This window comes from Artemia franciscana, chromosome 13, assembly GCF_032884065.1.
Source record: "Artemia franciscana chromosome 13, ASM3288406v1, whole genome shotgun sequence".
Classification (NCBI taxonomy): Eukaryota; Metazoa; Arthropoda; class Branchiopoda; order Anostraca; family Artemiidae; genus Artemia; species Artemia franciscana.
Genome location: NC_088875.1, coordinates 2,531,866 through 2,645,235, shown reverse-complemented (window position 1 = coordinate 2,645,235; position 113,370 = coordinate 2,531,866). Strand labels below are relative to the sequence as shown.

The window sequence follows — 113,370 nt, the reverse complement described above, 5'->3', positions numbered from 1 at the left end:
GCAAAAATTTTCAAGCTCCTATCTACAAAAATGTGGAATTTCTTATTTTTTTAGTCGAAAACCATAGTAACTATGTCTTTGGGAATGACTTACTCCCCCACAATCCCTGGGGGAGGGGCTGCAAGTTACAAACTTTGACCAGTGTTTACATATAGTAATGGTTATTGGGAAGTGTACAGACGTTTTCATGGGGATTTTTTGGTTTGGGGGGTGGGGTTGATGGGAGAGGGCTTTGTGGGAGGATCTTTCCTTTGAGGAATATGTCATTGGGGAAGAAAAATTCAATGAAAAGGGCGCAGGATTTTCTAGCATTACTATAAAAAAAAACAATGAAAAAATAAACATGAAAACGTTTTTTCAAATGAAAGTAAGGAATAGCATTGAAATTTAAAACGAACAGAGATTATTACGCATATGAGGGGTTCTAACAATATTTTAGCATAAAGAGCGAGGTATTTAGGAGGAGATAAATACCTCGCTCTTTATGCTAAAATATTTTTAGTAATTTCAACTATTTATTCTACGGCCTTTTTGATTCAGGGGCCATTCTTAAAGAATTGGGACAAAACTTACGATTTAGTGTAAAGAGCGAGGTATTAACGAGGGTACAAACCCTCTCGTACACATGATACAAATATAAGAATATAAAAGTTTTTTACGTAAGTTAATTCTTAAGTTACGTATATTTTTTACTAATAAGAACGTTCGTTGAAAATTAAAAGTTCTAGTAGCCTTTTTAAGTAACCGGAAAATTGGAGGGCAGCTAGGTCTCCTTCCCCACCCCTTATTTCTCAAAATCGTCTGATTAAAACTAAGAGAAAGCCATTTAGCCAAAAAAAAAAAATTAATATACTAATTTCATTTCAATAATTTATGTGCGGAGAGCCAAAATCAAACATGCATTAATTCAAAAACGTTCAGAAATTAAATGAAAAAAAACTAGTTTTTTTAACTGAAAGTAAGGAGCGACATTAAAACTTAAAACGAACAGAAATTACTCCGTATATGAAATGGGTTGTCCCCTCCGCAGTCCCTCGCTCTTTGCGCTAAAGTTTGACTCTTTGCCACAATTCTACTTTTTAAAACAATTAAAAGCTTTAGCGTAAAGAGCGAGGGACTGCGGAGGGGACAACCCATTTCATATACGGAGTAATTTCTGTTCGTTTTAAGTTTTAATGTCGCTCCTTACTTTCAGTTAAAAAAACTAGTTTTTATTTCATTTAATACATATAGTAATGGTTATTGGGAACTGTACAGCCGTTTTCACGGGGATGTTTTTGGTTTGGGGGTGGGGTTGAGGGGAGGGGGATGTATGGGAGGATCTTTCCTTGGAGGAATATGTCAAGGGGGAAGAAAAATTCAATGAAAATGGCACAGGATTTTTTAGTATTATTATAAAAAAAACAATGAAAAAATAAACATGAAAAGTTTTTTCAATTGAAAGTAAGGAGTAGCATTGAAACTTAAAACGAACAGAGATTATTACGCAAATGAGGGGTTCTAAAAATACTTTAGCATAACGAGCGAGGTATTTAGGAGGAGGTAAATGCCTCACTCTTTATGCTAAAGTATTTTTAGTAATTTCAACTATTTATTCTACGGCCTTATTGATTCAGCGGTCATTCTTAAAGAATTGGGACAAAACATGCGATTTAGTGTCAAGAGCGAGGTATTAACGAGGGTACAAACCCCCTCGTACACATAATAAAAATATAAGAATATACAAGTTTGTTACGTAAGCTAATTCTTAAGTTACGCATATTCTTTACTAATAAAAACATTTGTTAAAAATTTAAAGTGCTAGTTGCCTTTTTAAGTAACCGAAAAATGGGAGGACAACTAGGCCTCCTTCCCCACCCCTTATTTCTCAAAATCGTCTGATCAAAACTAAGAGAAAGCCATTTAGCCAAAAAAAGGAATTAATATGCAAATTTCATTTTAATAATTCATGTGCGGAGAGCCAAAATCAAACATGCATTAATTCAAAAACGTTCAGAAATTAAATAAAAAAACTATTTTTTTTAACTGAAAGTAAGGAGCGACATTAAAACTTTAAACGAACAGAAATTACTCCGTATATGAAATGGGTTGTCCCCTCCGCAATCCCTCGCTCTTTACGCTAAAGTTTGACTCTGCCACAATTCTACTTTTTAAAACAATTAAAAGCTTTAGCGTAAAGAGCGAGGCGTTGAGGAGGGGACAACCCATTTCATGTACGGAGTAATATCTGTTCGTTTTAAGTTTTAATGTCGCTCCTTACTTTCAGTTAAAAAAAACTAGTTTTTTTTTCAATTTAATTCAGTATATAATTAAAATTATCCTAAGAACATAAGCTTAAAAATAAATACTTTTTTAATAATCGCAAAGTCACCTAACAGCATACAGAAATATTGGATTAATTTATCAGGTCACATTCTGGTCACACCAGCTATAATACGAATAGTGAGTAATAAACAATCTTAAATTGTAAGAAATACACTTTAAGATTATTAAAAAAAACTTTATTTGTATAATGTAAAAACTGGTCTTAATAGGTTTACCTTTATTGAACTGAAATTCCTATATTGTTTTGTGTTCTCAAAAAAGGGCTAGTTTTATATAATCCTGCTAAGATAGGGAAATATGATTATTTGATTTATTTGTTCTAGCTTTATTGTTATATGTTAGATAGACTATGAAGCAATAATTTTTATTCGTTTTAAGTTTCAACTTCGCTTTTTACTTTCTTCAAAAAACTTTTGCCCGTCTAAATATTAATCTTTGCCCGTTTTTAATCTAAATCAAACAGTTCGTGGTAACGAACTGTAGTAAGGAGCGACCCGGCTCAATAGAAACCAAAACTCTAAAAAATTGAATTTTCATGTCAATAGCTACATCAAAAGAATCGCATTTCAATTCTGATTTTAAATATATAAGTTTCATCAAGTTTAGTCTTACCCATCAAAAGTTACGAGCCTGAGAAAATTTGCAACATTTAAGACAATAGGGGGAAACACACCCTAAAAATCGTAGAATATTAAAGAAAATGACACTATCAGATTCAGCGTATCAGAGAACCCTACCGTAGAAGTTTCAATCTCCTATCTACAAAAATGAGGAATTTTGTATTTTTTGCCAGAAGACAAATCACGGGTGCGTGTTTATTTGTTTGTTTTTTTCTTTTTTCTTTTTCCCAGGGGTCATCGTATCGACCAAGTGGTCCTAGAATGTCGCAAGAGGGCTCACTCTAACGGAAATGAAGAGTTCTAGTGCCCTTTTTAAGTTACCAAAAAAATTGGAGGGCATCTAGGCCCCCTCCCACGCTCATTTTTTCCCAAAGTCAACGAATCAAAATTTTGAGATAGCCATTTTGTTTTGCATAGTCGAAAACCATAGTAACTATGTCTTTGGGGATGACTTACTTCCCCACAATCCCTGGGGGAGGGGCTGAAAGTTACAAACTTTGACCAGTGCTTACATATAGTAATGGTTATTGGGAAGTGTACAGACGTTTTCAGGGGGATTTTATTTTGTTTGGGGGTGGGGCTGAGGGGAGGGGGCTATGTTGGAGGATCTTTCCTTGGAGGAATCTGTCATGGGGGAAGAAAAACTCAAAGAAAAAGGGCGCAGGATTTTCTAGCATTACTATAAGAAAACAATGAAAAATAAACATGAAAACGTTTTTTCAAATGAAAGGAAAGAGTAGCATTGAAACTTAAAACGAACGGAGATTATTACGCATATGAGGGGTTCTAAAAATACTTTAGCATAAAGAGCGAGGCATGTAGGAGGAGATAATACCTCACTCTTTATGCTAAAGTATTTTTAGTAATTTCAACTATTTATTCTACGGCCTTTCTGATTCAGGGGTCATTCTTAAAGAATTGGGACAAAACATACGATTTAGTGTAAAGAGCGGGGTATTAACGAGGGTACAAACCCCCTCGTATACATAATAAAAATATAAGATTATGAAAGTTTGTTACGTAAGTTACGTAATTTTTAAGTAACGTATATTTTTTACTAATAAGAACGCTCGTTAAAAATTAAAAGTTCTAGTTGCCTTTTTAAGTAACCGAAAAATTGGAGGGCAACTAGGCCTCCTTCTCCACCCCTTATTTCTCAAAATCGTCCGATCAAATCTAAGAGAAAGCCATTTAGCCAAAAAAGAATTAATATACAAATTTCATTTTAATAATTTATGTGCGGAGAGCCAAAACCAAACATGCATTAATTCAAAAACGTTCAGAAATTAAATAAAAAAAGACTAATTTTTTTACCTGAAAGTAAGGAGCGACATTAAAACTTAAAACGAACAGAAATTACTCCGTATATGAAATGCGTTGTCCCCTCCACAATCCCTCGTTCTCTACGCTAAAGTTTGACCCTTTGCCACAATTCTACTTTTTAAAACAATTAAAAGCTATTGTGAAAATCATACCACCAGATTCAGCGTATCAGAGAATCCTAACGTAGAAGTTTCAAGCTCCTATCTACAAAAATGTGGAAATTCGTGTTTTTTTGCCAGAAGACCGATCACAGGTGCGTGTTTATTTGTTTGTTTTTTTGGTTTATTTTTTCCCCAAGGGTGATCGTATCGACTCAGTTGTCCAAGAACGTTGCGAGAGAGCTCATTCTAACTGAACCTTAAAGTTCTAACCTAACCTAGTGCCCTTTTTAAGTGACCAAAAAAATTGGAGGGCACCTAAGCCCCCTCCCACGCTCATTTTTATCCCAAAGTCAAAATATTAAAAAATTTTAGATAGCCATTTTGTTCAGCATAATAAAAAAAGATAATAATTATGTCTTTCTGGACGACGTACTCCCCCACAATCTCCTGGGAGGGGCTGCAAGTTCAAAACTTTAACCAGTGTTTACATACAGTAATGGTTATTGGAAAGTGTACAGACATTTTCAGGGGGATATTTTTGGTTGGGGGGTTGATGTGTGGGGGCTGAGGGGAGGGGGCTATGTTGGAGGATCTTTCCTTGGAGGAATCTGTCATGGGGGAAGAAAAATTCAAGGAAAAGGGCGCATGATTTTCTAGCATTACTATAAAAAAACAATGAAAAATAAACATGAAAATGTTTTTTCAAATGAAAGGTAGGAGTAGCATTGAAACTTAAAACGAACAGAGATTATTACGCACATGAGGGGTTCTAAAAATACTTTAGAATAAAGAGCGAGGTATTTAGGAGGAGATAAATACCTCGCTCTTTATGCTAAAGTATTTTTAGTAATTTCAACTATTTATTCTACGGCCTTTCTGATTCAGGGGTCATTTTTAAAGAATTGGGACAAAACTTAAGATTTAGTGTAAAGAGCGAGGTATTAACGAGGATACAAACCCCATTGTATACATAATAAAAATATAAGATTATGAAAGTTTGTTACGTAAGTTGCTAATTTATAAGTTACGTATATTTTTTACTAATAAAAACGTTCGTTAAAAATTAAAAGTTCTAGTTGCCTTTTTAAGCAACCGAAAAATTGGAGGGCAACTATGCCTCCTTCTCCACCTCTTATTTCTCAAAATCGTCTGATCAAAACTAAGAGAAAGCCATTTATCCCAAAAAAAGAATTAATATACAAATTTCATTTTAATAATTTATGTGGGGAGAGCCAAAACCAAACATGCATTAATTCAAAAACGTTCAGAAATTAATTAAAAAAAAAACTAATTTTTTTAGCTGAAAGTAAGGAGCGACATTAAAACTTAAAACCAACAGAAATTACTCCGTATATGAAATGGGTTGTCTCTGCCGCAATCCCTCGCTCTTTACGCTAAAGTTTGACTCTTTGCCACAATTCTACTTTTTAAAACAATTAAAGCTTTAGCGTAAAGAGCGTGGGATTGCGGAGGAGACAACCCATTTTATATACGGAGTAATTTCTGTTCGTTTTAAGTTTTAATGTCGCTCCTTACTTTCAGCTAAAAAAATTAGTTTTTTTTATTTAATTTAATACAGAAGCAGTAATGTAATGTCTTTTTATTTTTTATTTTTTTTAGAGGGAAAAGCACCCTCATATACGAAAAAATTTCTGTTCGTTTTAAGTTTTAATGTCGCTCCTATCTTTCAGTTGAAATTTTTTTTTTAATTTCCGATCGTTTTTTAAATAAGCCCGAGAAATCCATGCTACACAAAATGGTGTACACTATTTTTGAACGTGGGCAACCTCGACAGTTAGGAAAGAGCAACTATTTTTCTAAAGAAGATTTTTAAGGTCTTCAAAACCTAAGCAAAATTTTAGTATGTCAAACTTAATTCAATAAAAATCTCCCCCCTGATAAACACAAACAAAATTTGACATACAGGTGTGGAATAGCGATAAACAAGACAAAGTTGGAAAGTAACATAAAAACCAGAAAAACATTACAGAAACAAAAAATTGCTAATAGGTTCTTAGTGCTATTAAAAAAGGAGCAGTATTAAAACTTCAAACGAACAGAAATTACTTTGTATATGAAAGGGGCTGCTTCCTCATCAACGCCCCGCTCTTTACTCTAAAGTTTGACTCTTTTTCTTAACTCGACTTCTTAATTCAATAAAAACTTTAGCGTAAAGAGCGGGGCGTTGATGAGGAAGCAGCCCATTTCATATACGAAGTAATTTCTGTTCGTTTTAAGTTTTAATGTCGCTCCTTACTTTCAGTTAAAAAAGCTTGTTTTTTTTAATTTCTGAACGTTTTTGAATCAATGCATGTTTTGATTTTGGCTCTCCGCAGATGAATAATTAAAATGAAATTTGCACATTTATTTTTTTGGCTAAATGGTTTTCTCATAGTTTCGATCGAAAGATTTTGAGAAAAAAAGGAGCGGAGGATTAGGCCTAGTTGCCCTCCGTTTTTTTTTTTGTTACTTAAAAAGGCAACTAGAGCTTTTAATTTTTTTGAATGTTTTTACTAGTAAAAGATATACGCAGCTTACAAATTAGCTTACGTAACGAACTTCTGTATTCTGATGTTTCTATTACGCATATGAGGGGGCTCACCCCCTCGTCAGTACCTCGCTCTTTACACTAAAGCTTTAATTTTGTCCCAATTTCTTAAGAATGACCCCTGAATCACAAAAGCCGTAGAATAAATAGTAGAAATTATTATAAATACTTTAGCGTAAAGAGCGAGGTATTAGAATGAGTTGAGTCCCTCATATGGGCAATATGGGTAACTGTTCGTTTTAAGTTTTAATGCTGCTCCTTACTTTCAATTGATAAAACTTGTTCATATTTATTTTTTCATTTTTGTTAAATAATGCTAGAAAATCTTGCGCTCCCTTCATGGAAATTTTCTTCCCCCATGACAAATTCCTCCATTAAAAGTTCCCCTAACATATCCCCCTCTTCTCCACCCCTTCCCTAACCAAAAAATCCCCCTGAGAACGTCTGTACACTTCCCAATAACCATTACTATATGTAAGCACTGGTCAAAGTTTGTAATTTTTAGCCCCTCCCACGGGGACTGTGGAGGAGTAAGTCTCCCCCAGAGACACAGTTATGAGGTTTTTCGACTACTTTGAATAAAACGGCAATCTCAAATTTTTGATCCGGTGACATTGGGGAAAAATGTACATGGGAGGGGGCCTAGGTGCCCTCCGATTTTTTTGGTCACCTAAAAAAGGCAATAGAACTTTTAATTTCCGTTAGAATGAGCCCTTCCACGACATTCTAGGATTACTGGGTCGATATGATCACCCCTGGGAAAAAAAAAACAAAAAAAAAAACAAAACAAGAGCTAACAGCTCATATGGCACTTGTGACGAGGCGAGAAGAGCTAAGAGCCAAGAGCTCATATGGTATGAGCTCTAACAAAATTCTAAGAATCAACAGATTGAAATAAAAGGAAAATCAGAGGTTTAATGCCGGTCAGGATTTAAAATAATAGCTCGGAGTCACGATGTCATTCTAAATAATAAAATTCATTAAGATCCGATCGCCCACTCGTAAGTTATAAATACCTAATTTTTTCTAATTTTTCCTCTCCCTTTAGCCCCCAAGTGGTCGAATCTGGGAAAACGACTTTATCAAGTCAATTTTTGCAGCTCCCTGACACGCCTACCAATTTTCATCGTCCTAGCACGTCCAGAAGCACCAAACTCGCCAAATCACTGAACCCCGCCCCCCCAGCTCCCCCAAAGAGAGCGAATCTGGTACGGTTACGTCAATCACGCATCAAGGACATTTACTTATTCTATCCACCAAGCTTCATCCCGATTCCTCCATTCCAAGTGTTTTCCAAGACTTCCCCCTCCAACTCCCCCCAATGTCAAAATATCTGGTCAGGATTTGAAATAAGAGCTCTGAGACTTGAATTCCTACTAAATATAAAATTTTATTAAGATCCGATCACCTATTCGTAAGAAAAAAAATACCCCAATTTTCACGTTTTCCAAGAATTTCGGTTTTCCCCTCTAACTCCCCCCAATGTTACAGGGTCTGGTCGGAGTTTAAAATTAGAGCTTTAAAGCACAAGATCCTTCTAAATATCAAATTTCATTAAGATCTGGTCACCCTTTTGTAAGTTACAAATACCTCATTTTCCCAAATCCCCCCCCCCAACTCCACCAAAGAGAGCAGATCTGATCCGGTTATGTCAATCACGTATCTTAGACAGATTTTTATTCTTCCCATCCAGTTTCATCCTGATCTCTCCGATTTAAGTATTTTCGAAAGTAAAACAGTTCAAAATAGGGATGAAACCTTTTAATTGACAGTGATCAGATATAAAATTATTTAACTGGATATTTCGAACATATATACAGTGTTCATCATCAGCAGAAAAACTAAAAGACATGAATATGAATAAAAACATAAAAGCTAAACATAAAACTAAAAGACATGAATACTATAATTAGGTATCATACACCTAATATTAGTTTATTAGGTATAAATTTTGTTTATTTTTATTCATGTCTTTTAGTTTTTCTGCTGATGATGAACTCTATATATGTGTTCGAAATATCCAGTTAAATAATTTTATATCTTATCACTGTCAATTAAAAGGTTTCATCCCAATTTTGAACTGTTTTACTTTCGTCATGGAAAGGCAGTGTGGTCTTCGAAGTTATTTAAGTATTTTCTAAGATTTCCGGTCCCCCCCCCTAACTGGCCCCCCAATGACGCTGGATCCGGTTGAGATTTAAAATAAGAGATCTGAGTTACGAGGTCCTTCTAAATAGGAAGTTTCATGAAGATCCGATCACTCCTTCGTAAGTTAAAAATACGTCATTCTTTTTAATTTTTCAGAATTAACCCCCCCTTCCAATACAACGGATCCGTTCCAATTATGTAAATTACGTATCTAAGACTTCTGCTTATTTTTCCCACCAAGTTTCATCCCGATCCCTCCAATCTAAGCGTTTTCCATGATTTTAGGTTCCCCCACCCCAAACTACCCCCAATGTCACCAGGTCCGGTCGGGATTTAAAATAAGAGCTTTGAGACACGATATCCTTCTAAATATCAAATTTCATCGAGATCCGATCACCCGTTCGTAAGTTAAAAATACCTAATTTTTTCTAATTTTTCAGAACTAACCCCCCTCCAACTACCCCAAAGAGAGCGGATCCGTTCCGGTTATGTCAATCATGTATCTACGACGTGTGCTTATTTTTCCCACCAAGTTTCATCCGGATCCCTCCACTCTAAGTGTTTTCCAAGATTTTATGTTTTCCCCTCCCAACTCCCCCCCCCAAGGTCACCAGAACCGGTCGAGATTTAAAATAACAGCTCTGAGACACGATATCCTTCCAAACATCAAACTTCATTAAGATCTGATCAACCGTTCGTAAGTTAAAAATACTTCATTTTTACTTTTTTTTTCGAATTAACGTCCCCCCTCCCCCACAGATGGTCAAATCGGGAAAACAACTATTTCTGATCTAATCTGGTCCGGTCCCTGATACGCCTGCCAAATTTCATCGTCCTAGCTTACCTGGAAGTGCCTAAAGTAGCAAAACCGGAACCGACAGACAGACCGGCAGAATTTGCGATTGCTATATGTCACTTGGTTAATACTAAGTGCCATAAAAACAGATAAACATGCATCCGTGATCTATCTTCTGGCAAAAAAATACAAAATTCCACATTTTTGTAGATAGGAGCTTGAAATTTCTGCATAGAGTTCTCTGATACGCTGAATCCGATGGTGTGATTTTCGTTAAAATTCTATGACTTTTAGGGGGTGTTTCCTCCTATTTTCTAAAATGAGGCAAAATTTTCTCAGGCTCGTAATTTTTGATGGGTAAGACTAACTTGACGAAACTTATATATTTAAAATCGGCATTAAAATGATTCTTTTGATGTAACTATTGGAATCAAAATTCCGATTTGAGAGTTTTGGTTTCTATTTTGCCGGGTCGCTCCTTAATACAGTTCGTTACCACGAACTGTTTGATGATTTCTCTATATACATTATAAATAGTTTTGTTCGGTCTATTCAATGGTAATAAAAGAAGGAGATAATTTGACTAAATAAATAAAACAATAAATAATCCCTCTTGAAGATACAACTTTGAGTGGTTCCAGAATCACTAAGTGGCGAGGGGTTGGGGTCCAGGGTGTAATTTGTTCCAAAAATAGTGTATGGAACATTTCATAATTGACAAAAAAATTAACAAAAATAGTGAGTTAGCTAAAAATTAATCTTATGTAAGGCACATAACCAAAATTGAAATAAAAACGCCCGATTAAGGAACTGAACCCTTGCCGTTTTGGTTCAATGTCTAACGCTCTAGTAACTGAATTACGGTGGCTGATGATCAAATTCAATCTATTTGTTCGTGTGGGACCAAGTTGTGTAACTTACAGCCCTTTTCCCAGAGACAATGGAGAGTTATATTATCACCAAAAGCATAGTTATTGGACCTTATTCAGCAAATGCATTTGTAATTGGCTATTATAAAACGTTAAGTTAATAAAATCATCTATTATAAAGAGTGAGAGCATTAAACTATATTTGGCGAAGATAAACTTTTGTGAACAGGAGGAGGGGAAGGGGTACGCCATGGAATAGTCATTTAAAATTTTGAGTTTCAATTACTTGTTATTCCATGAATTTCTTCCTCTTAAAAACATTCAAGATTTAAAAAATCATTTTGCGAGGCTGACCGAGAATCATTGGCTGACCGTGTTGAACAGTTCACAGTGAGTTCTCCTAACGGACTAATGAAATTTACTAAGGGGGCTTGGGGGAGGATTCTACGGTGGGAGCTCTTGTAAATCTTCAGTTAAGGGTTTTGAACGATAGCTATTATAGTAATAATGTTTTATACTTCTAATTTTTCCACTTAAGAAACGGCACCATAAGTGCCGTTTTTAGAGCTATATGGCATTTACTGATGATAAAACTGATAAAAAGTAAGAATATATGAGCAATACCTTTCAAATGAGCCATTAAATATCTCTCTAAGAAGCTCTGGATTCCCAATAGCCCTAGATTTTCCATTTGAGGCATGGCATTGATAGTGCCACTTTTAGCGTCATTTGGCACTTGCATATGGGAGATCCTACAGGGAAAACATGGATATGAGCAATGTCTTTTATATGAGCTATAAAAATCTGTCTATGACGTTTTGGTAGCCCGCTTGCCCCACTCCTTTAGAAATGGCACAAAAACTGTCAATTCAATGCCATATGGCACTTGCAGACGGCGGAAATATTTAAAAAAGCACGTTGATATGAGAAATATTGATATCAGCTTTTGACTGAGCCATTATGCAACTCTCTATGATGTTCTGGTAGCCCGCTACCCCTGCTGAAAAAAAAGAAAAAAAACCGGAGAAAAAAAGTGATTCTCCTTATTGCTCAAGGAGGGGGACTTTAATTTCCCTGAATAAGGTTTGATTCCAATGGTAAACTTTTCATTTTGATCTGACGCCATTTTTGAGGGTTTTCATACTTTTTTTTTAAATCACCATAAATTTCTTTTCACTATAAACTTTTACTTTTAAGACAAACAGAAAAAATATTACCGTTCCTGAGTCGGTGCCAGATGCCAATTTTTTCACTAGGTATTTTTTTTTCAAAGTGTTTTTTTTTTAACTTTTGGTTAATATGGTCTTTGGCTCTTTACTAGGTTGTAGCTCCATCTGCAACCATGATAATAGCAGCGCAAACTAGAAATGTTCCCAGAAATCATGAGGGAGCAAATATAAATTTTACATTTTTGATGCGCTTTTAAAGGTTTTTGTGCTTCCCTTGAAAAACAGTCTTGGTTACGGCCCTTGAGGGTTATATTTCAATTTTTATCTCCACCCTCCCTTTGTTTCTCCTTCAGAATTAATTTTGTATTCATCTAAAGCTTCAATGAGACCTGGGTTGTTTTGGCATTAAAATGCCCCCTCTGAGGTATTTCCCTCCCTAGCAAACTACAAAACGATCAAATAACCCCATTTTATAAGTTTAATTGTCTTTTAAATTTTTTAATTTGTCCATTGCTTACAGATAGTATTTGCTCATAAAAACATGCGGACATTTTTGGCGTTTTTTTTTTTTGTTTTGTTTTTTTGCATGGGAAAGGGATAATTGTCTAGGGGGATTTCCCACGGGGAGAAAATTTTTGGGAATAATTTTCTTTCAACGGGGATCAAATTGTCTAACAAGATTTTTCCGTGGTAAAATGTAGGTTTTTTCCACAAGGGTGCTACATTGTGACATCTCCCTTCTTACAAACCTCCCTTCCTACGAAAACGTTTCTAGCGTTTATTTTAATCCTTTACCTGAAGTGATTTACTTCACAATGGAGGAGTATAGTAAGATACCAAAGGTAACGTTTGGTAAGATACCAATAAGATGACGTTTCAATTGCTTAGTTTTCTTAGCCTTACTGACCCATCAGATGAAAACTAAATGAGTTTTTGGGGCTTTCCTAATTCTTCTTAGTTCCCACGTATACATTCAGGCTACGCCTTTATTGTTGGTTCTAAGGAGGGAAGGGGGGAGTGCAGCAGTGATGAATTAAAAATAAGCGCCAGAAACATTTCTGTGCGATAAGAAGGGAGTTGTCACCTTGCAGCATCTTTGTAGACACTAACCACACTTTTCTAAGGAAAAATCTTGCCAGAAAATTTGATCCCCGCAAAATTGTGCATGCACAGAGGAAGAAAGCCAAATAAATAGAATTATATTGAAGAATTCAGGGTAATTCTTCTAATAAGTTTTCTCCGATTGGAAAATTCCTCCATATAATCTCTTCCCCCCCCCCCCACAGAAAAATCCGCTGCGAAAAATGCACGTATGTTTCCCAATAACAGATAGTTATCTGTAAACAATGGACAATTTACAAAAATTAGAAAGGCACTTAAATTTTTTTTATTTAAACTTATTTTATTGCCTAAACAGACGCACCAAAAGTTTTGCCTGGCTTATGAAACTTTTTCGCGGAAATTACGCTACGTTGCTGGTCAAGGCTGTATCCAGGACATTTGTTCTGTCGGGGGAACAGAAAACTTTAAAAACATAAATAAAAATCTGTTTATATCTATTTTGTAGCTTTTTCCGAGTCTGAAGAAATATTGGCGGGGGGGGGTCAAACCCTGTGCCCCCCCCCCTGTATAAGACCATCCTGCTGATTCAAAAGTACATTAAAGTCAATCATTTTAATTCTGTTCTCAGTTTAAGCTTTATTTGTTAATCAAGCGCGAAAGTAGTAGGATAAGATCCATATTTCACTATAAGGAGGGTGTGGAATATTTGCAAAGAAAATTTGTGATGGTAATAAATTTCATATCAGAAAACTCTATCGTAGAGGTTTCAAGCTCCTATAAAAAAAAACGAAAATCATGGAAAGGCTGATTCGAAGAAAATTAAAAGTTCTATTGCCCTCTTCAAGTGGCCAAAGATATTTTACCACGGAAAAGTGGGGTTTTCTTCCATCTTGTGAAACCAAAGTATGATTTAACCTCAAAGAGGGCCAAGTTACTATCGATTAGAACTCCAGAGATAGCCAATCGGTTTAAAAGTATTGAAAAATTATAATATGAGGTGTTTCTAGATGCCTCAAATTGTGCATATTAGTAGTGATCTAGGTAGCACTTTGCTTGGAGCTCTACACCTTTGATAGTACCATGTACTTGTATTTTAGTATGCTACGCGAATTTTTTTTTGAAGAATGAAAGGACTTAGAGAAGACTTACAGATTAGGATTACCTCGAAAAGGTAAAACAATGTCGAGTTTAAGGTATGCAGACACTCTCAGGTTGCTTGGACAAGGTCTATAGGGACTGTCGCTATTCTTTATGTACGCTTCTAACAAACAAAAATTCAATGTCTGTAGCCTAGATCCAAACTTATCTGCAAAAACTACTTTCGAGCATTTACAGTTTGTAACTAGTAGGCTACAGATGGCAGACATTTAATTCTAAAAGTGATATTATGGACAAGGAGATTTTGTAATCATTTCCCGGACTTCAGCAATCGATATAAGGAAACTGCACCCCTTAAGATGAAATTTAGGTTCTTATGCACAACTATACGTATTAGTATTAGCTATGAGGATAAGATTGGGCGCGCAGAAACCTTTTTGGAGCCTCAGTCCTTTTTTGGTAAATTCTAATAAGGCGGCAAAACAAGCGTATTGGGAATGGCGGGCGCTTGGTAAGCCTAGAGACTCGCATCCAGCTTTTTTGCTAATGGAAAAGAGAAAGGCCGAATTCCAAGCGGAGCTCCGTCGTCATAACAACCTGATTATGGAAGAAGCTTCTTCAAACATTGATAACGACAAGGACAAGAATCTTCTTTGCAATGTTCTCCGAGGCAATAGGCGGACTAACATGCCTGATACTAATTCCACACCATCGCTAAAAGAGTGGGAAAATTACTTTTCTAAGTTGTCGACTTCGTACGATTCTAACAGTGTTGTGTTGCAAATAGATGAAAGGTTAAAGAATTCTTCAACTGATTACAGGATTTCTGAGGATATGTTACGTAGAGCAATCAAAACGTTAAAGGCGCAGTCGGCTAAGGATCATGATGGCGTATTTGCTAATCACCTTAAACTTGCTCCTTCTTCTTTTCTTATTACTCTACTGACATTTTTCAACCTTTACTTATTACTGGTTTAGTACCATCGTCATTCTATATTGGCATAGTTACGCCTATTCCTAAGAGCGGGAAAAAAGACTTGTCATCTTGTAGTTCCTGGAGGCCAATTACTAGAGGTTCCATGATTGGGAAAGTGTTTGAGTTGTATTTGAAGGATCTTCTTGAAATTCTTGACGCTGGTTCTAATCAAGTTGGTTTCAAGAGAGGTTTGGGATGTGACCACGCCCATGCATCTTTCAGCAAAGTTATTGAAGAAGCGAGAATCTCTGGTCAACTGCTATGCGCCCTCTTGGTTGATATCAAAGGGGCCTTTGATAACATTTCTCATGCATCTGCACTGCTCGCTTTAATTCATGCTGGATTGCCCCTAGCTGTCATTCGAGTCCTTCGCTCTTGGTATTCTGGATTAAAGATCCATATTTGTCCGAGTTAGTCTTCATCTCAGTCCAAATTAATTCGAGTAGGTAGAGGAATTAGACAAGGAGGAATTATTTCTCCTTATATATTCAATTCATGTTTAGCTACTGCCCTTAATTCTCTTTCCTACTCTTTTGTTTCATTATCTCGAAATCTGTCTTACATTGCATATGCTGATGACATTATCCTTCTAAGCCGGTCTAAGTCTAGTCTTGTTTCTAATTTTAACATTTTAATTAATTGTTTAAAAGGTTTGGGCCTTTCTATCAGTTTTGAAAAATGTCAATTTTTTGTTCTAAATTGTTTAGAGGATAATGTCAAGGCGACTCAATAGTCGTCGCCAATAGTCACTTATTTGGGATTACCTTATGCTGCTTCGAAAAGAGATTTTAAACCAGTCCTGGTTCAGCATGTTCAGATGAAACTACGCAAGGCACTTGGTCTTTTAATTCGTTTTTGGGGTCTTTACCGTCGGGACGTCCTTGGTCGTATGTATAGCGCTGTTGCTCTGCTTCACGTATTGTTCCCGTCCCTCCTCTTCCGTGATTTCAGACCTTCTGATCTTTCGCCCATTAAAGTTTCTTATTTTAAATTTTGTCAATTTTTACTTGGTTTCCCCCTTTCTTTTAGTAACACTGAGAATGATTTAAAGCTTAAAGTGAAGGATCCTGTAGTCTGTATAAAGAAAAAATATAAAACATTTGAAGATAAGGAAAAAATTAGCCTTTTAGGGCAAATTTATTTCAGTTTTTAGCAACAGTTCTGGCTCTTGATGATTTATAGGCTAAATCATTTAGTAAGTGTTTTTGTATCTTTTTTTTTTGTTTCTCTTTTTAAATGTTTGATCAGTATTTGATATGTTTTGATTGCAAGTGTTATCATTTGTCTTTTCTTTATATTGTATTGTAGCCTACTCCTCATTGTTTGAGGGAAATGAAGAAAATAAATAAATACCCAAAAGTTCCGCCGATTGTAGTTGGTTAAATAAGATGATGTGTCAACCCACGCCATTAGGTCCAAGATAATTCGTCATGGTTTTTGTGATTAACAACTTTCCAGAAGTGTTTTCCAGATCATTTGATCCAGATTGTTGGAATTTTGACTCTTCCCTTGTACCGTAGCCACCTTTGTGAATCCCCTTAGAAATAGGCATTTAGCGACCATCTCTTAACATTCAAGCTTGCGTATGTATCCACTCCTATAAACATGAGAAAAGACTGTGAAGATTTAATAATAAGCAACTTACGTTGTTTTATTTTTTAGTTTCGTTTGCATGCTTAAGACACTTGTAGAGCATTCTTTTATCGAAATTCTAAATGAACTCAATAAACTGCTTTGATATTCTGAACTAAAGCACAAATTTCAATCAAATCTGAAGAAAAATTATAAGGCTGCATATGAGTTGACCGCAATTTTTTCATTCATTCTATGTTTTTTCTTTAGCAATTTGAAAATTAACACACTTTTAATGTGTCTTATATACAGTTCATTAACATTAATTATCTACAGTGACAAGTGTGAAGGTGATTCAGCAAAGAAGCATGATGATATGAGCTTTTATTTGCATGTGGGTCAAATAAAACATGGAATGTTACGCGATCAATAACGGAGACGTGGTATCGCGGATGACAAGCAGAGACCGCGTAACCCAACAAATTTTCAATTTACACATCCTTAACAAGGTCGTATTTAACGAAACATTTTATATTGACTGGCTATCGAATTCACAGCCACGCTGATCATTGAAAAAAATGAATGTTTTCCCACTGTATATCCAATAATTTTTGCACTAATATTTACTTTCCTATATTCATCAAACTGTTAGTCTAAGCTGATAGAAAAAGGGAATCTAAGTACCTTGGGCCAAATCTCTGCTACGGTCTGATTGTAAGCTTCTATGTTCTAAAATAAACCTCCGAGTTTAATCAAATGAGCTAACAAATTCTTTGACATCACTTATTTTTTACTTGGGTCTTCCCACGCCTTGAAGCACATAAGGCAACAGCTGTTGACCTCCACAGCTCTCAGTTTGGGCTAACAACCGGAGCTCCTCCAGTGACCTTTTTGACTGTGTAGTCTCTATTTACAATGACTGACCAAGAGTGATTCTGCGCAGATCAGGCAGTTCCTAGCACCACACATCACTTGGGAGCCAGCCCTCCTTCAGGATACCCTTATATAAATTTTGATGGAATCTGAGCCCATTTTGTGGAAAATAAAGGCTACACATAGTCTCCATATGTCATTTATCTTCTTACCACAGACAATGTGAGCCTGTTCTTGATGCCATGGCGTTACTGTAGGTTTGATGCAACCACCTTGGGAAAAATACTAGTTCTACCTTAAAGTTGTGACCTTTTGTAGATCATTTAAATGGTCAGAAATGTCAATATGTCAGTTAGGAAAAAAAAAACTATGTAGCTGATTTTGAAGCATAAACCCGGTACTTGGCATGTGATTGTGTGGCTATTAAAGAATTACTGACTATTAAGCGCATATTATGTTCTGTTCTTGAGAATACATGGGGGTTGTCAGCCCTTTTCATGTTAATTTTTGCTTGTTTTTAGTTTGACGGGCTAGTTATTGTAATTTCTGCTCGTTTTGAGTTTCATTTACTTATTGATAGCGATTTGTGGTAGTTATACGCCTGGAAGATTAATTGACTCTATTTCTGCTCATTTTTGGCTTAAAGGATCTCTTTGGTTTTCTTTGAAAAACTTGTTCTGTGTAAAAATTTTCTTAAATTAGCTTCTGTTTGTTTTATAGACATATTTTTTTCATATTTTTAATTTTGTATATCTTTTCCTTTTTTTTTATAAGAATTTATAGTATGGGTTGCTAATTGTATGGTGGAGAAACTTTTTCAACACTTTTAATCCTGGCATAAACAGTACTTTTTAATTTGATTTTATAGCTCCTGAAGTTGACCTGAAAAATAAACTTAATATCATCCTCAAAAGATTCTATATTTGCTCTTTGAAAACCTGAATACGCTTACACCATTTTTATTCATTTAAATTATAAGAGTATAAGTAGTAATAGTAGTAACCTCAAAAGTTTCAACTTAATACCCCTAGTCGTTCTCGATATATTTCTGGTGGCTTATTCGCAACATTAAGCACAAGACTTTTGATTTAGTTTAGGGTAACACTTACTCTTAAAGCATAATGGTCGATTTTCATAGTTGTGGGGGGGGGCATGCCCAATATCCCTAAAGATATAGTTTATGGACCGTCTACTGTGCTAAACACAATGGCTTTATCAAAATTTTGACTGAATGCGTTTGGAAAATGAATGGGCTTGAGAGAAGGGCTGCTTGCCTTCAAAATTCTTTTTACTCTTAAAAAGAGCACCAGAACTTTTAATTTCGAATCAAATTAGCTCTTAAGTTTCAATTATATTTATGGATATTGTAGAGTGGTGTTGCCAATAATATTGCTTCTATGCCCTTTTGAAAAACTGCATACATACAGTTTTTTCGTTTAATTGAAACTCCTCCTAACATTCCCGAAATTTTCACTTTAATATCCTGTTCGTCATTAGTTTTAGTAGCTGTAGTAGTATTAAAAGTATACACAATGTGTCTTCTCGCTAGTTCAATATCCTCCACAACTTACCCTTAAAGGTCTAACTTAATAACATAAGTTGTTCTTTAAATATTGCTTTGTCAAACTTTTTGGAAGAACACATGCTCATAGTCTGTTTTGATTTAGTTCAACGTCCACCAAAATATTCCTTAAAAGCTTCACCTCAATAACCTTAGATCGCGCAGTAGCAATAGTTGTAGCAGTATTAGTAGCAATATAGGCATAGCACCTTTGGTTTCTTCAACACCCTTTTCAACACACACTGTAAGCTTCATCTTAATACCATCAACCCAATTTATGCGTGTATGAGGGAGGTTGCCACCTACAAAACACCTCGGTATTTAAGCTAAAGTTGGAGTTTTTTCCCAACTTGGGATACTCTTAGCCTTACAAGTAGTTGCAATAGAAGCAGTAGTAGCAGTAGTAGTAGTAGTAGTACTAGTAAATGTAGCAAAACAGAATGTCAGATTGCGCAGTAGCAATTGTTGTAGCAGTATTAGTAGCAATATAGGCATAGCACCTTTGTTTTCTTTAACACCCTTTTCAACACACACTGTAAGCTTCATCTTAATACCATCAACTGTTCCATCAACCCAATTTATGCGTGCATGAGGGAGGTTGCCACCTACAAAACACCTCGCTATTTAAGCTAAAGTTGGAGTTTTGTCCCAACTTGGGATACTCTTGGCCTTACAAGTAGTTGCAATAGAAGTAGTAGTAGCAGTAGTAGTAGTAGTAGTACTAGTAAATGTAGCAGAACAGAATGTCAGATTGCGCAGTAGCAATTGTTGTAGCAGTATTAGTAGCAATATAGGCATAGCACCTTTGTTTTCTTCAACACCCTTTTCAACACACACTGTAAGCTTCATCTTAATACCATCAACTGTTCCATCAACCCAATTTATGCGTGCATGAGGGAGGTTGCCACCTACAAAACACCTCGCTATTTAAGCTAAAGTTGGAGTTTTGTCCCAATTTGGGATACTCTTGGCCTTACAAGTAGTTGCAATAGAAGCAGTAATAGCAGTAGTAGTAGTAGTAGTACTAGTAAATGTAGCAGAATAGAATGTCAGATTGCGCAGTAGCAATTGTTGTAGCAGTATTAGTAGCAATATAGGCATAGCACCTTTGTTTTCTTCAACACACTTTTCAACACACACTGTAAGCTTCATCTTAATACCATCAACTGTTCCATCAACCCAATTTATGCGTGCATGAGGGAGGTTGCCACCTACAAAACACCTCGCTATTTAAGCTAAAGTTGGAGTTTTGTCCCAACTTGGGATACTCTTAGCCTTACAAGTAGTTGCAATAGAAGCAGTAGTAGCAGTAGTAGTAGTAGTAGTAGTAGTAGTAGTATTAGTAGTAGTACTAGTAAATGTAGCAGAACAGAATGTCAGATTGCGCAGTAGCAATTGTTGTAGTAGCATTAGTAGCAGTATAGGCATAACGCCTTTGGTTTCTTCAACATCCTTTTCAAAACACGCTGTAAGTTTCATCTTAATGCCACCAACTATTCCTGAAGCATTTCTGACACATCCACTTGATAACCCGTATGGGCATAGCATGTTTCGAATTAGTTTCATACAGTTTCTATTATACCCCAAAATTTTCGCATTAGTACCCTTAGTTTTAACAGCAGTAGTAGTAGTAGTAGCAGTAGAATTAATAGTAGTAGCCTAAGCTTTGGTAGCAGCAGTATTAATAGAAGTAGTAATAATAGTAACAGCAGTAGTAGTATGAGTAGATGCAGTAGCATTAAGATTCAAATATTTCTTTTGGTTAGTTCAACATACCTCACAACAAGCCCTGTTAGTTTCAACTTTACACAGCAAGCTACTCCTAAGATATTGTTGTCGCGCTCTTTTAACAACCTGCATGAAGACGTTGTGATTCAGCTAACCTTCCCCCTCAAAATTCCTTGATATTTTCACCTTCATACCCTTAGGCATAGTTGTAATAGCAGTCACAGTAGTAGTATTGATATTACTAGTAATAGCGTTGAATAGCGATAACACTGCTAGCAGCAATAGTATTAGCATTTACAATTAGCCACTGCTATGACATTGTTGATATGTCCGTTTGATAACATCTATGTTCATATAACTCTAGAAATTTTCACCTCAATGCTCTTAGCCCTACAAGTATTTACAACAGAAGCAGCAGCAGTAGTAGTAGTAAGAGTTGTAGTAAAATTTTAGCAGTAACAGTAACAGTAGTAGTAGTAGTAGAATTAGTAGTAATGTGCACATATTGCCTTTTGGTAATATGATTTTCCCCTTTAAGAATTAATAGACATCTTTCTCTGAAAGTTCCAACTTAATACCCAAATCAATTCTTAAGATACGCAAATTCGACAATGTTCACGCACGTACCGCCTTTTGATTTTGTTCAAATTTTCCCTCAATATTGTAAATAGAGTAGTGTGGTAGTAGCATTGGTGGTAGTTGTAAAAGTATTGTAGCGTGCAAATATTGTCCTTTTGATCCTCTCCCTTATTATTTTCTTAATTTTTAAAATTGATATACTCAGTTATTCCTGTGTTACACCCTTTTGACAGCCTGTATACACATAACATTTTTTGGTTTAGTTCAAGACCCCCTCAACATCCTCTGAAAGGCACACTTGTATGACCTTCTTCTTTTTAAGAAGTAAAGTTCAAACATGCATACCTTTACAGCCCTTTACAGGGCTGTATACCAAATTTACAGCCCTTGTCACGAGGACTGTGGGGAGGTTGACATCCCTAAGGACATAATTACTGGTCTTTTCAACAATGTCGAACAAAATGGCTCTCTTGAAATTTTGATCCGATGTGTTTTGTGGAATGATAGGCATAGGGGGTTTGATTGCCCTCCATTCACATTTGACTCTTAAAAAAGACACTAAGACTCGACTTCCCATGAAATGAGTTCCATCCGATCCAGAGCTTATACGATCCATCGTTACTTAGAAACCTTATATGTCCCGGGGTATAACTTACAACCCTTTCACATGGTCTCTGGGGGCTTGTGTCTAGCCTAAAGACATTGTTATATGATTTATGGACTATTGGTAACGAAATGGTTATCTCACAATTTCAATTAAATACGTTTTGAGAAAAAAGGGTGTCAGGGAGGGGGAGGGGGCTAGTTGCTCTCCATCATGTTTAACTCTTAAAAGGGAACTAGAACTATACATTTCCAATCAAATGATTCTCTTCTAAAGTTTCACGACTACCCTTCCATAAAAACCTTATATCCCCGTGGGGCACAACTTACAACCCTTACTCCTAGACTCCAGGAGATTCTGTCAACCCCAAAGGCATTAACAGAACCAAAGGTCTTCGAATCTTGTGAGATCGGTCATTTCAAAGGAAATTGCCAAATCTATTACCCTTTTTGGTTAAAACCGTGACATTGCTTGCCTGTATTCATAATATTTCATGTTTACAAATGAAGTTCATGGGAATTAAGTGCAACCTACGAAATAGTCGTAAAAACTCCAATGATAATTTATCCTTTTTAAGCCTATAACGTATAATACATATTGATTCGTCTACATGGATGGATCGTTGGAATAAATCAATGTTTTGAGTATCAAATTTTAAAACAAAAACAAAGGTTTTCCGATGGAAGTGAAAAGCGAAATTGAAGCTTAACACCAACAAAAATCATTGCTTCATAGTTTCTGCAATATGGTTAAAATGAAGTGACCCGTGGTACTTCACCATATTTGTAAATATTGATGAAAACCAGCACTTTACTAAATTAAATAAAAAAACAAGTTTTTTTTAATGAAAGTAAAGAGTGACATTAAAACTTAAAACGAACAAAAATTACTCCGTATATGAAAGGGGCTTTTCCTCCTCAACGCCTCGCTCTTTACGCTAAAGTTTAACTCTTTCTCTTAACTCTACTTCATAAAACAGTAAAAAACTTTAGCGTAAAGAGCGGGGCGTTGAGGAGGAAAAGCCCCTTTCATATACGGAGTAATTTCTGTTCGTTTTAAGTTTTAATGTCGCTCCTTACTTTCATTTAAAAAAAACTTGTTTTTTTATTTAATTTCTGGACGTTTTTTAATTAATGCATGTTTTGATCTTGGCTCTCCGCACATAAATAATTAAAACGAAATTTGCATATTAATTTTTTTTTGGCTAAATGGCTTTCTCATAGTTTTAATTGGAAGATTTTGAGAAAAAAGGAGAGAGGGAGGAAGCCTAGTTGCCCTCCAATTTCTTTATTACTTAAAAAGGCAACTAGAACTTTAATTTTTTTAAGAACATTTTCATTAGTAAAAAAAATATACGTAATTTACGAATTAAACTACGTAGCGAACTTCTATATTCGTATTTTTTTCATTGCGTATGTGAGGGAGTTCACCTCTCGTCGATACCTCGCTCTTTACACTAAAGCTCAAATTCTGTCCCAATTCCTTAAGAATGGCCCTTGAATAACAAAGGCTGTAGAATAAATAGTTGAAATTACTAAAAATACTTTAGCGTGAAGAGCGAGGTATTATGAGGAGGTAAACCCCTCATGTGCGCAATAATTTCTGCTCGTTTTAAGTTTTAATGCTGCTCCTCACTTTCAGCGGAAAAAAAAACTTTTCATATTTATTTTTTCATTGTTTTTATAATTAATGCTAAAAAAACCTGCGCCCCTTCATTGAAAGTCTCTTCCCCTGTGAGAAGTTTTACTATGGAAATATCCTCCCACGTAACCCCCCCCCCCACCTCAACTCTCCCTCTCAAACCAAAAAATCCCCCTGAAAACGCCCGTACACTTCCCAGTAACCATTACTATATGTAAACACAGGTCAAAGTTTGTAACTTGCAACCCCTCCCACGGGGACTGCGGGGGAGTAAGTCGTACCCAAAGATATAGTTATAAGGTTTTTCGACTGTGGTGGATAAAATGGCTATCTCAGAATTTTGATCCGGTGACTTTGGGGAAAAATGAGCGTGGGAGGGGGCCTAGGTGCCCTTCAGTTTTTTTGGTCACTTAAAACAGACACTAGAACTTTTAATTTCCGTTAGAAATGAGACCTCTCGCAACATTCTAGGACCCCTGGGTCAATACGATCACCCCTGAAAAAAAAAACAACAAAAAAACAAATAAACACGCATCCGAGATTTGTCTTCTGGCAAAAAATGAGAAATTCCACATTTTTGTAGATAGGAGCTTGAAACTTGTAAAATAAGGTTCTCTAATACGCTGAATCTGATGGTGTGATTACCGTTAAGATTGCGTGACTTTTAGGGGATGTTTTCAACTATTTTCTAAAATGAGGCTAATTTTCTCAGGCTCGTAACTTTTGATAGGTAGGACTAACCTTGATGAAAGTTATATATTTAAAATTAGCATTAAAATGCAATTTTTTTTATGTAACTATTGGTATCAAAATTCCATCTTTTAGAGTTTCGGTTACTATTGAGCCGGGTTCGTTACCACGAACTGTTTGAAACACAAAATCGACGCAGCAAAACAAGATTAGGCATCCTTAGCTAGCTCCAATAAAAAAAAAAAAAAACATTTTACTACGATTGAAAATCAGACAAATTTATTCAGGCTTGTAGCTTCTTATGGGTAACACTAAACTTAATGGATTAAAATGTATGGCTTTTTATTGGTGTGGAATCTCGAATGTGGAACGAGATTACCTTTCGAACAAAAGTTCTTCGTACATATGTTACACTAATGTGGCTTTTCACTGCTGTGGATTTTGAAGTGTTGAACGAGACAACCTTTCCAACGAAAATTTTTCGTGCATATGTCGCACTTGTATGGCTTTTCCCTGTTGTGCGTCGATTTTTGGTGTTCAAAAGATTACATTTATGAGAAAAACTCTTATCGCAAATGTCACACTTGTATGGCTTTTTACTGGTGTGGAGCCTCAAGTGCCGAACGAGACTACCTTTCAAACGAAGGTTCTTTGTACAGATTTCACACTTATGTGGCTTTTTACTGCTGTGGATTTTGAAGTGTTGAACAAGAACACCTTTCCATCAAAAATTCTTCGTGCATATGTCACACTCGCATGGCTTTTCACCGGTGTGAATCCTTAAGCGGCGAATGAAATTATGTTTAAAATGAAAATTCTTCGTGGATATGTCATACGTGTATGGCTTTTCGCTACTGTTTGTTGGTTCATGTTGTTCAATGATATTACCTTTCCGAGAAAAGCTCTTGTCGCAGATGCCACGCTTTTACGGCTTTTTGACTGTGTGTAACATCAAATCTCGAACGAGACTACCTTTTCAACGAAAATTATTTATGCCTGTGTCGTAATTGTATGTCTTTGGTTGGTGCGTAAATTAAAACAAATTTTCCTTCCAAATATTTTACGGTTGTTATATTTTTCCCTTATTCACCCTTTTATTTTGTATTGTTCCTCTATATGACTTGGTACTTTCCCCTCGCTACTTCGTCCAGTCCGTGTGATCCAGAATAATGCTATCCGATTTTTTTTGTTGTGTGGGGAACCAGGAGTCCTACAGTGAAAGAGATATAATGCTTGCAGCTGGATTGCGTGATTTTTATACTTTGATTTTTATACATAAAGTATCATAATAAGGGCCTTCCAGATTGTTTTGCAGGCATATTTTGTGAGACGGCAGATGTTAACCAACACGATACTCGGATGCGAGGAAATATTGAGGTTCCTCGACTTGCTTTTAGTAGTTTTATTTGTCTCTTATTTTTAAAGCTTCCAAGCTTTGGAACAAACATGATAAGGATAATGGTAATTTTAACGAGTTTAAATCTTATTTATGTGTGGAGTTGCTTAGTAGGTATGCTTTCGAAACAGATTAACTATATTTTCAGTGGGTTGCTTTTCTGAATTTTTTAATGTGTTGTTTTGGGGTTATATATTGCAGTGTTTCGTTGTTTATTTTTATGTTGGTTTCGGTAAATGGTCTCATGCTCCATACTCTCTTCTTGTTTTCTTTTTAATTTTAGCACATCCTCACGAACTCCGCTTTTGTTGTGCTATTATATAAAAATGATTTTTTTTTCAATAAAATTGTTCTACTACTGCTACGTTGCTATGTATCGATTTTTGGTGTTCAATGAGATGACTTTTCTGAAAAAAGCTCTTATCGCAAACACCAAACTTGTATGGCTTTTCACCGGTGTGGAATCTCAAATGTAGAAAAAGAGAATCTTTCGAACGAAAATTCTTTGTACATATGTCACACTTGTTTGGCATTTTACTGATGTGGACTCTCAAGTACTGGTCGATACTACTTTTCGAGTGAAAATTCTTCGTGCATATGTCACACTTGCGTGGCTTATCAATGGTGTGGATTCTTAATTGTTGGACAGGACTACCTTTCGAACGAAAGTTATTTGTGCATATGTTATACTTGTATGGCTTTTCACTGGTATCGATTCTCAACTGTTCAAAAAGATTATCTTTCAAACAAAAATTACCCATGCATAAGTCACACTTGTATGGCTTTTCACTGGTGTGGAATCTAAAGTGCTGAACGAGACTACCTTTCGAACGAAAATTCTTCGTGAACATGTCACACTTGACATATGGTGAATCTAAGAATCCACTGCTGTGGATTCTTAAGTGTTGAAAGAGACTAAATTTCGAACGAAAATTCTTCGCACATATGTCACATTTGTGTGGCTTTTCACTGCTGTGGATTCTCTAGTGTTGACTTTTTGAACGGAAGTTCTCCGGGCTTCTGTCAAACTTGTTGGGCTTTTCACCAGTTTGAATTCTTAAGTGGCGATTACCTTTAAATAAGATTAGCTTTCGGAGATAAGGTCTTATCGCAAAAAAAAAAAAAAAAATCTAACCTTTTGAATTTAACCTTTTGTGTTTTATTTTTAATGAGCACCGAGGACGACTTGACAGAGGTCCTTGTCGAAATATTTGCTTTATTTTCGTTTTCTTAGTTTGCTACTGACTAATAAAATCTTTGTTTTTCTCACCTATTTGGTTTTATTTTTCATTTATTATAATCTTTCTTTTCTTTGTTTCGTGCATTAGAATTATAAAAGTGAAAATATTAATTTTTTCAATAAAATACAAATTATATTCTGGCCTTGTGAAGGCACAGGGTTTTGAGCCGTAATCGTGGTAATTTATGCTCTTTTCGAGTTTTAATAGGTTATTTATTTAATTCCTGTTCGTTTTGGGTTTGATTTATTTATCGATACTGATTTATGGTAGTTTTACGCTTGGTAGATTATTTGATTCTGTTTTTACTCATTTGTGGTTTAACAGAGTTCTTTACTTTTCTTTGAGAAGATTATTCTGGGGAAATAGTTTATTTTTTAATTAATTTCTGCTCGTTTTATATTGATATAGTCTTTTCAGACTATAAACTAAAATAAAGTAAAAACTAAAATAAAACTTAATACCACTCGCAAAAAATTCTATCTATACTCTTTGACATCTTGGATACAATTACTCTCTTTTGATTTAGTTAAATTTTAAGAGTAGTAGTAATAGAAGTAACCTCGCAACTTTGAACGTAATACCCTCGGACTTTCTTCGGATATTGCTGAAATGCTTTTATTGGCAACCAATTACAGTGCGTTTTGAAATGGGCAAAATATAATGGGCCAATTGCATAACTGTGGGGGATTGATCTACGTAATAGCCCTAGTGATACAGTGACAAGACTGTTTAGCTATGTTGAACAAAATGGCTATTTTAAATTTTGATTAGAAGTAATCAGAAAATAATGAGCTAAAGAGGAGGGCTGTTTATCCTCCAATCACTTTTGACTCTTAAAAAGAGTACTTGAACTTTGTATTTCCAATAAAATAAGCTTCTTTAAAATATCAATGAAATTACTAGCTATGGTAGAGCAGCGCTGCCTACAATATTGCTTATATGCCTTCTAATACTTGCATGCGTATAGTTCTTTTCGTTTAGTTGAAACTCACCCTAAACGTTTCAACTTAATACCTTTAGTGTCATTAGTTAAGGTAAACGTAGAAATAGTATTAAAAGTATGCCCATAATGTCTTCTGGTCAGTTCAAAGTCCATCACAACTTACCCAGAAAGGTCTAACTCAACAATGTAAGCCGTTGTTATGAAATTGCTTTGTCCCCCTTTTGATGATCTACATGATCAGAAATTGTTTTGATTTAGTTTGAGATTCGCCTAAATATTCCTTCAAAGCTTTGGCTTAATTCTCTTAGCTTGTGTATTAGCAACGGTTATAGTAGTAGTAGTAGTAGTAGCATTAGTAGTAGTATGCACATAATAATTTGTTTTCTTTAACATCCTCCTCAACACAGATGAAATTTTCATCTTGATACCGTCAACCGGTCCTGAAGCATTGCTGATACGTCCTCTTGACAACCTATATTGGCAAAGTGTGCTTTGATTTATTTCAAGACAGTTTCAATGCTGCCCAAAATTTTTGCCTTAATATCCTTAGATTTATTAGCAGTAGTAGAAGCGCCAGCGGTTATAATAGTAGCAGTAGGAGTAGAGTTGATAGTAGGACGTCAACTGGTCCTGAAGCATTGCTGATACGTCCTCTTGACAACCTATCTTGGCAAAGTGTGCTTTGATTTATTTCAAGACAGTTTCAATACTGCCCAAAATTTTCATCTTGATACCGTCAACTGGTCCTGAAGCATTGCTGATACGTCCTCTTGACAACCTATATTGGCAAAGTGTGCTTTGATTTATTTCAAGACAGTTTCAATACTGCCCAAAATTTTCATCTTGATACCGTCAACTGGTCCTGATGCATTGCTGATACGTCCTCTTGACAACCTATCTTGGCAAAGTGTGCTTTGATTTATTTCAAGACAGTTTCAATACTGCCCAAAATTTTCATCTTGATACCGTCAACTGGTCCTGAAGCATTGCTGATACGTCCTCTTGACAACCTATCTTGGCAAAGTGTGCTTTGATTTATTTCAAGACAGTTTCAATACTGCCCAAAATTTTCATCTTGATACCGTCAACTGGTCCTGAAGCATTGCTGATACGTCCTCTTGACAACCTATCTTGGCAAAGTGTGCTTTGATTTATTTCAAGACAGTTTCAATACTGCCCAAAATTTTCATCTTGATACCGTCAACTGGTCCTGAAGCATTGCTGATACGTCCTCTTGACAACCTATCTTGGCAAAGTGTGCTTTGATTTATTTCAAGACAGTTTCAATGCTGCCCAAAATTTTTGCCTTAATATCCTTAGATTTATTAGCAGTAGTAGAAGCGCCAGCGGTTATAATAGTAGCAGTAGGAGTAGAGTTTATAGTAGCTGTCTTACCTTTAGTACCGGTGGTAACATTAGTAGTTGTGGAAGTAGAAGCAGTAGTATTATAATGTAAATACTTCCTTTTGGTTAGTTCAACATCAAGCCTTGAAAGTTTTAACTTAGCCTTGTAGGTTTTAATTGCATACGGATGGTAGGTTGTCATTCTGCAAAACGGAAATTTCAGAAATATTCTTTGAAAATATCACCTTCATACCCTCTAGGTATAGTTGTAATAGTAGTCACAGCAGTAGTATTACTGCTCAACTTAGTACAATCAGCCATTGCTAAGACATTGTCCATATGCCCTCCTGATGACCTGCATATTCATGTACTTGCTGAAATTTTCATCTCAATGCACTTAACCTTACAAATAACTGCAAAGGAAATAGTAGTTGGAGCATTAGTAATAGTAATAGCAGAACTAGTAAAATTCCCTGTGGTTGTATTATTAGTATCAAAACCCAAGATAAGCTGTATTTTCTGAATTAGTCAATGGTGCAACGAATCTTACAATTAAAAATCCTAGGGATTCAAGATTCCTTTGCGTTTATTTTTGGCACCAATTCACAAAATTGTTGCAGGGGGAGATTTTTTTTAAATTTCGTAACTGAAGATACGAATAAAGGTATTTTCAGAATATAGGGAGGAGGGGGACAAGGCCATTTGTAAGATTTTCGTTCGGGGAGGGGACCACAAAAAAACTTTACAAAACACATGAAAAATTTGTTTATATACATTTTCGTTACTTTTTTCCGAGTTGGACAACATTTTTAGGAGGAATCTCGAAACCCGATACCCACCACCTGAATGTTGCCTAGGGGATATAGTTTTTTTGATTTTTTAACGAAAAACTTGTATCATTCAGATTCTAGCGGGGAGAGTCGCCCTCCTCTCCCTTGGTCGATTCTCTTGTTGGAACACGTTATCGGGAATGAATCTCTACCCCTTTCTTGTGCACAGATGTTTTAAATATTATATTCAGAATCGTAAATGCTACCAGGCCCATGACAGTCTTCAGAAGTCAATGCATTAATTGGGCCTTTGTCATTTGGTTTTTGTGTCATAAAGTAAATATGCAAATAAGGATCCATAAGGATTCCTCATAAGGTATGCATGGAACATATTTTAAAAAAAACTTGAGTCATTACTTGGCTGGTGATTAATATTGTTAGAATGTTTTGTCTAAGGAAATCATCAAAGCAAGTTATTGGACGGATAAGATTTATAGGCTGAATGGTTGGCGGGTATTTCAGAAAAATCTGCAACTTCTTAGCTTAAGGTATTCTGAAAAATAGTTGTAATTTTGGAAGAGATTTAAATTCCATAGAAAGTTTTCTCATTGATTAAATTTTTATTTTACTTACAGTTGGGGCCGTGTCCAGGATTTTTTTCAGAAGAGGGAAGGTTACAAAAGGATTTTTTCGAGTGGTTTTACGCATTTTTTTTTTTTTTTTAACGGATAAAAAATTTGTTCATATTCATTTTTGTTATGTTTTTACCAGTCAGACCAATATATTTCTTTCTTCTTTTTTTTTGGGGGGGGGGGGTCAAATCCCCCCCCCCCAATACGGTATTGCTTACATGTGTATCAATTTTGGGGGCAGGGGGTAGTCCCCTCCTTCTAGATACTCTTGATTTTAAAGATTTCGTTTCTTGGGCTTTTGAATATACCTGTTTTTTGGGTTTTATTTAGAAAAAAAAAACAAAACAACCAAAATTTACTCAGTTTTCATGTTGCTCCTTACTTTCAGTCGATTTTTTTAATTAAATTGCCAGCAATTTTACAAATAATGCAGGCATTCATCTCCACCCCCCCCCCCCTATAAAATCTGGTTTAAAATGCTAAACTCCACATTTTTGCAGTTGGGAGGTCAAACCATTTACAGTAGTGATCTCTGAGACGCTGAATTTGATGTTGCGAATTGCATTATAATACCTTGACGTTTGGGATGTCCCCCCATTCTTCCCAGAAATCATGGATCATGGATATTTTCTCAGGTTTATAACTTTTGATAGGTAATATTAAACTAGATGAATTATATATTTGGAATCAAAATAAAACGTTTATTCCCCTTATAGGGTATATTTTTTTTATCAAAATTCTGTTTTTTAGAGTTTTAGTTGTTATTGGGCTGAGTCACTCCTTGCTTAAAGTTCGTTAATACGAACTGTTTGAACTGGAGATGAGAATAACCATGAAGTATCCAACATGATTAAGTGACCAAGTCAATGAGTGGTCACGAGAAGGGGGAAGTTAAACGAGCAAGTATGAAATATTGATTCAAGATATGGTTAATATTTGTACTGGGGACGGGCATTGAAATTTTAGAAAAGAAAAGAAAATACAAGTTTGTATTCCGAAAAATAATGGAACTATCGATTAAAGTGTTCTAAAATTTTAAGAAGTGTTGTTTGGGCCTGGAGACGGCCCCTGCTAAGTGAAACTGATTGGAGATCGAAGTCAAGTTAGTCTAGGAAAAAAATAACAAAAGCCATCTAGCTTTAATAAAAAAAAAAAAAAAAAAAAAAAAAAAAAAAAGCGGCGGTGCTAATCTCCGTTTCTTGGCCCTTCAGCCAGGAAGTGCAATGGGGGGTTGGGGGCCAGCCATCCTGTGCTTTCGCACACCCTTCCTGTTTACCTTCCCCAGATTTCTCCAGGTACCCATTTAGAGCTGGGTCGACTCTGGCTAAGCTTACAGAGTCACGCCACTGACCCCCGTCCCAAACTGAAGAATTGGGTACACTGGGATTCGAACCCGTGTCCTCTCAGACAAGGGATCCTGAATCCAGCGCACCAACCCACTCGGCCAGGACGGCCGATTGGTTGTTTTAATCTTAAAACAACCAATATTCTGGTTTAATGGGGGTCTTAAATTGGAGGATCTTTCCCAGAAGGAATTTTTTGCGGGGGAATAGAATTTTCAATGGAGGGAGGCTAGATTTCCAGAGATATTTAAAAAACTATCTAGATTTTTTTAAAGTTTGAAAAAAGCTGTTTTTTTTGTGATTTTTGCTTTACTTGGGACGTAGACAACAAAACAAGTTTTGCCAGGACCAAATATTATATTTGTATATACTATTTCATCAGCCTAGGGACTGTACGTCAAGCCCTCGGGAGCTAATTGAGGGTGCAGGGGTGGGAGGGCAGCTGTGTAATCGTTAACAATACGTATACAATAGCCAGTCAAACAGTTAGTGGTAACGAACTGTAGTAGGGAGCGACCCGGCTCAATAGTAAACGAAACTCTAAAAAATTGAATTTTGATGCTAAAATATACATCAAAAGAATTAGATTTTAAATATATAAGTTTCATCAAATTTAGTCTTTAAAACCCCCTAAAAGTCATATAATCAAATCACACCATCGCATTCGGCGTATCACAGAGCCATATAGCAAAACTTTCAAGCTCCTATCTACAAAAATGTGGAATTTCGTATTTTTTGCCAGAAGACAAATCACGGGTGCGGGTTTATTTGTTTGTTTGTTTGTTTTTTTTTCCATTCCCCAGGGGTCATCATATCGACCAAGTGGTCCTAGAATGTCGCAAGAGGGCTCATTTTAACGGAAATGAAAAGCTCTAGTGCTCTTTTTAAGTGACCAAAAAAATTGGAGGGCATCTAGGCCCCCTCCCACGCTCATTTTTCTCCAAAGTCAATGGATCAAAATTTTGGGATAGCCATTTTGTTCCAAATAGTCAAAAACTATAATAACTATGTCTTTGGGAATGACTTACTCCCCCACAGTCCCTGGGGGAGGGGCTGCAAGTTACAAACTTCGACCAGTGTTTACATATAATAATGGTTATTGGGAAGTGTACAGACGTTTTCAGGGAATTTTTTTTGGTTTTGGGGGTGGGGTTGAGAAGAGGGGACTATGTGGGAGGATCTTTCTTTGGAGAAGTATGTCATGGGGGAACAGAAATTCAATAAAAAGGGCGCAGGATTTTCTAAAATTACTATAAAAAAAAACAATGAAAAAATAAACATGGAAAAGTTTTTTCAATTGAAAGTAAGGAGTAGAATTGAAGCTTAAAACGAACAGAGACTATTACGCATATGAGGGGTGCTAAAAATACTTAAGTATAAAGAGAGAGGTATTTAGGAGGAGATAAATACCTCGCTCTTTATGCTATAGTATTTTTAGTAATTTCAACTGTTTATTCTACGGCCTTTCTGATTCAGGGATCATTCTTAAAGAATTGGGACAAAACTTAAGATTTAGTGTGAAGAGTGAGGTATTAACGAGGGTACAAACCCTCTCATATACATAACAAAAATTTAAGAATATAAAAGTTTGTTACGTAAGTTAATTCTTAAGTTTACGTATATTTTTTACTAAGAAAAACATTCGTCAAAAATTAAAATTTATAGTTGCCTTTTTATGTAACCGAAAAATTTTAGGGCAACTAGGCCTCCTTCCCCACCCCTTATTTCTTAAAGTCGTATGATCAAAACTAAGAGAAAGCCATTTAGCCAAAAAAGGAATTAATATGCAAATTTCATTTTAATAATTTGTGGAGCCACAATTTTATTTTAATAATTTGTGGAGCCTTAATGTGTGGAGAGCCAAAATAAAACATGCATTAATTCAAAAACGTTCAGAAATTAAATAAAAAAAAAACAAGTTTTTTTAACTGAAAGTAAGGATATAAAAGAGCAATTTAAGAGACATTTTGCAAATTATTGAAATAAAACAAAACTTTTCCAGCTGGATGTATATTTTGGTAAATCAGAAGCAAGGACCGACATTAAAACTTGAAACGAATAAATTTTTACGTATGTGAGGTAGACTACCCCTTCCTTGCCCCTCGCTCTTTATGCTAAGGTTTTTAATCTCTTTATAGGCGCTTGGCACTCAAAACTCATCAGCCCTTAAGTTTGAACATACTTTCATTCAGAGTTGTGATAAATTCGTATTGCAATTTGTTTTAGCATGCTGAGAAAATCTATAAATTCAAAAATCAGCCTAAAATACGCTAAAATGGAACACTAGCCTAGGGAGAACCCCTGGTATGGAAGCTGGCGCAAAATAGGCTATTTTTAATTTGAAAAGCCCTACTACTGTCCAGCCCTTTAGTTGCTATGAGGCCAGGCTTAATCAGAGTTGCCAACTGGACACACTTTATGTCGAAAGGATACATTCCCATTTTTTAGACACAATGACATAAAAAGGCAAAAAAGTGACATGTCTTACGAACTTGGGACATAAAAGAGCAAAAAAGGAGACATTTTGTAAATTTATGACATAAAACTAAATATTTCCCAACTGGTTGTATATTCTGGTAAAAAAAAAAAAAACACTTTTAACCAAAGTAGTGCTTTTCCCCTTTTTTTCTTTCTTTTTTGTAGTATTGCAAAGCATAGGATTTTTAAATCATGTGAGTCTCGTGCTTCTACTCCATGTCATTTTGTATGAATGTTTTTATGTGGATTGTTTTCATTTCCATTTATATCTGATGCTAACTGCCCACTTAAAAAGAGGTCTACAAAACGCCCTATCGTCAGTAGTACAGCTGGTAAAAAATAATTAACCTCTAGTTTTTGAGATTTCAAGATGGAAACATTTTAGCTAAAATGAAACGTTTTGGATGTTCAGGGGAGACATTCAGATCAAAGAAATGGCAACCCTAAACTTAATAAATATTAAAACAAAATAAACATAAAATAACAACTAAGAACTACTGGCGCGTCGTCAAATGGTTGTGTCATGAAACCTGACATAGAATAAAGCATTTAAAAGTTGGATCATGAAGAAACTTCCATTTATGTTTTATTATGCTTACATCTGAATTCAACACCTAATTGTGTGGTCTTATTCATGCTGTAACGAGATCTTGTGTTTTATTGTTAGACTTTCTCAACTTTCTGAAACGACGTTTTTGCTAGATACGCAAATAAATATATCAGCCATGGTTCAAATCATATATACAATCCAGCTTGAATAACGATGAATTTTTTTTCCTTTTTTTGTTGGTGAAATATGAAGGAGTTGGACAACTTTATTCTTTGACACTGAAAAAACAACAATTAAGGCCGCATCCTGGTGAATATCGCAGAAGACGAACAAAGTAACTAAAATCAATATGCCGTATGTTAATTATACGGTACTTGTTAAATATCCCGACCCCTCCCAAGAAGAGAAGTTAGGTTAGTGTTCCTAAAATTACCCAAAACATTATGAAAATATAATACTTTAGAAACAAAATTATGAAAACTACAGAAAAAAATTATGGAAAGCAGGCCGCATTATGTTAAATACATAACCTAACCATCTCTATATATTACATATTAAAGAAATATATACCTACATCGTATTTTTTCTCAACGAGACTAGCTAATTATAACCTACTGCAGACATACAAATCGGTTTTTCTTGGATCTTTCAGATCAAAATTCTTGATTGGGGTTGGGATATTTAATAAGCACTAATTACACTGGGTATTTTAGAACTTAATACTGCTGGTATTCGCAGAGGTGCCAACTAAAGTTTGAAGGGGGGGGAGGTAAAGATTTTTCTATTAAGTTACAAAACATGGTATTTTTCAAAATCTACAGGGAGGTTATTTGGCTTTTTTTATCTTAAAAAAAAATCGAGTGTTTTACAAAATCTAAAAATTGCTTTTCTATCATACCTTCACCATAATGCCATCCTTGGTAGAGTAAAAAGGGGTGGTATAATTATTTAGCAGCCATACAAATTCTTTGAATTTTACAATTTTGAAAATTGCTGAATACAAACTTTTAGAATTACTGGAAATTATGCCTGCTGAATAAGAATTTAGAACATGGCCAAAAATTATGATTTTTATGGCTCTTGGTATCTACCAAGTGACACATAGCGATCGCAAATTCTGTCGGTCTATCTGTCGGTCTGTCTGTCTGTCTGTCCCGGTTTTGCCACTTTATGCCCTTCTAGGTAAGCTAGGACGATACAATTTGGCAGGCGCATCAGGAATCAGACCAGATTAATTTAGAAATTGTTGTTTTACCAATTCGACCATCTGGAGGGGGGGGGGGAGGGGAGACGGTTAAATCGGAAAAAACAGAAAAAATGAGGGAGGTATTTTTAACTTACGAAGCAGTCATCGGATCTTATTGAAATTTGACGTTTCAAAGGATATCGTGTCTCAGAGCTTTTATTTTAAGTCCCGACTGGATCCGGTGACATTGGGGGAGTTGGGAGGAACCTAAAATCTTGGAAAGCGCTTAGAGTGGAGGGATCGGGATGAAACTTGGTAGAAAAAATAAGTACAAGTCCTAGATACGTGATTGACATAACCGAACCGGTCAGCTCTCTTTGGGGGAGTTGGGGGGAAGGGTTAATTCTAAAAATTAAAAAAATGAGGTATTTTTAACTTACGAAGGAGGGACCAGATCTTAATGAAATTTCGTATTTAGAGGGACCTCGGAACTCAGATCTCTTATTATAAATTCCGACCAGAGCCAGTGTCATTGGGGGGGGGGGGGAATCTTGGAAAACGCTCAAAGCGGAGAGGTCAGGATGAAACTTGGCGGGAAAAATAAGCGCAAGTCCAAGATAAGTGACTGACATAACCGTACCGGATCCGCTCTCTTTGGTGGAGTTGGAAGGGGAGGAGTAATTCGGAAAAATTAAGAAAAATGAGGTATTTGTAACTTGTGAACGGGTTATCAGATCTTAATGAAATTTGATATTTAGAAGAATCTTGTGCTTCAGAACTCTGATTTTAAATTCTGACCAGATCCAGTGACATTGGGGAGAGCTGGAGGGGAAACCTGAAATCTTAGATACCGGAAATCCTGGAAAACGCTTAGAGTGGAGAGATTGGGATGAAACTTGATGGGAAGAATAATCACAAGTTATAGATACGTGATTGACATTATTAAAACGGATCCGTTTTCTTTGGGTGAGTTGGGGGTTGTTAATTTGGAAAAATGAGATAAATTGAGGTATTTTTAACTTAAGAACGGGTAACCAGATCTTAATAAAATTTGATATTTAGAAGGAAATCATGTCTCAGAGTTCTTATTTCAAATCCCGACAAGATCTGTTGACACTGGGGGGGAGGCTGTAGGGGGAAACCTGAAATCTTGGAAAGCGTTTATAAATGCCGTAGATTTGTGATTGACGTAATCGGACTGAATCCGTTCTCTTTGGGGGAGTGAGGGGGTGGGGCTCAGTGCTTTGGCGAGTTTGGTGCCTCTTGAAGAGCTAGAACGATGAAAAGTGCTAGGCGGGTCAGGGAGCTGCACAAATTGACTTGATAAAGTCGTTATCCCCGATTCGACCGTCTGGAGGGCAGAAGGGAGAGGAAAAATTAGAAAAAAATAAAGTATTTTTAACTTATGAGTGGGTGATCAGATCTTAACGAATTTTGATATCTAGAAGGAACTCGTGACTGAAGAGCTCTTTTTTTTTAATCCCGACCGGCATTAAGCCTCTGATTTTTCTTTTAAAGCAATCTATTGATTCTTAGAATTTTGCTAGAGCTCATACCGTATGAGCTCTTGGCTCTTTCGACCTCGTCAAAAGTGCCATATAAGCTCTTAGCTCTTGTTTTTAGTTGTACTCTCGTTGCGGCAGCTTGCAGAGTTGAAGGATTAATTCCAAGTAACTGAAGATCATAAGTGCTAGTTTGGGGATTTTTTTCCACTTACAAAAGTGAAAGTGTTATTTGGCGTTAGATTAAAAAAATAAAAATCAGAAAGGCTAAGACTAACTTCGAAATGATAATTTAGTCTAGTCTATGTGAAAAATGCTGTAAGCCAAACTAAAAATATACTAAACAATTGATAGATATTAGCCGAATGTCGGAAAAGGGTCAGCTAGTAGACTATTGCTAAATTGTAAATTTTTTTTCTGTTTTTAAGAAGAAAACAAAAAAAAATATTTTTCAATGAAAATACATAAGAAAAAGTATTTTCCAAGACCTAGGAGAGAATACAAAACACTCTAGAGCAGGGCATCTTAAACTATGGGTTGCGACCCCATTTGGGGTCGCGTAGCAAAATTATGGGGTCGCGAGTGATAAAAATACAATTTAACAAAAAATGCTTTTTAACTTGTAAAATTATTGTTATAAAGAAAAATAACAATCATCGTAGATAAATATATCATAAAATCTTCCGGTTTGGAAAGACTGTTTATACCAGCATTTCTATTTTGATCATTATAATAGCTTGTATAAATTTACTATGAATCAGAAGAAGTTATAGAAATTTACAAAAAATGTTGATTTATTTTTGTCAATCTCTTAAAACCGAAATAATCCTGATAAATATTATCAACAAAATTGCTAAGTGTTATTTTGAAGAAACTATATAAAGATTCCGTGTTATTTTCATTTAGCCATTGTATGATTGTAAACGAAGTGCATGTTATTCCGAATTAGCCAGTTTAACCCTTTCGCGACCGACGGGATCTTACAGTCCCGGCATATAAAAATCCTATGGGCACTTCTTAATTGATTAATGGCACCAGAATTGAACGATGTGCTTCAGGATGCTGTTAAGGTCATAAATTTTATTAAGAGCCATACCCTTAACAGTCACTTATTTTCAAATCTCTGTAAGGATACGTTTTCCAACTACGAAACTCTGTTATTACATGCAGAAGTAAGATGGTTGTCAAGAGGTCAAAGTTTAAAAAGATTATCAAACAGTTTGTGGTAACGAACTGTAGTAAGGAGTGACCCGGCTCAATAGTAACCAAAACTCAAAAAAATTGAATTTTTATATCAATAGCTACATCAAAAGAATTGCATTTTAATGCTGATTGTAAATATATAAGTTTCATCAAGTTTAGTCTTACCCATCAAAAGTTACGAGCCTGAGAAAATTTGCCTTATTTATGAAAATAGGGGGAAACACCCCCTAAAAGTCATAGAATCTTAACGAAAATCACACCATCAGATTCAGCGTATCAGAGAACCCTACTGTAGAAGTTTCAAGCTTCTATCTATGTATTTGGGGGATGATTTACTCCCAAACCATCCATGGGGGAGGGGCTGCAAGTAACAAACTTTGACCAGTGTTTACATATAGTAATGGTTATTGGGAAGTGTACAGACGTTTTCAGGGGGATTTTATTTTGTTTGGGGGTGGGGCTGAGTGGAGGGGGCTATGTTTGAGGATCTTTCCTTGGAGGAATCTGTCATTGGGGAAGAAAAATTCAAGGAAAAGGGCGCATGATTTTCAAGCATTATTATAAGAAAACAATGAAAAATAAACATGAAAACGTTTTTTCAAATGAAAGGAAGGAGTAGCATTGAAACTTAAAACGAACAGAGATTATTACGCATATGAGGGGTTCTAAAAATACTTTAGCATAAAGAGCGAGGTATTTAGGAGGAGATAAATACCTCGCTCTTTATGCTAAAGTATTTTTAGTAATTTCAACTATTTATTCTATGGCCTTTCTGATTCAGGGGTCATTCTTAAAGAATTGGGACAAAGCTTAAGATTTAGTGTAAAGAGCAAGGTATTAACGAGGGTAGAAACCCCCTCATATACATAACAAAAATTTAAGAATATAATAGTTTGTTACGTAAGTTAATTCTTAAGTTACGTATATTTTTTACTAAGAAAAACATTCGTCAAAAATTAAAATTTATAGTTGCCTTTTTATGTAACCGAAAAATTGCAGGGCAACTAGGCCTCCTTCCCCACCCCTTATTTCTCAAAGTCGTCTGATCAAAACTAAGAGACTCTTTGCCACAATTCCACTTTTTAAATCAATTAAAAGCTTTAGCGTAAAGAGCGAGAGATTGTGGAGGGGACAACCCATTTTATATACGGAGTAATTTCTGTTCGTTTTAAGTTTTAATGTCGCTCCTTACTTTCAGCTAAAAAAATTAGTTTTTTTTATTTAATTGTTATTAAAGGACGAGATCAAAATATTTTTAACTGAACAAAAATGTGAATTTACTGCTTTTTTCAAAATGACTTGTGTCAATCCAAGCTGTGTTATTTGTCAGATATTTTTGCGAAGTTAAACGATCTTAACTTGTCTCTTCAAAGAAAAAATTGCAATATATTTACTTCAAACGACAAAATTGAAAGTTTTATTAAAAAGATCAGCATTTGGAAAAGTAGGGTCGAAAAAAATTCGTTCGAAATGTTTTCCAGTGTTGACAATTTTTTAATTGAAAAAATTCATCGTAAAATTTTTATTGCAAAAACTATTGTAGATCACTTAAAAGCACTAGAAATACAGTTCCGGACATATTTTGTATTAAATGTTGATTTACAAAAAATAGTTTGGATTCAAAAGCCGTTTTGGATTGGCTTAAGTGACATTGATCATCTACCACTTAAAGCTCAAGAGGAATTTGCTGAGCTTTCGTGTGACTCAAACTTAAAACTACAATTCCGAAAAAAAGCCCTTGATTGAATTCTGGATCGGAACTAGAACTGAATTTCCCAAAATCACTGATATGGCGTTAAATGTACTTCTGCCATTCAACACCACATATTTATGTGAAGTTCTTTTCTCAGCTTTAACACACATTAAATCCCAATATCGTTCAGCGATAAGAAATGTTGAAGAGGTCTTACGCCCAGCAGTTTCAAACATTACACCAAGATTTGATTTGTTATGCAACAAAAATAGGCACATCCATCTCATTAAATTTTAAAAGTAAACTTTAATTTAATATTTAGCACGCAACTACTTGGATATATTCGAGAGAATTAAGACGGTTAGAATCCACTCTTGTTTTTGAAACTATAATAAAAACATTTCTATAACATTTTTTGCAAATTTCAATTTTAGATTTTTATATGTTTCAAAACGAATTCTAAATTTATATATTTTCATATGCATATGTATATTGTTACCTAATAAATATATCATGAAAAAAATATTAATTTTATTTTCCTTTATATTTGTTGGGGTCGCTAAGAAACTCGCAATCATAAATGGGGTCGGGAATTACAAAAGTTTAAGAAGCCCTGCTCTAGAAGGAAATTGTCTCCCCTCCAGTTTGAGCCTCTGTTGGAGTGTTATGTAGTAACTTCTTCAAGTTAAGTTAATTGAAGTATTTCTCGCAGATATATCAAGCACGGTTTGTGGAGATGCTGATGCTTTTGCATTGCAGTCTGGAGACATGAATACCATAAAACAAGTTCAAGAGGCTGAACTGGAAGCTGTAAAAAGACAAAAAGAACCTCCCAAAACTGGAAGAGTTCATCCTACGTCTAGGACGAGTTCAAATAACTGTGCATGCGTTTATGGTTTATACACAGAGATTTAGAGAGCTAGCTTGTGAAAGATGATAGCCTACGACTAAAAAATTTCGGCATTTTTACAGGTTTTGTTGGTTGTCAGAAAGTTAGGTTCCGTTACTGCAGAATTAAAATTGCATTCCCTTGCCTGTCTAGATTTGTCACTCGGCATTAGTTAACCCGGTTTTTAAACGGCAGAGGGAATAATGTGATTGGCCTATCAAGATATGTCGCACAAAATATACCAATGGAATAAAAATATACTTTTTAACACGAAAAAGAAAGAGCAGTAATGTCTCTTTTTCCTTTTGGTTCATACCTATCTATTTTTTGATCGCGCATGAAAGGTAAAAACACTAAATGACACATTTTCTTTACGCTTATTCTTCTTAGATTCTATTAACTACTAGCCTCAGTAGGCACTAAATCCGCAAACGGATGTAGAGCTGCTACTGAATTATTCGTTTACTTTTTTTTACTCTTAAAAATATAACTTTCGTTTTGTTCAGCTTTCATAATTCAAGAAGAACACTACTGCTGCTACGAACAACTCATTGCAAGACCAAGCAGCCTGAAGCCAACCACGCCCCTCCTCCAGCCCGGTCTTTTCAAAGCTTCACTCGTAACACACATTGATGTCGTTCCAGTTTCCCTGAGATCCTTTCTTATAGCCTCCTTCCGTCCCGTTATGGACAACATGCTTTTCGTTCACCCCAGACGGACGGCGAAAAAGAACAATCTCTGTTATCTGTCATAGTCTGGAGCAAAAAAAAAACATCAAGCACGCGGTTTTTCCGCCGCTGTGGTGGGTATAGTAGAATTTCCAAAAATCGAAAATTCACTGAACAAAGAGATTAATTTTTTTTCAAGGTACGTATCAAAGAACCCACATAGAAATAACACAGAGGGGTCAAAATGGGATGCGTAGTTTTGCCAGAACCCTACGGTTATATTTACTCTTATTTGCAAAGATTTGGAATAGCCAAGCCGGAGCTTAACCTAGCTTCGGAAACAGCATGCAGTGGCACCAGTTAACGATAATTGGTGGGAAATGTCTTTTTCAAAATCTAGGCAGTGATTTTCAAGTTTTTTCAATAGATACACAAAAACATTTTCAATGGAAATTCAATGAAACGGTTATTTTTAAAAGTCTGGGAGAGAGGGGGCAAGGACTGCCCCCTCCTACTGGAGCTAATAACAGCACTTGAATGTATTAACTGTAAAAGATATTTCTAATCATCTGACATATTTAATTAGATATATAAAAAAATGACCACCGAACGGTGATCAAGAAGTTTTATCAGAAATTGAGAGGAGCTCAATTTCAACAATTAGAGAAAGTCTTAGAGAGAGGCAAGAGGCAACACAATTACAATAATTAGTAAGCCCCTTCCAAGTGCAACTAATTAAAAGAATTTTATCTATGTAGCAAAGTAGAAACGGATGGGGCTCCTTCCTCTTTTGCGCCTTGTCTTTCAAGAATTGGAGAATTCAAGATTTGCTCATTGTAGAAGCTTCTTCCTCTTCTAGACAGCAAATCGGATTTTATTATTCCAGTTTTTGGATAAAATGTGTATCCTGCTTTGGTCAAGATTTAGCGAATTTTAATCAAATTTTAGAAAACCTAATGAAAACATTGTTAGTAATTCTTCCAAGCCTTTATAATTTACTAAAAAAAATTATTCCAGCTTTTTATTATTCCAGCTGTTTGAATAAAGAATATTTATTGCTTCTGTTAGGTTTTAGTGAATTCTAGTAGATTTTTGAAAATTGAATTTTCAAAAAATTAATTTTTTTTTAAATTATTAAAATTAAATTAAGGTATAAATTACTAATTTTCTTAAGAATTTCTAATCAACGCTGATCCCTGCTTTTCCAATTTTAATAATTGTCCTAAAAAGATAAGTATCATTACATTTTAAAATGAAATCTGTTTTGAAGTGCGATACGTCTTTTGGAACTCCGTTACAGGAAGAAGGAAGAAAATTTCCACGCTTTTGGCGATCCGAACGTTTTATCCACTTAAATTTAAATATTGTTAAAGGTATAAATCGTCTATAAAAGAAATTTGCCTTATTTTGGAAAATAGGGGGGGGGGACACCCTAAAGGTCATAGAATATTAACGAAAGTCACATCATCGCATTCAGCTTATCAGAAAACCCTCCTGTAGAATTTTCAAGCTCTTATCTACAAAAATGTGGAATTTCATATTTTTTGCCAGAAGACCGATCACGGGTGCGTGTTTTTTTTTTTTTTTTTTTTTTTTTTTTTTTTTTTTTTTTTAGGGGTGATTGCATCAACCCAGTGGTCCTAGAATGTTGCAAGAGGAAACATTCTAACGGATTAAATCAGAAGTTCTAGTGCCCTTTTTAAGTGAACAAAAATATTGAAGGGCATCTAGACCCCCTCCCACGCTCATGTTTTTCCCAAAGTCAAAACTCTGAGATAGCCATTTTGTTCAGCGAAGTCAAAAAGGTTAATAACTATGTCTTTGGGGACCACTTACTCCCTCACAGTCCCCAGGGGAGGGGTTACACGTTACAAACTTTTACCAGTGTTAACATATAGTAATGGTTATTGGGAAGGGTACAGGCATTTTCAGGGGAATTTTTTTCTTGGATAGGGAGGGGGTTTAGGGAAAGGGGTTATATGGGAGGGTTTTTCCATGGAAGAATTTGTCATGGGAGGAGAGAATTTCCATGACGGGGGCACAGGATTTTCTACTATTATTTAATACAAAAATACAATCAAAAGATAAATATGAAAGTCTTTTTCAACTAAAAGTAAGGAGCAGCATTAAAACAAAACGAACGGAAATTATTACGCATATGAGGGGTTCATCTCCTGCTAAATACCTGCTCTTTATGCTAAAGTATTTTTAGTAATTTCGACTATTTCTTCTACGGCCTTTGTGATTCAGAGGTCATTCTTAAAGAATTGGGACAACATTTAAGCTTTAGTGTAAAGAGTAAGGTATTACAGAGGGGCAAACCCACTCATATATGTAATAAAAATATACGAATATAGAAGTTCGTTATGAACGTTAATTCGGATGTTACGTATATTTTTTGTTAATAAAATCGTTCGTAAGAAATTTAAAGTTCTAGTTGCCTTTTGAAGAAACAAAAAGATTGAAGGGCAACTAAGCCTCCTCCCCCACTCCTTTTTTCTCAAAATCGTCCGATCAAAACTAAGAAAAAGCCGTTTAGCCAAAAAAAAAATATGCATTAATTCAAAAACATTCGGAAATTAAATAAAAAACAAGTTTTTTTTTAACTGAAAGTAAGGAGCGACATTAAACTTAAGCGAACAGAAATTACTCCGTATAAATGAAAGGGGCTGTGTCCTTAAACGTTTCATAAAATATGAAACGTTTGTTTTTCAGAATTTGGAAGTAAGAAATACAATTTTCCTTTAATGTATGTCTATATTTTCAAAGAGACTAAGAACCTAAGGGACTGTGAAAGAGGGGATGTTGCAAATCTCTAGTTAAGCATATTCTACCATATTTGTTTTAATTGGACCGTATTTCAAACAACAGGCAGTGCGGAAAGTGTGGTTCAATCCCTTTTCTAGGACTATGATGAAAAAAAGGTTGACCTGGGTCCAGTTCTGCGGATGTCGAATGACAGCTTGCCGAAGATTGTCCACGGTTTGGATGGGAGGGTGTCTTAAAAAGATTTTAGGGAATGGGAACGTTATCAGAGAGTGTATAGAGGAGGTTTTGAATTGATTAGGATGGAGGAGGATTATGCGTAGCTACGTTAGCCTCAACTGCCAATGTGCTGCGGTGAGTTATTAGTAGTAGTAATTTATTATAATGGTGGCCTTATTATACATTCCATCCATTCTACTGCGGAAGGTGCCATTTGGCATGTCATGATAGACCAAATAAGTAAAACTTTGAAGAGGCAGCATCCTCGGGATAATCCTGAGTGATCGCATATCAAACTTGGATACACGATGAATGTATGGTATGAAGAGATGCGTTGCCATAACCATCAAGGAGCGTCAACTGAAATGGTTGGGCCCATGTCTTACGGGGGCCAACAGAGTACCGGCCTCGCTGAACCCTTCTAGCTGGGTTCCTCAGCTCATGGAAGAGACGCCTAAGAGGACAGAAAAAACTGGTGAAACTTGATTAGATCAGATCTTGAACCTATTTGGATGTTCAGAATTCTTGGTCATAGATGGACAACCCAATGGCTTCCACTTGCGAAGTAACCGGCAGCAGACCACACTACATGGTCCAAACTGGTGTCAAAGATTCTTGATGACGGTTTCCCACCATAAGTAAGAAAGTAGAGCCATTAAACCGTCATTAATATATCCAGTCATTTATATAATAAGTGATCTTCATTATTTTAATTTATTTATTTTAATTTCTCTATCTTGTACTCGATCCCTATGAACTATCCCTAGCTCTAAGAACAACAAGTAATAAGCAAAAATACAAAGGAACAATATTTTATTGATTCAAATTTTTAAAAAATATTGGAAAAAACTGGTCTTGAATTAGGAAGGGGTATCTTGGCAGGAGCAGAGGCCACATAATTGCACAGCTTAAATGAGCAGTAAATTCGTTAGGTGAAGGAGGAGCAAAAAAGGAAAATTTATTATAAAATTTTTTAGGGCTCTATTTTTTTAAAATAAAATATGAAAAGGAGAGAGGAAGAAAGCTATACGCATATTTTACTGAGATTGTATTAAGCTTGAGGTTTAGAGCCCTTGATTTTTATTTATTTAAACTTTAAATTTACAAGAAACCCGTTCTGTTGCACTGTCTTTTTCTGTCAAATACAGCACTATGACACAAAAAGACGAATGCAACAGATAATAACAGGATTATACAGAGTGTTTGAAATTTACTGCCCAGCTTTCCTATTCTTCATTTTACCTAGAAAAGAAAAGGAAAGTTAATCATTAGCAGACAATAGACACTATGATTTAAATAATAAAACAAATAATAAAAAACAAAAAACTAAAACAAAGAATATTATCCCACTCCCGACAGCACTCCTTTAAAAGTTTCAAGGATATTTCAAGCTAATATAGAGCGACACTGCCTATGATATTGCTTAGTTGCCTTTTGAACAAGGCAACTAAGCCGGCATATGGTTTTTTGTTTAATTGAAACTCTCTCTCTCTCTCTAAAACAAACTCTGCTTCCCTTTATTTTTTATTTTCACCCATCTTTTTTTGTTAATCGCTTTTAACACTCTTTTAACTATACTATATTATTCAAATTTTCGAATTATAGTATTCAATATCTTCAAAATCTAATTATTTTGGGGTTTAATCTTACTCTTTACTTTTATAATAGCATTTTAGACCGAAAACATTTCCAGCAATCAAAAGGGATTAAATTTCACATTCTACCTACAACCAATCCCACCCCTTTCTTAGAAATAATTTTGTATTTACCAGAATTACCTAACACAATTTCAAGCTGCTAGAAGCTAATAATGAGCCAAAACATTTTTGGTGTTGTATTCCAGTTGAAATCCTAGATTGAATTTTTCCTGCTTCTCTGACAGTCAATGATAATACTAGACATTCCTTGAGCTTCAAACCAAGTTCATATAAGTTTTCCCGTGCTACTTTATCAGTTTCTTTCTACATCTAATGACCAAGGAAAATATGTGAGTATTTCTGAATGTAAGAATCTGGGAGCTGAATTTGAAAAAATTAAAACAAAGAATATTATACCACTCCCGACAGCACTCCTTTAAAAGTTTCAATGATATTTCTAGCTAATAGAGAGCAGCACTGACTATGATATTGCTTAGTTGCCTTTTGAAAACCTGTTTTGGTATACGGTTTCTTCGTTTAATTGAAACTCTCTCTCTCTCTCCCTCTAAAACAAATTCCGCTTCCCTTTTTTTCAATTCCTACCCAATATCTTTTTTGTTAATCGCTTTTAACACTCTTTTAACGATATTTTATAAATAAACATCTCCCCCCCCCCCAAAAAAAATAGGCCCATCTGTGTCACATCTGTTCTTTAACTAACATAGTCCTTCCCAAACTTACTTCTTCTACCACCCCTTTTCATGAAAAAATATCACTCAGTGCTCCCTGCGGATTATTTACTTTCAAATTTTTGCACCAAATAAAAAGAAAAGAGTATACAATAATGCATCTACCTTTTGTAAATCATACTAAAGAAAGGAGGAAATTAGGAAAACTGATGCTATTATTAAAACAATTTTTATTATAAAGCATAACAAAGTAACAAAATTATCTACAATGAAATTTGTTAACAACGAAATTGCTTTAAAAATGTTGAAACGTTGACAAAGAGCGAATAATGCAGCAATTATAGTTTTCTGCACCAATTGGGTGTAGAAATCGAATGCAACGTACAATATTTAATTGGTGAAAGTTAGACACTTTTGCAAACCAAAATCTGTTACTTGCGCCCTTGAACAAGCAGTGATTTAGTTGTTTCAACATACAACATCGCGTCATAAGAGACACGATTTTTACTTTTTTCTTAAAGGGATAGCTCAAAGAACATTGGTAACTTATAAGAGTAGGAACTGGCACTAGTGTCGACGAAACAAATATTAACGCCATTTGGCGTTTGGTGATACTTGAAATTTTGTGGAATCATAAGAATAATTAAAATAATTAGTATAATTGCTAAAATCAAGGTACCAATAAGCATTTACTCTCAGTTCCCAACAAAAAAAATAAATACAAAACTTAAAAAATGCCAACTGTCGCCAAACTTTAGATGGCGTGGATAGTTTTTTTTTTTGTAGACAGTAGGACCAGTATCCACTCTTCTAAGTAAATTTCTTTCCACGATAAACATTTGAAATTAAGAATAATTTTAAATAATAGATATCATTCCTGAATCAGCATTAACGGCAATTTTCTTTATACGAAGACTCAGTAGCACAAGAATTTAGCTGCATGAAAGTTCAGTTGAATGGGGATGAGTTGCACAGGGGGATCAATTGTACGAGGGTTCAGTTACAGGAGGGTAAAGTTACACAGGAGTTGAGTACACGTGCGTTCAGTTAAACAGGGGCTCCGTTTCCCCTGGGGTCAGATGCACGAGGATTCGGGGTTCAGTTAAATGGGTTCAGCTACAAGACTTCAGATACATAAGGGTTCAGTTACAATAGAACCAAAAAAAGGTTTGAAACAGATATGAAATATTATAAATATCAAAATATTAAAACAAATAGAAACAAGGTATCGGGCATGAAAAAGTTCGGGCTTTGCAAAATTTATTTTTCAAAATTCAAGGTGGGATACTTTGTTGTTTTTTTTCGGTCGTTTTCAACAAAACACAAAAAGGATATTTTTTTAAATATCCTTAAAACTTAAAATTCATCTAGAGTAAATGAAAGCTAATAAAAGGGGAAAACTGTTACATGACATTATAATTTGTACACAAGCAATTATACAAATCAAATAAATGTTGCTAACCCGTTTAATAATTTACTCCTCAAAGAATACTATGGAATAGTGGCATTAAAAGTTGAAACTTTCACACCCCGCTGACGTAAAAATTCAGAAGACCCCCATGATCATCGTCGAAAATCATCTCTGTCACCATTGAAAACTGTTCAGAAATTAAAAACAGAGAGATTCAAGCTCTGATGAAGCGTGATAGCTTTCTAGGAAAAGATTTTAATTGATTTTCAAAATTTATTATTTGCTCAACCAGAAATTTACTCTCTATCTTTAGTCAACTATCCTAAATTTAAGAAACCCTCGCCTCTTTTTTTATATTTCCATTGTTAAAATTCCCAAAAACCAAAACCACCCCCAGCCTCCCCCAGATTTTAGAAAATATTTACTTTTATCTTTATGTTATACATATACCACTGTTTACTCATAGATTAAGCTGCTTCAATCAACGGGCCCTAAGATGAAACGAAAGAGTGAGGTGTAGTAAAATCCATGGAAAATATATTATTTGGGCTAAATATCTGCAAATTAGAAGGGTGGGGTGTAATAAAGTGAAGCGCTATTAGGAATTATACAAGTAATCCTGAAAATGCTAAAATACTTACTTATACCATTCCTAAAAGCTTTCACTTTACTTTAGCCCCAATTAACCCTTTTTAATGTGCAAATATATGGCCCAAATTATATATTCCCTATATGTCACTCGTTTCAGCTTATTACCCGTGAATAACTAAAAATATGTTTCAAATAGTGGTATAGGTTTATTATCTTCATAAGAAATTTATGAAACCCTCGCCCCTTTTTTCTTGTATTTCCATTATAAGAATCCAACAAGAGGTAAGAGCTCATGCGGCACTTGTGACGAAGCGAGAAGAGCTAAGAGCCAAGAGATCATATGGTATGAGCTCTAACAAAATTCTATGAATCAATAGATTGATTTAAAAAGGAAAATAAGAGGCTTAATACCGGTCAGGATTTAAAATAAGAGCTCTGAGTCACGATGTCCTTCTAAATATCAAAATTCATTAAGATCCGATCACCCACTCGTAAGTTATAAATACCTAATTTTTTCTAATTTTTCCTCTCCCTTTTGCCAGATGGTCGAATCTGGGAAAACGACTTTATCAAGTCAAATTGTGCACCTCCCTGACACGCCTACCAATTTTCATCGTCCTAGCACGTCCAGAAGCACCAAAGTCGCCAAATCACTGAACCCCTCCCCCCAACTCCTCCAAAGGGAGCGAATCCAGTACGATTCTGTCAATCACGTATCAGGGACATTTGTTTATTCTATCCACCAAGCTTCATCCCGATTCCTCCACTCCAAGTGTTTTTCCAAGATTTCCCCCTCCAACTCCCCCCAATGTCAAAAGATTTGGTCGGGATTTGAAATAAGAGCTCTGAGACATGAATTCCTTCTAAAAATCAAATTTCATTAAGATCCGATCATCTATTCGTAAGATAAAAATACCCCAATTTTCACATTTTCCAAGAATTCCGGTTTCCCCTCCAACTCCCCCCAATGTCACAGGATCTGATCGGAATTTAAAATTAGAACTTTAAAGCACAAGATCCTTCTAAATATCAAATTTCATTAAGATCTGATCACCCTTTTGTAAGTTACAAATACCTCAATTTTCAAAATTACCCCCCCCCCCAATTCCACCAAAGAGAGCAGATCCGGTCCGGTTATGTCAGTCCCAATTACGCTTGATCCGGTTGAGATTTAAAATAAGAAATCTGAGTTACGAGGTCCTTCTAAATATGAAGTTTCATGAAGATCCGATCACTCCTTCGTAAGTTAAAAATACATAATTTTTTTTTATTTTTCAGAATTAACCCCCCCCCCCCCAATAGAGCGGATCTGTTCCAATTATGTAAATCACGTATGTAAGACTTCTGCTTATTTTTCCACCAAATTTCATCCCGATCCCTCCAATCTAAGCGTTTTCCATGATTTTAGGTTCCCCCAACCCAAACTTTCCCCAATGTCACCAGATCCGGTCAGGATTTAAAATAAGAGCTTTGAGACACGATATCCTTCTAAATATCAAATTTCATTGAGATCCGATCACCCGTTCGTAAGTTAAAAATACCTCATTTTTTCTAATTTTTCAGAATTAACCCCTCCCCCAACTACCCCAAAGAGAGCGGATCTGTTCCGGTTATGTCAATCATGTATCTAGGACTTAAGCTTATTTTTCCCACCAAGTTTCATCCCGATCCCTCCAAGGGTTTTCCAAGTTTTAGTTTTCCCCCTCCCAACCCCCCCCCCCCCCAATGTCACCAGATCCGGTCGGGATTTAAAATAAGAGCTCTAAGACACCATATCCTTCTAAATATCAAATTTCATTGAGACCCGATCACCCGTTCGTAAGTTAAAAATACCTCATCTTTTTAATTTTTCAGAATTACCCCCCCCCCCCCCAAACTACCCCAAAGAGAGCAGATCCGTTCCAGTTATGTCAATCATGTATGTAGGACTTGTGCTTATTTTTCCCACCAAGTTTCATCCCGATCCCTCCACTCTAAGCGTTTTCCAAGATTTTAGGTTTCCCCCTCCCATATCCCCCCCCCAATGTCACCAGATCCGGTCGGGATTTAAATAACAGCTCTGAGACACGATATCCTTCCAAACATCAAATTTCATTAAGATCTGATCGACAGTTCGTAAGTTAAAAATACTACAATTTTTCTATTTTTTCCGAATTAACCGGCCCCCCACTCCCCCCCCAGATGGTCAAATTGGGAAAAATTTAAGCTGGTCCCGTCCCTGATACGCCTGCCAAATTTCATCGTCCTAGCTTACCTGGAAGTGCCTAAAGTAGCAAAACCGGGACCGACAGAATTGGCGATTGCTATATGTCACTTGGTTAACACCAAGTGCCATAAAAACCCAAAACCACTCCCAGCCTCCCCCTGATTTTGAGAATTACTTTATTATCTTCATTAAAAACTTAACCCCTACCTTTTCGTGAATTAGCTGTGCGAAAATAATGTTGGGAAGCTCGTGGTAATTCTAGGAAAGCTGTATTAAGCACAAATTAGGTTTTAAATTAAGCACTATCAGTAAGAGGAGTCAAATCAGATTTTTTTTTAAATTTTAAGCATTAAATATAATGATAGGAAACAGTGCACACCAAAAACAAACCATTAATAACTCTTGAAATTTGTGCTTTTTCTCTGATTTCTGACAAAAAGGAAAGAAAGATAAATAATTATCATTAAGTAGTTTCAACAGTGATATATGTTTGTCCTGTTTTTTGTAATGGCTAACTGGCATTTTTCAACCACGCAAAGCATTTTTTAACATATTACAATAGTTTAATGGCCTATTATGTTGGCTAAGATTAAATACAAAAATTGCAGCTGAAAAAGTATTGAAACTTCCTTATGACACCGATTATTTATTTACACTCTATTTTGTAAAAGTTATTGTAGAAGCATCAGGCACAACATAACCCTACTATGTGCAAGAACTAAGAAAAGCCCATATTTGCTCCTTATTTTAAAGTAGCTCTTGGCAGAAAAGGGCAAATTAGAGCTCATGTTATTTTCCCCCATCAGCAAATTCAACTTTCGAAACTTTCAACACGAAATTCAACACGAAAGTTTAAGTTTCGTGTTTTTCACGAAAGAAAAACAAAAACAAAACCAAACAAGAAAAAAAACATACATGCGACATCAGCAAAAAGTTTCAACATTAAATAGCTCCCTGCAAGGCTCTATGGCAAGAATTGTGGGAGAAAGAAAAGGAAAACAAATAACAAATTATAATACAAAAAAAGAAACTCAAACAACCATCCTTGACTACCGCAAGAACACCCAGCCAGTACAGGCATCCTCAGTGGCGTCAATTTATGGAAATTGGGAGGAAGACAAAGATGTATCTACTAATATCTAGGGAGGAGGGATTTATTTCAAATCTTTCAATGAAAATGTATCTATCTGTATAAAAATATACTGTTTGTTTTTTACAAAAAAAAAAAAAAAAAATAAAAAGACGAAAACACCTGAAAAACTAAAAAAAAAACCAACAGAAAGAGAATTTTTTTTAAAAAGGTGGAGTTTTAGGGGGGATAGCTGATACTCCATGTGTTGCTGGGGCATTCAGCAGCCCAGCAACGTATGGCAGGGGTCAACTAGCATAAAATAAAAACACCAATAAAAGCCGTTTTTTATAAATCTATGGAGAAGGGCAAAATACCATACCTCCCCCCTCAATTGACACCACTAGGCATCCCATATGCAAAACAAGAAATCTTTGATAATTTTCCCAGTATTTCTTTGCTAAAAAACGAAAGGGAAAACCTTTAGGCTCATCTTAAGCAATTTAAAGCCAAATACCCACTCACACCTTAACAGGGAAAACATCAAGGGCATTTTCGTTTTCCCCTTGCATCCTAATAAAGCACAACAATTGACTCAAAATGTCAGTTGTATCTGATTTAGAAGCAAATCCTTGAGTAGAAGAAAGAAAACAGCAGATAAGGTCTCACTAATGACTGTTTATAGCAAGTTTAATCCTATGCTATTCCTAATTATTATTCAGAAACAATAATCAGGTTTAAGAGCAACATTTATAGAATATTTTCCATACAGGATAGTTTTCAAGCAACTATTCTCAAGTAGTAAATTTACGCCATGGGCTCATTTGTACTTTATTTTCATACAAGTATCTTTAATCAATAAAAGCGATGAGTGATGAACTCGCTAAAGACCTGTCTGTAGAAGGTGGCAGTTCCCCCCCATTCCCAAGGTCTAAAAGTGAATTATTTTTCCCAAAATGTGTACAAAAATTCTACTAAAGGAGTAATTTTTTTAGCAATAGAAACAAAATATAAAATGTAATAATATAGGTATTTGAAGTACCCACCTCCACTCCTTCTCCCTCTAGAAGGCCCTGAAATTTGCTTACATGACAGGTCTATGTCTATTGAAATTTTTACAAAACAACATTTTACCTTAATTTTCAGTTACCAGTTGCTTTTTCTCTACCTTTAGTTCTGAAAATGCAATTCCTGTTATTCATTGAGGTTGCATCTCAATATATTGAGGAATAAACCATATGAGAGCTGCTCAGGTATTGATTTGATCCACTTCAGTTTTTTAATTGAAATTTTGGTGTCAAGAAATTTGGTGATGCATTGTATGTCATCATTAAAATGCCCTATTACAAAATTGTTCTTTGCCTCAAAATACCAGCTGTTTGGTATTAAATGGGTGATACTTTTTTTTTTAACCTCTGTTTCAAATGATTGCTTTCAAAGAAAATTTTTCAAATAACTTCCTCGGCTACTATTCACTTATCTTGTTACTTATGTATATTTTTTTAGTACCCTGTCAATTTGTTTAGTCTTATTTTGCACTTTTATCTCAATATATATCGTTCAGCATTTCCCTTAGAAAATCTAAAAAAAATGGATAACTATATTAGAGTCTCAATTGCAAAACAAAACTAACCTTATACCAGTAACACACTGACATGTCTTGTCTGTGTTCATTTATCATCAAAACCCAGTTTTTTTGTGTCTAACCCAAAACTTTAGCATAACAATAAGATCAATACCAATGACACTACATGGCTATCTACCTTAACAGATTTGAATACATGATCGTGTCCTCCTAAAATAAGGTCGACTCCTGTATTTGCTCCAGCTAATTGTTTGTCATTAGGCATTGTCATATGAGAGCGATAACAAAATCACAGCCTTGAGTTTTTTTTTAAGTAGAGTTGACAGCTAGTCTTTAAATATCACTTGTTCTGGGTTTATAGTTGACAGGGTATCTAGCCATTCCAGCTCAACCAACCCAATTTGTAAAAACATCATAAGTATACTTAAGCATAGAAGTTAAATCAAGGTATGTAAAGGAAAATCGAATACCAGTGCAATATTTCATATATCTGTATATAAGAAGATAATCGTATGATCAAAGAAGGTATAAATTTAATTTATTTGATAATTTATAAGAAAATGGTGGGAAAGTAACCTTAATTTAATGGGAAAGCTACTCAAAGGTAAACAATAATTTATTACATGAATTCAAAATTCAAACAAGGATTTAAAGTGCATCTAATTGAAACTTCTAGGTTGAGACTTTTCCCTAAAAAAAAACTATTGAAATTGAAGGGTAGTAGCACACAAATGAATTCCGAACTATAAAAAAAATTTTAAACTCAAACTCCTTTCAGGACAACAAAACAATGTCGACACAAGGCAAAAACATGCAGCTTCAATAGCATATATTTAGGTCTAAAGAGATCCATTGCATACAAGGTACTTCAGAAATCATTTTTTAGGGTTGGGATATGACACAAGCCATAATGATTTCACCACTCCCCCTTAAAAATGGTCAATAAATTTTATTGTCAATTAATTAATTCGTATTAGGCATTTTCAATATCCAGTTCTACCTCCAACTCCTCCCAATGTCACTGGATCCAGTCGGAATTTAAAATATGAGCTCTGAGACACGAGGTCCTCCAAAATATTTAATTTCATCAAGATCTAATCACCAGTTTGTAAGTTAAAATACCTCATTTTTTCTTAAAGAAAGGAGAGTCTTAAAGAAATTGGATTGCTACTTTTGGTAGAAAGAAAACCAACCTTCTTCTGATTCGGATGAGCTTGAGCTAACAAGTTTCTTAGATGGCAGGATGCTACAATTGTTATTTCTGTTTTCATCTAGAAGCAGCATTTGATCTCGGACATTTTTGTACTTTCGCAGGATTTGATTTCTATACTCTGTTTCCTCTCTTTCCAGAATTCGTAGAAATGTTTCCACCTCAGGAATGGTAAAGGCTTCCCACTAAAAATGAAAACAAAGTGGAATAAAAAAATGAAAGAAAAGAAGCGAAAGTAAATCAAAATAAGTTCCGTTACAAGAAACTAAATTTTGTAAAATGACCGCACGGCGTCCCTAAGTGAATTTTAGTTAGTACATGCTATCGAAAGCAAAATTCACTAAAATTTATTAGGGAAATTTTTGTGAAATAAAAAACTGATTTGTTTACCTGTCTTTACAATAGTACATTTCTACAAATGGATTATAGACGTGCTCCCCGTGAAATATACAATTTTGCAATAAGCAATATCATGCCAAGATCAATGACGGTTTAATTCATCGATCATGATTATTAGGCTTTTTCTTTGGGATGTCTAAACTTGCTTAAAAATGAGGAAAAATTTCCTTTCTTTAACAAGTTTCAACCAATTTCCAACGTATTTTTAATTTAAGATGAAATTCAAAAAAAGGAAAAAAGTTGAATATTTACAAGAAGAATTGAATTTCGCTTTGACAAAACCAATTGCCAAAAACCAATTGGCCTTTCTCCTTAAAGAAAAGAGGATATTGGAAAAACTGATGCTATCATTAAAGCAATTGTATTATAAAGTATAACAAAGTAACAAAATTATCTACAATGAAATTTGTTTTATGACAAAATCTTGGAACTAGCCATTGAACTTAGAATAGAAAGTAATACAAAATAATTCAAATATTCAAAATCATCCCACTGAGGAAAACAAACCTGGTTTGCTGCTAATTTAGTAAGCCTTGGGACAATAATAATCTTAGGACACCTCCCCTATTCTGAAAAGCTGTTTTTTATATTTGAAAAATAAACAATAAAATATAATTACAAAAATAACCAAAAAACGAGGATAATGGTCCTTCCAGATAATATTATCAAGCTCTAAATCCATTTTTTAAACGTATTACTGGTATAAGGCTAGTGTTGTTTTGCAATTAAGACTAATACAGTTATCCGATTTTTTATATTTTCTAAGGGAAATGCTGAACAAGATATCTTGACATAAAAGTGCAAAATAAGACTAAACTAATTGACAGGGCATTAAAAAATACACATATATAACAAGATAAGTGAAAAGTAGCTGAGGAAGTTATTTGAAAAATTCTCTTTGAAAGTATTCATTTGAAATGAAAGTTAAAAAAAAGTATTACCCATTTAATACCAAATAGCTGGTATTTTGATGCAAAAAACAATTTTGTAATAGGGAATATTAATAGAGACATATAATACATCATCAAATTTCTTGACACCAAAATTTTTATTAAAACAAGAGCTAAGAGCTCTTGTTTAAGCACAAGTGCCATATGGCACTTGTGACAAGGCAAGAAGAGCTACGAGCCAAGAGATCATATGGTATGAGCTCTAGCAAAATTTTATGAATCAACAGATTGATTTAAGATGAACATAAGAGGATTAATGCCAGTCAGGAGAGCTCTGAGTCATGATGTCCTTCTAAATATCAAAATTCATTAAGATCCGATCACCCAATTGTATATTATAAATACCTAATTTTTTCTAGTTTTTCCTCTCCCTTTAGCCGCCCAGATGGTCGAATCTGGGAAAACGACTTTATCAAGTCAATTTGTGCAGCTCCCTGACACGCCTACCAATTTTCATCATCCTAGCACGTCCAGAAGCACCAAACTTGCCAAATCACTGAACCCCTCCCCCCAACTCCCCCAAAGAGAGCGAATCCAGTACGGTTCCGTCAATCACGTATCAAGGACATTTGCTTATTCTATCCACCAAGCTTCATCCCGATTCCTCCACTCCAAGTGTTTTCCAAGATTTCCCCCTCCAACTCCCCCAAATGTCAAAAGATCTGGTCTGGATTTGAAATAAGAACTCTGAGACATGAATTCCTTCTAAATATCAAATTTCATTCAGATCCGATCACCTATTCATAAAATAAAAATACCCAAATTTTCACGTTTTCCAAGAATTCCGGTTTCCCCCTCCAACTCCCCCCAATGTCACAGGATCTGATCGGAATTTGAAATTAGAGGTTTAAAGCGCAAGACCTTTCTAAATATCAAATTTCATTAAGATCTGGTCACCCTTTCGTAAGTTACAAATACCTCAATTTTCAAAATTACCCCCCCCCCCCAACTCCACCAAACAGAGCAGATCCGGTCCGATTATGTCAGTCACGTGCCTTATACAGGTTTTTATTCTTCACATCCAGTTTCATCCTGATCTCACCACTTTAAATATTTTCTAAGATTTCTGGTTCCCCTCAACTGCCCCCCCCCCCAATTACACTGGATACGGTTGAGATTTAAAATAAGAGATCTGAGTCACGAGGTCCTTCTAAATATGAAGTTACATGAAGATCGAATCACTCCATAAGTTAAAATACGTCATTTTTTCTAATTTTTCAGAATTAACTCCCCCCCCCAAAAAAGAGCGGATCCGTTCCAATTATGTAAATCACATATCTAAGACTTCTGCTTATTTTTCCCACCAAGTTTCATTCCGATCCCTCCACTCTAAGTGTTTTCCAATTTTTAGGTTTCCCCCTCCCAATGTCACCAGATCCGGTCGGGATTAAAATAAGAGCTCTGAGACACGATATCCTTCTAAACATCAGATTTCATTGAGATCTGATCAACTGTTCGTAAGTTAAAAATACTTCAAATTTTTCAATTTTTTCCAAATTAACAGGCCCCTCACTCCACCACGGGTGGTAAAATCCGGAAAACGACTATTTCTGATTTAATCTGGTCTGGTCCCTGATACCCGTGCCAAATTTCTTTGTCCTAGCTTACCTGGAAGTGCCTAAAGTAGCAAAAGAAGTAAACTTTATTTTTGTAAGAGGATTTAAAAATATAACTTATTTTAAAAAATCACAAGGAAATCGTGAAAAAAAACGTCTTGTATTCAGTCCATCATAAATAATACATTTATGGGTTGAACAAAATCACAGCCAAAAAAAGAGTTTTTCCACACTTCATTGCAAAATATTGGCTTAAACCAATATTAATATATATATATATATATATATATATATATATATATATATATATATATATATATATATATAATGAAATGAGGAGCATTTCTTCATTTCATCGGGAATTATTATCCTTTACAAAAAAAAGGATAAAGATCCTCCAGAGCCATTGCTGGCACATAGGGCGTCGAATCGACGTTTCAGTTGCTGGGTGTTTTTACAGGAACAAGTAAAGTTATCCTTTGTATGCATGAAACTAAGAAAAGAAAAATCTGGAATTTGTAATTTCATATGCTTAATGAAATTTAGTATTTAAATCTTTATTGTTTAGAATAAAACTAAGGTATGTATTTGGTTGAATATTATTTTTTGGGGGTTTGTAAGGGGTGAAAAACTGCAAAACATGTAAAAAACTGCTACAATAAAAATGTGACAGAAATTGTAAGACAAATTTAGGTTTTGAGAAATAGGGGAGCCCAAAATTATCAATAGCTTACCATTATTTACTTTTTAAAAACTAAGACATTTCGGCTGTCCTCTGCCAAAACCTAGTAACTAAAAAAAAAATCGTTTTTGAGTTAAGTATTGACGGTCAGTAATTCAGGCACGGCGATTCGAATGGCGTGATCAGAATTTTTCCATCTGTTATAGTTTATTCGGACATGCCTAGTATCCTAGGCTTAGTTACTAGAAATCTAGTAACTAGGTAGCTACTAGAAACCTAGTAACTACCGTTCGAGATGTCGTGAGCATCGCCACATGAATCAGCATCATCAATATTGACAAGAAAAATAGCATCATCAATAATGATTAGAAAACAGCTTAAGTTTATGTTTTGAAAGATGAAGAGAGCAACCAGCAGAGGGGAAACCCTTGCAAGGCTTGCAAGGAAAAGAAAAGAAATTTGGGTAAGTTTAACAACATAATTTTGACTCAGACTGAATGGGGTTAAACCATAATGACAAGAAAGGGCTGAGAAAGGGTAAAGAGATCTCCAGTCTGTTGTTTTGATTTATTTAATGAGACTCTTCTGTACTGTGTGCTTCAAGTTACTGATTCAGAAATGATCCAGTCAAAGTTCAGGAGTGCAGGACATGAGGTTAAAACCTGGTTCGAAACTGGGCAGCTAGTGATACTATTTTTATTCATTATTTACCTTAATCATTGTGTAGGCTAGTATTTTATATTTATACTACTGACATTTACCAAGCTGGCTCCAAACTGGTACTATAAACGCAGGACACTTCTTTTCCGGCACTGATTGGAGTGAATGGTACTACATGCACTATAACATTATTTTGCATGCAAATAACAATCAAATGCAAAACATAATCTATTAAGTGCTATTTCTATTAGTTTCTATAGGAACTTCTTTCTGAAACAAAATATTCTCAAATACTTTTTTTTCAGACCCAATTTGCCCTCCAGCAGCAAATTGTCAGCTGCAAATTTTTAAACCGAACCCCTAATCTGCAATGTAACAGAACCAGTCTTTCATCAACTACAACCCTTGGTTTTGGATGTTACAGAACCAGAACCAGAAATTTATTCAGAAAGAATGGGTAGAACCGATGAAGGTCAAGAGCAAGAGCCCTCCAGCAGTGACTTGTCAGCTGCAAATTTCGAAACCGAACCTCTAATCAGCAATGTAACAGAACCAGTCTTTCATCAACTACAACCCTTGGTTTTGGATGTTGCAGAACCAGAACCAGACATTGATTCAGAAAGAGCGGTTAGAATTGATGAAGGTCAAGAGCAAGAGCACAACGAAAATCCCTTTTCTGACCAAAACAGTTGCAGTGAAAGTAACACTAAAAGGAAGAGGAACAGAAGCGAAGAGAGCAAAAAAGAAAATAATAAGCGGAAACACCCATTTATTGAAGAGTACTGTGATACGTCCTGCAGCTGCAAGAAGCACTGCAAAGAGTTTGACATTGAAGCTAGAAAACAAGTCTGGGAAAGTTACTGGGCAGAAGGCTATGCCTCCAGAAGTAAATTCTTAGCTGGGTGTATTAGACTAGAGCCTATAAAAAGGCGAACTGTCCATGATGACAACGAAAAAGGAAAGATGTTCAAACGAAATGAATCAAGGCATTATTACCTACCAAAAATGGAACAGAATGTTGTGGTAAAGCTAGAGGTTTGCAAGAAGATGTTAATGAATACCTTTGGATTCAGAACTGATTCTCAGTTGACTGAACTATGTAAAAAGATAAACCTTGGTCTTGTCAACAAGCATGTTGTAGATAACAGAGGAAAGAAAGCACCTCATAACAAGGTGACTTCTGAGAACCTCGAGAAGATTAAGAACCATATCAATAGTTTCGGTCCTTCTACGCCCCATTACCGTCGTAAAAATGCACCAAACATCAAATATTTGCCATCTTCTTTGACCCTCAATATCATGCATCAAGATTTTTGTGAAAAATTTCCAACTTCGAAGGTCTCTCTTGAGACATACTGACGCCAGGTAAAGATAATGAACATATCATTGAAAATGCCAGCATGTGATGTTTGTCCTGAGTGTGAAAAGTACAGTATGGCTGAAAGTGTTGGAAATGACATAGAAGAAATGGATTCTGACAATCACGAAGCAACAAAGAAAAAAGATTGGGAGAAACACATTGAACATGCTAGGAAAGCTACACATGTCAATCAATCTACTTCCTGAAAGGAAGGTTATTCTACTTCCTGATATGCCTGTAAACAAAGAGGCTATTTTTCTTAGTCGGCTGGTTGTATTTAATGAGACCTTTGCCCGTGTGAACCAGTTTGACCCAGCATCAGTAGGAAAAGGTCATTCTTACTGCGTTTTATGGCATGAAGCCCTGAGAGGCAGGGCAGCCGAGAACATTGTTGACGCTTTTTATGCTGTTATTTCGTCAACTTCAGAGCATGACATTAAGGATTTCGTATTTTGGATGGACAACTGTACTAGTCAGAATAAAAACTGGATTTTGTACACCTCACTTGTCCAAATTGTAAACAGTTCAAACGGACCTCAAACTGTGACACTGAAATGCTTGACTAAAAGTCATACTCACAACTCCGCTGATGGGGTCCATGGCAACATTGAAACTAAGATGCGGAAAAAAGGGAAAGTGTACAATTTTCCAGATTTTGTGGAGTGCGTGTCAACGTCAAGAAAAGGACTCACAGCTTTGGAACTATGTGAATTTAGGCAGTGGGTTTCACGAAAGCGAGCAATGAACAAAAAATGTGTACTGCAAAAGTTATTAAGCATTGTCAAAGCCAAGTTTGAAAAAGGGTCCCGCTTACTCTACTATCATACAGACTTTGACAAAGATATGGAGTCGTGCGACTTTCTGCAACCAAAGTTTGACATCAAACGTTTGCCAGAGGTTAACAGAGTTCCGAGAGGGATATTTAAAGAGATGAAGGGTGCGATTGTCAAAAAATTGTGCCCCATGATGCCTAAGAACCGGCAGACATTTTGGAAATCATTACCAGTTTCAGAATCCATGGATCTCATTGACGACGAGGATGATCCCTACAAAGAGGAAGAACAGTTCTGTGACGAACGAACAGAAAATAGATAGTTTTGTTACTTTTGTAATGCAACTGCTTTCATATATGAAAGATCCCTTTTTTTAAAACTCCATATTGTGTAGATACTAGGTTTTGGCAGTGGGATACATTGGCAATCGGAGTCGAAAAGCTCTGCCAGAACCTAGTATGTGCAATTTCCCAGGTTTTAAAAAATGTACTGGATTAAAAAATATATCTGATTGAATCGCTAATTTTTCTAAATATTTTAGGTAATTTCCCATCTTTTCTTCTCTTCTCATTGCTTCAGGAAGTAAGAAAATCAGTTTTTTTGCATTTCCTGAAAAATCATCCAAAATGCAGTTACTAGGTTTTGGCAGAGGACAGCCGATTTGTTACAATAATAATATAAATGAAAAAAGAAATAAAAATGCTCAAAAATGAATAAAACCCATTATAATTAGGTTTAAAAAACCTAGGATAATTTTTTAATCAAAACTTTAATTTGAAGGTTCTAAGACTCATGTTTGAGAATATTAGGAACAAAATCCCCAGGAACTATTCAAGAAATCTCAATAATCATTTCTTTTTTAATTTGCTTTTCATGTTGTAGTTAATATTTTAAACATAGCAGTACTGAAACCTGCTTTCCATTTATCTTTAGATGGTTGGCCAAAAAGAACAACCTTCAGCAATGTCATCCTTTATTCACAGAACTTGCCCTAGCCATCTCAACCTTTCTCTCATTATAGCCCTATAAATCAGGTTGAAATAGGCAATTTCTCTCAAAAACATCTAGCGAATCTTCATCCACTTTTAAGGAGTGACCATGCTTCAGAACCATATTTGACAACTGTTATCACTGTACCTTCCATTATTTTAATCTTGGGTTGCAGACTTATCTTTCTATTCTTCCAAACTTTTTTTTACTGTGAAAAAACACCCTGAGCATATGCTATTCTACTTTCAACATCTTCACAACTGGCACTGTCTTTGCTTATAATACTATCAAAGTAAGAGAAGCTGCCAAACTGGTCATTCTTTTTGTTACCCAATGTCACATACTATGACCTGTAATAAGCTGTGTTAATCAACTATTTGGGGGAATTTTTGATACAGAGATAAGGTCATCTTTATTTTAAAAAAGTTAGCCAGCCATGTGCTAACAGAATTTTTAAACTCATCAAACCATTTTGCATACAAAAACTCATTTAAGGATTTACAGTCAATATGAAAGGGCTGAAATGCACCAAGGTCATTAAAAGAAGGACCCAAAAAATTTCCAATAATTTGGTCAGTATAATGGCTATGATGTGCTGAATAACTGATTCCATTCAAGGTAGGACTCAAAACCCTTGGCCAATTTTGAGGTCAACCATTTTTTCTGTATCTTATCATACTTAATTCCAATGCTCTTAAATCCATTGGAAGCACTCCTGCAAGAGCGGTTACTACATGCGTTTGAGCTGTAATGAAAGATTTAGAAATTATGATCAAAGAAGATCTTTGCACCGACCATAGCATTTGCAGAATATTCTTCTTTCTCAGTGCAGAGATCCAAATAGGACATGCGTATAAAATATGGCTTTTGATTACTGATTTCAATAGCATCCTCAATGCATGTGGATTCAGGTTCCAAGTACTCTTGGCAACTGTTAAAAGACAAGCAGAATATTGTTTTGCAGAGTTAATTTTATGTTGAACATGGTCAGTCCATAATAACTTTCTATAAGAATAACACCCAAATATTTAACCTTATTTTTAACAGGTATCTCAATTCCATCATACATTAGCTTTACAGTCGGAAGCTGATGCTTCCTTGAAAATAAAATTGCTTCTGTCTTGGATTTGTCAAACACGAGCTTGTTATCTACTGACCAATTTCGGAAATACGAAAATATCCTTGATGACAAGGATTCTAAATTTGATACTTTACTTGATGTGATAATTGCATAAACATCATCAGCATATGCCTGAATTTTTACATTAGGAATATTTATTTCTAGAAGATCTTTTATATTAACTGACCATAGCAAGGGGAATAATATTCCATCTTGAGGTTATGATTGCTCTAAAATGCACAAATATTCACCCTTTTATGTGACAACTCTATCAGAAAAGTAACTATAAATTAAATGTAAAAGCCCATCAGGGCACAATTTAGCCTTTAATTTTTTCAAGCCAACTATAGGGGACTAAACATTCAGTAAACAGTAGGTTAAAGAAAAACCTATCCAAGCAAAGATGGTGTTAGCCATCAACTGTAAGCAGTTAATTAGTTGTAACTGAAGCTTTTAACTTAGGGTAATGATGAGGACCAGGTACCTGGCACAAATAATGACACCCAAGTTCTGCAAGTGAGGTGCAAAAAGAAGAACTTCTGCCTTTCGGAAACCATGCATCTTTCTATTGTGTATATAAACAAGTAACCTTCAACAAAGTAACTTTGTCAAACTTTATTTTTTGAAATTTTTTAGTCTCTTTTCTGGGATTTTTAGTCTTCTCTTTAAAGTCTCGGTTTTTGTTTTCGATTTTTTTTTTATTCACATTTCCTTCATTAAGACTGAGGACATATTGTGAATATTAATCCCCAAATCTACCATCTCTTTCACTTTTATTGGCATGTCCTGTTGCTCTTTATTTCAAAATCTCACATCTTATAGGATTTATCTTATTTGCAATAATTGAGTAGATACAGCTTAAAAATTGATATACCAAAAATCATATCAACATGTACTTCAAACCTGGTCAATCATATGCAAGGCTGAACAATGCTTTAAAATTCATTGAAAATCTAAGAATTTCTATTTTATTTCAATTTGGCCCTTGTTGAGTCATTTTGGGGAAAAAGTAGCCTTTTGTTGCACCAAAATCTCTTCCCCCAAAGTCATTTGTTTTAGCATGATATATTCCTTTCATTAACAGCAAAAATAGGTCTAAAGAAATTTAAATAAATGGACTCCAGATTTCCTGAAACACTATTTCCAATCAACTTATCTCTAGAAAAAAAGGATGTGGCATCAATAAAAAATATTTCTTTCTTAACTCAACAAAAGAGTTATTGTATCATCTATTCAGTTCTCTATCCTGCTGCGTTTGTTCTAACAATTTTTACTAAATCCTTTCTTAGCCATGCAGCAAAAGGCGAGAAGAAAAGAAAACATAAATAAAAAAAGAACAATATAAAACAAAACTGAATAGCTTGAATAGACTAAATTAATCAACTAGCTTAGTAGATTAAATAGACTCCAATGAAATTAGATATATATATATATATATATATATATATATATATATATATATATATATAATATATATATATATATATTTGAAGATGATTTTTTGAATTGCGAAGATTATAATTATACTGAGCAGAGGTAAGAGATGGTGAAACACTTAGGGGATGGGGGATGTCACCATGAAGCTGAGAAAATGTAAAACATGCAAACAAAAGAATATACAGTGACATGAGATCAAATAATGGGATAGATCCTGAACAATTAGTTTCCTTAATGTAGTTTCTAGCTTTATTGCAAACCTTAGAAAGTGGTTTTAACAGTGAATGAAAGATTTACATCTATGCTATTGGACAGTAGGAAAAGTAAGATTGGATCAAGCAGTGGAAAAGGCTTTTCAAAATTGATCCAGAAAAAGTGTGCTTAAGTTTCTTTAAAATACCAAAACTCATGCATATCTTCATTTCAATCACACCAATAAGATGTTTGAAAGACAAGTTTCCATAAACAAGAATGCCCAAAAAACGAACATATAAATCCTTAGATCTATGAATTATCCCATTTGGCTAATGAATTTCTGATAACTGGGGATGAATATGAGAAACATGCAAAAATATATAATAAAAAAAAACTTATAAAGTTTATAAGTGCCAAGTGTGCTGTTATCATCAAAACAAACAAGGGCATCAGAAGATAACAAACTATAGTTGGCACTATGGGTAAGGGAAAGCTTAGGAAGTCTAAAGAAATTTATAAGTTTATACTTTTTTACTACATAAAAAAGATTATTTGCATAAATAAAAAACAAAGCACAGGCCCTAAAACTGATCCCCAAGGGACATCAAAATTCACTAGTGAAGGTGAACTGAAATTAACCTATCATTCAAATAAGACTGAAACCAAGATAATGCATTACCCTTAATGCCAGAATGAGGCATCTTCAATAGAATAATCTCATGTGGTAAAGAATAAAATGCCTTATGCATATCCAAGAGTATAGAAGCCAGAATTGATCCCAAATTATATAAAATTCAGAAGGGTTATACAGGCATGTTCAGTGGAGTGCTTCATTTGAAAATCAAATTGAAAACCATGAAGATTTTTTTTTGATTTTAGAAAAGTAAGGAGACAAGAAAGCATGGTCTTTTTGAAGATTTTACTAAATACTGATAAATTGAAATTGGTTGATAATTTGCTGGACCATTTCTTTCATCTAAATGAAAGATTAACAAGATTTGTTAGAGGCAAAACTATGAGAAGATGGGAGTATTGGAGGCATATGACCTGCATTACTGAAGGATATCTCCAACACAATTTATGGTGTTGGACCCCAACCAGCATTCAAATGAGTGGAAGAAGATGCACCACACTTGGTCAATCAATGGAAAAGAGGTAACAAGTCTCCAAACCACTCCAAATAAACTTTGATCTTTGGCACATGATTGCTCAATGATCCTGGATACCAATGCAGGACAGGAATCAATATACCTTTTCAAATCTATACCAAAGTCCATAAGCTGGCTTATAGCTGGACTGCAAGTAATCACCAAGGGCTCCAGCATGAATGGAGGTTTTGTGCCATCCTGAGCCCATCTGGACTGCAGCATGGTCTTCAGCACTTGGTGATACACTTCTATCAACAAGAGTCAAAATCCTGCAGAGACAGTCCCAAGCATATTACCTTCAACTCATTATATATTCATACCTACAAATACTATGCTACCACAGTGATACTAGTATGGACCTATAATCTACAGTAACATGCCCAGGACTATGACAGCTGATCACCAGTTCAATGCTTAAACCAAGTACACTTACACCACTAATTTTCTATGCATGACTCTTTGCTTTAAACTGAATCATTTGCAAACAAGCATTACAACAGCAGATTCAGTGTATAGAAATTTACTGCAACTATAAAATTAGAGGTACACACAATTAAAAACAAACACTTGCTGGTCCTTACTTTATCCTTATAATCATTAGCATTTATTTTATGCTTTGCTATTTCCTTGTACTTATACTATGGTTTTAGTTCTCAAGTGAGGGTTTTAAATAAATCACCAAATTCTACAGGGTACATATTTGATGGTAGGATAAGATAATTGGTAGTTTCACACCACTTTAAAAGTTAAATCACAGTATTGTAGTAAGGAGCATCCCAGCTCAATAGTGACCAAAACTCTAAAGAATATAATTTTGATACCAATAGTTACATCCAAACAATTGTATTTTTATGCTGATTTTAAATACACAAGTTTCATAAAGTTTAGTGTTACCCATCAAAAGTTACAAGCCTGAGAAAAGTTACCTCATTTTTGAAAATAGGGAGAAACACCTCCTAAAAATCATAGAATCTTAACAAAAATCTCACCAACCTATTTAACATATCAGAGAACCCTATTGTAGAAGTTTCAAGCTCCTATCTACAAAAATGTGGAATTTTGTATTTTTTTGCTACAAGACAGATCACAAATGCATGTTTATTGTTTTTTTCTCTCTGGGGGTGATTGTATTGACCCAGTGGTCCAAGAATGTTGCAAGAAGCTCATTCTAATGGAAATTACCCTTTTTTAAGAGACCAAAAATTAGAGGACACCTAGGCCCCCTTCTCACTCATTTTTCCCCAAAGTCACTGGATCAAAACTTTGATGTAGCAATTTTGTTCAGCATTGTCAAAAAACATATTATTTATCTCAAACTCAATAGCCTATTCTGTAAGTGAAGAAATTATTACATAGTCTAGTGGCAACTCTCTTCTGATACAGTTTTGACCCAGGCTATACCCCCTAGTTCTGGCAGAGTGGTCAAGCTGAAATAGCCTATTTAATGGAGTTATAATTTAGGAGCTTATGCATCATAATTGGTTTTAAAATGGTGTTAAAGATAGGCTATGCAAATACATTTCCTAAATTTTGAAAAAAAAACATTGATATGGCTCAAAATTCTGCATGCTTACCATTTTTTTTTAGACTAAATTTTAGCCAGCCATTTGGCTGGCAAAATGGGCAGCCAAATGGCTTTGTCCTCTTCTTCCAATGTTAAGGCCTTTTTTCGCGTCAACCAAAGAGACTGTTTGAGCTCAACCACTCGGTGTGGTTGAGCTCAACCGCTGTTTTTGCGTGAAACAGTGACAAACCAGGTTGTCATGAAAAGTGATTTTGCGTGAAACAATTGACTGGTTGAACTCTAATTTAACCAGAACTGTCATTGTTTTTAACCGTAGGGTTCTACCATTCATAATTGTTGGTTGACCTTTTCAGGCGTAGATTTCGAAAAGAAGAATTCGTAGGCTATAAATAAGTCTATATAAAATAAGAATTATAAGCTGACAAATAGAATTCTAGCCTCGCAAAAGTAAGGTTTAATTTTTTTTTTTTTCGTATTAGGGCTATTTGGATAAATGTTGGGTTATATCCTGCAATTTGATTCACATAGGCCTTAAGACAGGAAGTCAAGAGTTTGAATATGCTTTTGAAAACTTATGTAGATACTTGGAAATCTTTGTTTCATCCTTTTGATGCCCTAGGCTTGACCTTAGCTTGGTAATTTGGCTTCAGAGATAAAACCTTGATGAAGCAAGACCCTAGTGGTTATAAAGCATTGTTAATCCAATTACTATTCTTACTAGATGCTTCAAGATATGTTGCATCTTTGTCAGAACTTTTTACATTTCAGCCTTACCCTATAGGGCCATGGATAAATTTTCAGGTCAAACTCTAGTTTGGCTACTGTTTGCTATCTTAGAAATGGGTTAAGTCAGGAAAATAGAACTTCCAATAATGAATCCAAAGCAAAAAATACGTAAAATTCTAGTTTAGCTAATTTTCATTATCTTGGAAAGGGAATAGGTTACAAGAATGAAACCCAGTAATTAATCCAGGGTCAAAAACACTCTGGGAAGGTGCTGCCAGGCTTCTATGTCAACCCTTTTCTGATTTCTAAGTCTTAGATAATTGCTTACTCAAAAGGTCTATACCTATACTATTGAAATTTTGACAAAACAAGATTTACCTTAATTTTTAATTATCAGTTTCTTTTACTCTGGCTTTAGCTCTTAAAATGCAATTCCTTTTATTTAAGTAGCATTTTAAGCCATATCAATATTTTTTTTTCAAAATTTAGGAAATGTCTTTGCATATCTTTAAAACCTTATAAAGTGGATTGAGGAAAGCTGTGAAACAGTTTCTTTGTACTCCATGTAAGCAGACCTTCCCAGAACATACTTTAGCCTTTAGACCCATCCCTGAAAGTTTTTTTTCATTCTCACCCCCTGGTGCTCTTTTACACATTGTATAAATTGTGAAGAAATGCCTGCCCCCTTGCTAAGAGTCTTAGAAGTATCTTATATCAAAATACACCTGATACAGTTTAATTTTTTAGAGATGACACAGAATAGCATTAAAGCTGAGTATTTGCTTTGCAAGAAATGTGTCCCTTCTGTTGTAAAGCATTTTGGATAGACACTAATCTAACCATGGACGTATTGCTGTTGCAAATGGTTTTGCTTAAAATGGTTTGGAAAACAAATAGCAAATGTAAATTTGCTTTTTTATCATTATTTAAGACTAGAATATCACAAAGCTATGCAATCACATTGCTTGTTGTATCTTAAGTAAATACAATCCCTGATGGAGTTTTGTTGATACCTGTCTTAAAATTAATTTGTCTGAATAAAATATATTGTTTATGGGACAGTAGAGAAAATGGCAACAACCATGAATTGAGTTTTTTTCAATATTTCTTTTTTTAAATAATAGTTCTCTGGTCACATTTGTGTTCCTTGCTAAGTTGTTGGCACTCTGGTTTGGGAATCCTTTGTCCAAGGGGTACAGGTTTAATTCCTGGCATTGCTAGTGTATTTGGTTTTTACCAGCTAAGTATTCACGATGCTAGTTTGCATCTTAAGTAAAGCAATCCCTGCTGGAGCTTTGTTGACACCTGCCTTACAATAACTTGTCTAAGTAAAATACAATGTGTATTGAAGATTAGTGAAAATGGCTGCAAATCCATCTTGTTTTTTTTTTTCAATATTTTTTTTTTTAATAGTTGTTCTACTCTGGTCGTAATAATATTCTTGGCTAAGTGGAAAGCACTCTTAGTAAGAAATCATTTGTCCATGGGGTACAGGTTTGATTCCAAGTATTGTCTGTTTATTTTATTTAAATGGGGGTCAGTGATGTTAGACAGATCTAAACCAGCTCTAAATAGGCAAATGGAGAAATATACAAAAGGTAAGCAGGGAGGGTGTACAAAAGCACAAGATTTCTGGCCCCCAGCCCTTAATTGCAATTCTTGGCCAAAGGGTCACAAAGTGGAAATTAGCACTGCCAGTTTAGACCTTGATGTGTCAGTGCTGCCATATTTACTTACTTGCATATTGGTGTTGAGTTTGCCCACATTTTATCTTCATTACTATCTAAAATCATTTAGACATTCAGCAAACTGTCTCAAACCACAATTAGTATCGAATAGATTTTGGGCCTTACTGACTTTTCCTTTATAGCAAAGGTTTATTGTTGTGTATAATGTAGATATTTTAAAGTAATCAATCATTAAGAAGTCCCTTTTAGTTTTATCAAGTTTTTGAGTAATAAACCTTTTTAATTACCTTAAAATATTTATTCAGGTCCTTTACTATTGGCTGCCCTTTATATTACAATAATGATTGAAATATATTGTGGTAACTAAAAATTTGGATAATCCAACCTATTTTACCATCTTAAGGTTGTTTGCAAAGGTGTATGAAATATTTAAGTACTGACTTAGCTACAGAAAACTTCTAGATATAATAAAATGTAAGCAAGATGGCTCTTACTTTGACCATATCTATGGAAGCACTAATGAGAGAGTGGGTCATTTGATGCATTTGTAGGATTGAGTGAGATGAGAAATGAAGTGTAGGTTTGATGAGAGATGGCTGGTGAATGTGATGAGGGATGAATGTTTTGCAAGATTTTAAAATTTTGGACAATTTCTCATGTTGACAGTAGAGTGCAGAAGTAAAATTTTATAATTTTTCTTCTTTGTTTCTGTTATGTTAGACAATGTTGAATATTCTAAAGTGAAGTTTCTTTTTTGTTTGGAATTGTGATGGCCCTAGGGCTTTAGTGCAATACAAATTACTAATGTTTATTCACTTTCTTTAAACAAACACAAGGTCTATGTCTCCTAGCTTTAACAAAGTCAAGTGTAATTTTAAGACCAGGGATTTCAAAGTAGGTCAAATGAACTTGTGGTAAAAATGAGCAATTTATGAAACATCTAGATTAAAAAAAAGTCTTTTAGACAACAAAGAAGACAATTGAATAAAGAAAAGTACCTTATATCATAATTGTTGAGCACCCTTAAGATAGAAATGAACAAAGCTTCAATTAAGATTCTGTTTTGTTTAAACAGACAGAAGGGACAAACCTCCAAGCTTTGACAAATACAATCTCACTTTGTGGCTCCTATCTTTTCAAAGGGGACTTTCTTTGGATTTTTTCTATCCAACTAAAACTGAAAAGGACAGCATGATATACAAGTGACCTTCCAATTACCCTACATAGCAAGAGAAAATCATTAAGTTAGGCTATGCTTTATCTCAATCCCCCTCCCAATGTGCAGAAATATGGCTCAAATTTCATATTTTCAATGCATTTAACCTCCTGTCACCTGTTTTTCTAGTTATTGTTTGTCACATTTGTTTAATTTACAGCTACATGGGATGAAGTTAGAGAGACAGATTGACAAAACAAATGGAAAATAGGAAATTTCAGCAATACATTTTTATATTGGGAGGATTGAGGGGTAAAGTAGAGCAAAGTTGAATATAAAATGTGTTACCAGCTATTATTCTAAAAATTATGAAGCATGAATTTTTTTTTTTATTATGTTCCTTTCTCTTCAGGTCCTTCTCTAGGGCTTTACCAAATCAAACATTCTATGCCCAGAAAAATTAGCAACAAGGTATAGTCTATATACAAAGGCTTATGTTATTTAACTATGAATATGGAATTTAAATGGCAATCAGGAACTGGATACAGGCTAAAGCAAGTAAAAAAGAAAGAAAAAACTTCCCTAGTTAGCTCAGGAGACTTTTAATAGATTACTCTTCAGATAATTGCCTATGATACATAATTTAAATATTTACCCCTGTACAGTAGGGCGTTAAAACAATCTATCACAATGTAAGATACAGTATATTTAGATATGATGCTGATTTACAAATTCCAGGATTCTTTGTTGTGGTTTTCATAATTTTGTTGATAAAGTTTTATATATTCATCATTTTTTATTTTATATCATTAACATTAGCCAAACTAAACTTCTCAATAGAACTTGAATGTGGTGGCTATAATGCACAAGTACTGCAAAAATCTTACAACACATTATGTGTTATGGTAACTGTCAGTGAGAAAAAAACTATTTTCCTAGTTTAGCTTAATTTGTTATATTTTTGTGCTTATCAGAAATATTTTGTTAATTTTAGGCAGCTGTCCCCCCTCAAAAAATTCTTAAACATTTGCTGGTTTATACTTAACCAGTATTCTACTGAAAACAAAAATTTAGTATATATTTTGTATTGAAGAAATATAAAGTCCTTTGGATTTTTTTTTATTAGGATTAAGCAGTTTGCTATTTTCTTTTGTTAGGCTAAGCCTGTAATAGTGCTTTATTGTGAACAGTCAAAATTTGTAGGGATTGCAAAGGCTAGCCTGAACAATATGTTATTACAAATTATTAGGTTAAACTTCTGTTTGGTAAAATTCTAGTTTAGATAAATTTGTATTATCTTGAAAAAGGTTTAGGTTAGGAAAATGAAACTTTTAGGGATGGGTCTAGAGATGAAACTATATCATGGGAAAGTATTTTGGAGCATCCAACTCTACTCTTTCTCTCTCTTAAAAATGTTTGCCTTAAATTACCTTAATTCACATTGTCTAATGAAATAAGGATTAAATCCTGTAGAATTGCTGGTTAGTGATAATGACAGTTGGAAATCTCAATATTTGGTCCACACCCTTAAAAACGCTTGTGTTATAAAAGTGAAACCCTTGCAAAATAAATCTTCTACTTAAATGACAAGAAAAAAGCGTTTTTAGTGTCATAACTTTGCTCAATTTCAATTTATGAAGTTTCCAAGATTTGGAAACTTTCAGGATATACATTTCTCTATATTTAAATACGAAACACTGATATGGCTTAAAATTCTACTCAAATAACAAGAATTGCATTTTCAGAGCTAAAACCAGAGAAACAGAAACTGCTTGCTGAAAATTAAGGTTAGATGTTGTTTTACCAAAATTTTAATAGTTACAGACCAGTCCAGTATGCAAAATTCCCAGATTTAAAAACAGAAGAGGGTTATCACATAAGCTTAGCAATAGCTTCTCAGAGTATGTTTTTAGCTATGGATTAATCACTGAAAGTTTCATTCACCTAACATAACCCCAATCAAAGATAGCAAAAAGTAGCTAAACTGGAATTTGAATGGAAATTTAATATATAGCCTGGTAGGCTAGTAGAATTCCAAATCAAAACAAAAAGAAGTCAAACTAGAATTTTATCCTCTGTTTAGGGTAGCTCAACAAAGCTAAAGTCTTATCATTTAGGACTTTTTTATAGATAATTTTGCTTTTACAGTATGAATACAACATTTTCCAATATATTACCTGAACAATTTAACCAAAGATTCCACTAAATCAGAACCTTCCTATCTCTTCAAATATACCAGAGAGTATGCTAGATCATTTTTCAATTCTCTCTGACCTCAAACTAATGTGAAATATGTTAAATCCGGAGGAAATTAAGCCAGTGCTAAATCATTTAATTATAATAGAATGACACTCTTAACACTATACGGATGTTTTATGTTTGAAATTTTTTGCCCAAACCGACAAGTAAAAAGAGTGTTTTCGCGAACCAGTTTTGTTTGAGCTCAACCATATGTAATTTTTTCCGTTTTCGCGTTAAACATTCAAGCTGGTTAAACCAAAGCTGTCATTGGTTAAACCAGCTGGTTGACGCGAAAAAAGGCCTTTAAAAAAAGCTCCTGGCTGTCTTGATGATGGTGAGAAAATACATCCGACCAGAATTGCCACGTTTTCGGTATATAGAAATGTCCCCTGAGTATTCATATATGTCAAACAGTTCGTGGTAACGAACTGTAGTAAGGAGCGATCCGGCTCAATAGTAACCAAAACTCTAAAAAATTGAATTTTGATATCAATAGCTACATCAAAAGAATCGCATTTTAATGCTGATTTTAAATATATAAGTTTCATCAAGTTTAGTCTTACCCATCAAAAGTTACAAGCCTGAGAAAATTTGCCTTATTTAGAAAAAATAGGGGGAAACACCCCTTAAAAGTCGTAGAATCTTAACGAAAATGACACCATTTTTTACTGTTTTAAAAAGAAGAGTTGAGAGAAAGAGTCAAACTTTAGCGTCAAGAGCGGGATGTTGGTGAGGAAGCAGCCCCTTTCATATACGAAGTAATTTCTGTTCGTTTTAAGTTTTAATTTTGCTCCTTACCTTCAGTTAAAAAACTTGTTTTTTTTATTTTCACACTTAAACCCTGTCTTAACTAATGTTTCGGCTTGTCTTAATTGGAAAAAAGGGGTAATAAGTTATGGAATCTTGAATTAAGTAATAAGAATTGCCAATTCATTCACATCAGCAAAATGAATCCTTGTTGCTTTTGTTTTTTATCAAACCATCCAATCTTCCCTGTTAAGAACGAAGGAGATATTCGATTTACTATTAACAGTGAATCAAACTTAAATACCCCTGCTAAGAAATTTGTGCCTACATAGATATAACCTTTCCACTTTCTCCCCAAAAGGGAGGATATATATATATATAGTGGATATATATCCACTCTTCAAGACTAGATTAGCTAATACTCCAAACACTTGTATAAAGAACAAATAGAGATAAGCCCCCTCCAGAGTTTAAAACACCACCTTTTCCATGAAAAACTTATATGCCGTTGCAATATAACTGGGTGCCTAAAAATTTTGATTATGTGGGTTTTGAGAATTGATGGGCTAGGAAGGGGGAGGGGCTTGTTGCTTTACACTTACTTTTGACTATTGTAAAAGGCCCTTTTGATTTTTCATCAAATGCACCATCGAATGATCGAATAAGCCATTTAAAAATTTCCATCAGATACATTTCAGAAAAATACGAGATATGAGGGGAGGATCCACCTTCCGATCACTGCAAATCTTTAAAAGAGTACTTGAACTTGTGGTTACCAATCGAATGAGCGTATTTCAAGATGTATACAACCATCTTTTCTATAAGAACTTTATACGCCCTTTGGGCAGATCTTTAGACCCTTACCCTTAGGGCTGTGAAGGGGTTTGGGTCTTCATCCTCAAAGATATTGTTTCCAGACCTTTTATTTACGCTGAACAAAATGGCTATTTTAAAATTTTTATAGTATTTAGGGAAATTCTGGATGTGGGAAAGGAATTATGTTTGGATGTGTTTTTGGGAATTATGATCTCTAATCACTTTTGACTATTAACAGAGGCACTAGCCCCTTCAATTTCAAGTCAAATGAGCCAGCTTAGAAATATATATTTCCTATTTAATGAGCCAGCTTACCTTAATATATATATATATATATATATATATATTTATATATATATATATATATATAGTTTCATTAAGATCCGATCACCTATTCGTAAGATAAAAATACCCCAATTTTCACGTTTTCCTAGAATTCTGGTTTCCCCCTCCAACTCCCCCCAATGTCAGAGGATCTGGTCGGAATTCAAAATTAAAGCTTTAAAGCACAAGGTCCTTCTAAATATCAAATTTCATTAGGATCTGGTCACCCTTTCGTAAGTTACAAATCCCTCAATTTTCAAAATTACCCCCCTCCCCAACTCCACAAAAGAGATCAGATCTGGTCCGGTTATGTCAGTCACGTATCTTAGACAGATTTTTATTCTTCCCATCTAGTTTCATCCTGATCTTTCCGCTTAAGTATTTTCTAAGATTTCCGGTCCCGCCCCCACTGCCCCCCCCCCCCCCCCAATGACGCTGGATCTGGTTGAGATTTATAATAAGAGATCTGAGTTATGAGGTCCTTTAAAATATGAAATTATAATTTTGCCTGATTAAAAATATGCCTAACTAAAAATAATCCTGAGCTATATGAAATTTAAGTTTCCTTTTCAAACAGTTCGTGGTAACGAACTGTAGTCAAACAGTCCGCAGTAACGAACTGTAGTAAGGAGCGACCCGGCTCAATAGTAACTGGAACTCTAAAAAGTGGAATTTTGATACCAATAGTTACATCAAAAGAATCGCATTTTAATTTTGATTTTAAATATATAAGTTTCATCAAGATCAGTTATACCCATCGAAAGTTACGAGCCTGAGAAAATTTGCTCATTTTAGAAAATAGGGGGGAAAACCCCGTAAAAAGCATACAATCTTAACGAAAATCACACCATCAGATTCAGCGTATCAGAGAACCTTATTGTGGAAGTTTCAAGCTCCTATCTACAAAAATGTGGAATTTCGCATTTTTTGCCAGAAGACAGATCACGGATGCGTGTTTATTTAATTTTTTTTCCCCTGGTGTGATCGTATCGACTGAGTGGTCCTAAAATGTCGTGAGAAGGCTCATTCTAACGGAAATGAAAAGTTCTAGTGCCCTTTTTAAGTGACCGATAAAATTGGAGGGCACCTAGGCCCCCTCCTACACTAATTTTTTCCCAAAAGTCACCGGATGAAAATTCTGAGATAGCCAGTTTATTCACCACAGTCGAAAAACGTAATAACTATGTCTTTAGGGACGACTTACTCTCCCGCAGTCCCTGTGGGAGGGGCTGCAAGTTACAAACTTTGACCTGTGTTTACATATAGTAATGGTTACTGGGAAGTGTACAGACGTTTTCAGGGGGATTTTTTGGTTTAGGGGGGATATTTGAGGAGGGGGTTACGTGGGAGGATATTTCCATGGAGGAAATTTTCATGGGGAAGAGAATTTCAATGAAGGGGGCGCGGGATTTTCTAGCATTGTTTGAAAAAACTATGAAAAAATAAATATGAAAAGTTTTTTCAACTGAAAGTAAGGAACAGCATTAAAACTTAAAACGAACAAAAATTATCACGCATATGAGGGGTTTACCTCCTCGTTATACTTCACTCTTTATGCTAAAGTATTTTTAGTAATTTCAACTATTTATTCCACAGCCTTTGTGATTCAGAGTGTGATTTAAGTTCTAAAGCTTAAAGCTCAAAGTCACTAAAGCTTAAATGGGACATTTAAGCTTTAGTGTATAGAGCGAGGTATTGACAAGGGTTGAACCCCCTCATATACGCAATAAAAACATACGAATATAGAAGTTCGTTACGTAACTTGATTCGTAAGTTACGTATAATTTTTACCAATGAAGACGTAATTAAGTAATTAGTTTTTAAGTAATCAAAAAATTGGAGGGAAGCTTGGCCTCCTCCTTCACTCCTTTTTCTCAAAGTTTTCCGATAATTGCAATTAATTAATATGCAAATTTTATTTTAATTATTTATGTGCGGAGAGCCAAGATCAAAACATGCATTAATTCAAAAACGTCCAGAAATTAAATAGAAAAAAACAAGTTTTTTTAAATGAAAGTAAGGAGCAACATTTAAACTTAAAACGAACAGAAATTACTCCGTATATGAAAGGGACTTTTCCTCTTCAACGCCCGGCTCTTTACGCTAAAGTTTTTTAATGTTTTAAAAAGTAGAGTTGAGAAAAAGAGTCAATCTTTGGCGTAAAGAGCGGGGCGTTGAGGTGGAAAAGCCCCTTTCATATACTGAGTAATTTCTGTTCGTTTTAAGTTTTAATGTGGCTCCTTACTTTCATTTAAAAAACTTTTTTTTTCTATTTTAATTTAATGGATAGATGAAAATTTAGCAATAAGATCCTTGTGAGCATCAAAGCACCGGGCTATTGACACAGACAGAGCGAATTTAGATCTCTGAGTACTACACTTGTCAATACTCTTTTTTTTCGAGTGTTATAATTATGTAAATCTTGTGATTGGGATAACAAACTTTGATTGAGGTAATATGGTGGTAATTTCTTAATGTCATAATTGAATTTGAAAAGAATTGCTCCAAAAGTAAATTGTTGAGACACTGAAGGTATATCTAGATAAGTATATAAAGATGCTGTAGAAGACTTATTTGGAAGTTCAATAGGTGATGGAATAACAAGTTTAAGGATTCTTAGGGCTTTATTTTGTAAAGGGTTCTTTATCCATTCAGGTTTCATATTGGGCATGGGAAAATATTTCTACAATTTTTTTTTGTAAAAATTTCAAGTGTTCAATTATAGCTAATTTAAAGAATCAAGGACATTGAAACAAAAGCATTTTGTTTGTGCCTTGGACCCAAATTTGGTCTATTTGGAATTGAAAATACATATTCTCCCTATGGTTGTTTCAAAATTATAAAGTTAGAGTCGCAACATAGTTTCGCCAGTATTGCAAACTTGAAATATGAAATAAATAAGCAAAACTAACTAGTGAAATTTGACAAAGCTGTTCACCAGTAAAAATCCAAATATTAGGGATATATCAATTCCCAAAAAAAAAAGATTTTTGGTATAATCATTGTTGCAGCAGTATCTGCAACATGTAATGAAGGACCAACGGCCCAAAGTAACCAAAAATAAAAAGAAATCGTTCTAATAAAAGTTAGCCAGTGAGAAAAAATTACAACTTATAGCTGATTTAGTACGGTAACTGCTATTTCGATTAGTTTCAGTTGTAAAATCTTAACTCAAAACAAAATTTGAGGAAATTGAGAACAGTTACAAGAAACCCCTAAAAAATTGCGTTGAATCGAAACAAAAATTACACAACTGGAATTATCATGGCTTAAAATTTTACACCGGGAGCTTACAGTTCCCTGGCTAGAAGAATACGAAAAATTCCTTTTTTGCATGGACGCCTTTTCCCATCTACTGCTAGTGGATTACTGAAACACCATAGATTAAAAAAAAAAAATTTTAACTCATTTTAAAAAATCGCTATATCTAGAGTATTTTGTATTAACACACTAATATTAAAAATTAAATCCATTTTTGGACTGAAACTGCATCTTCATATATAAAATGATGAATGGCGTCGTGATCTTAGGTTAAAGCTATAAATGAGATTAGAGTAAAACCATATGAAGACGTCAGTTGCAAAGAAGTTTGCCAAATATAAGAGATAGACTCGTCAAGTCAGCTTAAAGTTCAAGTATGTAATGAATAGCAAAGAACAAACTCTAGCCCATAGTAGCCACAATACTAAAAAAAAAGTGCAATTTTTGACAAAAACAGAATCGTCACATACATAACGATGCAACACATGTATCTTTTGATAAGATAATATCACACAATGATCTTTTGAAAAGTTGGTTTCTGGGGTTTAATGTCATATTTGAATAACTCCGATGCCTGATTCCCTGCGATTCATCTTCGATTTCCTCAACCCCTTAGAGGCATACATCAAAAGAATTTTTCGTTTATTCCAAATATTTTAAGAAGAAGATACGAAAAAGCAGCTAAACAGAACGCGTCGTCATATCTACAATAAATGAGTGTATCTCATATTTAAATTGCTTTTCATGAGAGTGAAAATAAGGAATTCAAGTTTTCATCGAATTGGAATTTTTGATTTTTTTTTTATTGGCTTGACATTATTCTTCGCTTCCCTTCTTTAATTGTCTTATACACAAACTTTGATTTTACACATACTCTAATTTTGATTAGGTCAAAGTAAGCAATGAAAGTAAGTGACAGTAATTTCAGCAAACAATAAGTTAAACTATATTCAAATCCCCTCTTTTGATAGTTTTATACACACTATGACAAACTTTGATTGTAAGTTTTTCTGATACTAAGAAGTCAAAATAAACAACGACATTCAGCGGCAGTAATTTTTTGCAGTATTGTATAAAGTATAAAGTCAGTATTGACAGTAATTTTAACAGACAAAAAGTAAAACTGTTCTCAATTCCTCTTTATTAATTGTTTTAAACACACTATAACAAACTTCGAGCTTAAGCAGCTTTAATTTTAAGTAAGCAAAAGTAAAGACAACAAGTGGAAGTGATTTCAACAGACAGTAGATTAAACTTTTCTGAGTTCGCCTTGTGCACACAATGGCAAACTTTGATTTTAAGTCAGTTAAAGAAACGGATGATTTTATACTGACACAACATACCCTAAGAGTTTATTTTCTTCAAGAACTTATTGTGCATGTGGAAAGCAGAAGGTATCTGTATGATAAAACAGAGAAAGCATCCATTTGATTTATGACTGGCCTTCGAACAATCTTCGTGGCTCTCTGAAGATTTCTCTCGTCCACATCTTTCCTTCTCCTATTATTTTGCCAGCTTGACTTGTCAAAAGCATATGTAGTCCCAATCCAGACAAAACTGCACAAAAAAGTCCTCACCCTCCTCATCTATATTTTTCGACGTTCAATTCTTGCACTAAATTCAGATGCCATAATTGATTGGGCTCGTAGAGCCAGATTCAAGAAAGGACGCTCCTTGTGAAAGGAAAAGCTTGAAACTTGGGTGCGACTACGGTACGCCTAACTTTGAGTTTTAAACGTCACGAAATGACACTGTCTTTTTGCCGAAAGCGTGACTGTTAGCACTGTAGTTTTTTGAGCAGACTATTCAAATTGAAAATGACAAACCATTATAAATTATCACTTGTGGCCGATTTTGATAGTTTAATGCTAGATCAAGAAGTATTAATGCAAGGATGTGACCAAGGTAATATGAAAAACAGTTACAGGGATATTTAAATCATATTTTTCTGTGAAAGGAACTAAATCTAGATGATAGGTTAGCCTAGGCTAACCTATCTGTAAGCCTCTAAAACCTATCTGTCAGGTCTATTGAACCAGCACATAGAAATTTGATTGACTCACCATTCGAATTGTGAAATTCTAGATAAGCTAATTTTTGTTATCTTATAAAGGGGTTAGGTTTGGAAAATGAAGCTTTCAGAGATGAATCAATAGACTACAGAAAGTCCCAGGAAGGTATTTTCAAGGCCCTACCTCCACTTCTTTTCCCTCTAAAGAGCACTGGCCTTCAAAAAATGTGTGTCCTTAAAGCGAGACCTTGTAAATAGATCTTCTGCTTAAATAAAGTACAAGAAAGTAGGCTATCTGGTCCCAATTTAGCCTGTGAAGGTTCAAATATCTGCAAATGCACTTTGTAAATTTTGAAAAGACCTAGCCTAATATGGTTTGAAATTCTACACAAATAACAGGAATTGCATTTTCAAAATTAAAGTCAGAGAAAAAGAGACTGAAAACTGAAAATTATTGGTACAGTAAAGGCTTATTTCAGTTTGTCAAAACTCCAATAGGCACAGACCTGTCAAGTAGGCAACTTGTTATTTATCACTTGCTAGCCTCTCTTAGTAGCCAGCTTTGGTTTCTTTTAATTTTCTGTAATTGACACTTTTTGCTGATAAGACATGACTGGATGCAAAATCTTCCTTTAAATTTTAGAAAAAAAACAACTTTGATGTGACTTAAACTCCTTGAGATAATAGCACACATAATTAAACTCATGCTCAGATAATGCTCAGTGAGTTTTGTTTTTACCTCTTTAACTTTCTCAATTTATAATATTTTAATGAATTTGAAAAAATGTCTTTATTAAAAAAAAAAAATTGACCTAAGATCCTACACAGATCATTAGAATGAATTAGACCCAAACCAAAACTATGGATAAACATTTTTTTTTGTCCAGGTCAAGACAGGCATCAGGTATTTTCTTTGTATTATTCTATGTCTTAGAAATAATAATTGGCTAGAGACAAGAACTTGAAAACATTTTATCAGCCTAACTATGGGTCTTTATTTGTTCATGAAAGTTTCATTCTCTTAACACAACTATTCACCAAGATAGAAAAAATTATCATTTAAGAATATCATCAAAAAAAAGGTAAAGGTTTTTAGTAGAGAAGAAATCAGCTAGAAATAAAAAGAAATCTACCATTAGATAATTGTTGCTGTCCTTGGCCCTAGGGCAGACATTGCTCTAGACAGTATACTTTGGTTAGTTTGTTTGGTTTTATCTGTTGTGCTTATTCCTCTGCAATAGTTGGTTCATTACACCAGATAAAGCGAATTCACAAAAAAGAACACTTTTGTTTAAAGCCAAAGGGTTGGTGCAATCTTATCATGGCTGTCTTGAGTCCAATGGCAACAGCAGCAACTGTTAGGCCTATGTCAACAAAGAATATTGTAAAGTGAATCTAACAGAACTTTTTTTCTTCCTATTTAATTTCTGCTCAATTCTATATGTTTACTAAAAGGGTTTTATCCTTTTTTTCAAGTGGAGCTAACAATTGATATACCAAGGACATGAAAATAAAAGGAAGGGTTGCATCCTGGACCTATCTTATGTCTACTCATACCCAAAAAACCACAATTTTTTAACATTTTTGTTTTGGCTGTTTCTAAATGTGAAGTTTTAAGGCAGTATAACAAAAATTTTTAATTTGCTTTTACCAAAGCAAAACTAATGATATAAAACTGACAATGCTTTTTCTCTATAAATATTTGAATGTAAACAATATGTGGTTTTCCAAATGCAACTATGCATTCTTAAGTTGTATTGTGCCATGTGTTTTAAACTTTTTTTATTTTATTTTTTTTTTGTTTCTTTTTTTTTAATTTGGCACCAGCTGCCACCAAAAACTATGCAACTGTTTTTAGAGGCTTCTTTCATTAAAAATTGAATTCTTGGTTGTTCTTATTTTTAAGATGTAGACACTTTTTTAAGTTTTCACCAAACTAGTCCAAACAACCTTATTTTAATTTAATCACCCTAATTGCTCAAATTTTCTGAAACTAGGTAAAACAGATTTCCTGGTAGCAGCTTGTATGCTGTGGTACTGCTAAATTAGCTACCTTGATACAAAATATGTTGGTTGAATGATAAGATACTGATTTCTATTGAATAACACTTAAAAACACTCAGCAAGTTACATGAAATTATTATATGTTAAAGGGTTAATTACAGTAATCTTAAAATCTCAAGGGCAAGTTGTCAAAATTCCCTATTCCCCTTTGTTTGTCCAGTGTTAATTGTTAGTCAGACTAATTTTTTTTTTATTACTGACAAACCAACTATAGTAAAGAATAAGCTATTGTTATGGAAATTTTGCCTGTTATATAGAAAAGACCTGTGTTTCAATACATCCTGAACGTATTTATGGCATTCCACTTATACAGAAATATTTATTTTTAATTCTAAAACATTAAAACCTTTGTTATAGACAACCCAGTATCAGAAAAAGATTATTCAGTCTCTGTTCCTATAGGTTTTATTGATTGGAGCTCATACTTTTGCTTAGTTTTTTTTTCCAACATGATTTTTCTAGTTTTGTTATTTGAATAAAAATCAGAATGAATGCTAAGGCAGCTATTTTTAGCAAAATTTTACAAAGAACTGTTCTTGATAGAATCAGCGTTCTGGGGATTGCATTTGATTCTGTCAGCAATACACCCTGGCCTGTAAAATTGAAAGAGCTGACATACTTGTGGCTTCATGTCAAGAAGTTGGTTCTGTCTGTTTCTGTTAGGCAATTTTTTTAATATTGAAGTCCAAAATCAAAATACCTCAAGTATATCTAAGGTAAATATTGCTTGCTTTCCTTCAAAGTTGGTAGTTCACAACCCAAGACTAGTCAACAGTAATCATGTCACTTAGACTTTGATAGCTAATACTATCATAGCCAATTGCCTTCATTACTAAATTGTAGTAATTAAAGTATAAAAAGTGGTTATATCTCTGGCAAACTAAATTGTGGCTAGCCCAGCCACATTTGAAACATTATTAAGCATAAGCAAATGCATGTCTAACTAGAACCTCAAGTCTAGCCACATATCTGGCCAGAAATCAATGTCTTGGCACTTACTGCTCCCAAGAAGAATTCAGTGCTTAGCTAAAACTACAAATTTAGCTTCAAATGGATTACAAGTGTCATCTTTAGCCAATCAAGAGGCCTTACGCAGGTAAAACTTTCAAAATTATAATCCCTGTTTTTATTGTCACAAGATAATGGGTGAGACCAGCCAAAAAATTGCCTTAGTCAGCTTCACTGTCATGTCTGGTGGTGTATATTTGTTTAAAATGAAAAAAAATTAATGTGAAAACAAAAGTTAAATTTCAGTTTAAAAATGTAAACATAGACAATGAAAATAGTGGAACTTGACACATTCTGATTAGCTGTAATCAAAAATTATAGACTTTGAGTTCCAGTGTCTAGAACTGGATATTTAGCTGTAACTTGTCTAGCCAAGCATCAAATTCTACTTGTGAACAGTAGTTGTCTAGACACTGATTTCTTGCCAGACACATGTCTAGACATGGGATTCTTGCTAGATATACACATGAACACTTCTTTACAGTAGAACCTTGTAATTCAGCAGAATTGCTTGTAACAACAGAAATCAATCTTAATTTAAACCAAAATTTAAAAGTAGCTAAAAAAACCCATGTAAAACCTTTTAAAGCATTAAGATTAGCTATAGTTTAGCTACAAGAAGCTGCAATTGTACAATATTGGTTCAAGATATCTGGAGAAAAAGTCTCATTAGAGTGATTTGAAATGTAGCCCTGTTAGGAGGAAACTTATTTAGCTACTCTTAAACACCTAAACTAAAACTGCTGTTAGGTATGAGTAGAAGTAAGATGAATCAATAGTGCCAAAAGTATTTTTGTTTTAAGTTTTTGTGCTGTAAGCAATAGCTGTATTTTATTAAAAAGACTTAACGTTTTTTGGTGAAGTTATAGAATTGAACAGAAATCAGACAGGAAAAAAAAACACACCATTTGGTTCTCTGTTGAATACTCTTTCCAAATATAATAATTGATAAGTGCTATTGGAATTGAGTCCAAGCTCCTTCCTCTCCCCTTGCCTATGGTGGGGCCAAACCTAGCTCTAGGCTGTTTATAAAATTCTACTGTTGTTTTTATTTAATTTGTCTTTATTTGGTATTATGATCTTATATCCACAGACATAGTTTCTTTTTAGATGGAATTATGATGAACTCTTATAGAGCTTCTCTGACACTAAAATGTGAATTGCTTAACTGACAATCTTTATCAACTAGAATCTTCAACTTCGTAACAATCTCTATAGACACGGTTTCTTCAAATAGGCTATCCTATACTGATGCTGGGCAACCAAGGAAATTATGATGAACTGTCAAAGAGCTTGTTTGCTTTTGAACCCTTTGGAGTGATACTAGAAGCAGAAATAAGGGTGGAAAGTTGAAAGAGTTATATATTTTTCAAACGTAGATTCCATTGCCTTGATTTATTGAGTTTGGTACCTAGGTGTTCGAAATTTGAGGCTTTTCAAGTGAACTACATAATTAAAGTTTTTAGCATCAGAGCATTTAGGGGGAGGCCCTGGGGACCAGACCTTGCAGAAATCTCCTATCTTTTTGTTATTGATTAATATCTTGCTTGCAGCAGTTGCCTCATTGATTTTGCTGTATGCTTTGAAGTGCCTCACTAGGACAATATATCTGTTCTTTACTGATATTTCTTTCCTGCTATATACCTAACTAAGATAATAACTTTTAAGATCTATCTTACACAATTAACCAGATGTTGTCAGGTCACTTACATAATTAGAATAAATTTCGTAGTGTTTTTGGATTTGAATAAATCCCTGGTTAATAATAAAATTAGATTAAAGAATCATTTAATTGCTAATTATCAATTTAATTTAAATTCTAGGGTAGAGGCTCCTCATTTTATTTGATTTATTTGGTCATTTTGAATTTACTGGGCATTGTGTTTTTTGTTACCATGCAGAGAGCTGAAGACCTCTTTATTTCAGTATCTGGAGACAGCATTATTAATCTAATGTTGAGTTTACAACCAACACATGAGTTATCCTCACTACGGGTTATTAACATGATAGTTGTGTGAAAACATCTTTTATTGATTAATAAAGAAATGGAACTTTTTGATTGAATCTGCTGCCTTTTGGCTTAGTAGGCTAATAATTGGAGTCACTAATATATTGAAGTCATGCAGTAAGCATATGATCTCACAGATGGGGATCAACAAAAGCGGGATCATTTTTCTTTTTTTGTACAAAGACAAGCATCAACCCTGTCGCCCAATATTGGTGCAACAGGGATCGATCCCTGGTCCTCTGATTGCCTAAAAAAGTATCAATCTATCACAGGGTAGACACCAAACAACAAAGAGAGATAAAACTCCACAGAAAAAAAAACTTCAAACAAGACTGCAGCCAGTAGAGAGAAAAGAAATGAAAGACTAAAAATAACATGGATACTTCGCCTGTATCTAAATTAGGCGTCCTCAGCACAAGATAAAAAGAAAAAAACTAAACTAAAAACAAATAAAACCACCACCAATAATAATAAATACAATTGTCACTACTGATACACGTAGGGAAAAGAAGCTATTAGAGTTACTTCAATGAGAACATCAAAGCAACTGAGGAAAAATTATGAAAATTGAAACTAAATTAACTATTCTGTTGTGAAATAATCCTCTTGTTAGCTAATATTGAAGCAACTCTTTTTGGTCTAGTAGGTAATCTTGTCCCCTGGTGAATGTGTAAAATTTTAATTCCCTTATTGACTATTCATTCATTTTTCAAAAGACAATCATGAATTGTGTCAATTTAAATTCCCCGTGTCTCTATTTATTGAAAGATTATATTTTTAATCTTTCATCTCTTTTCTTTCAACTGGCTGCAGTCTCGTTTGAGGTTTTTTTTTGTAGAGTTTTATCTCTCTTTGTGGTTTGTTGTCATGTAAGGCTAGTTTGGCTTAAGAACTTTCACAGGACAGACAACAGCAGGATAAAGTATTTAATCATCATTGCTTGTTTGGAGCTTCTGGTTTAGCATTAATTAAGAAAAAAAAGGTAAAGATTGCAGCACTAGACCCATAAGGTCCAAACCAGCGGTGCTAATCACCGTCTCAAGGCCCTTCAGCCAGGAAGTGCAAATTGTGGATGACGGCCAGCCATCCTGCGCTTTTGCACACCCTTCCTGTTTACCTTCCTCAGATTTCTCCAGGTACCCATTTAGAGCTGGGTCGACTCTGGCTGAGCTTACAGAGTCACGCCACTGACCTTCATTCCAAACCAAATAATTTGGTACCTTAGGATTTAAACCCTCTCCCTCTCGGACGAAGGATCCTAAATCCAGAGCACCAATCCACAATTAACATTAATTAGTTAGTGATTAGATTTTCCCATTGATGACTTTAAAATCTGATTAGCTTAGTTGCTAGTTTGATTAGCTTAGTTTGACTGTTTGTCAAAACTTTATTTTTTAAAACAATAAAAAAATTTACAGTAAAGAGCAGGGCATTGAGGAGGGTACAGCCCCTTTCATATACAGAAAAATTTTCGTTCGTTATAAGTTTTCATGTCGCTCCTTACTTTCAGTTAAAAACTTATTTTTTTTTATCTAATAATCGTTAGACTCTGCACAGAAAAAAAAATAATGAATCATAACCCTAGCCTATAGTAACCGAAAATTCAAAAACTTATTTTGAAAAAAAAAGTCAAGTGAGGAAAAATCGCCATTTAAAATCAATTCGAGGATGTTAATTATTATTTCAATTAGTCTTTATGGTAAAAGATTATTGCAAAACCAATTTGTTGGAATTTTGAAAAATAGCTTGAAATTCCGCAAAAATGGTGGTACATCGAAATGAAAACTGAATTATTGGAAATACATTAGCCAAAAGTCACATATAGGTGAACTACGGTCTCATCATGAGCAACAAGGAAAATCACTTTTTCGCATGAGACACAGTAATGTCTTTTCTCTGTGTTTTTTTATTTCTACATGTAAAAATAACAATTTTTAGCCTTGGTTTTAATCCAATTCTCATTTGTTTCCAGAATTTTTGCGGTTTGTCCAGAGTTGTAAGTCCATTGGTTTAGACTCATCAAAGATAAGAGGGGACAATTCACGATTACTGAGGGAAATTGAAGAAATAAACCGTAGACTGGCAGCCGAGGCTTTGAAGCATGAACATACCCGACTTTTGCTGGAGAAATCAATGGAGAAAAGACGAGCACTAGAAAAACAAAAAAAGGCTGCAGTAGGAAACTTTATTTTGTTGATACGATTTATTTTTGTTTCTAAAAATCAATGTTATAAGCAAGATATTGTGGAACTTGCGTTTTTCATCCTGGAAACAAAAGATGAATTATCTCAAGATTAGATGTAAGGACATTTAGGATGGACTCATCACTAAATATTGTGTTTAATTATGTATTATGTTAGTTTATCAAGTCAATATATCAATTAAACAATCAAAGGCAGGTGATGGAAGAAACTCAAAAATTAAACTGTAGATTAGATGCTTTGAAGTGCATATATTTTGTTTGATCTATTTTGTCTTTTTCTTTCGAGAATTTAAAGTTTTATTGACAAATCTTTTGATATCCTTTTCATGGATCTCAACGTCCAACTAGGGAATTAGAGAAGAGTAAAATAGGAATGTTACAGGGTTTGACATAACCTTTTGTCTTTGTGTGTCCACTTAAGCTATCTCTTCTACTTGTAATAGGTAATAGTATTTTTAAAATACCTTTTGGGGATATTTTCATTGAAAACAATTATTTTTTTTTGTATTTTCATTAAGCTAATCGAAAGATACGAAAAATTTGCTCCCCACCTCGGCATTAAAAGTTCTGTTAGCCCCCCCCCCCCTAATTGAAGTCGCTGCGAGTTTTGAAAAGTCGGCTTTAAAAATTTAGAATAATGTTAGTTTTTCCAAAGCTACTGATTGGTCCTATACTTGAAAAAAAGAGAAGAAAAATGTATTGAAATTTCATATTTTTTTCTTGACACAGTTTTTGTATACATTCAACTTAATTGAATTGATCCTCAGTAAGACTGTAGTGCTAAATAGAATTGGTCTATTCTAGACTATGTCTAGTGGAAAAAGAATCAATGTTGCAACCTTGTAAAGAGCAAACTGAGGGCCATTGTAACTGAAAACAAAAAATAAATAAAAGACAATACCTAAAGCAAGTGATTTTTATTTGCGGTTATCAGGAATGGTAACTATTATCTAGGTTGCTTTCAATAATAATATGGTAACAATACCATAGCTTTCATACCAGTTGCTTTCAACAATAATATGGTAACTCTGTGTAATGGTAACTATTATCTAGGTTGCTTTTAATAATAATATGGTAACAATACCATAGCTTTCATACCAGTTGCTTTCAACAATAATATGGTAACTCTGTGTAATGGTAACTATTATCTAGGTTGCTTTCAATAATAAAATATAATTGCGGAAACATACTTTTGGGAACTTAAAATTGAGCTTGAAATCCCTTGAGAATGGAATGGGTGAAATGAAATAAAATGTGCAACATTAGAATTTTCATGTTTAAAAGTCTTTCATCTCCCCCAATCTTGAAGACCCGAGAAAACTGTTATTTAAGCATATGTAACACTGATATGTTTTTTTTTCAAGTTTGCTGGAATTAACCAGAGCATTACAGACAGATCGTTAAGGGCTAATTTGACCGCTAATATTATGTCAGTGTCCTTGTAGAAACTGAAAACGCAATTTTTTATATTTTGCGAAATACTGAGATGACTTATGTAACTCATCATAAGTGACGAGATGACGTTTATTATGCGTATAGATAACAGGATGTGTACAAAAATACCGACAAAGAATGACACTTTTAGTTTTTGTTCCATATATTATTTAAAAGTGTTCTAGATGTATCAAAATTTTTTTAATTAAATATTTAAAAAGTTAATATTATAAAATATTTTTTATATAATAATTAATATATAAAATATAATATTATTAAATATAAAAATAAAAATAAATTTTTAAAATGTAGAAGTATTTTAATTCTTATGCTATGAATAATATTATTATATTCATAGCATATTCTTGTGTGCTTAACATATTCTATTACTTTACTCTTGTGATTTCTAGACGAATTTGTAAAAAGCAAATATGTAATATATAATACGAGAAAAATATTTAATATATAAATATGTAATACCGACATAAAATGACACTTTAGTTTCTTTTTTCTATATATTCTTAAAATTTGTTCTTGATGTATTAAAACAATTTTAATTAAATTTTCTTAACATAAATATTAAGAATATTTTATTATTATTTTATATTAAATATAAAAATAAATTTTTAAAATGTAAAAATATTTTAATTCTTATACTATTATTAATATTAATATATTCTTAGCATATTCTTTGGTGCTTAATATATTTTATTACTTTACTCTTGTGATTTCTAGACGAATTTGTAAAAAGCAAATATGTAAAAAACATCAATTAATAATATTTTTTCTATTTCAATGAAAATAAAATTAATTAATGGAAAGTAGCTATGATGATATGCAAACATCCTAATGAAAATAATGCTAATCACAGAGTTTGGGCCTCCAAGCCAGTCCCTCCTCTCCAATTCTGGGAATTTTTATATTCTTTCTTGTAGTATATTATATTTTCTGTATTGGGTGGTATCGACTATAATTTTTGAGTTAATAGCTTTGCTATTATAAGTTAATATATAATATTAACGTTATATTAATATAATATTAACGTTAATATATAATTAAGTTATTATAAGTTAATATAAGCTAATAGTTTAAAGTTTGAAAGTTAAAGCTTTTGTGCTTCTCTTTACCTCAATATTGTAACAATCTTCGGCTGTAGCATGTTTATGAGTGCATATGCACAAATTTTTAAAGGAATTGGATAAGAGGATCTTACGGGGGGGGGGGGGGTATTTTATTTTGCAAACTAACTAGATTTTGCATTTTTAGTCTGTTAAAAAGCAATAGAAATTTATTATAAAAAATGGCCTCAAATTGGACTCTAAATAAACAAGGGGTAAAGCTTCAACGCAAGATAGAAGTAAAGAAGAAGTGACTTTTTAGGATAGGACCTGGTTTTCAACGTACTATCATGGCGGTGATGAAAATGCATAAGAAGTAGATAAGGCAATTTGGATGAATAGTTCTCCATTTTGGGAAAATTTACCCCCCCCCCCCCTCCCCAGCACCCTGATATGTCGTCTTCATATCCTTCGGAAGTTTCCATATTGAGGGGCAAAAGCTATCAAAATGAAGTTTAACAGTCAGAGAATGTTAAGTGAATATTAATCCTGTTGTGACTATTTTTAAAGTATAAATATGTATAACTATATGAAATATATAAGTGTAAAGTATAAAATATATAACATTAAATACTAACATTCATAATATAACATTTGAACAAACACACACAATTTAACAATTTAAATATACACAATTTAAATACAACATTTCATCATCCTTAGTTGAAACTAAGGATGGAACTTTGAGTAAATACGTAGAAAGTAGATTAGCAGAGGTACGACATAAATGGACTAAACTTGGGAAAGTATGCCAGAGTGTAAGCGTCTAATGGGTAAGCGTCTAAGTATGGCCTAAATATGGCCTGCAAACGTGGCGATTATAGAAACAAGAGGAGAATTTGGTATTAGTTTCTTAGAAAAATTGTCTAAGGAAAATTTAGGAACCAGGTTTGGCAACCAACTGCCGAGGGTTAGTCTTTGTGAACGAATTGGTTCCACATCGCTCAGTGTCTGTACCAGAAAAGAGCAGCTTAGGGGGCTTAGGCATATCCTTCGGTATATGACATGAATAGCTCTACCGCATAACCTACAAGGAAGTAAAGATAGGTTAGGTGGTGTGGACCATGTTAGGATGAGACCATAAAATGATTACCAAATTTTTTACCAAATATTTTTTGGTAAAATTTTTTGGTAAGATTACCAAATATTTTTTAGGCAATTTGGAAGATCTATTTTTTAGGGGATCTTTAGAAGTTGACTAAAACAGATGTTTCAAGTGGGATAGAATGACGGAAGAGTGTTTGCAAATGTGTTAGTTGCCATCTCTGCAGTAGTTGCTGCAGAGATGGGAAAAATTTAGGATCAAGTACACTATTCCAAATCTAAATCTCTCATTCGATTTTTTTTCACTTTATTGTGACATGTATTTTTAGGGAGAAATAAAATCCATTTGCTTATGCAGTAGAAAACTGAATCCAAAGTGTGGTTTTGCCAAGGGGACTAAAAAGTGAAAAAAATGTAGAACACCGTGGATTAGGCTTGGATAATGTGATAATATTACCTAGTAAGTTAGAAATTTGTAGAAACTAGCCAAAAGCGAAAGCTTCAAATAGAGTGGGGTAGGTCTGGGGATGCACTTCCCCAGTGTGGCAATTTGAGGTCACTTAAATAAAGACATTAAGTATTTTTTAGTTTTCTTTCTAAATTTGTTTTTTAACAATTGAGGTTTTTATCAGTAAATGTGAGCTCTACCAGTAATAACTGATGATTTAAGCATTAGTTTGAGATGGGGCAAAATAGTTTGACAACTGCCATCAGGCCCTGCTCATTTCTTAATTCCAAATGTATCCATGAAAACAGGCTGTGTTTTAAACAGGGAGGGATTTACCTCAGCAAAGGTACCTAGAGAAAAATCTGTAGGAAATACTTTGAAATGTATCAAAATTACGGGAATTGTGACCACAGAATTTTTTTTTTAGAATTGTATTCTTATAAAAGTCTTCCTCCCTCCTCCTGGTATCTTGGCCACATGTTCATAATGTGTTTGTAGTGCTTTTCTTTGAGAATTCAAGCTATGATTGAATATCTCAATCTGTACTTATTTTCATTTTGCGCATCTCACTCTTTGTTTTATTTATTTAGGAAGAAAAGCTACGTGTAGTGGCGGAAATAGTAGGAAGTGATTTGAATCGTTTTGATAGAGAGACCAGAGAAAAACTGTCATTTATTCAAGTTAGAAATGATAGACGAGAAGAATCTCCATCAAGACAGGACAGACTTGACCCGATTAACGAATTAAGCTCTACAGGTACTCCATTTGAGTTCCTTCTGAAATAGTGTTTGCTCTAATTTCAAAAAATATAAGCCAGACCCATTGTTGGCGCTTAGAGCGTCAAATCTACGTTCAATTTTTAGGAATGTAATGAAAGAGATGGAGATGGCTAGGACACGGATGACGGATCAGGGGTAGGTCCGGAACAAAATCCTTGAGGGGCCCAATGTGACAGGGGTGCCAATAAGCTAAATCTTAAATAGCGACGAAGACCACACTGCCTTTCCATCACAAACACCATACACAAGAAGAACAATAGGGAATTTCTTAAGACAGTGGGAAACAAATTAGAATGAATATTTCGGCCCTATGTCCAAGGGCCGTCCTCAGCAATACAAAAATATATAAGAAAAAACAACTTACAAGGGGATAAAATCAATAAGACTAAAATAAACAGTTTTCCAAAACAGTACCAGCATCCTTACCTCAGCGAAGTTCAACCAGGAATGATAACTAAATTGTTATGAAACGTCACAATTTTTCCTAAGTCGTGACCCATGTAGATCTTATTTTCAAACCAGGAAACGAGCAATTATCTTATTACGAACATTCTTATCAAACGAAGAGTAATCACTGATCGAAGCTGGGTTCCCTGGTATACCAATTGTTATTTTAATTTTTTGCCGAAATGGGTAGCATTTAGCGCGGGGCAATTAAGAATCTGAGACTCACTTCAAAAGCTATCACACGGAAATATCTCTCTAAAAGCTCCGAATCAACTGATTCGTCAACAGACAAATTGTATTTTGAAACTCGTCCAACTTATGCTCAAGTTTTTCAACCTTCTGGGGTCTCTAATTTCTGTCAACATATTTATGAAAAATATTAAGGGGACTTGGAGGGGAAAGAATTTTCCCAAAATCGTCGCTTGTTATAATTTTCAGAAAAAAAAAAATATTTCTGTTTTTGAGAAAAAATTTACGGATGAGGAATTGTATGTGGAAATGTATCCGCCAAGGAGGTATAATGTCACCATACCTTTATAATAATAACGTTTTAAAAGCTCAGGAGAAAGTTATGATGAGTGACATATTTAGATATCTGGAACTTTTCTTCTTAATTATGCTGATGATATTTTAAACCTTAGCCGGACGCGCTGTCATCAAATGTAGAAAAAATTTTCCGTTCATAGTGACAAATATGGAAAAAAAAGTCTGTCCTTCAATCAGGCCGTGTCCAGGATTTTTTTTCGGGCAGTGTTTTACAAAAGGATTTTTGCAAAAAAAAAATTCTTTAAAAAACGCATCAAAAATTTTTTTGATATTCATTTTTGTTACGTTTTTACGAGCAGGACAAACATTTTAGGGGGTATTCAAACCCCTGCCCCCCTCCCGGATATCTTGCCTTCATTGCATCTAAGAGTGAGATTTTTATTTTTGGCCAGTCTCAGGCATTGTGCAGCTAGGAAGTCCATATGTTTCCCCATCTGCAAGCATCAAGTATCTTGACCTGTGTCCAAACCAAATTATAGACATATAAAGCAGAGCAGTAGATGCAAAGTGCAAAGCAGATACAGTAGACATTGTGCAGCTAGGAAGTCCATATGTTTCCCCATCTGCAAGCATCAAGTATCTTGACCTGTGTCCAAACCAAATTATAGACGTATAAAGCAGAGCAGTAGATGCAAAGTGCAAAGCAGATACAGTAGACATTGTGCAGCTAGGAAGTCCATAGGTTTCCCCATCTGCAAGCATCAAGTATCTTGACCTGTGTCCAAACCAAATTATAGACGTATAAAGCAGAGCAGTAGATACAAAGTGCAAAGCAGATACAGTAGACATTGTGCGGCTAGGAAGTCCATATGTTTCCCCATCTGCAAGCATCAAGTATCTTGACCTGTGTCCAAACCAAATTATAGACGTATAAAGCAGATCAGTAGATACAAAGTGCAAAGCAGATACAGTAGACGTATACTAGACTGCGTCTACCACTTCTTCCCGCAGGCCAATGGTCTTTCCCCTTTCTGGAACAACTTCACGTGCACTGACAAAAATTCTAAATTCTGTGCATTTAAGATACGCAAAATGTCTCTTAGGAAGTCCCCTATGGTCTAGAAACAGGCAGCTGATCGCCACTAACGGTTTGGATGAACAACTGGCTGCAGGCGAGCGTCCCCATGAAAGATTTTTTTGAAAGGCTTGATCAGTCTCGTATGTTTTCCCATACAATGATTGAGTGTCAATTTATCTTTTATTTATGTTCTTGCATGTTTAGCTCTGTTTTTTGTTGTTTTTTTTTATTTACTCCGACACCTTCATGTGTTTCTGGGCAATAAAATTTTCATTTGTTCCTTCGTATACAATTATTGCTCGTTTAATAGTATGAGATAACCAGAGGTTGATTGCTTGGCGTGAGGTTTAGTTTTCTTGAGAAATGGTCCCACACTTGAGATAGGTAGCGCTGTCTATTATATATACATATATAATTGTGTTGCGAGAGCAACACTTAGGTTTTGTCGTATTTATTTCTTTTTTTTTGTTTCTAGCACCTCGATTTCAGCTTATTCCTAGAAAGTGGTAAGGGTCTAACCTCTACGGTTTTAAGGAAAGAATGGGCCTTAGGCCGGATTGATGAATATGACTTTGCATTTTGGAAAGCTTCGTAGAACTCTTGGCTGGGGCCAAAAATCTATTGTTTCTACCCATTTCTGATCGTGATTTCAGCTGAGTTTATCATTCGCTTTTTTGCACTTGGGATTGCGGTAGAGAAATGGTATTAGATGTGCCTCTTAAACTTTAAAAGTTCTCTCATCGCTAAAGAAATTAGAGTTTATCCTTTGCTCCTTCTTAGTGATGCCGTTAGAAACTTTTGAACTAAGACAGATAGATTTTTTTTTCGACGGCAGTCGATAGCTCTTGATGAGCTGATCTAGGTATATGTCATCCATTTTTTGGTAGAAAAATTCCTTCATAAGATATACCAGTTTGAAAGTTTAAAGGGGTTGGCAACTTCAGTAGTAAGGTACACACTGAAACCAAAAATAGGTCGATACCAGTTGTGAGACATATAGGGGAGTTTCAAGCAACAGTCGGCTGTTAGCATATAATCATCTTCGGAAATGAGGGGTTCGCAATTTTTGCTAGTGGGTGTACCTATTATTTGTTTCTGGTGTATTGATGGTACGACCAATTTGGTTCCAGTGGTAAGACATGTAGGGGACTTGTGAGTAATAATCGGCTGTGAGGCTATACCCATGCAACGTAGATCTAGTTATTATTGAGAGCGGTATATGTAAAAGACGATTTTTTTAAGGTTACTTAACCTTTCAGAAAAGGCCTAAAAAAATATGTATTATGGAAGAAATATAGGAAGTTATGAGAAACATGTTAAGAATCACCAACGTTGTACAAGGCCATATCCAAGGGGTTTAGGGGGGTTTGAGACCCCTCCCCCTCGAAATGTTTGTCTGGCCCCTAGAAACGTAACAAAAATGAATATAAAAAGCTGATGAATTTTTTAAAGTTTTTACCCCCCCCCCAAAAAAAAAAAACATGGATACGTTCTTGAAATTGTATATATTTGCCTGCCAGGATTATGGATTTTTCACTATAAGTCGTAGAACCATTCCCACTGGCACATCTTAAGACTCAACGGTATGTAAAATTAAAATTATGGAGCAAATTTCGTCTATAACTTACGAAGTACTAAACAGAGTATATTTTTTATCAATTAGCGTAATTAATTAGCATATATTAATTAGTATTTTGTGTTTCATAATTTTATGTTTTGGAAAGTCAATATAGCAGAAAGATGAAATTCCTGGGTGGTTGGTTAATAAATTTTGAAATAAATTAATGGACCCGTCCTAGAAAGCCTTTCACGCTTGATTAGAGCCAGTTTTGCCAGAAGGTCAGAAAACATAAACCAGAGCCTTGGAAAAATAAGCCAGAGCCTTTTTTAAACACAAGCCAAATAAGCCAGACAATATTTTGCCCCCAAAAGCAAAAACAATCTGTATGGATATGCTGGTCTATACTAATAAGCACTATAACTCAAAAATTTACCACGAGTCACCATCAAAATAAGTCAGTCCGGCGGGAAATAAGCCAATATAGCAATACTGATCAGAGTAAAAAAGGGAAAGTAAAAAAGAACGCACTCAGACCAAAACTGAAAAAGAAAAATGATCTTTCCAGTGAAGACTGACGCTAATTTCTCATTGGGCTCCTCACCTGACGAATTACAAATCTGTTATACTGTTGGTAGTGACATGAAGAAGAGGAAGGAAATAGGAACATACAGCTAAATAAATACTATGCTGTGCATACTATACCAAACGTGATAAACAAGGCGGGTATATCCTAAGGGTCTTTGATTTTACCAACGAAAATCTTGTCAGTATAAAATATCTTTGTCGTTTGAGCCTAGCTGACTATTCATAAAACTTAAGAGAAAAAAGAAGACAGTGACAAAGTCAAAGAAGACTGTGTCTTTGCCGGACCATTGAATGTTTCTAGAGCTGGTCCGTTCACTCTACCGTCATTCCAAATTCGACATGTCATCAGCCTGTACAAGAAGCACCCTAGTTGCTTCTAGGGAACGAATAGAAATATCGTTAGAATAGAAATATCCATTTCTATTCGACATTTTTAATAGTTGACTAGTTTGCTTGTGATGATTTTAAGCGATGATTATGATGGTTCTATGGATTTGACGTAAGCTATAGTGCAAAAGGTTATACTTAACGAAATGTAACTAAGCCACTTATACCGAAAATTACATACGGAGTATGAAAGAGACTTTAATCTAAAATAATGGCAATATTGCGTAAAAAAATGTCAGTTTTTTAATTTTTTTGTTTTGTGTATATGATAAACCACAACTGAACAGAACACATACTAGTTAATTAATGAAAACCGTCTTCTGTTCGATTCAATCTTCTGGCCTTTCCGTGAATTTGCAAAAATAAGTTGTATAAGGGGCGTGCCAGGAAATAAAAATATAGCTGTTAGGCTTTATTCGTACAAATTAACTACACAAGCAATAATTTATAATGCTAATAAATATATAAACTTTTGCTAGCCGAGCTGCTATAGGAGCCACAAAAACAATCCAATTATCCAAAATTTCCACCTCTACTCACCTCATATCAAAAAAAGCTAAGACAAAGAATTAATTAAAACTCATAATTTGACTATATATTTCTCTTAACTTTACTTAACGATGGGTTTTTAAGGATCCGTTCTAGCACTTAGAATGAATTCTAGATCGAAAAATTCGTTTCAATAAACATTCTTTATGTTTTTTTATGGGTGTTTATTCTTCACAGCCATTGGTGAAAAAAGTGCTGCTCATAATATACATAAATATACATAATACTCATATACATATACATATATGTATATTATATATGTATATTATATATATATATATATATATATATATATATATATATATAATATAATTATATATATATATATATATATATATATATATATATATATATATATATATATATATATATATATATATATATATATTGAAGTGGCTTTGCGCCACCCCAACACCTAGTTGGTGGGGCGCTTCGCGCCCCCCAAGCCCCCCCCGCGCGTGTAAGTCGTTACGCGCGATATTAGTTACGCGCCATTGTAGTTGTGTCCCTGTGTCCCACCTGTGAATATATATATATATATATATATATATATATATATATATATATCTATCTCTCTCTCTCTCTCTCTCTCTCTCTCTCTATATATATATATATATATATATATATATATATATATATATATATATATATATATATATATATATATATATATATATATATATATATATATATATATATATATATATATATATATATATATATATATATATATATATATATTGGAGTGGCTTTGCGCCACCCCAACACCTAGTTGGTGGGGCGCTTCGCGCCCCCCAAGCCCCCCCCGCGCGTGTAAGTCGTTACGCGCGATATTAGTTACGCGCCATTGTAGTTGTGTCCTGTGTCCCACCTGTGAATATATATATATATATATATATATATATATATATCTATATATCTATCTATCTCTCTCTCTCTCTCTCTCTCTCTATATATATATATATATATATATATATATATATATATATATATATATATATATATATATATATATATATATATATATATATATATATATATATATATATATATTGCATATAAATAGATTGTCAGGTTTACTGACTCTTGAACATGCAACATATAATTGTCCATGGGAAAACAATCCGTATTCAGATCTATACCTCATTATTCTAATGATGTGTCCCTGTGTCCCGGTCGTCATTTATATTCCCTGTGTCCCGGTCGTAATTTGTGTCCCAGTGTCCCAGTTTGTAATTTCTCTTTGAGTGTCCCGGTCGTCATTTATATTCCTTGTGTCCCGGTGTCCTGGTCGTCATTTGTGTCCCGGTGTCCCGGTCTGTAATTTCTATTCGAACAATCCCTGTGTCCCGGTCGTCATTTATATATCCCGCCTGTGCCCCCGGCGTCCCCGTTGTAGTTGTGTCCCTGTGTCTTGGTCGTCATTTATATTCTCTGTGTCCCGGTCGTGATTTGTGTCCGGGTGTCCCAGTCTGTAATTTCTCTTTGAGGTTCCCGGTCGTCATTTATATTCCCTGTGTCCCGGTATGTAATTTCATCAGTTGAAAAACATGACGTCAGTCGACACACAAACATGACGTCAGTCGACACACACACAGACAACTTATTTTTATATATATAGATATTATATATTATACTAGCTGTTGGGGTGGCGCTTCGCGCCACCCCAACACCTAGTTGGTGGGGGCGCTTCGCGCCCCCCCCAAGCCCCCCCGCGCGCGTAAGTTGTTACGCGCCATATTAGTTACGCGCCATTGTAGTTGTGTCCCTATGTCCCACCTGTGAATCGACCATTCCCTGAGTCGCCATCGTCATTTATATATCCCCCTGTGCACCCCGGCGTCCCCTTTGTAGTTATGTCCCTGTGTCCCGGTCGTCGTCATTTATACTCCCTGTGTCCCGGTGCTTTGTTGATTGCTAATCGAACATTCCTTTTGTCCCGGTCGCTTTCTCTTTGAGTGTCGTCATTTATTTAGATTGTTTCTCCTTTATTTTTCAGTTTTTTTCCTTTTTTTAGTTTTTTTTCTTTTTTAGTTCTTTTAGTTTTTACCTTTTTTATTTTTTTTTAGTTTTTTTCTTTTTACTTTTTTTTTTAGTTTTTATCTTTTTTATTTTTTTTTATTTTTATTCTTAATTTTATTAGTTTTCTTTTTCTCTTCTATTTTTCAGTTTTTTTCCTTTTTTTTAAGTTTTTTTTTAGTTTTTAGTTTTTTTAGTTTTTTTTCCTTTTTTTTCTTTTTAGTTTTTTATTGGTTTTTACCTTTTTTTTTTAGCTTTTTTAGTTTTTTTCGTTTTTTCTCTTTACTTTTTTTTTAGTTTTTATCTTTTTTATTTTTTTTTTATTTTATTCTTAATTTTATTCATTTATATATCCCCCTGTGCACCCCGGCGTCCCCTTTGTAGTTATGTCCCTGTGTCCCGGTCGTCGTCATTTATACTCCCTGTGTCCCGGTGCTTTGTTGATTGCTAATCGAACATTCCTTTTGTCCCGGTCGCTTTCTCTTTGAGTGTCGTCATTTATTTAGATTGTTTCTCCTTTATTTTTCAGTTTTTTTTTCTTTTTTTAGTTTTTTTTCTTTTTTAGTTCTTTTAGTTTTTACCTTTTTTAGTTTTTTTTAGTTTTTTAGATGAAATTTTTTTTTAGTTTTTTTCCTTTTTTTCTTTTTAGTTTTTTATTGGTTTTTACCTTTTTTTAGCTTTTTTAGTTTTTTTCGTTTTTTCTTTTTACTTTTTTTTTTAGTTTTTATCTTTTTTATTTTTTTTATTTTTATTCTTAATTTTATTAGTTTTCTTTTTCTCTTCTATTTTTCAGTTTTTTCCTTTTTTTTAAGTTTTTTTTTTAGTTTTTAGTTTTTTTAGTTTTTTTTTTCCTTTTTTTCTTTTTAGTTTTTTATTGGTTTTTACCTTTTTTTTAGCTTTTTTAGTTTTTTTCGTTTTTTCTTTTTACTTTTTTTTTTAGTTTTCATCTTTTTTATTTTTTTTTATTTTATTCTTAATTTTATTAGTTTTCTTTTTCTCTTCTATTTTTCAGTTTTTTCCTTTTTTTAAGTTTTTTTTTTAGTTTTTAGTTTTTTTAGTTTTTTAGTTTTTTTATTTTTTTTAGTTTTTTAGCTTTTTTATTTTTTTTATTAGTTTTTAGTTTTTTTGTAGTTTTTGCTTTTTTTTAGTTTTTTCAGTTTTTTTTTTTAGTTTTTAGTTTTTTACCTTTTTTGTGGATCGTCACCTGATCCACAGATCCACAGATCCACAGACAGACAGACAGCTTATTTTTATATATTTTTTATTTTTTTTTATTTTATTCTTAATTTTATTAGTTTTCTTTTTCTCTTCTATTTTTCAGTTTTTTCCTTTTTTTAAGTTTTTTTTTTAGTTTTTAGTTTTTTTAGTTACTTAGTTTTTTTAGTTTTTTAGCTTTTTTATTTTTTTTATTAGTTTTTAGTTTTTTTTGTAGTTTTTGCCTTTTTTTAGTTTTTTCAGCAAAAATGATGGCAACTAATTTCATGACGTCAGCCGAAACATGACGTCACCTGATCCATCCACAGATCCACACACAGACAACTTATTTTTATAGAAGATATATATATATATATATATATATATATATATATATATATATATATATATATATTATATTATATATAAGTATATATATTATATGTATATATATATATATATATATATATATATATATATATATATATATATATATATATATATATATATATATATATATATATATATATATATATATATATATATATATATATATACATATATACGTATATATGTATGTATAATACATATACATATATACACATATACACATATACATAATACTCAAAGATAAGACTTTTTCTTTTGTGGTAACAAGTCGGGGTGTTGGGTGCCATGTGTCGAAAGATTCTCAATTTCTTATATTTAATTTTTTTTATCTTTTCAATTCTGTGTTTCTATATCATCAATTTTGCTTGTAACACAAATGAAAGACTTGTCTTTTCGGAGTAGAGTAAAAAGTGGGTGCCACTCTTGAAGCATGCTTATCCACTTAGGCCAAGGACAAAGAAAGTAATATAGTGGTAATTATAAAGTGGTAATTTAGTAGTATTTTTGCAGCCTCTTTCTTGGATGAAGTTAGTTTCGACAGAACTGAAGAAGATCTGGACTTTTCCCCGCCAAGAGCCTCACGACAATGGAAGAAACGTAAGAGTGGAGACAGAGATGGCTCTGCCTCGAAGAAACGTCGTTCAAAAAGCAGAACAAGAAAGGTAAAAATAAAATTTTACAACAAGCTATTGCTCACATCTAGTGTGGTTTTTAGGTGCAAATGTGTTGCTGTTGTTGTTGGTGGTGCTTTTAAGCGGATTGCCGTTTTGCAGGTCATTTCTTTCTCACTGTCATACTATGGGAATACTAACTGACAGCTCAAGACCACTTTTGGGTAATTAAGACAGTCTAGACACTCTTTTATTTCTCTATGACTACATATGTAACATTTTAATTAAACGTTTACGGAAACTCAGTTAGAATCTTCCACATATAGTCATATATCGCATAAGAAATGATAAGGCTTTATTTTTCTAAAACAATTCTTTGGAGGAAAATGGCCAAACTTACGGTTCTAACCGGTTCTTTTAGTCTGCATTTTGATTTATAACATTCAACACTCAAGAGTCTATTGGTGGTCTTTTTTTTTAATTTCGTATCCAAATGCTCTCGGGATGTTTTTCCTTTTTCTCATCCTAAAAGTTCAAAAACAGCATTACTACCTGGGAAGCAGTTACCCACTGTTATTTATTCTTTTATTTTAATCCCGCTCCACTCTTCTCAGTGCTAGTTATCTCTTTAAAATTACAAAATTAAAAGTTTTATTTTGACCGCACCTATATTGACAAACAAACAAATTGAAAAATTCAATATATATATATATATATATATATATATATATATATATATATATATATATATATATATATATATATATATACATATATGTTTATATTATATATATATATATATATATATATATATATATATATATATATATATATATATATATATATATATATATATATAAATATATATATATATATATATATATATATATATATTATGTATCTGATTTAGATGCTTTCCTGATTTAGTTTTGAAGCATTCTACAATCAATTACCCGAATAAAACATCCGCCTAGCCGTTTAGCAGCGTTCCATTCCGTCTTAGAGGGGGGAGGTACTCTATATATGCTGGTATCAGGCTCACAAAAATTCAGCTACATCACATTTGCTTTCACTCCAAAGTTTCACTGTTTACCTTCAGTTCCCTTTCTCCCAATTTGCCCACTAAATACCCTCAATTTCACAAGTGAATGCCTTGTCTTTACATCATCGTACATAACAATGTTCTAAAAATCACTCAACTTTTTTTTATTTCCAATCTTTACTTTCCGTTTGAATCATTCTAATAACTTTTTGAAATTCAAAAACATCAAAATTTAGTTTTAAAATACAAAAATATAGGTCTTGTTAAAATGTAAATTATAGAAAGTAAGCCAGTTTAAGTAAATTGCTTAATGAATAAAGATAATTTCAATGAGCATGAACTACAATTCTGGCACGAGGAATGGATTTCAGTAGAATCAGTGGGGAGATATACAGGACGTTTGAAGAGGGGGGTATCTTCTTAATGGTAGGTTTAGTTAAGGAGAATTTCAGATGGTTCACTTTAACCCATGGGAACGTTGTCCTACTGCGATAAGGAGAAAGTATCGGGGTAGTTAGGGGTATATACTGGCCTATTTTTCTATTTGACATTTGGATCTCTCAAACCTTTGGAGTAAGGTCTTACACAAAGGAGGTTCTAGTCTAGACAAGTATTCCTAAACCTTATTTTTAAACCTTCAAAACAAATTGTATGTCTCAAGAAAGTTAAGCACAATCTAAATCATATCTCTTCATCATAGTTAGGAGTTCTTGCTAGCTTGTTGTTGTCACCCTCAGCGCCCCCAATTTAGAAACCCGATTTGGTCTACTAATATGAAGACTAGTGTAAATAGAAAAACTGCAGGTCTTTTGGATAAGATGTCTCCAGTGCGGGGGAAAAGGTTTCATGAAACTAATAAAACCAAAGATGTTGCGAAACGGAAAAATAAGGTGAAAACCGCAGGAAAAAAAAAGAATAAATGTGAAAATAAGGTTGGGGAGCCCAGATTCAGAAACTCTGGTGAAACTAATATGAAACAATATAAATAGGAAAACTGCAGGTCTTTTGAAGAAGATGTCCCCAGTGCAGGGGAAAAGTTTTCAGGAAACTAATAAAACCAAGGATTTTGCGCTAATGAAAAAAAAGGCGAAAGCCACAGGAAAAACATAAAGAACAAATGTGAAAATAAGATCGGGGAGCGCAGATTAAGAAACCCTGGTGAAATTAATAACTAACTCTGACGTAAATAACTTCCCCAAGCCTGGAAAATTCCCCTGAACCCTCAAAGGTGCGATGGTACGAATTTAAGCTTATTTGTTTACAAGGAAGACGCCAGGAAATTTTGCAGGGGGGGATTTTCTAATGAATGGGTGTGATGCTAATAGATTAAAGCGCTTCAAATATTTAATAGGTAATAATATCTTTATTAAATTGAAAATGACTTGGTTTTCGTTATAGAAGACAATGGAGGAGGGGGGGGGGGGTCGAATTCACAGACTTCTAGGTCTCAAAGTGAGGAGTTTTTGTTGTCTTCTTTCCCCCCAGGAGGTTTATTGCCTTCCCCCTGGACTCTTATTAATGGTGCCCAGGAGCAAATCTCCAGCATTTTTATTGGAGGGGGGAGAAGGCGAGAGGGGTCCATATCCGGATAGTCAAGGGGTATGGGATATATAATTATTTTTTTTCTACATTATTGAAGGACTACACCACATTATATATATATATATATATATATAGATATATATATATATATATATATATATATATATATATATATATATCGTCCAGATTTATTTATTACATTTACATGTAATCCATCTTGGGACGAGATACAGCTGCTTTTACATCCTGGACAATCACCGGTTCATAGACATGACATTACGGCCCGAGCATTCCGCCAAAAGTTGAAATCAGTGATAGATTTCATAGGAAAACTTAAAGTGTTTGGGTCAGTGCGCTACTGGTTGTACTCAGTGGAATGGCAAAAGCGAGGATTGCCACACGCAAATATACTAATCTGGCTATATGATAAAATTGCTTCTAATGTAATTGATGTGATTTCTGCTGAGATATCTGATGTCGATGTCGATAGGGGCTCACATGAAATTGTGGTAAAAATATGATACAGGGACCTTGCGGTGCACTGACTCAAAAATCACCATGCATGGACAGAGGAAGGTGCACAAAGCAATATCCTCGACTTTTAGTACCCAACACAATTACCGGCAATGATGGCTACACTTTATATAGAAGAAGGTCTACCGAAGATGGCGGTAACTCAGCAATCATAAAGTCGCGTAACCGTGACATCAAAGTAGATAACCAGTGGGTTGTTCCATATTCACCTTTATTATCAAAAACTTATAACGCGCGCATAAACGTGGAATACTGCCGTAAAGGCAATCAAATACATATGCAAATACGTCAACAAAGGCAGCGACATGGCAGTTTTTGACTTCCAGTATGAAATCAGTAATATCGGTGAAGTCGTACAATATCAGGCTGGAAGATACATAAGCAGTAATGAAGCTGTGTGGCGAATTCTTTCATTTCCGATACGTGAACGAAGTCCAGCTATTGTTCACTTAGCGGTACATCTACAGAATGGTCAAGGTGTTATTTTTTCGGATGCCAACGTGCAACAAAGAGCCCTGAATCCACAGGCTACAACGTTAACTGCTTTCTTCGCGTTATGTCAAAATGATCTTTTGCAAAAAGACTGCTGTATTCTGGAGTGCCTACGTATTGCACGTGGATTGCTAATAAGAAATCATTTGAACGTCGAAAACAGGGTGAGTCAGTCGACGGCCAACGTAACATCTTCAAAGAAACCACGATAGGAAGACTCTACACTATTCACCCCCCAATCAAGATGAATGCTTCTGTCTCCGCCTGCTTTTGGCGAATGTACCTGGCCCGACGTCCTTTGAGCATTTGAGAACTGTAAACGGGACTATACATGACACTTACCGTAGTGCATGCCAAGCTCTCAATTTATTGAAGAACAATCAACACTGGGATAACTGCATCAAAGACGCGTACAACACATCAACTCCAAGTCAAATTCGTGCATTGTTTGCTATCATATTGACAACTTGCTCTCCTTCAACTCCTACAGAATTATGGGAGAAGTACAAATCGCAAATGGCCGATCATATACTCCACCGAATACGGTTAGAGAGGTCAGATATGATCTTGGATTTTACAACAAAAATTTATAACTGCACTTTAGTTATGATTGAAGATTTGTGCTTATGTATGGCAAACAAACTTCTCAAGCATTTGGGAATACCTTCATCTAATCATACTGCTGCTATTTCTACATGTGTAGAATTGGATCATGAACAAAGTTACAACACGAATGATCTATTGTTGTATGTACAAACAAATATTTCTAAGTTAACATCTGAACAAAAAGGCATTTATGATCAGATAATACATTGTGTAGATAACAACGTTGGAGAAATCTTCTTTTTGGATGCGCTTGGAGGTACTGGTAAAACGTTTGTGATAAAATTGATTCTGACATCAATTCGATCAAAAAATGACATAGCGTTGGCAATTGCGTCGTCCGGAATAGCCACAATGTTGCTGGAATGAACTGCTCATTCCGCTTTGAAATTGCCTCTGAATATGCAATCTACAGAAACTCCCACGTGCAACATTTTCAAATCATCTGGGATGGGTAAAGTATCGCAGCAATGCAAACTTATTGTTTGGGACGAATGTACAATGGTTCACAAAAAATCGCTCGAGGCTCTCGAGCGATCATTGCAAGATTTGGGAGGAAATTCCAAACCCTTTGGTAGCACATTAATATTGCTTGTGGGAGATTTCTGGCAAACATTACCTGTTATTCCTAGATCGACACCTGCGGATGAAACAAATGCTTGCCTGAAAAATTCTAATTTATGGGCACACGTAAAGACATTAAAATTAACTATAAATATGCGCGTCCGATTGCAAAACGATCACTGTTAAAATATTTTCAGATCTGTTACAACCTGTTGCTGGGGCGCGAAAAAAAAATTATGACACCCCACGTGTTTCTGGCGCGCCACATGTTGCTGTGGCGCACAGTTCCACAGTAACGCGTGGCAGGGGTCAGCTATTGTCTGCGGTTTGAAGGCAAGATACAATGAGAATTCATATGTAGAAGCCTGCTGTGTGCCGAGTGCCTGGACCTGGCGTCAAATATTTCCGGTGCCTGAGCAATAATTTTGATGTTTTAATTCAAACTAGAGAAATATCTGAAAATACCTGCCGCATGCCGAGTGCCGGGGCCAGGACCGCAGTATGAAAAGACAGCAAATTGTCTGCGGGTAGAAGACAAGTGACAATGAGAATCCATTCATAGAAGCTAGTAGATATCGTTGTTAGAAATTGGTTGTTAGAATTGGTTTGCTTTTGCAATCAAATATCGTTGAAAAGGTACCGTGAAAAGACAGCAATAAAGCTAAGGTTGGTCCACAAGACTTCCATGTTTATTTTTAATGGCTCCTTCTCACTTAACGGATTAACGTTCGGGTAGAAAAGAGGTTTCTCGTATTATTTCTTCGAATTAAATATCTGTTTGAATCTCTTACAGTCTCATGAGCACATTTTGGAGAATCAGGATGCCAGTCATATAGTTAGTGTCACTACCGTATCAGTACCAAGAGAGGGGCCAGTTACTGCAACTGCTCAGCTTGAAGCAATGAATCGCGAAAACCGACGACGAAGCAAAAGTGAACCTCGGGATGTTTTGAAACCTACCGCGCCTCCTCTAGGTATGGATCCTTTCACAAAATTTTTCTAGTCGTTAGTTTCTTTTTAGTATTTGTTACGCATTATGCGTCTTCTAGGCTCTTAATTTTTAAATGAATTTTAAAATGAAAACAGCGCTCTATGCTACTGCATTCTTAATCTTTAGTCATGAACCCTTTTTAATATCAAGCAGCACATAGTTATAAAAACTAAGTTAGCAAATTTACAATTTCATGTTTTCAAGTTCATTGTTAGAACTAAATAGTCTTTTGACCTTTCTACAAAATTTTTGACACTTGGCAGTATTTTATAACGCTTTTCGTCCATGAAAATTCAACCATTAGCAAATTAGCAATTTGCTCATTTCCAAAGACAGCTATACCTTTAAAGGAAACCTTTAAAGCCTCTGAAGCTGTCTGGTGCAATTGCTTTAGCTTTTTTTGGCTGATTTTTCAGTGACGTTTCTTCTTTCTAAATTTGGTGTCTCCTACTACTAAAGACTGTACAGCTGCAAATGGAGGGGCTTTAAATTTTGAGACGGCCATTTATTGTCGTATAAACTTCACAAAGAACTCAATCGATTGAAAATTGAAAGGGCTATTGCCCTTTTTAATAGTCAAAAGTAATTGGAAGGCAACTAACCCCCCTCCCACGCCCATGATTTCCTCAAACACATCTAATCAAAATTATATATATATATATATATTATATATATATATATATATATATATATATATATATATATATATATATATATATATATATATATATATATATATATATATATATATATATATATATATATATATATATATATATATATATATATATATATATATATATATATGTATATATACATATATGTAAAAATACATATATATATATATATATATATATATATATATATATATATATATATATATATATATATATATAGGACGGCTGATCGTATAAACTTCGAGGGGGGGGGCTATTGGATCGGTAATCAAAAGTCCTAGTACCCTTTTTAAGATTCAGAGTGATCGGAGGGAGGATACCCCCCACTCCTTATATTCTCCCGAAATGGAATCTGATAGAAATTATGAGATGGCCATTTGCTGTCTTAGAAACTTCGGAAAGAGTTCATTCGATTGGAAATTGAAAGGGCTTGTGCCCTTTTTAATTGTCGAAAGTAATTGAAGGGCAACTAACCCCGATCCCACACCCACCATTTCCCCAAACCCATCCAATCCCAATTTTTGGATAGCCATTTAATTCAACGTAATTGAAAGGTCTGGAAATCATGTCTTTGATGATGACATCCCTCCCAGAGCCCTTAGGGCAACGGTTGTAAGTTATTCCCTGGGGGCATATAAGACATATATATATATATAGAAAGAATGATTGTGTAACCTTTGCACGGTCACATTGGATTTTTAATCGGAAGCTCTAGTGCTCTATTTAAGATTCAGAGTGATCGGAGGGTGGATACCCCTCCCCCACAACTCTTATTTTCCCGAAATGCATCTGATTTTAATTTTGAGATGGCCGTTTGTTGTCGTAGAAACTTCGAAAATAGCTCATTCGATTGGACATTGAAAGGTCCGGAAATTATTTCTTTGAGGATGGCATCCCCCCCCCCTCAAAGCTCTCAGGGCAAGGGATGTAAGTTATGTCCTGGGGGCATACAAGGTATATATAGAAAGAGTGATCGTATAAAATTCGGAGGGCGCTCATTGTTGCCATAGAAACTTCGAAAACAGCTCATTCGATTGGAAATTGAAAGGGCCAGTGCCCTTTTTAGCAGTCGAAAAAGAGTGGAGGGCAACTAACCCCCCTCCCACGCCCACCATTTCCCCAAATATATCCAATAAATATTTTCAGACAAAATTTTTTTCAACGTAATTGAAAGGTCGGAAATTATTTCCTTAAGGATGGCAACCCCCCCCCCCCCTCAAAGCTCTCAGGGCAAGGGTTGTAAGTTATGTCCTGGGGGCATACAAGGTGTATACAGAAAGAGTGATCGTATAGAATTCGGAGGGTGCTCATTGGATTCGTAATTCGTAATCAGAAGTTCTAGTGGTCTTTTTAAGACTCAGAGTGATCGAAGGTTGGATACCCCCCACCACACCTCGTATTTTCCCGAAATGTATCTGATAGAAATTTTGAGATGACCATTTGTTGTCGTAGAAACCTCAAAAACAGCACATACGATTGGAAATTGAAAGGGTCAGTGTCCTCTTTATTAGTAGAAAGTGATTGGAGGTCAACTAACCTCCCTCCCTTGCCCATGATTTCCTCTAACACATCCAATCAAAATTTGGAGATATTTTGGAGAAAATTTGGCCATTTTGTTCAACGTAATTAAAAGGACCGGAAATTATGTCTTTGAGGCTGACACCCCTCCCCCCCCCCACAGCCCTAAGGGCAAAGTAAGTTATGCCCTCGGGGCATATAAGGTATATATAGAAAGGGTGATCGTATAAACTTCGGAGGGGGCTCGTTGGGCTGGTAATCAGAAGTTCTAGTATCTTTTTTGAGATTCAGAGTGATCTGAGGGTTGATAACCCTTACCCTTAAAGACTTCGTATTTTCCCGTAATTCATGCAATAGAAATTCTGATATGGCCATTTGTTTCTTAGAAATCATGAAAATAGCTAATTTCACGCTCACCCAATCTCCCAATAGTTAGATATGATTTTAGGTGCAACCAATTTGCATTTATAAGCCTAAGTTTCTCCTAATTTAGATTTGGAAAATTATGTTTCTCCAAATATTTTCTAGTTTTAAAGTTAGATATTCAGAAACATCTATAGTACCAGTCATAGCTGATTTCATGCTTCCTTAATCTCCCAGTAGTTAGATGTGATTTTAGGTGCGACCAAGTTGCATTTATGTGCCTAAGTTTCTTCAAATCCCGTAAAGGTTGTACTAACCAATCTTTGAGACATTCCCTTTCACCTGTAAAACATATACGATAGTAATGTCAATCATGAGCATTTAGGAAGGCTGGTTTCACCCCCTCCGCGTCTTGCGCATGCCGATTAGCACTTATGCCTTTTGAATTTTTTCTTGTCCTTAAAAGGTATGTGGTTTTCTCAAAGAAACCCATCCTGTGATACGGTAAATTATAAATTTTTATTCCAATGAAGGCCCTCCCATACAAGGAACTATAAAAATATGAATAACTATTTTAAGCACGAAACTTCGAAGGGTCGGTTCTTTCTTCAACTTTTTTCTCATACTTCTAGGATTCCTTGTGAAAGCCTAAGTAAATTTCAAAGCCAGTATTTTGATGGTTGGTACTCCCTCTACAATAAAATCCTGTGGTGTTTGTATTTATGCAAAGTGTTCCCTATTTCAAAGCAATTCTAAGGGGACGTCAAGTTACAAAAAAAAATAATTGAGCAGATCATATCTTCATTGATGGTCTGAGGAAAGGGCGCTTTTTTAATAAATAGACTATAATATTAAAAGATATATGAAATCGGTGTCTAGTATGTATTTTTAAATTCTTCTTTTTTTTCTTTTATCCTGTGGTGTTTGGTCCATACTGACTTATTGTGGATGTATATCCTTTCCTCGCTTCCTTCTCATGTCTAGGAAACAAATATGTTAACTTCATGTATTTCTTCTTCTTTTTTCTTTTTCTTCTTCTTTTCTTTCTTTTTACCCTGTGGTATTTGGTCCATACTGAGGTAACTCCTTTCCTCGTTTCCTTCTCATTTCTAGAAAACAAATCTGTTAACTTCATATATTTCTTCTTCTTTTCTTTCCTTTATCCTGTGGTGTTTGGTCCATACTGAGTTGTTGTGGATGTAACTCATTTTCTCGTTTCCTTTTCATTTCTAGAAAACAAATCTGTTACCGTCATATATTTCTCACATAGTTTTCCTACATTTCCTTTCACTATTCTAACTTTTCTAACCTTTAATTATTCATATAAAGTTCCAATTAAAAAAAACCTTCCTACTGCTATCAAATACATTACCTCTGTGCTTTTTTAAAATAAGTAAATGAAAGAAAAATGGCCGTGCCAACCTGTCCTAATTAGCAATAGGCTGAACGCTAAATGTCAAAGGTGAAACTAAACCTTCTTAAGAAAAACTTCAGAAAAAGTAACAGCAGACGCTCTTTTATGATAAACGGGTGAATTAAGCAGTAATGTTAATAACTGCATTAAGTTTTAATTATCCAGTCTCAGAGAGCTGAAATAATATGAATTAAAAAAAGATATTATGAAAAGTCAAATGACGACGTGGAATCGTTTCAGGAGCCCACAAAATTTATTTAATTCTATGTTTGTTCCTTCGAAAGCCACTCTTTTCACAGTTTTGGTTATAACAATGAGTTATAATAGGTTATAATATCTATATATATAAAAATAAGTTGTCTGTGTGTGGATCTGTGGATCTGTGGATCAGGTGACGTCACCTGAAAAAACTGGATCAGGTGACAAAACTGAAAACTGAAAAAACTAAAAAAAGGCAAAAACTACAAAAAAAACTAAAAACTAATAAAAAAAATAAAAAAGCTAAAAAACTAAAAAAACTAAAAAAAGGCAAAAACTACAAAAAAAACTAAAAACTAATAAAAAAGCTAAAAAACTAAAAAAACTAAAAAAAGGCAAAAACTACAAAAAAAACTAAAAACTAATAAAAAAATAAAAAAGCTAAAAAACTAAAAAAACTAAAAACACTAAAAAAAGGTAAAAAACTAAAAAAACTAAAAACTAAAAAAACCTAAAAAAAAGGAAAAAACTGAAAAATAAGCTAAAATAAAGGTAAAAACCAATAAAAAACTAAAAAAAACTGAAAAAACTAAAAAAAGGCAAAAACTACAAAAAAAAACTAAAAACTAATAAAAAAAGTAAAAAAACTAAAAAACTAAAAAAACTAAAAAAAAACTAAAAAAAAGGTAAAAAACTAAAAAAAATAAAAAATAAAAAAAAACTAAAAAAAAGGAAAAAACTGAAAAATAA

At 34.4% G+C, this 113,370-nt stretch overlaps 1 protein-coding gene and 1 long non-coding RNA gene across 2 annotated transcripts; one reads left to right on the top strand and one right to left on the bottom strand.

The window, feature by feature from the left end:
- Positions 1–45,902: 45,902 nt before the first annotated feature.
- On the bottom strand, positions 45,903–68,434 carry LOC136035075 (uncharacterized). Its single transcript, XR_010619319.1, has 3 exons — positions 68,349–68,434; positions 55,488–55,689; positions 45,903–46,348 (listed from the first exon to the last, which is right to left on the bottom strand). It is a non-coding gene; the product is annotated as an uncharacterized LOC136035075 (long non-coding RNA).
- A 12,575-nt stretch (positions 68,435–81,009) lies between these two features.
- On the top strand, positions 81,010–108,477 carry LOC136034379 (uncharacterized). Its single transcript, XM_065715527.1, has 5 exons — positions 81,010–81,163; positions 88,322–88,524; positions 93,187–93,352; positions 102,582–102,733; positions 108,253–108,477. Exons 1-5 carry the CDS (start codon positions 81,076–81,078, stop codon positions 108,460–108,462), a joined length of 819 nt encoding a protein of 272 aa, XP_065571599.1. The 5' UTR covers positions 81,010–81,075; the 3' UTR covers positions 108,463–108,477.
- Positions 108,478–113,370: the final 4,893 nt, after the last annotated feature.

Excerpts from the sequence above, each read along its gene's own strand:
- LOC136034379 (XM_065715527.1), top strand. The coding sequence starts at position 81,076 with ATGACAAACCATTATAAATTATCACTTGTGGCCGATTTTGATAGTTTA. Across the intron at positions 81,164-88,321 it reads AATGCAAGGATGTGACCAAG|AATTTTTGCGGTTTGTCCAG; the intron begins GTAATATGAAAA and ends ATTTGTTTCCAG. Across the intron at positions 88,525-93,186 it reads AAAAACAAAAAAAGGCTGCA|GAAGAAAAGCTACGTGTAGT; the intron begins GTAGGAAACTTT and ends TTATTTATTTAG.